Raw genomic sequence first — 142,965 nt, 5'->3', positions numbered from 1 at the left:
CTGCAAAGTCGGCGACGACAATGGAAGCTTGTAAGTAGTAGTAGTAGTTCATAATTATGAAAAAGCAGAAAGTGCTGGTGTAGACTAGAGCTGGTAGTAGTTCAGTGAACCAGCGGAAAACAACCCATTTGCTTCATTAGTAAGACGTGTTTTTCTTCGTTTCTTCTTCTTTTTCACTGAAATGTTCCTGGGCTTCTTTTCAAAATCTGTAGGATGTTGATGTGGGAAGATGGGTTTTGCCGGCCGAGAGTAGCAGAGTGCCTGGAAGACATGGATGGTGAAGATCCAGTCAGGAAAGCTTTCAGCAAGATGTCCATCCAGTTGTATAATTATGGAGAAGGGTGGGTACTGGGTAGGTGTTTTTATTTTTTTCTCTTTCTTTTTAGTTTAAGAAAAAAATAAGTTGTCTTTTTAGCTTTCGTTACTGATAGCGGGTACTGGTTGGTTGATGGATTGAACAGGTTGATGGGCAAGGTTGCTTCAGATAAGTGCCATAAATGGGTTTTCAAGGAACCTTCTGAATCCGAACCGAACATCTCTAACTACTGGCAGAGCTCTTTTGATGCTGTATGTTCTGGAAATATCACTGATTTTTTACTTTTTCTTCTAAATTAATTCTGGAAATTATAAAAATGATAATCTCCGTCGCGTCTTAATGGCAGCTTCCACCTGAATGGACAGATCAGTTTAACTCTGGCATTCAGGTAACAGAAAGTTGCAGCTTTTTCACTCCTTTCTGTTTGTTTTTCCATTTCCTTTTCTGGTTTTCCTTCAGTCATTGAAACCGTCTTTTGTGTACTTGTCAGACCATAGCTGTGATTCAAGCTGGACATGGACTTCTGCAGTTGGGTTCCTGCAAGATTGTGAGTGCTTCCTTTCTTCCCTTTTGGGTTTCATTTTATTTTTACTTTGATGAGCCAGATTTCCTCATCTGTTATGTTTGTTTCACCTGTAATGTCCTCAGATTCCTGAGGATCTCCACTTTGTGTTAAGAATGAGACACACCTTTGAATCTCTTGGGTATCAGTCAGGCTTTTATCTCTCCCAACTCTTCTCATCATCAAGGAACACCAATTCACCATCCTCCACTCCGTCCAAGCAGATCCTGGCTGGCCCTGCAACTCGTCCCCCTCCGATCTTCAATTGGAGCCAGAGGCCAATACCTTCCGCCACCTCCACCAATTTCCACAGCTCAGCTCGTATGGGGATACCCACCAAGGATGAAACCCGTCTCTTTCTTCTCCCACACTCAAACGACTCAAACGAGGCTCAGATGCAAGAAATCATGCCAGACCATGACTCCGATTTGAAATGGCCTAATGGTTTATCTTTCTTTAACGCTCTCACAGGCCGAGCGGAGGAATCCAAGCTTCTATTCGGGGTAGACGGTCTGGGTAACAAACCGCCCCAACACCACCCATTTGCACTGGCGGCCGGAAAAAACCCAGGGGCACCCGCGAGCCTGTGCGTTAATGGTGCTGATTCAAAAGTTCCCCCAGAAGGCGAGAACAAGATGGCCACAGCGAATGCCAGCGAGTATCTAAGCTTGGAGAGCCATTCGAACAATGCCAGAAAGATGGAGCACAAGTTCAAGAGGAGCTTCACTTTGCCTGCAAGAATGATTCCTGCGTCTTCGTCCTCTTCCCTGGAAAATCGCCAACATCACCCTGTGGAAGATTATAGGAGCTCCGAGGCCGGAATCTACTCTGATATCATGGAAACCTTCTTAGAATGAGTCAGGAGGCCACAGTTAGGTTTCTTTTACGGGAGAGCTTGGGATGTGTAAATATGTTCCAACATGTTGGTCATGTCTTTCTTTCGTTCTTTCTCCCTTTTTTGTTTCTTGAGAGCTCCTTTCCCTCTCTCTAGTGACAGTCGCCACAATTTGGCTTGCTAATCATGTTTGTGACTCGTTTTTGTAAGATCATTGCAGTTCAGATCTCTTTACTTCCTCTCACTTTAATTCATTTTTCATTTTCGTCTTTAATTCATTTTCGTAGCATCAATTTCTTGATGAATGCAGAAGAGCCAGTTCGATCTCGTAAATAATGAATAAATATTACAATTAATAAGACTTTGCACCCTATTTTTCTTCACTTGTTCATGTCCTATTTCAGTTTGCAAGATGCTACAGAACTAGCTGATCTAAGAAGTCTGTAATGGGGGAAAATATTTCGACTAATCAAATCATCAAATGGGTTAAAGCATGGTTAGTAGCAACCTAGCCAGACAAACACCCCAGAAAGGGTCCACTGGAGAAGAAGCAGAATGCAGTGACAGTGAAAGCTAGAAAGATATCGGTCAATTCTGAACAAAGAAAAGAATACTGGCTTTCCTTCAGTGATTGTTGAGTTTGACAGATAGACAATATGATCAATCTCCTGTGCCATCTTGTTGAAGTTCTTTGGCATAACAAGTTCCATCTTGTTCTTGCAGCGCAGCAGCTGACGAGCCACTGCAAACATCACCAGTCATGGACTCTTCACTCAATTGCATTAAAAGAAAATAGTTGCAGGAAAGATGCAAGAGTGCAAATATGAAAACCATCTTTTTCCATTTAGTAGTAAGATTAACACAAGCTACTTTTCCTCTCTGTCCCCAACTGCTTTACAAAAATGGGAGAAAGTGTAACACTGAAATGCAACAAATGGACTGCACAATATGATCTAATCTCCATAGTTTCGACACCCTTTTTGGATATCAATTGTGTTCCTGAAAGTAACTCAGAAGCTTTTCCTTTCTCTTTTCTCCTTTTAATGGATTTGATCAGGACTAACTCGGTGTTTTTGATCGATAAACCAGAACCTGGAAAACAACCAACCTTAGTAAACATAACCTAAAACAGGACGCCTTTGTTATTAAACTTCATCAGAATCCTTACTAGGTTGCCAGAGCTTGAAGCATGTAAACCTCTGAGGGTTTCTTCACCACCCAATAGTTGCATCTCCTTCATCTCTTCAGAAGGCTCAGTGTTAGACTCCCTGACTGGATCATTTCCTGAAGTTGATGCATTGAAAACAGGCCCAGGAGAAGTCTTGGGCACTTTTAGTAATATCTCAAGTTCTTCTGACTGGACAGGAATTTGAAGAGATATAAACTGCACAGCGAGTCAACAGAAACATAATTCTTTAAAACATAAGTTTAAATATTATAAACAAATTAATGAACCAAAATCGAATTGGATAGAGATATTTACTTGACAGAGGTGTCTTATAGACAATGATGGCCGGCAAGATAGGTGCGGTCTCTCCAAGCTTGGTATATGTTTCTCGTCTATAGGAAGAAGAGTGATATGCACATCAAACTGGACAGGTGTTTCAAAAGAATCCAATCAGCTATCTAAAACACTGAGGAAGTCATGATAAAAAATACAAGCCAGGATAACCCTGAGACCCACCTCATTGTCATTTTCCTCCAAGCTTCGAAGGTAATCTATCAACTTAGCCACTCGACTATTCCTTGAATTTTTACCATTTGAACCACTGAGGCTTCCATATCGAGTATGACTGCGTGTGCCTCCCTTGCCCCAGACAAGCACTTCAGGGTTACCTGCTCGCCCTGGTGAAGCCCCAGTGCTCTCCCTGCTTACTTCTGCTTCATCATTATCATCATTGGCGCCATCTGCATTTGAAGCTGATGAAAATCTATGGGGGCCCCACCTCCTATTTCTTCTTGGTCTAACATCTGGAGAGGGTTCATCAGCAGAGGATGAATCTTTCTCTCCTTCATTACCGTTTACATCATCGTCATCATCATCAGAACCACCTGTGTCTCTGCAGTGCCGTCCTCTCCCTCTCAAATAACTCGAGCTTCGATAACTACCTGATTTCCTTGCTAAAGCTACTGCTGTTGCTTTTGCTGTTGCCCGTCTTCGACCAAGTGCTTCTGATTGTCTTTTAAAAGTTTGAGCTATAGATGCTTGAATCTGTTGGAACTTTGCCAAAAATAAAGAGTTAGATTCCAGTAAGTAATACTCCAGGAACTAGGTAAGATTTTTATGATCTTTCACATGTCTAAACAACAGAAGCAAAAGTACATCAGAATGTAACTACCATAGAACTAATGCATGTATTACAAATCTAAACTTAATAATTGCAGGAAAAGATAGCTGATGCTGCCAAAAATAAGTAATAAAGAGATTGTAAATATTAAAATTGAAATTCTTCACAAGGATAATCTGCATTTGGTGCTCTTGCCTAAATAAACCAAAAATTATTATGCTTATAACTACAATCAAGTTATAGATTCTACTAAGAGGAGCCTTTAATACAATGTCATCTAGAAAAGACAGGTTAGTTTTTTTTTAAATGATGCTGATTTTTATTAAGATAAAAGCTCAAAAGAGCAAATTATAAAGGAAGGAATCCTTCCCATACAATGAGAGATTGCTGGGAAGTTCCGAATTTAGCCAATTTATCAGCCAAAGAGTTGGCTGATCTAGGAATGAGATTCCAATTACAATGCCAAGAAGATACAATATCAGCAATACTATCAGTGAAGGGCCAGTGGCGCCAAGGGAGTAGGCTGTCTTTGGAACACCAACTAATAACCGTCTTCAAGTCAACTTCAATGATTAACTTGTCATGGAGTCGATCTCTAAAGATTTGGAGGCCGAACAGTAGAGCACTAACTTCAGCAGTATTAGAATCGGCAATGCCCACAGGACCAACATAAGAAAGAATGGGGTCTCCATTGTGACCTCTGAATATACCACCTGCTCCTGTTGGACCAGGACATCTAATAACACTACCATCAAAATTAAGTTTTATGCAATCACAAGAGGGGAGGATCCCAGATAGCCATTCAACCATGTGCGCGATCAAATTTCAATTTTCCCGAAGGGAAACCCCCTGAAAAAGTGGCAAAATCCTTCTTTGTATGAAGCCAGCTCGAGATGAGGCCGACGGCATGAGAAGTCGTGTTGTCTGGGGTACTAGCTTTGGAGTTGAATATTCGGTTGTTCCGCTCGAGCCAAATGCACCATGGAACATGCACAAGACAGGTTGAAAGAATTAACTTGCCCAACCAAGGAAGGAGAATCCCTTGAACCATCTCAAAGGTGCCAAAGAGGTCCTGATGTAGCCCCAGTTGGAGCCCGATTTTCTGAAATATCTTCATCCAAACTTGCCACGAAAATCCACAGTGTAAGAGGACATGCTGGACTGTCTCTTCACACTCACTGCAAAGGGGACAAGAAAGATCGGGGACAGTGAAGCCTCTTCTGTGAAGGTTGTCTGAAGTAAGAATCTGTTCCCTGATAGCTGACCACACGAAGAACTTGATTTTGCTTGGCGCTGAGAGTTTCCAAGCCAGATTTGCCTTGTGCTCATGAGGACTAAAGTCTTTATTTCTGATATGAGAGTAAGCCGAAGTGACAGTGAATCAGCTATTGTTATTGGGCTTCCAAATCATCTTATCAACTGAGTGCTCCCGAATAATAGTACTGCTGAGTTTAGTAAGGAGAGAACAAAAAAACAACGATTCCTCATCATTTAATCCCCGACGAAACTGAAGACTCCACGAGTGATCATTCCATGAATTAGCCACATAGCAAGAGAGGTTGTTTGCCACCCTATGCAGCCCCCAAAAGTCCTTTGAGAGAGATCGGGGGCCACACCATTCATCCGACCAGAAGAGAAGAGTCCTTCCGTTACCCGTGTGAAATGTGGTAGCATCTCTGAATACTGGAAGGAGCTTGAAAACTGATTTCCGTATCGGGGATAGGAGGCGAGTAGCGCCACCCTCTCTCCACCATACACCTGAAAACTGAAGGTAGAGTTTCACCATATTCTTCCATAAACTGTTGTGCTTGTTGTTGAAATTCCAAATCCATTTGAGCATAAGAGCTCTGCTCATTTCTTGTAGGCCGGATGCCCAATCCTCCCCTATTATGGGGCATGCAAATATCCTTCCAACTGACCAGATGGTATCTAAAGGTATCTTCTAAACCCCTCCACAAAAATCGTCGATGGATGACATCAATTTTGGAGCAAACGGAGGCTGGACAGTGCATGAATGATAACAGATAATTTGGAAGCCCCGCCAGACAAGACTTGAGGAGAGTGAGACACCCCGCTGTTGATACGAGTTTACCCCTCCAAGTGGCTAGCCTCTTTTCAAATTTCTCAATGAGGGGGGACCATAGTGACGCCGAAGACCGAGAATAAAAAAGTGGGAGCCCAAGATACGTAGCTGGCATATTTCCCACAGAGCATCCCCGATAGTCCGCCATATTCTGAAGTCCGGCTGGATCAATATGATAGCCAAGGAGTGGTTTTTCCTAGTTTATGCTCAGACCAGAATCCAATTCAAACAATCCTAGCACAACACGTAATTTTCTGATTTGATCCATAGTACCAACCCCGAAGCAAATAGTATCATCTGCAAATTGGAGAATCGGAATATCAAAGGCTATGCAATCAATCGTGGGTAGGAGTCATCCCATGTTCTTGGCTGAGTAGATCAAGGAGGATAGGTATTCTGCCACCACATTGAAGAGCAGGGGGGAGAGGGGGTCTCCCTGTCTGATTCCTCTGGTTCCCTGAAAGTACCCGCAAACTGTGCCATTGAGAAGGACAGAGTAGCTTGCAGAGAAGATGCAACTTTGGATCTAGAAGCGCCATTTTTCTCCGAATCCCATCTTCCCCAAGAGGGTGTCCAGAAACTTACAGTTAACTCTGTCAAATGCCTTTTCGAAGTCAAGCTTGAGGATGAATCTGGGGAGCTTTCGACCTTGAAATGATGACTAAGTTCATGACATGCCATGGCTGAATCAAGAATATTTCTTCCCTTAATAAAAGCACTCTGACCATGGTGAATGGCAATAGGGAGGATTACCTTGAGACGACTAGCAAGAAGGCACGCAATCACCTTATATGCACTAGTAGTGAGACTGATCGGCCGGAAGTCGGATGGGAGCTTTGCCCCATCTTTTTTAGGGATGAGGGCAATGAAAGAGGCTCCGATACTCCTATATCTGATGTCATGCTGATGAAAGGAGCAGGCCATGCTGGAAATGTCTTCTCTGATGAAGGGCCAACAACGATGATAAAATTCCCCGTTGAATCCATCCAGGCCGGGAGCATGATCCAAAGGAAGACCAAGGGCTGCAATTTCAATTTCCCACGTAGAGAAGGGGAGCTCAATGAGATTGGCTGCAGGTGATGGAATAACCTGAAGGTTAACCCTTTGGAAGAAGGGTCGAAATGGCTAGTGATCAGAGTATAAATCTGCAAAAAAATTCACCAGTGAGTTAGAAATAATGGCTCGGTCCGAGGTGGTCTCACCGTTGACGTTGAGTGTGACAATGCGGTTGGCCCTTCTTCGTGCAAAGGCGACTGCATGGAAGAATTTTGTATTAGCATCCCCATCAGAGAGCCATTTGAATCTTGCACGTTGCTTCCAGTGCACTAACTTGTTGTATGCAAAGGACTACAATTGCCCTTGAAGGGCATACCTCTGAGAGACTTCCGGAGAAGAGAGACCTCTGACTTCCTCCTCCGAGTCGAGAATGGCTATCTGAGCAAGGGCATCGGTTCTCGCAATTGAGGAAGAGGCCTTCTTTTCAGAAGCCCAAGTCCTCATTAGCGGCTTTAGCATCTTAAGCTTGATTGGGAAGGCCCACCCTCTCGGTCCTGCAACGGTCATATTCTCCCAAAAGGATTGGAGAGAAAGATCAAAAGAGGGGTCCGCCATCCAATTATTGTTGAACCTGAAAGGGAGGGGGGGAACTGCCAAAATGGGTATCAATCATAATCTGCCAATGATCGGAGACAAGTTAGTTGAAAGCCATTTCGGATAGCTTTTCAAAAAAAAAAAAGTTATTTTGGACAAGGTCCAGAGGTTTAGTCAGTTTTTTTTTTTTTTTTTTTGAAAAGGATGTATATATTAACAACAAGAATTACAAAGAAACTGGAAGCATATCCCTATCAACAAGAGATTGAAAGGTTGCTCCTGACTTGGCAAGCACATTTGCCAGAGGTTTAGTCAGGTTTTGAAAACCTAAAAGCTGCATTTCTAAAAAACCTATGAAGGCCAAACCCCTCTGATGTTTCAACTTGTCCGTCTCTATTTCATAATCAGATAATCAGACAAGATGGTTAAAATTCCTCGCATCTCAAGTAGAGAGAGGGCCTAACAACAATTAATTTAAGTCCAATTCTACCATTTGTCAATTTGATGTGGATCCAGATCAATGGACCAAGTACAAATGCCCTAATAAGTTTAACAGAGCATTGATATAACTAGATTTTTATCTCTTCTGATAGTGATCACATAAAACCAAATGCTTTTCTAGGGGCTATTGGCTTTGATTGTTGAAGTGCATATAATTTGTGCAAAAGTAGGACTTGGACCTGATCAGTAAAGGGGTCCTATAAAATCTACAGGACCCCTAAACGGATGCTGGAGGATATATCTAGGACCAATCTGAATCCAAACCATTTACAGTCTGAGATAGAACTAAACAAAGTGATCACCTGCTTATTGCGATTCTTTTCCTCTTCATGAAAAGCCAATTCCTGCACCCATGGATCAAGCAAAAATGAGCTCAATAGGGAAAACAAACTGTAAATCAGAATTATGACAGCACACAGGCACCTAAATTACCTCTTCCTCATACTTATCAATATCTGGATACAGAGCTGCAATGAGGGCATCATACTTTGGATCATCTCTCAAAGAACGACGACTTGCACAATGTGTTCGGCATGCAGGACACTCATTGTTGCTGTCCCATAGCCACTTGTTAGTCTATATGATAATGCATCTCTTCCTTATTTACAAGTAAGTAGATGAAATGTCTGCTGACGTGGTATTTGCACAGTAAAAATTCAGAAATGAGGCATACAGTGGTAGTGACCCACAAAATAAAAAGACCAGTCACACATTGAAATGAGGCAGCACAGATGTACAGACCCCAAAAATAGAGCCCTACTAATAAGTCTTTTCAACATGAAAAGGTGTGGTACCATCATCATTATTGTGAAAACTAAAAATAGAAGAGAAAAGAGGAAAAGAAGAAGAATGGGAGAGAAGGGGCTGTCGTACAGCCTTCTGGATGGGGGAAAAGTAGACCCCCCATCCGGTTTTATTTCTCACTAAAGTGCTTTTACAAAACTGAAACTCCCCGCACGACTTAAAACATAAGTATGTAAAACACCCTTCTAAACTCACAAGATTTACTCGATAACCTTATCTCTTTAAACACTCTAACCTGGACCCTTTTGTCGAACAAATTACAGATCTACCCACATCATAAATTACTAAAATACCCCCAGCTCTTGAAAATAGTCATCAGAACCCTCCCACCTGTACACAACTGCATGAATCCTTTTCCTCCAAGAGTGGTGTAATAACATATATTTTAATCCAGACCATGATAGTTGCAGATGCTAACCACTGATTGAATTGGTGCATAAAGAATGCTTTCTGCTAGAATGCTGATCGTTACTCATTTCAAGTCCTTGAAAAGATGATTAACATGGTCAAAAATTATTATTTTGCTGGAAGTTTCTACTCATGTTAACCCAGCAAGATTAAAACCTTGTCCTAAATGCATCATTGGGATTTAAAACTCTGTTTATGCACTTTTTGGCATAACAATAAGCACCATGAATGTTTGACAGCAATTTTGGTAACAGTTGCAAGCTTTTTAGCAGAAAGCAATGCACTTCTAATTCTTTCTAGAACACTTCATTTATCATTTTCCTTTTGCCAATAATTACAAGAATGAAAAATCAAGAAATCTAATTTACAAGTTGCTAATACAAACTTACTGACAAGATCTAAAACGAAACAAAAGAAAATAGTGAGGACTGTTCAGGTATTGCCACCAACAAAAAAGCATGTTAGTTACCTCTAACACTTTGCTAGAGATAGAGAAAACAATTTTCCAAGAGTTTCAATAGTTTTATAAATCATTAGTAATATTTACAAAATAATTTTATACTCAGGTCTTCATTGATGAAACAAAGTCAGATTGTGTAGCATGTTATCTATGAAAATCAAAGTTTTTACAAAATTGGTACACAGGTTAAAGACTCATATATCTAGAAAGCCAAAGTCAATTAGCTTTAGGAGTCCTAAATCCTAATACAGTCTCCACTTCATATTGCATTATCTCCTTTCTGTACTCAAAAGTTCATCCATTAAGTGGAATAATCACTTTTATCGAAAAAAGGTTGACTGGTTACTTGAATATCATTTCAACAAGTTGAAGTCTCTCACTCCCTTCTCAATCTCTCCAATTCTTTCCATCTCTCTCCTCTCTCTTTTCTTTCTAAATCTAAACACTTTATAAGTCTTTTTTTACTGGAAAAGTTTGACTTAATTTCCAAAATCCATGACTTTTTTGAAATAAAAAATAAAACTCAGAAAGGACAAAGAAGTTGTCCTCCACACCTTTCCAAAGTGGTCGAATACATTTGAAGCACAGAAGGATGAACTCACCCCAGTCGCATTGATTTGTCAATGCACTCTCTGCAGAATCGATGCAAGCACTCCATCACAGTTCTTGTCTTCCGAATAATCCCTGCCAAATATTAAGAGGTCAAAGTCAATGATATTACCCACTTTGTCCAAAAAGAGCAGAATCTATGCATAAGCACTTGAAGAAAAGACATGTAAAGAAGAAAGCTAGAAAAGAGCGCCCATAATCATCTTTTTTTTAGTTTTGGAAATGGTCCCAGAGAATTTCTGAAATCTTTACGTTAGAAAAGCTACTGAGGGGTATTTTGGTCTTTTTACATCAGCAGATGTTTCTGATACCTACATTATCTTATACTATGTCACTAGGCTTAATTTCATGTAATCTGGTTATGTAATTTTGGAGACATAAGTTTTAAATGATTTTAAGTATGTAGGGCTTTTTTTTACTTTGCTAAATCTCACTTAATAAATAGAAGAGGGAGGTCGAGCTCAACCCCCAACGAGACTCTCTCTCCCAATTTCTGTTTTTTCTCTCCTCAATCTCATCTTTTTACATTGTATCAAAGCAGTAGATTGTCGTTGGAAGTCCTTATTCTCCATCAGATCTCTCCATTAAAGGGTGTGACTTCCTAGAAAAGGGTATTTCGCAAGATTCACGTCTGACTGGTTGGTAAAAAATCTGACCTTTCTTATTCTTCCTCTACCATAACCTTATGGTCGGTGGTTCTTACAGCCTATTGAGCAGTTCTTAGTCTAATTATTGTCCCATGAGAATTTACTAGGATTAAATTGCCTTTTTTCCTGAGAGTGTGCAGCTTTCTTGGTGTCCCCTTGCTTGCTTCATCCTGCAATAGGCTGATGTCAGCCCTATTGGGTTGAATTTAGGACAAATATTTCTTTAATTGCATTCTTTGGTGTTATCCGGTCTTGACTGGGTTGTGCACATCAAATTGCCTCTCTAACCTTACCTTAATTTTTGGAGTGGGGCCCACATACTCGGTGTTAAGAATTAAACGCCCTAATTCCATACTAACGAGAACAATAATAATAATCGTGGAAGAAAAGAAAAGCAAGCACGAAAACAAACAACAAGATTTATACAGGTTCACCTCAAGGTGAAACTACATCCTATCTTCCACCGCTGCAGTCCACTATGAAGATGAAATAGTTTACAAGAGAAATCGTGCACTTACAGGTGTTTCTCTCTAACCTCTCGGGCTGCAACTTGAGATGCTCCTTGGATTAAGATGATAAAACCCTAATAGCGGTGCCCTTCAATTATAAAGAGAAAATTAGGGCAACCGCGATACAAGAGTAAAATTCCTAAACTAACCTTAATGAAACAACAGTCAATATATCGTGGATCAGATGGGGGCTCCGCAAAGGTCAATCCACGACCAATTCAGCGTAAGGCGTTAATTAGGCTCTACAATTTAACACTCGGCACTCGCACAATTAATTGTTAAGTGAAGTTAGGGTTGGATTGAATATTATTCTATCATGATGGCCGATTCTAGTAAAGTTTATATTCCGTCAAGGGAAGTTAGCAGTTCTAATGGAAGGATACTATTGCTATCACTTCAGAAACATTGAATGAGTAAAATTACCTTAGCTGGGCTAAGACTGTTTGAATGTATTTGAAAGCTAAGAGGAAGTCTAGATATATTAGAGAAGATCCCTTAGTACCTATAAATGATGATCAGGAAGCAGAAGACTACCATGTTATGACATGAATTGTAAACATTGTATATTCCAAATTGAGGAATCAAAGCATGAATTGTGATACCCAAAAGAGATGTGGGTGTTCCTAGAATCATTGTATGCATAGAAGAGCAATCTATCTCGAGAGAATGAAGTATACACCGTTTTCCTCGGTATCAAGAAAGGTAACAAATTGGTTACAAAATATTAAAGTGAGTTTCTAGGGTATGACAGGAGATAAATGTCTATCATCTGTTCACTACTAATGAACGGGAATTGAGAAAACAATAGAACCAGTTGCTGATTGCTAAATTCCTTGATGGCCAGGGTTCTAAATTTGACAGAGTAAAGGCACAATTACTTGCCTCAAATGATGTGCTTTCCTTATCTACTACATTTAACAGAATTATGCATGTTGAAACTACTATTGTTCCCAAGGATGGCAAAGGAGTTAAGGTGGTGGATGTCTTTGCACTTCACACCTCTGGTTTTACAGAGTCTTCTAGAGATCGTAATAGTGCTAGTAGGGGCAAAGGCAGAGATTAATCTGGTCATGGTCAAAGCCGAGGTGATGGCAAGTGTGAGAGGAAGTGTAATCATTGTGGCAGGACAAACCATTTCTCAGATAAGTGCTGGATCAAGTTTGGTAAACCAAAGTGGGTAAACTTGATCATTCATGATAACAGTGAGACTCTTATTGAGATGGTAAACAGTGCTATACCAGGGTCCTCCGATGAAATGTACCAATTACTACAACAACAACAACAACTAGTACAAAGTACGGCTCAACTCTCGGTTGCTTCTTCCTCAACATCTACGGCTAAGATTTCCACTTTCTAAAGCCATTCGGCCTAGTTGAAGTATGTATGCTCATCATGTGCGTCCATCGTCCACTAGGGTTATTGACTCAAGTGCTATAACTCATATGTCTAGTATGCCATATTTATTTTCGAACTTAAAAGAGTCATCTGATATTAAACATGTTACCTTTTTTTTTGAAATGTTAACAATTTTATGTTATAGAAAGAGAAGATACATCAAGGGAGACCTCCCCTAACAACAAGAGACTGAAGGAGTGTGTGTGTGTGTGTGTGTGTGTGTTATGAGGTGGATACAATGTCCAAAATATCAAGAAAATTTTGCCAATGACGCCATGGGTGGAAAGATGAGGTGGAGCACCATCCGATGACGATCTTGGAGTCTCCCTCCACGATAAGGGGACCACTGACGTGGTTCTGAAAAATTCGCAAGCCGTGAAGGAGACCGGAGAGCTCAGCAGTGGTCAAGTCAGCAATTCCGAGAGGGCCAGAGTAAGAAAGGATGGCAGTGTCCCTTGGATAAAAAATCACTCCACCAAACCCGGGTTCCCAAAGGAGCTACCATCAAAGTTTACCTTATAATATCCGGAGGGAGGAGGCTTCCAAACAATAATTCAGTGGGGGGCAATGGGGACAGACATCTGAGCAATAAACTTCCAATTGGTACGGACCGGGGCATAAGAGAGGCAAACAAACTCCATCCGGGTGCGGATCCAAGTAGATATGAGCCCAATGGCAGTGAAGGAAACCTCATTAGCAAAGCGGAAAGTACAGTCAAACCATCTGAGTTCCTTTCCTTCCAAAGGCACTAAGGAACGAAAGCAATGCAAGCAGCCAACATAAGCTTGCCCAGGCTGGGCAGGCGGGTTCCAGAAGAGAAACAACACATGGTGCTCAGGACAAGTGGGATGCAAAAGCTGCGTCCCATGTTGTCAATCATGTAGGTCCAGACCTTCCAGGCGAAGTCACAGTGGAGGAGGAAGTGATTCACAGTTTCAGCCACCATCCCGCAGAAGGGATAGAGAGGATCGGGAGTGGTGTTGCCAAACCTAATATAGTTGTCTGCAGTAAGGATCTTGTTGTGGTAGGCACTCCAAAGGAAAAACTTCACCTTGGGCAGGGCCGAGAAGCGCCAGGCAAGAGTAACCAGATGTGGGGTAGGAGGCCGGGTCCATCACATAAGATGACGGTAGGTCGAGGAAACCGAAAATCGCCTGGTGTCATCAAGGAGCCAAATCATCCGGTCAGCCGTCTGAGGGCGAACCATAACACTACCGAGACTATCAATAAAGCCACAAAACTAGCTTCCTCATCAGTAAGGTCGCGTCTAAGGCAGAGATTCCATGAGCCATTCCGCCAAGCGTCAGAGACAGATAAGTCGCGGCTGGTGGTAAGCTGAAGCAGTGGTGGGTAAGACGAGGCAAGAGAGCCATCACCCGACCACCAATCCGTCTAGAAACGCAAACTGGAACCATCTCCAACAAAGAACCAAATGGCAGTGCAAAAAGAGGAGAACAAATGAAACATGGTCTTCCAAATGGGGGAGAGATGACGACAGTTGCCGCCAGTGATCCATCTATCACCAAGATACCGAAACTTTAAGGCAACCATTGGCTTCCACGAAGCCCCCGAGGAAGAGTTGAAATTCCAAAACCACTTGCACAATAGAGCATGTTCCATTTCCTTGGTATGCCTGATCCCGAGCCCACCCAAAGATTTTGGCTTACACACTTCATCCCAACTGACAAGGTGATAGTGAAAGTCATTTCCAGTGCTACTCCACAGAAAACGTCTCTTGATCATGTCAATGCGCCGGCTAATAGAGGTGGGGCAAGCCAGGAAAGAGAGGAAGTAGTTGGGAATACCTGTGAGGCATGATTTTAAGAGGATCAATCTACCAGCCTTGGAGAGCATCCTACCCTTCCAAGAAATGTTGTGGATTTGGTCAAATGTGCAGACGCCGAAGCAAATGGTGTCATCCACGAACTGGAGCAGGGGGTGTCAAAGCAACTCTGTTCGGAGACGGCCTTTAACCAACCAATGCTGTAGGCAGAGTAGAACATAGAGGATAAGTACTCAGCAATGATGTCGAAGAGGAGTGGGGGCGAGGGGGTCTCCTTGACAGAAGCCTCAAGTGCCCTAGAAGAAGCCACAAATTGTGCCATTGAGGAGCAAGGAGTAAGAGGCTGAAGAGATACAATTGCGGAAACAAAATCTCAATTTGTCTCTGAAGCCCATACGCTGCATAATGTCGTCTAGGAAGGACCAACTAACTCGGTCGAAAGCCTTATCGAGGTCCAATGTAAGGACAAACCGTGGCCGGCCCATCCTGGCAAAATGATCCACAATTTCATGTGTGGCCATAGCTGAGTCAAGTATATCACGACCTTTGATAAAAGCACTCTGGCCCCAGTGGATGATGGTAGGTAGAACAACCTCGAGACGATGAGCCAAGATGCAGGCGATGATCTTGTAGGGACTTGAAACGAGACTGATCGGCCGATAATCCTAAGGGCGCTCCATACTAGTTTTCTTGAGGACCAGAGCAATAAGATAAGCACCCACGCTCTTAAAGGTGATTCCACGATCATAGAAGCTTCGGACCATGGAAATGATGTCCAACCTCACAGCCGGCCAGCAAGCCTTGTAGAATTTCCCATTGAATCCGTCAGGCCCCGGGGCCTTATCCCGGGGGAGTCCCAGTACAACATCCTCAGCCTCCAAGTCAGAGAAAGGAAACTCAATGAAACTTGCCAGAATTGGGGAAATCACAGAGAAGTGAAGGCTGGAGAGCTTGGGCCGGTGGTGGTGCTCCTCTCTATAAAGATTTGCAAAGAAACTGAGAAAAACATTAGTAATGGAGGTCTTATCCATGGTAACCTCGTTGTCAATAAACAAGGAGGTGCCCCAGTTAGTCCTCCTACGGGCCAAGGAGATGGCATGGAAGAACTTTGTGTTAGCATCCCCCTCGGCCAACCACTTGAAGCGGGCTTTTTGCTTCTACTGAACCCTTTCGAAGTGCAGAATAGATTGAAAATTGCATTGAAGAGAGATGCGGTTAGAAAACTCAGCATGAGTAAGACATCTGTTCATGTCTCATCGGTGGATATTAAACATGTTACCTTAGTTGATGGTTCTGTATCATCGGTTCAAGGGATTTGTACAATTACTCCTACATCATTCATGTCTCCTACACCAGGTGATGGTTCTGAGTCTATTGTCTGTTAGTCAGTTGGCCAAATCAATGAATTGTTCATTGACCTTTTATCCTATATATTACGTGTTTTAGGTTCTCGAAATGAAGAAGATGGTTGGTTTTGTGTATGAGAGAGGTGGATTGTATTTTTTGGAGAGCCACCTACCAGATAATACAATACATACTTTACATTTTACAGTCTCACCTCTACAGTGGTATTTACGATTAGAACATCCATCTTTGACAAAACTGGTTTAGTTTTTTCTTGCATTTTTTTCCACTCTTTCATTTCAGTGCGAATCATGTCAGTTGGGCAAGCATCACCGACAACATTTCTTGTATCTCACCACAGGAGCAGTCAATTGTTTGACATTGTTCATTCAGATGTTTGGGATCATTGTCCTATAACTAGTTTATTTCTTTATAAGTATTTCCTTTCCAAACTAAAGATCTTGGTTCGCTAAAAAAAATTTTGAGAATTGAAGTGGTGAGAAGCAAGTCAAGTCTTGTGTTGACACAAAAGAAGTATGTTACATATATGTTAGAAGAATATGGATTATTGGGTGATAAGTCGATTGAAACTCCAATGGAAGGTGGACATAGTCTTCATGATGATCAAAGTGTTGAAGTCAATGATAAGACGATATTATTGTAATTAGTTGGTAAACTGATATATGTTCCTATTACTCCCCCAGACATTTCTTTTGTTGTCAGTGTTATTAGTCAATTCATGAATGCCCACGAAATCCATCTGGAATCTGCACACAGAATCTTGAGATACTTGAAAAGTTCACCTGAAAAAGGTCTCTTCTTTAAACCTCATGATCACCTAAAGATAGAAACTTTTTTAGATGTAGACAATGTAAGTTCCAAACTTGATAGGAAGTCTACCATTGGGTATTATGTGTTTCTAAGAGGAAACTTGATAAGCTAGAAAAACAAGAAACAAAATGTTGTAGCTTGATCCAGTGCTAAGGCTGAGTATAAAACAAGGCTCATACTGTCAATGAATTGATGTGGGTAAGGTCTATGGCCCAAGAGTTAGGTTTTCATTAGGATGAACCTATGACTATGTATTGTAACAATTAAACAACAATATTTATTGTTAGGAATCGTGTGTTTAATGAGAGAAGTAAAACACATTGAGGTGGATTATCATTTTATTTAGGATGTTGTAATGAAGAAGGAAGTAGTCACTCCCTATGCTCGGTCTGCTGATCAACTTGGCATGTGTTCGCAAAACTTAAGAAAACGCGTGCTTGTGATATTCTACAATAAGCTGGGCTTTATGGACATAAATGTTCCAACTTGAGGGGGAGTGTTAGAAAAGTTACTAAGGGGTATTTTGGTCTTTTTACATCAGTAATGTTCCTGATATCTGCATTATCTTATACTACATGTTTGATTATGTCACTAGGCTTAATTTCATGTAATTTGGGAGATATAAGAGTTTTAAGTGGTTTAAGTAATAGAGGCATTTTTGTAAAATCTCACTTAATCAATAGAAGACTGGCGGGGGGGAGGGGGGGGGGGGGGGGGGGGGGGGGGGTGTTTGTGCTTGTGCCCGACGAGACTCAAATTGAGGTCTCTTCCCTCTCCTTCTTCCTCTCTCTCTCTCAATTCTCTCTTTTCTCTCCTCAATCTCACCTTTTAATCTTTCTTGTAAAAGAAAAATAATAGATCAGAAAAAAAAAATTAGCAGCAATATGTTACGAAAAATTGTTCCAAGAATATAAACCAAAATATTAGAAAAGGTCAACTAAGTAATTCTTCATATTTTCTTGCCCACAAAGAAGCTAAAGAAAGAGATCTTTCTATAAAAGGATGCCTATCTGGTTTTTGGACTAAGAAACTAGGCCCAAGGAGTAAAATAGGTTGCATGTATTCGGACATAAATGATCAATAATATGATCATATCAAGCTTCAAGAGGCTACACGTATTCAGGGCAAATCCTCAAAACTTGATTTCAGCAGATGCCAAAATGATGTATTTAGGCTATTTCAGCCAACTCATTTAACAATTAGTCAAAAAAAAATTAAAAATTTCACCATGGCCCAAAAGATCTAAAAAAAGTATGGGGTTTTAACCTTTTTTTTTAACTGAAGTATGGGATTTTAATCTCATCCATCACATTAAACAAGCTACACTATAGAGGCTGGTCCAACACCACATGGGGTAAGGATTCACACCACATAAAGGCAGGTAGAACATAACAAAAAAGTTACATTAATTCAAATATATCTCGGTGAAATTCAATAACTAAAACACAACCTCAGATGGTTTACAATTTATGTTACTGATTCACAGGTATCATCTAGTACAGATTTTTAAAGAAACAGTCCACTATCAGATCCTATTGGAGAGATAGTTGTGGATCATGATTTTACATAGCTAATACAGAAAGAAATGTTTTCAAGTACTGAATTTACACCTACTACCACCAACAACAAATATCTCTGAACATTATGAAAATATTGCATTTTTCATTATTGTACCTAAACATATGGGACACTGCACTTCTTTACGTATTTCTGACAACTTGACCAGGATGAATCTGCAAACAAACAAAAAAAAACAATCATATTTGACAATTAAAGCAGCATTTTCTATAAACAAAACAAAATTCAAGTGAAACAAAATAAGTAGACATGTATGATAAAAAATTTGCACAAACTTCTTCAGGTAAAAAATCTAAAAGAATAAAGAAAGAATGGTAAACATGTTAGCCCAAGCAAATGGTTCTATGCAATTTACAATTGCATATGTAGTGATCAATATAATCACATGGGAAAGTATTTAGTTTGATCTCATTAGAATGGTCCCACATGGATCCAGGATCAATGTGGGACAACTCTAAACACCCTCTCATGTGTGGGCCCTTGTTATGGCTCCAACACGGATAATCTCAGGTGGAGGCTCATTTACTGGTACTCACTCTGATACTATGTTTAAGTTAGCTTTAGGTTCATCCAATATGACTAGCCACAAAGTTGAAGGCCCCTTCCCAACTAATAACCAAAAGATTTTTCCTGACTTTAACCTATGTGGGATTCAAATGCCACAAAAAATTGTTTGTTAACAACCTGCTTACAGTTAAAACTATTTCAAGCTTTGGAGGGGTGTTGATGATAATTTTAAGTACCATCTTGTTACCTGGAAGGATGTTAATAAACATAAGAAGCAGGAGGGGGGGTGGGGGGGTGAAATCTAGCCTTGCTTCTCAAATGGTTTTGGAAATTCAACTCTATGCAAGAGGCCATATGGCACCCAATGGTTACCAACAAGCTATACTGAAGCTCCCACTGGTGGACTAAAGGGGGGTAAAGAACGAGACTCTCACCCCCTCTGGCGATCCCTTGTTGTGGTCCTAGGTTAAGTACTTGGCTTTCCGCTACCTAACAAGCCTGTCTTTTGGGTAGTATAGGCTAGGTACTTAACATTTGGTATCAAAGCCGGTCCTTACGTTGCGAGTTCGAATCCCGGCAGACGGCGTGGGCGATCACGAATCCCAGACGCAGGCAAAAACCTCGTCGCTATGTGTTAAGCCGCCGGGGCCGGGCCAGGCCCTAGGCCGTATGGGCGGTCGTCACCCTTCGGCTCGCAACGGATGGGCTTGGGGACAAGCCCATTCTCCAAGGGGGATGTGATGTTGTAGTCCTGGGTTAAGTACTTGGCTTTCCGTTAACTAACAGGCGGTCTTTTGGGTAGTATTGGCTAGGTACTTAACATCCCTTTACCCTTTACTGCCAATGTTCAATGCTATAACTAGATACTACATTGGTAATGGTGTAAAGGTTTAATTTTGGAATGACCACTGGCTTGACTGTGGGCCCTAGCGATAATTGGGACCTATCTTTATGTTGGCTGTTGCTACTAGCGAGCTACTCACCTCCTTGTGTTCCATGAGGGTCAGACTAAAGCTTCTTTTTTTTTTTTTAATAAAAAGGTGTATATTGCAATAAAAGAAGAATGGGTCAGATCAGAACTAAAGCTACTAATCAAATGGTATGGGCTCACGATTACAATGGCAAGTGTACTGTGTCGCCAGCTTATAACTATCTCAAAGGATGAAACCCCATGGCTGAAACTCATACTGCTGCTATTTCTTGGAAGCTTTCTGGTCCCGCTAAGATTAGCTTCTTTATGTGGAGCGCCCTCCTTAAAAAAATCCTCATTGCCACAAATCTTAGACGCAGAGGGAATAGCAATCTGGATATCCTCTGCCCCTTTTGTGACATGGAGGGAGAATCCGTTGATGACCTACTATTACACTGTCAATTCTCTTGGAAGGTTTGGACCAACTAGCTCAACAAAATTGGAATTTAATTCTGCATCCCGAATGTGTTGATCACCTACTATTACACTGTCAATTCTCTTGGAAGGTTTGGACCACCTTGCTCAACAAAATTGGAATCTAATTTTGCTCCCGAACGACCATTCTATGGCTAGTCAAATGAGCAAAGAGTTGCTTTCAGCATTCTGCACTCAGCATCCCAGGCAAAGTGGTTTTGGAGGAGTAAACAGTGATGGAGCTGTCCTTGCTTCGTATTCAGGTCCCTTGGGCATTGATGACTCTACAACCGCGGAGATCCATGCACTTCTTCATGGGCTTATCATTTTCCAAGATCACTTCAGGGGCCAGCTCTTAATTGAGAGCGACACCAAAGCCGTTATTGCATGGGGCTCCACCTTGTCTGATCCTCCTTGGCGCCACTGGAAAACATTATATGAAATTATAGATATTGTTTCTCTTCTTGAGTTTAATTGGAACCATGTTTCCAGATTAACTAATGCTTTAGCAGATTCCCTTGCTAAGCAAGGAACTTCCCTCCAATCTCTCATTGTTAGGGGAGTGATCCCTTCTTAGTTGTTTGTTCTTTGGCTTGCCTTGAATAAAATACTCACCATTTCAGAAAAAACAAAAAAAAGCTTTACCTAAAGCATTAACTTGAATTTACAACACACAACACAGGCTAATGAGAAGTTGTGCGGCCCTAAAGTACAACAAAAAAGACATTAGCAAAACCCTATACCAACTGCTCGAGGTCACAAATTCATTGCATGCAATTCCATGGGAAAACCCAGGTGCTGGAGGATTTTCACAAACCAATCCTTGAAAAAAACAATCTTTTTCTTTTGGAAATTGCAAGAGATCTTTTTTTTAGGAGGAGAAAGCACAAACACCTCTATCAACAAAAATGGCATCCCAAATGAATACAACAATGAGAAATACAAAAAAAGAGTTGCCAATCTAGGGAATTATCTCCAACTGATGTGGAGAGATTGAGCGATGCCAGTAATTTCCCCCATAACATTCAAGCTTCTTGCTGCACCAGTTGATGAGAACAGCAGAATGCCCTTCAACAGTAAGGGACGAACCAGGATTTCTGGCAGCTATAAGGAGATCCTGAAGGAACAATCTTACAGAGGCCAAGACATTAAAGGGAGTATTTTTATAATTTGTCTATTTGAGGTAATGCAGTGGTTCATCTTCAAATGACCTATCAGCAGGTAGTCTTCTCAAATTCTCAAGGTAAGGAAAGAAATTTCTACAGCGTACAAGCACACCATCACTTTTCCCAACAAAATGGCAATAAAACCAGAGGGAGTGGTGAGGGGACAAGTTATCATGTTCTCCAAAGTTCCATTCTAGTGGGCCATCAAGACTGAGAAGAAGTTTGTGTCTGGGGGGACAAGATTCTCAAGGTTGTTCAATCAAAATTTGTTAAGATTATTTAAAAAAAAAATTTGTTAGGAATTTTATTTGGAGCAAACAATCTGTGTTTGCTGAGTGAAGCAATATAGTGAAACAGGATAAACTAAACATGAAACTACATTATCAAAGTAGTTAGCAGATAATGGAGTCATATCTGATTTAAAAGGTCAAGTTGAAAGATGTGATCTGGAAACTCTAGTGATTTCTGTCTTTTCAACTTTATCCAAAATTTCAGAAAAAAAATGGTTAAAGAGATCGAGTAAAAGAAGTCATGCATACATGAATGTAAATGCACAAGAAATCCAACATAGCATTTTACTATTGGCTCTATTTGAATGTCAGTCCTCTGGATAGAAGAAATTTAAGGGAATTCATGGGTACTTGTCAGAACATAATTCAGTTATGGAAAGGTTACCACTGATAAATGTGTTCAGTAACCTGTACTAGACAGGAGTATTGCTGTTGTGTAGGAAATAAATGGCACTTCTCATATGGCTACGTACTTTCTGCAGTTTTTGTTGTTGTGAGGCACTCGCTGAGTAACATTTCTGGATTTCAATAAAAACCATGGGATAATACCAGAACTGCCTCTTGCATGTGCCTTGCCAAAGAATGGTTATCTGAATTGTTGAATGGTAGTTTTGCATAGAAGAATTCCTTACAGTAAAATGTTCAAGAAGTGAGCTTTGTTGATGGATATAAAGCAATAGTAAAAATGAGTTTATTGATTTAGTGTGTCGACTGAGCATACAACATTCTCGATGACAGAGAAACAGCTTGGGTATATTGTATCAAACTGAACCTACAACCCTCTTAATGACTGAGTAGCAATATTCTGTTCATCAAGGCACTATTAAGATTGCATCAGATAAATTCGTGGAACAAGGTAAATGTTCAAAATAAGCAAGTGGAAATAGAAGCATAGAGAAGATTTCCACATTAAATCAGTCAGCTCATTCAGAAAGATGCATTCCTTCTGCCAATAGCATCCAACTCTCCAATTGTAGTCATTCATAAGGACCACTGCAGCTCCACTACAAGTGATGGTAGCACCATGAAAGTGATCCACCACAGTTTCTTTTCTTCTTATTTAATAAGAATACCAACATTCCAAAAAAAAAAAATACTCTTCAAAATTTTTTCCACCAGTTTTTTTCTGTATTTTAAGATTTTGTCCTATTTAATGAAATGAAGCAAGTTACACAATTATGATACAATACCAGAGATGTACAGAATGAAATTGCATGATTATTCCGCAGAGAAGTTCGATTTGGTCATAGTAGTGTATTGGTTAAGAGGAATTACTATGCCATAGAAAACCCCATGCAGAGTGTTAGATCATCTTCAAAGTACATATTTGAGCTACGGGTGTTCAACCAAACACAAACAAAATGTTAAAGAAAATTTTGGAGGCCAACTTATCTCATAAGAAATTATATGTTCTCATTTTTATTTTTTTGAAATGATGCTGAATTTTATTAAGAGATAGCTCAAACGAGCAGATTACAAGGGGGGAAGTTTTCCTAAACAATGAGAGATAGCTGGGAGGTTGCGAATTTTGCCAATTTATCAGCCAAAGAATTTGTTGATCTAGGAACGAGGTTCCAATTACAATGAATGGATGATACGATGTCAGCAATACAATCAATGATTGGCCAATGGCGCCAAGGGGGGGAGCTATCTTTTGAACACCAGCTGATGACAGTCTTTGAGTCTCCTTCGATAAGCAGCTTGCCATGGAGACACTCTTTGAAGATTTGGAGGCCGAATAGAAGAGCACTCACTTCAATAGTATTTTAATCAGCAATACCCACTAGCCCGACATAAGATAGAATAGGGTCTCCACTGTTGTCTCTGAAAACATCACCAACTCCAGCCGGCCCAGGATAGCCTAGAGCACTGCCATCAAAATTGAGTTTGATGCAGTGGCAAGGGAGAGGATCCCAGGCGGCCCTAACCAGATTCCTGCAGGGCCCCGCCATATGCACGATCAAACTCCCATTTTCCCGAAGGGAAACTCCCGATAGAGAGACAAACTCCTTCCTAGTATGTAACCAACTCGAGATAAGGCCCACTGCCTGAGAAGCTGTATTATCCGAGATGCTAGCCTTGGAGTTAAATCTCCGGTTATTTTGCTCGAGCCATAGGCACCATGGGACATGTGCAAGGCATGCCAGGAGAATTAACTTGCCCAACCTAGGAGGGCGGATCCCCATAACCATCTCATAGGTGCCAAAAAGGTCCTGATGTAACCCCATTTGGAGTCCAATCTTCTGAAAGATCTTCATCTAGACTTACCAAGAAAAATCACAATGTAAGAGAATATGTTGGACTATCTCGTCGCACACACCACAAAGGGGACAAGCACGATCGGGGGATGTGTTGCCTCTTTTATGGAGGTTGTCAGAGAATTTGATTTTACTAGGCGCTAAAAGCTTCCATGCGAGGTTTGCTTTGTACTCATGCATCCTGTAATCTTGCTTTCTAATATGAGAGTAGGTAGATGCAACTGTGAATCGGCCATTAATGTTGGGCTTCCATGTTAGTTTATCAACTGCATGCTCACGAATAGTAATGTTGCTGAGTCTGGAGAGGAGAGAGCAAAAAGCCGAAGTTTCCTCATCATTTAATCCCCGACGAAACTTGAGACTCCATGAGCGATCTCTCCAAAAATCGGCCACTGAGCAAGAGAGGTCTCTCGCCACCCTAGAGAGCCCTGGGAAATCCTCGGAGTGGGGGCGGGGCCGCACCAATCATCCGACCAAAAGAGGAGGGGCCTTCCATTGCCTGTGTGGAAAGAAGTTGCATCTCTGAATATTGGGAGGAGTTTTTGAATTGTTTTTCATATCAGGGAAAGGAGGCGAGTAGCGCCATCCTCCGTCCACCAGGCACCTGAAGGTTGACGATAGAACCTGACCATATCTTCCCATAGGCTGTTATGCTTGATGTTGAAGTTCTAGATCCATTTGAGCATAAGGGCATTGTTCATCTCCTTCGTAGGCTGAATGCCTAAATCACCCCAATTGCGGGGCATGTAAATATTCTTCCAACTCACCAAATGATATATGAAGGTGTCCTCTGATCCTCTCCAGAGAAAATGCCGACGGATGGCGTCAATCCTGTAGCAAACAGAGACCAGACAGTGCATGAAGGATAATAAATAGTTTGGCAATCCTGCCAAACAAGACTTGAGGAGAATGAATCGCCCTACAATAGATAAAAGCTTGCCCCTCCAAGTAGCTAGTCTCTTTTCAAATTTCTCAATAAAGGGGGACCAAAGTGTCGCTGAAGACCGTGAGTCAAAGAGTGAGAGTCCAAGATATGTAACTGGTAAATTTCCCACTGAGCACCCCAAATAGTCAGCCATACCCTGAAGCGCAAATGAGTCAATATGATAGCCTACGGGGGTGGTTTTTTTCCAATTAATGTTCTGACTAGAAGCCATTTCAAATAGACCCAATATAGGCAGTTTTCGGATCTGATCCATAGTATTAACCCCAAAAAAAATGGTATCGTCTGCAAACTAAAGGATCGGCACATCAAAGGCTGCACAGTCCGTTATGAGGAGGAGCCATCCCAAGTTCTTGGCCGAATAAATTAATGAGGATAGATATTCTGCTACCACATTCAAGAGCAAAGGGGAAAGGGGGTCTCCCTACCTGATTCCCCTGGCTCCCTTAAAATACCCGCAGGCCGTTCAGTTGAGAAGAACGGAGCAGCTTGCAGAGGAGATGCAACTTTGAATCTAGAAGCGTCATTTTTCCTTGAATCTCATCTTTCCCAAGAGAGTGTCTAGAAGCTTCCAATTAACTCTGTCAAAGGCTTTCTCGAAATCAAGCTTTAGGATGAATCAGGGGAGCTTTAAAACCTTAAAATGGTGGATGAACTCGTGACATGCCATGGCCGAATCTAATATATTCCTTCTCATAAAATTATTGCAATAAAATTTTGTGAGGTATCATTGTGAGTTCTCTTTGGAACAGAAATTGATCTGTAGAAAGAATGGAGAAGAGCCATTACACAAAATATGTAGCACTAGTCTTCAATGCTTAAAGAACTAATAGAGAAATTCTGGGTTTCACCACTAAATTGAAAAACTATTGACACAACATCCAAGGACATGACATATAGTTTTTCCATTTTTCTACTAAGTAGGGATTAACCACCAAAAAGGGCATCACTTTCCAAAAAGAATGAAGACAATAATACCAAATATATAAACCTTAAAATATGGAAATTTTTCAAATTTGTTACCTAGTTGGCACTGTGAAAAAAAAATTGTTATATGAAATAACAGTCTGATGAAGTAACTGCATCAGATTTTTCTTCAACAAACAAGTCCATCTCTAAGGACCCAAGCAGCCATCTGATAAACATATATATATATATATATATATATATATATACTAGGAATTCCTTCTCTGCTGTCCATGCACTTTTTTATTTGAAGACATCAAGACAAGAGAATTTGTTAAAAAAGAAAAGGTACAGGGGCACCAAAAAGAGGGGGAAGCAACAACTAGAAAAGAAAAGGAACTTCCATACAATCTGTCCTTTGTTTTTTTTGGTGGACAAAGAGAAGTAGGTCAATCACTATTCTCAGATATTTCAACCCTTCGGGCATCCGAACGCAAAAGGATAACAGAATATTAATATCAGTCACACATAAAAAAGGTCTTCATGCCAAGCACTATCCTTTTTGTTCAAGGTGCTCTCTGTTAAGGTCAAGGATTTCTAGTGCTTCTTATTACCTTGTATAAGTTTGATATGGATCAGAATGTTTGACAAAATAAAGAGAGATGCACACACACACACACACACACATATATATATATATATATATATATATATATATATATATATATATATATATATATATATATATATCATTAAGCCAAAACTGCAAGTTTTCTCTGAGACTAATATATTACTTCGCAATATTTCATGTTTTAAAGTTCTAATGAAAGACAAAAATGAGGACTGGCTCCAGTTGTATAACTCTGGACTCAAATTTGTAAGATTTAGTTAACATAATGCACCTCACATTTTAAAGAATACCAAAAACTAGCACAAAAGAGAAGAAAATTAAGGGGGAAGGAGTTTGAGATGGTTTGATGCACGATTGTAGTTGTAACAAGTGTCCTGTAATTATCTTTTAGGGAAGCAACAAGGAAGAGAGAATATTTAAATGACAGGGTGGAAGCGGGAAATACTTGAAAGCTGCAACCCATCAATGGGAGTTATCTATGATTGAGAGGAATGGAGGAAGAAAATTCATTAAGAACACCTTAAGGTGATTGAGATAAGGGTATGATGATGACATTGAAGTCAACGTAATGCACCATGAAACTGATACTGTAGAAAACCAAAAGCACTCAACAACTCTGAACTCTAAAGGTGGAACAGCCTCTAAGATATATGAAACCAAAACAAACGGCTGAAGAAGTTGGATCCTGCATGGCAGAGACACCAGCTTAGTTGACCAAAGGGCAAACTGTAGCATTATGCAAGAGTACAAGTAACAGAAGAGTTCTCATCAACTACTATCTATTGCTTTAATGATATTATAATTATAGCCAATTACACATTTAACGCGCAGAATATAATGGTGAAAAAAGCGCCGTTAAGTTTGGAGAATAGATAAACGTAATTTCTTCATATTTCTGAATTAGCCAACCAAACCACCTGTAAAGGACTCTCGAAGAGAAACAAGGAAGATTCGACGACAGCATCCCATAAGGACCCATTGTATTTGCCCGAAGGATTTAGATCAAATTTGCTTCAGCGACAAACCGGAACCATATCACCATGCCCGAAGAAAGTATACAACCTCAGAGCCGCCTGCCATCGGAAGGAGTCAAATGCATGTTCCCAGAGAATTTCCCAGCGTGCACTCCCGTAAAATCTCCGGCACGAGAACCCACGAGAAGGGAAAAAAAGGATCAGAAGAACAAAATACAGATCGAAGACTAGAATTTGATCGTCGAATCACGCCGTCTAAGCTCTGAGAGCAACAACAGGATCCGGCACGCGAAACAAACGACGCGAGAACGGACACAAACAGAGAAATATTAGCAGGGCCAAGGCAAGCTTTTATGTCGTCTGGACAGTTCCGAAAAATGCGAACGAGAGACAAAACACGAGCAAAGGAGCTGAAAGATCAACACGACAACATCGTAAAGAAAGCAAATAAGCTATAATAATGAACAATGCGAGAGACATAACGTACTCGTCTTTATCTTTGTCGACACTGGAGGGAGGGCTTCCTTCAGAACCTGAGAGGGATGAGAAGGTGGTCATTAGATTTGTAGAGAGAAAAAACAACCGAATGTAAGAATTCATTGCCGTCCCATTTGAAATTTGCAGAAGGAAAACCACAGAGGATCTTATTTTTCAGAATACCGTTCTGTTCTTGCTGCTGCTGTTGCTGCTGCACAGCTGAGGGAGAGTCATCGTCGTCGTTCTCCATGTCGGATGCAGAGCGCTTCTGAGCAGGCATTCCTTCGTCCTTCTCTTGCGAGAGAAAAAATTTGGACGCCCAAAATCCAGAATAAAACAGCAGACGACTTTCGTCTTCTCTCTCTCCCTCTCCCTCTCGCTTTTGCTTTCTTGCCCCGCTCTCTTTCCTCGTTGTTAACTTACCTATCAGGTTCTTTCCACAGTATTAAAATACAAAAAACCGTAAGCATCAATGCTAAACCCTACCGGGAGAGGCCTTCCTGTGCGAGACGAGAAAGCTATAATGAGACGTATTATTGTTAGACGCAGTTAAGAAATGCCATCTCGGTCTATGTTCACAATCATTCTCACTTCCTTCACTTCTATCGGTATCAAAGCATTCTGGCTTCGTTATTGTGATATGCAATTAAGATATGTCGTCAGGTCAATGCTTGCAACGAAAAAACATTAAATTAATCAAAAAGAATTTTGTTGCTTGCACCATTTGAACAACAATACAAAGTGTTCAAATGATCAAAAGAAAAAGAATGAAGAACAAACAATACATTGAAGCCCATTTGAATGATCTGAGGGAGCTCAAATGCCTAAAGAAATAGAAGGGTAGGATTGATAAAAAGGTACACCATTCAAACAAAAAGACATTATTCATTCAAACAATTAAGTTTAAGATGATAGAAAACTTACTCGTTAAAACAAATGGTAGAAGTGCACAGCAGAAAGAATGGCCAAAAACTCAAGAATGTTCAAATGGTCCAGGCTTTCTAGCCTAGTTAGGTGTTGAAAATCCCAATTATGGGTCTAGGTTGGTGAACCTATGAATTATAAGTCTTTATATAATTGGGACTGGATAGAGTAACCTGAAATTTGGGTCATGAATCACTATATATTTTTGAGTGTCAATTGTGTGATTATAAATATAAAATCTCCACAAAATGGAGAAAATACCCTTATATAAAAAATAAAAATAAAAGTCAAAATTCGATATTAAGGTGAAAGAACCTATTCATCCCTCCTCTATTGTAGATCTTCGTCTTTGTTGCCCATGGGACCTAACACACTATTCATTTCACATATGTTTATGTAAAATGACAAAAAGTACTTTGAAGTCTCCATCTTGAATCTTATAGAGAATAAAATGGTAATCAACTTTTGGGATTAAGAGAGGATGAAACTTTCATGTACTTAGGGGGGTTAGTCCCCCAAATGGATACATGAAGATCAAGTTCATGTCCAACATGAAGATCATATCAGTCATGTACATGAAGATCATTTTCGCATTTGGTGTTAGTGTTGACGACTTCATGTGTACTGAAAAATAGTTTCCAGTGTTAGAGCGCCAACATGAGAAAAACATAAAAAACAAGAGAATCTTTAAATCTTTACAATACACTTAATTACAATATAATCTTTAAACCCCAAATTAAGTAAAACAACCATTATTACTACACGAATAAATTATTTAATATATAATTAATATATTTATTAATTAAATTAGATATTTTATTATGTATTAATATGATAATTACATGAGCCAATGAAATACGCACATGATTAATTACAAATAATAAATAAATAACGTTATAAATAAAAAAATGAAAGTAATACGCTGAGTTATTAATTTATTAATAATATATGATATACTTTAACCTAAAAAAGAATAATTTAAGAGAAAAAATTGATCTAATCATAAATTTAACACATTATATATTTGTACATAATATATTTTATGTATTATTAATTACTAATATATTATCACAAAATTTAAAACCATTGGTTTAATTAACTATAGCAATCGAATAATTATGCCAAAATAATTTATCAAATATTTATTTTAAAAATATTTTAATTATGACTATTAAATCACTATTTTAATTAGTAATTATAAAATAAATGTATTAAATAAATAAAATAATTATTTTATAAATTAATGATTTTGATGACGATAGTTTTAAACTATCGTTGTCTTCCTCAGGGGCGAAAAACTATCGTCGTCTTCCTCAGGGGCGAGCCAGCGGGCGACGGCGACGGCGGCAAGCAACGCCGATAGAGGCGGTGCTCCGATGGTATGCAGAGAGGGAGAAGAGAGGGAGGCCGAGAAGCTCTGCAACAGATGTTTGACCTCCCGTGCTCTAAGACGGAGGTTGAGAGGGAGAGGAGAGGAGGATGGTTGTTAAACCGAAGCTGGCTGAAATCAGAGCCGAATGGGGAATCGATGCCGAATCGAAGTAAAAATTAAGAAATCGAAACCCAAATTTCAAAATTGAAGAAAACCGAAACTGAAACAGGAGAAATCGCAAGAAATTGGAAGGTCTTTTGGAGAAAAAAATAATAGCGTGAGGGAGAAGGGAGTGAGATGCCGAAAGGAAAAAGAGAGGGAGAAGGGACAGAAAGATAAGAGAGAGGGAGAAGTGAACGGGAGGTTCAGAGGGAGAACGAGTCCGAGAAGGAGAAGGACGCCGAAAGAACGTTCGCAGCGAGAGATGGAGGCAGTAGAGAGGGAGACCGGAGAGGGACGGCGGAGACGAGAGAGGGAGCAAATAGCTCGGGCTTTAGGGAGACGACAGAGGGGTTGCGGGAACGAAATGAGGAAAAATGAGCGAGACGGTCTGAGCCAGAGAGAGCCCGCGCGAGAGTCATGTAGATGATTCTCAAAATTGGGCGTAAAACACTTTCTGCCATTTACTCTTGAGACATGAACTCTTGAGTCATGTATGTTCATGTATATGACATGAATTTCGACGCTCCCTAACGACATCAGGACATGAACTGCGTAATGCGCATGAAGATCATGTCCTAAGTCATGTGCACTAACCCAGGAAATTGTTCGTCTTTCTATTTTTTACAATAACTTGATTATAAAAAAATTTGGGTAAATATTAAATAAAAATTATAGTAAAGAAGTTAAGAGGTTAGATTTACCTTTTGCCTCATTATTGCCCATGGCTCTCCCTAGACAAGTTTAGCCTAAATTTGTTAACTTAAAGCATGTGGCATAATTGGTGATTGTTCTACTCTATATTCGTGTAGCCAGAACATTTATCCCACATTTAAAATTTTTGTGAACCAAGTTATATAGAGGTAAAAGAGTCTGGAATCAAGTACAACCAACCATAGCTACACCAATTTTTTCTTCTTAGAAAAGCCAAACTATTTATAAGAGTGTCAATTAATTCATTGTAAATATTTAAAATTAATATAAGAAAATTTTAAATAAAAATTGATCATGATTGCAATGGTTAAGAAATAAATTTAGTATAAGAAGAAATTAAGTCATTCAATTGAAATATGATTATTAGGATGAAAAAAAATTGTGCACTTAACTCAAATGAACTTAGGTGTATACTCTTCTCATATATTTATATAACACTTCTGTTTGAGCACCCCTTCCCCCCCCAAAAAAAAAAAAAATTAAAACTTGTGTTCTCTCTTCTTCTTTTCACCCCATTGCATTATTTTATGTCAAAGAATCATAGAAGAACTTTCTCAATTGTCATGTCCATTTATTACAAAGGAAGAAGATGGAATCACATTGGAGACCATCAAAGATCTGATTGCTAGCCAATACAAAACAACAGACTGATCTGTTAAGTGCGGAAAGCTACCGCCTACAAGAGTAGACGGAACCACTCTGATACCCACCCGCCCATTCTTGACTGCCTCTCACAGGATTCGAATACGGGACGTGGCGTGCCCAACTCTGATACCATGACAGCTGCTAGCCAATACAACCCAACAGATCGATTTGTTAAGTGCGGAAAGCTACCGCCTACAAGAGTGGACGAAACCACTCTGACAAGATTGATAGGATATAAACAAAGGATGTACAACTTAGAAAAAAATTTAATTTGTGGTGTGGTTCTATTTAGTTTGGTCCAAAAGATATTAAACTAGATCAATTTTGTCTTATTCATTGTTATTTTGAGCAGTGAAACTAAGGCTGATTGGCTTCTAGTGTCAAGTCTGAACACATTCCGCTTGCAACTTGTACTGGGATCAACCAAAACATGTTCTCACATGGGTTAAAGCGGTAAAAATGTGTACCCGAACGAGACCATTCGGTTTTGTGTAACCATTAGGCGACCCACTTAACATTTACAAGATAAAAATATGATAAAATGTTTAGAAAGGAGAAAATAAAGGATAAGAGTTTTAGAAAAAAATAAATAGTGGACTAGTTGCCTTAAATTTAGACCTAGCAATTAAATGAGGACAAATTGTGTTGCAGTGTAAGCTCAAAACCCAACCCACTTTGAACAAGCGTCAAGTTTGGTTTGATATGTTGGCTAGGTTCAGACTGGATTATTGGGTGAGAAAAAAATAAGGATGGCAAGATTTGATGCCTTAAGCAACACTTTTGCCTTAGAAATCTACTTAGGCTTATGTTTGGCACTTGCCAGTATTATTCTACAATGAAGTCTTCAAAACTTGAACTATGTCAATACTACCACATAAAGAATAATGGACTTAAACAACAACAATACCATAAGCCACGAGAACCCCAAGTTGATACCAACAGAAATTTAAACAACAATACCCTATTCATTTTTATTTTTTTTGTATTTTAATCACTAAAAACACAATCATTTAATCGCTCAAGACACCATGTTGGTTAGAATTCAAATGGGCAGTAAGCATGGGAGACAAACCAATGCAACTAAGGGATGAATTATCCAATATTTTTTATATATTTTTCACCATGGCCACTCAATCTCAAACGATAGACTAGCCTCCATCCTCCATCCTCCATCATATTGAGTAACTCATCTGCACAATTGCTCTATGAGTGGAACATTGAACCATTGACAATAGACTCGAGCTAACAAAACCTGCTTGGAACTTCCCTCTAGGGCTCCATGTAAGGGTTTCTAAGCTCTTGAACCATTGAGTATGGCGGTGAAGATAGAGAGAAAAAAGAAAAAAAAAAAGAAAAAGAAAAAGATGGCTAACATATGCTAGATTGAAGCTTTAAAGAGTGCAGAGGAGGCAAACAAACAAAACAAAAACCAACGGGGATTGATGCCTAAACTCAATCACCGCTCTTATGGATAAATTGATTGCAAGCTTTGATTTAGAAACTAAAATAATCTTCTAACTAGAACACTTGACTTATCTTCTAAATGGAAAACTCTCTCTCTTTAACCAGTAAACTAGTATTTTTTTCTAACTAGGGTTGTTGAGAAGGGATGATTTCCTTTCTATGACTCCAACGCCCTTAGTTGTAATTAGAAGACCCTTTAATCCCTCATAACTTCCATAATTTCTTCTCAAATTTCTTACACATCAACATAATTATTATGACTCCTAGATACATATAAAAGACAAAAAATTCCTACTCTAATAAGGTGACACCAAACAAAACCAAGAGAAGCTATGATACTAATTGATCCAACTTATGCAATACAAATTGTATCTAAACCATTTAAGTTACTCTCTCTCTCTCTCTCTCTCTCTCTCTCCTTCAACATAAATTTTTATAAAAAGTAAATTTTAATTTTTATTGACAACAAAGCTACAATTGGCCAAAGCCTTATTTAGAAATGAGACATCATGAAGGCCATAGGAATTATGATATGTAACTGAATCATACTTTCAAAATAACCTTTATTTTATTATTGTTCATATAAGTAGCTCATACTTAATCTACCATATGTTACTTCAAGAAGAAAATATACATGCCATTCAGTTAGCAAAAGAGAAGTCCAAAATGGTAGCTGTATTATTAGTAATATGTCATAACCAAAAACAGTTGTTCAAATAGTCCAATAATTTTTACTAATTTTATCCATCAATACTAAGTATTATGAATTGACTCACCCAGTATTAATACTAAGACAAGAGGCATGAAGAATGCCTCAACCAAATGAAGCTTGAGTCGATCAAAAGTTAATTGGTGGACAGAAATGATGATTGTCAATTAATTGCTCTTCTTCTATTTACGAATAATCAACTCTTAGCTAGACTTACATTTTTACTAACAGAATACAAAATCCATTTACAAATAAGGAGAAATCATCCCGATCATGACAACTATTGGTCATTGTCTATTATTCGAGAAATGATAAACTATTGGAGTACATAGGGTAAAGGAAAACCCAAAGATGGATCAACTATCCTGGCTGCTCTCCTGGCTTTTGAGCCTTTCCATTTGAGAGACCAAAAGCTGTTGCACCCTACCCTGAAGCTGTACACCAGATTTTTCAGTCAAAAACATACCCGTGACAAAAGATCTAGTGTTCTTGAGGGTTTGTTTAGAACCTCATGGAAAAGAAAAGAAGAGAAAATAAGAATTTGACCATTATTATTCCTAAAAATAGTTAGTAAAAAAGAGAATTTGATCATTATCTCATTTTTACTAACTATTTTTAGGAATTATAATGGTTAAATTCTCATTTTCTTTTCTTTTCTGTTTTTAGGTGTTCCAAACAGACTCTTAGTTTCTTGAAAATGGGTCAGGCCTATCTGTCAACCCCCAAAATAATAGAAAGCAGCGGCCGAGGGGGAGGCCACACTATTTCCTATACCAATCACTTTTAGTTCTTCTTTTAAGTCAGTCAGAGGAACGACGTGCCCCCCATTTCTTAAGGAGATGCACTAATTTCAAAGAGGTGATAAAGACAAATGAATAATATGAATGAATAAAACAGTTAAGATACTTGAGATGGATCGTACCTCATTAATTCCTGCATCACTCGTCACAGACACATGGATGGCTCCATGAGGCCCTACTTTCTTGTATCTTGCCAACTCATCATTATCATCATTAACACTTTCAGGTGCATTTTTCAACAGATCACATTTGGAGACAACATCGAGCCACAGGTAATTTTTGAATCTATCCCTCATCTCTTTGTATATAAGGTACTGCCAGACCCGATCATGAACAACCAAAAGAATTAGAAGGGCCCAGTCAGCAACAAGGAGATATAATGTCATCCAAGATCCGTAAAGGATCATTTCAAAACTGTTCACACATTTTCTTATTTTTTTCTAGATATAGCATGTTTCAACTACAAAACAAGAAATATTTACTCTAAGGCATTTCCTAAAATTCATTTTAAATACAAAGCAAGTTACAAAAATATCGACCCTTGGTTAGTATAATATTAATGTAGTACATGGTTCAATCATGGAAGAAAAGGTAAAGAATATGAATGCAGAGAAAATCATCCAAAACAATTGAAACTACACAAAAGAAGGATTCTGCAAAGGAAAAAGATAAAAAAAACAGTAGCTTACTTTCTGGAAAGTGTTTGAAAACATACTCACTTTTAGTGCTTTCAGCTCATCAAGCTTCTACTTTTAGTAGTTTCCTAGTTTGCCAACAGTATTAGTTAGAAAATTTTTCTTTCGAAATGTCTTTGGTTAGTAAGTCTTTTTTATTATTAGTCAATTTAAGGAAGGCTCAAAAATTGCAAGTCCATTATTGGTAGTTTCCATCTAAGTTAGTCGTTTGAATTCAATTTAATAAGTCATAATTTAATTGCAATTGGAAAGTTTTGTCCTCGGAAAGTTCTACTATTATGATGTAACATATTTTGGTAAGTCCATGATTGCTTTAGAGTCTACTGATAGGGGAAACTGCTGCAATACAAGTTTCCTTTTTTGTTGCTACAGCACCTTTGTTTTTTTTTTTTTTTTTTATGTTATTGGGTTTTGCTAAGAATAACTTCTTAATGGCTTTCTTATCATGTACTCGTTTTTGTTAGTTAAACAACACCTGTACATTTTAAAAAACACACAAAAAAAAAAAAAAAAAAACAAAACAACACCTGTAAATTCGAGTTCTTCTCTTTGAACTTGAAAACAAGGAATTTTCTGAAGAGTTGAGAAGCCTGTAGGCAGTTATTCTCTTTGTTAATATATACATCTTTTTCCAAAAAAAGTTATTCATATTCCAGCCTAGTCTGTCAACTATATTTAAATAGTTTTGGGGCTTTAAATATCTGCCTATCCAAATCTTTCTCTATGCCTAAGGATGTTAAAGTTAGGTTAGGATACATCCCAAGATGACTTGCCAAATTAGGAAGTCTTTTTTTCAACTAATAAACGCAAGATTTTCCTATTAATTGATCCATGTAAGACTATTTTTTTTACAAGTGAACAGTTGTGGGTAGAGGCCCACGAATGAGCATCTGCTTTGATAACATGTCAAAGTTGGATTGAAGTCCATCCTAAAATACCTAGCCAAGTTAAGAAACTTTTTTTCTTACTAATAAACTCAAAATCTTTTTACTAATGGATCCATGCGCGACTACTCTTCAACAAAAGATTCCTTTTCTTTTTTAAAATTCATTATATAGAAATTCCTGCCCCAAGTTCTTCAATTATTTGGAGAAGCTACTAGTTAGGCTTCCCCTAATATTGTGCTTAAATTGGAAATCTCAAAAATGCATAACCATTCAAACCTGTTTAAGAACATAGAAAAAGCTCAAATACCTGATCAGAAGGAGACATTCCACATTCTCCAGACAGGTCATGAACAAACATTATAGCAGTCGGTAAATGTGTGAGTACAGCAAGTGTCAACTTCTCCAAATTATTCCTCTCATCTTTAGTTATATGAGCAGCAGAAGCAGAGACTTAAGAACAGTGATTAAAAAAACTAAAAGCATCTGCACTCAGAAATCAAGTGAATTAGGTAGCTCCTCACCATCATGTCTCTTCAGAATGCCAGGAGTGTCTGTCACCTGCAATTAATCCCTCTGACCTTTAAGATGCAGTTCAAATAACTGAAGTAAAATGATTGAAATACCTCTGATTATTTTACTGTCAATATGAAAAATGATACTGCAAAGTATACCTGGAAGCGCTCATAATTAATAATTATGTGGCCCATCAGGATTCCTCGAGTTGTGAAAGGGTAGTTGCATATCTGAAAACAAAAATAATCTGTTGTAAAACAAGAACAGGGGCATTTTGGTCATTTTATATTGTCGTTATTTATATTTCTTGATGTAATCTTATTCTACATGTTGTAAAGGGGACATGTAGAATACGAGATATAGAGAATTAGGGTTTTCACTTAAATTAGGGGCAATGTTGTAAATTGACCCTACCAACTCAACCCTAAATCTAAAAATAGAAGTTGGAGGAAGTCCACCACGAATTTTCAGTTTTCTTTTCTCAATTTCTCTTCTCCGAGCTCTCCTTCTCATTCTCTCTCTTCAACCTTTCTTCTTCTTACTTTTTACATAGTATCAGAGCACTAGATCACATCCGGAAAGGATCTTTGTGAGTTTTTTTTCCTCTTTGAAGCAGAAATCTACATAAAGGAAGATTTTTTCCAGATTTTTGGTTACTGGCTAGTAAAAATCCAAATTTTATCTTTTTTTCTATGCCATACCCCTAGGGCTACTGGTCTTACTGTTCTAAGAACATATTCTGATGTTCTAAACTGCCAAAACAGGCTTTTTTATGCTGATCAGGAGATGTGTGCCAAAATTCCAGAACCATAACTGCTGATGTCATCTGTGCACTTGCTGACATCAGCCCTGGAGCATGTTCCAATGCACTTTTTCTTCTGAATTTAATCTCCTTATTGGATTTTCTGGACAGTTTGATCTGCGCACATCTTATAACTACCCTAATTGTGACTTTTTTGCTGGTAGGGCCCACTTGAACTGGTTGATTTGGAATTTTTGAAGGGTTAATTTGATTAGCTTATTTGATCTTCTATATCTGACATGGCTGACTCTGGTGAGGTTTACACTCCAGCAAAGGGGTTATATAATCCTGATGGTAAAGATATTTTCACTATCACCTCTAATAACTTGAATGGTGATAACTACCTTACTTGGTCCAGATCTATTAGAATGTACTTGAGGGGCAGGAAAAAAGTTGAAATTTATTAGAGATGATGATTGGGAGGTTGAAGATAGTCAAGTGATGACTTGGTTTGTTAACAACATCGAATCTAATATCAGGAGCTAGGTTATGAACTTTGAAACTGCCAAGGCTATGCGGTTGTCCTTAGAAGCTCTTTATGGACGAGAGCAATCTTTCCAGGGTTTATGAATTATATACAAAAAAATTTGGCTTGAAAAGGGGTAACAGAAATATGACAGACTACTATTGTTCTTTTTGAGTATTTGGAAAGAAATTAATGTCTTTCATCCTTTTACTACAGATGAAAGAGAAGTTCAAAAACAGCAGAGTCAACTCTTTGTGGCGAAATTTCTAGATGGATTGGATGCTGAATTTGACAGTATAAAGGCACAAATTTTGGCCTCAGATGAAATACCTAACCTCTCTACTACCTTTAATAGGTTACAGAGAGCTAAAAAAATTGTTGTGCCTAGAGCTAGAAAAGATCCTAAAGCAGGTGAAGCTACTACCCTTAATACATCGGCTACAACATCTAATTCTATTGACACGTCCAAGAGACATACAGGGGTTGGTAGAGGTAGAAGTAGAGGTAGAGATAATTCTGGCAGAGGACGAGACAAAGGAGATGGTAAATCTGAGCGCAAGTATGTTCACTATGGACGCACCAATAATTACTCAGACAGATGTTGGGAAAAATTTGGGAAGCCTGCATGGGCAAATGCTAGTACACATGAAGGTACAACACCAGAGTTTGAAAATACAATCCCTCCTGGTACTCCAGATGAATTACAGAAATTGATCCAATAGTAACAACAAATCTTACAATAAGAACAACAGATTTCCCAGCATATGACACAACTATCTATTCCCTCTGCATCTTAGGCACATGCGACTCCTACTACAAGTATGTCTACACTCTCAGTGTCTTATTCCCCATCTTGGGTTCTTAACTCTGGTACTACAAAATAAATGTCAGGTATGTCCTCACTATTTTATGATTTAAAAGTGTTTTGTTCTCTTTATGCATGTTAATTTTGCTGATGGGTCAGTTTCACCAACATATGCAGTGGGAAATGTTACCCCTGCACCTTTTCTTTCACCTCAATCTTCACTGTTAGTTCCAAAATTTCTTTTAAATCTATTGTCTGTCAGTCAAGTGGCTAAGTCTATGAATTTTTTTCTCACGTTTTACCCTACTTATTGGGTGTTTCAAGATCACGTGATAAGGAAGATGATTGGCTCTGCTCGTGAGAGAGGGAGACTATACTATCTAGACAGCCACAATCTAGACAATACTTCACATGCCGTACACACAGTTGATTTACCTCTTCAGTGGCGTCTCAGACTTGGTCATCCATCTCCAGCAAAATTGATTCAAGTAGTTCCAAATCTTCCTTCTAGTATTACTTTCCAATGCGAGTCATGTCAACTGGGCAAACATCATCGGAGCTCCTTTCTTGTTTCATCTCATAAAACTAATAAACCTTGTGAGTTTGTCCACTCAGATGTCTGGGGTCCTTGTCCTATGACTAGTCAGTTTGTCATAAGTATTTTATCTCTTTTATTGATGATTTCAGTAGATATACTTGGATTTTTCTCATGCAAGAAAAATCTAAAGCTTTCGATGTCTTTCAACTATTTTTTAATGAAATAAAGAATCAATTTACAACTTCTATCCATATATTTCATATGGACAATGGTCTTGAGTTTATGAATCGTAAATTTAGCTCTTTTTGTTAGTCACAAGGAATCATTCATCAAACTTCTTGTGTGTTTACTTCACAACAAAATGGAGAACACAAGAATCGTCATTTACTTGAGGTAACTCGTACTATGTTGATTCACATGAATGTACCTAAGACTTGTTGGAGTGATGCTATTCTTATGGCATGCTTTCTGATAAATAAAATGTCGTCTTCTGTTCTTGATGGCAAGATCCCTATTCATATTGTTTTACCTACTGCACCTTTATTTCTAGTGAAACATTGGGTCTTTGGGTGTGTATGCTTGGCACATTTTTTTATCAGTCAAATGATAAGTTGTCTCCATGGTCTATCAAGTGTGTCTTTCTGGGGTATTCTCGAACACAGAAAGGCTACAAATGCTATTGGCCATCTATGAGAAAAACATTTGTTTGTGCTGATGTTACTTTTTTTTTAGGATGTTTTCTTCTTTGAATCTTCTACATCTGAATCTGTTCCACCTGAACCCTCTATACCTACTCCGATTATTCCTCTTCCAGTTGAAGAATGTGCTCCAGCTTCACAAAATGCTCCTACTGAAAAACCAATACAGGTATACCAATACCGACAACAACCTTCTCATTCTGATCCAGACCCCCTTCTCACATCCGACCATGACTCTTCATCATCTCCTAATCCTGAGGTAAGTGATCTGAACCTTTCTATTGCCCTTCAAAAAGGTGTTCGTAAAGGTACCTGCCATCCTTTATCTCATTTTGTCTCGTTCGATTCCTTGTCTGATAACTATCGAAAGTTTGCTTTGTCCATCTCCACTTGCACTATTCCTTTTTCAATGCAGGAGGCCTTGTTGCAACCTCATTGGAAGAATGCCATGGATGTTGAAATGGAAGCATTAACAAATAGAAGGACTTGGGAGTTAGGTGACTTACCTCCAGGTGTTGTTATGATTGGATGTCGATGGATCTATACAATTAAATATAACTCAAATGGATCAGTTGAACGGTATAAGGCTCGTCTTGTTGCAAAAGGGTATACACAAACATTTGGGGTGGATGTTTTGGAGACTTTTTCTCCAGTTGCTCGCATGTACTCTGTTAGTATACTTATTTTTGTTGCAGTCCATCACAGTTGGTCCCTATTCCAACTAGATTTTTTTTTAAATGACTATTCCAACTAAATATAAAAAATGCCTTCTTATATGGTAACCTTGAGGAAGAAATCTATATGGAGCAACCTCTAGGGTATGTTTCTCAGGGGGAGACACATAAGGTATGTCGACTAAAGAAGGCTCTTTATGGCTTAAAACAGAGTATGCGAGCTTGGTTTGAATAATTTAGCCAAGTAGTTATATCCATGGGATTTCCTAGAAGCCATTGTGATCACTCATTATTTATTCTGAAACGATCACCTGGAATTATTATCTTACTGGTATATTTAGAGGATATCATTCTATATGGGAGTGACAAATTGGCGAATCACTTTCAGACTAAGGACCTGGGTCAGTTGAAATATTTTCTAGGTATTGCAGTAACAAGAAGCAAAGAAGGAACAACACTGACTCAAAGGAAATATATTACTGATATGCTTTAAGAATATGGTCTTTTGGGAGCTAAACTTGCGGATACACCTATGGAAGTAGGACTTGATCTTCATGATGATCAAAATCTAGAACTAAAAGATAAAACAATGTATCAAAGGTTAGTGGGTACACTCATCTATGCTACTATTACTAGACCAAATATTTCATTTGCAATAAGTGTAGTAAGCCAATTCATGGATCATCCACATAAAATTCACCTAGAGGCTGCACAAAGAATCTTGAGATATCTAAAGAGAACACCAGGAAAAGGTCTCTTTTTCAAACCTAATAATAATTTGAAGATTGAAGCTTTCTGATGTTGATTATGCAAGCTCCAAGCTAGACAGGAAATCAACCACTGGATACTGTATCTTTGGGAGGAAATTTAGTTAGCTGAAAAAGTAAAAAACAAAATGTTGTTGTTCGGTCCAGTGCAAAAGCGGAATATAGAGCAATGACCTACACTGTCAGTGAGCAAATGTGAATAAAATCTGATGTCCAGGAGTTTGACCTTAATCAGCAGGATCCTATGACTATGTATTGTGATAACCAAGCAACAATCTTCATTGCAAATAATCCAGTCTTTCATGAAAGAACAAAACATATAGAAGTAGGTTGTCAATTCATCCGAGATGCAGTAACAAGGAAAGAAGAAACTATTCCGTATATTCGGTCTGGTAATCAAATCAGCGATATCCTAAGTAAAGCACTGGGAAAGCGTGAATTCCTGAATTTCTGCGGCAAGCTGGGATTGTTCGACATATACACTTCAAGTTGAGAGGGAGTGCTGAAAAACAAGAACAAGGTCATTTTGGTCATTTTCCCTTGTCGTTATTTATATTTCTTGATGTAATCTTATTTTACATGTCAAACTATGTCTACGGACCAGATTTCATGTAAATGGGACATGTAAAATAGGAGATATAGAGAATTAGGGTTTTCACTCAAAGTAGGGGCAATGTTGTAAATTGACCCTACCTACTCGACCCAAAATATATAAATAGAATCTAGAGGAAGTCCAGCCACGAATTTTCAGTTTTCTTTTCTCAATTTCTCTTCTCGAGGCTCTCTCCTCTCATTCTCTCTCTTCAACTTTTCTTCTTCTTACTTTTTACACAATCAATCGGAATAAGGCCACCAGATTTCAAAGTAAATAAAGATAAATCCAGTCTTTGTTTTGAGATATCAGACAACCAAGGCCTTACTCCACACACATACAGTTTTTACTCACAGTAAGTCATGTAGCATGAGATAAGCATTACAGGAAGACAAGAAAGAATCAAGGGTGGGCAGACAGACCAACCAGAACCCAATCAGCTAAGAGAAAAAAACTATACTCCGTACAAGTCGAGCTCGCAATCTTGAGTACCAAAATAAGAACAATTTTGCTTTTATTTCAATTTATATGCCAAAATTGAACAGCAAGCAGCAATCAAAATTGACTGACAAGTGAGACATTCAGAATATGAGTGGATTAGAGACCAGTACATCTAACTGGTGCATACAGCATATTACAGTCACAGATTCAATTACCAGGAGATATCACAGACTCATATTTTAAGAATAAGAGTGTAATGAATCTTACAAGAGTGCAGATTGCCATTAGATTGGGTCCACTGTACTTTCATAAAAAAAAGTATTACAGCACTGGGTCCACTCTACTTCATAAAAAAAAGTATTACAGCACTTTCAACAGAGAAACTTTGCTCTAAAATAGAACACAGACATTCTAACCAATACCCCTCAACAAGGGTGTACAGTTCTCTTATTTGTTTTTTAGTCATACAAGCTTTTGGTAGGTCTCTATTTCTTTCTAAAGTTCTAACAGTTAGGAGTTACCTCAGGTTTCCCAGTGGACAGAACACGAACAAGAGATGATTTCCCCACATTTGGTGCTCCTACAAGGCAGAGTGTCGGGGTCTCTGGATCAACTACAGGCATAGCACGCAAGGTCTGGAAACCCAAATTACACAATTAATATTAATCCTTTCAAAACATCCAACTTCAAACACATTTACTGTCTGATACATCAAGAACTAAATGCTAGAACGTACTATATTTACCTACTCAAAGGAAAGTAAAATAATGTTAAAGGCCTCAGTACCTTTGCAACATCTACAAGATCATCCACAGCTTTTCCTTGAAGTTGAAAAGCTTCTTCAAGCTTCTTTACTCCCTAAAAGTTAAGCAAAAAGACAAAGCTAGAAAGTCTAAATTTGAAGGATGTAATTATTTATAAGGAAAAGTCGGACAGACAATATACTTAACAATGACATAAAATAAGTACCCAGATGCGTGGAAAGTTTTTTACACACAAACACACTCACCTCATTCAGACTTTCCTCTGCTTCCCGCTTTGTTGAAGACTGTAAAAGGAGATCAACAAACTGGCTAAGACCTATCTATTTAAGGGAAACAGAAAATACTTGAAGCAATACAACAGGATGAGATCCTTCTTTCACGGTGTTTTTACATAACAATAATGTGGAAAATGGCAGAAATGAATGACAGATGAGCAGCGGATGTGGTATGATGACAGTGGTGGAGTGATTAGTAACCATCTTCTACGGTGGCAAACCTTCTATAGAAATCTATGGCAACATTCCTAGTCATATTTGCTATAAACACAGAAATTCAATACCAATGGAGCCCATATTGATGGCATCCCTTTACCCTCCACAAAATCAGCCTCAAACATAAACCCGAATGTGAACAAATTATGTAAAGTGATTAAAGAAAGACTCTCTACCCTACACTTCAATAGCAGTGCCACTTATTGAAAAACTAGACCCTATCATTCCACCCACTTAAACTTCAAACCAACCTTCATTCATTGACTCTTAGCACGTATTATCTCAGCTGCAAATGCTCTTACACTACTATAAGTTAAAATGGCAAAATAAAGAAACATATGATATTATCAACTCCATTTCTAGGCACAAGGTGTGCAAACAAGAGGATTCCAAGAAACTTGAAGACTAAAATACTTGGATAGAAGTAACTGTAGAGAGAGAATATAAATATTAATTCGAAACAAATAGAAAATAGATTCTGCTTGAAGCTAGAATTACAGTGATGTACAAAACCTATAAATTTAACATTACAGTGTTCATGAATGTTTTCGCGTGCAGACCAATGCAATTAGTTCTCAAATAACAAGCAAAAAATCAATAAACAAGAAAATATGTTCTGAGGAGAAAAGTTTATACACTCCTTTTTATAACAATGAGAAAAAAAGGATCATGTTGAGAGAACTCCCAAGGGAGGCAAGAGTACAATCGACAAGGATACAAAATAGAATAAGGGGCAGTGACTCTTCCTACAGAGTCGAAGGCCCTCAAGGAGCGCTCACAACTCTGCGACAGGTACATTCTCAAGATCATAGGAACAAAGTAAACAAGAAGAACATAACCTGAAGAGTCTCTTATCACACCAACCCTCAACTATACATGGTCTTGAACATATCTATTTTAATTAATACCAACCTTTATTTCATGATACAAATTAAAAAGAAAATAATTTTCAGAACTCTGTTCAAACCTTAGCGCAGAGAGATGCTTGTTGTTTTCCAACAGAAACAACTTTCTTCCGAAGACTATCAATCCTTCCTAAGACCTGTTTGACCAAAAGATTTATGAGAAAACTTGGTAACGGTTAGGGAAAATTGAGAAAAAAAAATCTATTCAAAGTATCAAAATCATTAAGTTGAGAGAGAAAAAGAAAATAGTTCATTTACCTTCTCATAATTTCCTTCACCAAGAGTCAACTCAATTAGAGAGCGTTCATAAGGATGCAAAAATCTTTTATCAGGGAAATTCTCCATGTATCCACGTAGTGGCACGGCTAGTTCCTTGAAACCAAGACATTGGAAAATTGAATGTCACAAAAAAGAAATTTTCATTGTGAAGCTTAAAAGGTGAAAATGCATTTTGAGAAGGACCTACTTTTAGTCCCTAAACCACATTTCAAACTATGAAAGCCCCCTAGGCCAACCAGTTGTACATGTCTCACCATGACTAAGTTTAAACATCTCACCCTAGGATGATCCAAGTCATCTGCCCACAGCTGTTACAATCTTTCACAGTGAGAAATGTTGAAGTTCAACTGGACAGCAAGTTTTCAGAAAACAACTAAACTTTGGACCATTTCTCCTCAAATGATGAACATCTTATTGATGGCAAAATCAGTGAGCATGCATGCTACTGAAGTTCAAAATTGCTCAGTGAGAACCTCCACTAGCTAGAAATCTATGATCACATGATCATTATAGCAGACTATGTCAGTATCAAAATGCTAAATAAAACAATTAAAATGTGAATGACGGACAAATGGTTTTCTGGGCCGGAGCAACTCACTTTCATTAGTGCATCAAGTTGTTTGGCACCTCTATTTCTTTCTCTCTTGGCAATGTTAGCAATACCTATGGCATTGTAAACCAAATCCCATGAATTAATTAAAAATTATAATGAAACAAGATCTAGTCATGTAAATACTGAAATAGAACATACAAAGTTGAGTCATTACCCTTTGTAGGAGAAACCTTCTTAGCCTTCCTCATTGCCGAATAAAGTAAATCAATTGAAGGCATCACCATGGGCAGCTTCTGAAATGCACCAACTTTCTCAAACTTGTTGGATTTCCGGTCCTAGAAATGAAAATGAAAATAACTGAGCATCAAATCTTGTAAAACACAATGATTTTTGGTTCAGGATCAAGGAAAACTTGCTCAAGATTCAAGATGGAAGAGCTGATGCTTTACAAGCCATTATTTGAATTTTCAAGAAGCTGCTAAGTGCTATAATATATCACGCTGAGAAAATTTATAGTACTGAAATGCCAAGAGGAATACCGTTGCATCTGTTTCTTGTTCTTTCTGAGCAGTAGGTATATAGCTTTTACGGACAATTTCGTATGAGGATGCCTGTATTCTTCTGTTAAAACATAAAGTGTAACATTGTAGCTCCAAGACAGAAGCTGAATCTGCATCACCATACGTAAGTTATTTCATCAAGTGAAAAAAATTACAAACAAATATGACAAAGCTTTGTGGTGCTCTTCTTACTCTCTACAAAAGTCAGTCTAAGCAGCGGTTTAATTGGGAGAATCCTCTCTGATTGGTTTTAAATATCCTAGATGGAATAATTCAAGAATAGGCTCACCTCTTGGAAAGGGAAATACCTAATCTTGGCTGGTAGACTCACGCTCATAAAATCTTCCCTAACTGGGATCCTAACTTCTTTCTCTCTGCTTTGTCCTGCCTGACTAGTGTTATACAGAAATTTGGGTGATTGACAGAAGCTTCCTGAGGAAAGGTACGTTGGACCAATTCATGTCATCTTGTCAATTGGAGCGAGGAATGTATGGCAAAAGGGAAGCAGTCTGGGCCTTAGGAGAATCAAAGCCATGAATGAGGCTTTCCTCATGAAATGGGTCTGACGCTTTGGTTTTGAGCATTCTAGCACTTTTTTTTTTTTGGAGACAGATTATGACAAGTATCAAATTCCAACTGACAAGCCTTTTCCTATTAACTCAAGCCATTTCTTCTACCACTAGAAAGTTTTCCAACCATTCTTGTTTTGGTGTCAGGTCTGGTGAGCACATCAAGCTCTGGACTGATACTTAGCTCGGTAATCAATCCCTTGCTTTGGATTTTCTTGCTAATTTTCAGATTGGTGCTTAACCCTTCTGGATCGGTCAATCAGGCTTACAGTCCTCTGCATAACTGGAAATCTCAACTTTTGAAGACCCTATTCAATCATAAGATGGACAAGATGAACCGCTTGATCTCCAAGTTGGCCAACGAGTATATCAGACAGGGGCAGACAAGGTCATCTGGACAGCAGATTCCGAGGGTAACTTCTCTATCTCTTCCTGCTATCAAGTAATTGCACTTGAGCCAGCAGGGATCTCCTCAACTCCTCTGTGGTGTGGAGGGTGATTGCTCCTCAAAAAGTGAAAGTATTTCTTTGGTGTCTCTTGAAGATAAGGATCTTAAGTTGTGAGCAACTCCAAAGACGAGATATGAACATTCCTAACCCAAACTGCAAGTTTTGTTTGTGTGAACCTAAATCCATTAACCATTCCCTCCTCTTGTCTAAATTCGCTTTGGAGGTTTGGAATTCCTTTCTTAGAAGATTTGGTCTCTCGTTTTGTTTGCCAGAGATGCTATCTGATTTCATGTCCAGAAGCTTCCACATTAGCTTCCAAAGCTAGGAACTCCTCTAGCGCATAATGCTTGCTGCTGTAACTTGAACCATCTGGTTGGAGAGGAGAGTGCACCTTTGCTGCAAAGTCCTGCTCTGTCGGTGGTGTTACTGAGAAGGCCATCCACTTGATTCTACAGTAGACTAGGCTGGTCCAGGATTTCAATGATTGGTCAACGAATGTGATTCATGAAAATTAAATAACTATAGCACCAAGCATCACCTCCAATCCGAATCCTATAGTGTCATGGATTCCTCCTCTAGTAAGTCTACTCAAGATGCTTTCAAAAAAAAAAAAGTCTACTCAAGATGAATTTTGATGTGAGTTCGTTTGGAAACCTGAATCCCTTGGGATTTGGGGGTTTGATTCGGAACCATCTTGGTCAGATACTCTTCTCCTTCTATGGACCGTTGGGAATATCTGATTCCATTGCTGCCGAAGTGTCAGGTCTTCTTCATGGGCTAAAGATTTTCCAACAACACATCTCGGGTTTGATCATCATGGAGAGCGACTTCAAAACTGTCATCTCTTGGGCCAATGGCAGCATCCAATTTGCTTGGCAATTTGATCAGCATTTACTCAGATTGAGGACTTCAATGCAAATTGAGTGGTCCCACATACTGTATGAATAACTCGAACAAAGCTTTTGCAAAGTTGGAAAATTCTCAAGAGGTGATTGTAATTAATTTTCATAAAGCTGTTCTCCCTAGCTGGGAGGGCTTCTCTGTTGTACTGGGGATGTTCCCCCTGTTTTCTTTTAATAAAATCTTTGCTTGGTCAAAACCAAAAAGAAAAAAAAAACAAAGCTGCATACCACCTTCCATGAATTTTGAAAGAAATTCGATAAATAATATCGTATCAGTATGGACATGTTTACTGGACGAAACTCCTGAATGTCGATGTTTAATTAATCAATCACATCTTCTTATTTGTCTAGAAAAAAGACTACACTCCAGCGATAAGTTTCAAATCTTAGCATACATGAGTTGTCTATGAGCGGTGCCCAGATTGTTAAAATTGTGGTTCATTATGAAATGGTTCTGAAAAACTATTCTACAGAAGATTCTTTCCCAAAGCCCAAGTTATAAAGGGTGAAATATAGTGTTTATCCCAGTACCTCAGCAAGGACCCATGTTTACTGGATAGTATTGTGGTGCCCATCTCCCAAGCTAGTAAGTCCATTAGGCAGAAAAAACGATGCTGTTTAACATTGACCACGGTTAAGGGTTGAATCTTCATCCAAATTCTATACTTACGTGGACCTTTAAGCAACCCAGCATGAAAAGTACTTATAATTTCTTTAAGTAACTAAATTTATTTAGTAAACAGGAGAGAGAGCGATGTGGCTTGAGTGTTTGGGTCAATGGTAAAAAACGAGAGAGAAAGAGAGAGACCTTTTGGAAGAGTTCGGCTTCTTAAAAACAGTTTGGTAGAAGGAAGTTGCCATTGCTGCAGCAAGTGGAAGGTCCCGCTCATACCTGCATTCACCCAAAGCCTATTTGGATGCAACTTAAAAACAGTACTTTTTGCAGAATATAACAATTTTAGGCCGAGTAACAAGGCTTACCGTCAAAAGAAAAACCTACTTCCACCTCTTCCCTGTTATTCAACAAAAGCTCTTTCGTCTTCACTGATCGTCCTTATGAATAAGGTCACCTTAACCTTGTAGCCAACTCCCCCTCCATAGAACCGTTGTTTCTCTTTCCAATGGCAGCCATTTCATCACCCCCACACTTTTCTACTAATAAGAAAAAGCTAATCAGAAAATCATTCAGGTGACAACAGAAGATACTGAATTGAGGAGCCACGAAAGGAAAGACGCTTTCTTCTTTTTTTTCGGCAATAAAAGGAAACGAGAAAACATGTAACACATATAGAACTCTTAGACAGACAGTGAAACGGAGTCATGGAGAGAACTGAGAGTCACTATTTTCCAGAGAAGCATTTTATCGAATAGGTGGCGGTGGCCCTCATGAAGGAAATGAAATCGCAATTCCATAAGAAATACGAAGGAAAAATGGCACTGCTTAACAATGTGGCAACTTCATCGATTGGGTAAACACTCCAGGAAAAAGCATAAAAAAGAGAGAGAGAGAAAGAGAGAGAGAGAGAGAGAGAGAGAGAGAGAAACCATGGATGAGACGATTAAAGAACTTCTGCTGTCCAACAAGCAATGAGAGACGGACAAAGATATTCTACTTTTCCAATATCTAGGCGAACGGACGACCTGGAGTGGTGATGTCCAACGTAACAACGTTGGAAGGAGCCGAGAATGATAAACAGATAATTATTTAAATATATAAATAAATTCTTAAAAATTACACAATCCTTAAAAAATATTTTTAAATATTTTTTCAAATATTAATTCACTCAAATAAAAATTTATCGAATTACTCCCGTATCTAACAACAAAGGAAAACCCATATATCTAAGAGTATTATACGATGGGTCACACGACCAAATAAAGTCCACAAAATGAGCCCAAGAACATAACAAGTAGGACCCACCATGATTACCACAAGCTAACATCTTTATCACATAAGTTGAAAGATCAAGCAAATGCAGGTCACGTCCTAGAAGAGTTCTAATTTGAGTTATGTTTGTCTTTTATCTATATTGAGTTATTTAAAAATACCCCTAAAATACAATGGAAAATAGATAATCGAATAAAAGTACTTGAATAACAATCTGTGTAAAGGTTTTTGTTTCATTTTGGTTTAAAACTAAAAATTATTAAATAAAAAATCAGATAAACAAATAAAATCCACACTTTAAAAGATTTTAGGTTACTAACTTTGTAATTATAGACATTTCATCCGATGTTCTTGGAGAACTTCAAGGAAACTCTCAAAGCTTGCACTAAGTCCTCCATTTCTTGACAACTTCAACGCTTTCAAGAACCTATTCTCTCCCCGATGACACCAGAACAAACACCACCTGGCCCATTATGCATGGTTGATCGATTAGACTTTTCTAAAGATCGATTAATACTATTTGTAATTTTTTTGAAAATGGGCAAAAAAATGCCAGTTTGATAGAAAAATTTATGAATAACCCTTCAAATGTCTTATAAACAGTAAATTCCTTCCTGACCGCGAATCCATAATACATTACCTGATTTCATCATTTCTTTAGAGTGAGTACATACAATAAAGCATTTCGAATTTAACGGCCAGATCAATATTTACAGAGATAGATTCCATTCTTTGGAACTTTCTGTCCTCTGCTTATTTACCAGTTCATTCGTCTTTGTGCAATTGTAGGTCAATTTGCCTTTACATGCTGACAGATAGAATAGTGAAAATAATACAGCCATTGAGAGGAACCCAATATTTATTCACTTCGGAGAAGTTTGGCTGGAAAAACTGGGTCCAGAAACTCAATGGCTTGTCCAGGTTTCATACTCACATATTTATACAATCACCACTTTTTGCATACATTTGCACTCCTTTGCCTCTCTTAGAAACTGTAAATTTCTTACTCTTACATGTCACATTTGATCTTGGGCAATGTTGCCCATTCATCGAGTAGTTGAACATTGTCTCATTCTTTCAATGTCCAAATCTAATAAGAAAAAAGGAGTCCAAATACCATACCTTGCATCTTTGTAGATTTTTGCCTTTTTATTATTCAGACAGCTACAGATAAATATTTTCAAAATGTGTCATTCAGACAACATCATAGAGTGCTATGCAAGTGCCATTAACAGCAAGTAATACAAATCTTGCTTGAAGCTAATCATGGTTGAGCCACAATGTCTCAATGAAGTGCAATGGGAACTGAGAAGAAAATATAGCAAATCAAAATATTCAGGAGGCGATGAAATTTTACACCACAGCTCAGTTGATTGGACACACAATGTGAAAGTCATTTTCACTTTACTGCTCGTTCTTTTCTGTTTTTGCCTCCAGCATCTCTGATTGCCTGCTTGAACAGAAGATTGAATTATATCATATCCATAGAAAAGATAGACTGCACAATCGTATCTACAGGTTCATTGTATGCCTACAGGGTATCAGGCAAATTCTATGCAAATTACATCATAGGGCAGTTGTAAAGAGAAAGCTAGTTGGAGCAAGTTTCATTTTGACATGTTGTTACATGACACTTATAACCTCTTTTGTTCATTCTTCTTCCTCTTCTTCTCCTTCTCTAACTGGATTCAAGCAGACCTAGCCCCTCATCTCGGTCAATATTGTAAATGATCCAGACTAGGTCAAAACTTGGTTCACTAGGCCATGTTTGCCAACTTGATCAGTGAATCGACTGACCCAGACACATCAGTCAGGTGATCCTTCGTGCGGAGAAGTTCTCCTCAAGTGCAATAGAAGAGAAAGAGGAGTGAACCCACCCCCATCCCCTCACTTCAGCAGTGGCCTGGTCCCTCCTCCACTCACACCAGAATGGAGGGAAGGAGCAGCAAACCCCCTCACCACTCCCTCTCCTCTCCCTGCCATTCACGATGTTGACCAGAGAAGGATTCCCCACCCTCCCAGCTGTTGTGAAATTGCAGGAAGGGCAGGGGATCCTTCCTCCACTGCAGGAAATGCAGAAACGGAAGGGAGCCATGTCCCCTTGTATACAGATTGGAGGTAGTTTCTTCAGATCTGAAATGTCTTTCTTTTTTCTATAAAAATGATGTCATGATGATACCATTTAGGTCAACTGATGGTCAACCTGGCTTCAATCAGACTCCGTCACCTCATAGGGTCAGTCTTCATTTCATTGGATTAAAATAGTCCTAAGAAGTACTTTGTTTACAAAAATTGTAATGGAAATTGGTTTCATTAGAAGCTAGTAAGATTATTCAGTATTCTACTTCATGGTACATATAAAATTGCTATATAGATAGTTCACGTGAGTGATATCCTAATTTATAGTATTGATGCAATTAACACATAGCAAATAAAGTGGCTTGAGAAAAAATTTCACACCAAATATTGGGCCTTTGGGCTATTTTCTTGTTATTGAGGTCAAAAGTAAAGGAGATGAATCAGTTCTATCTCAAAGAAAGCATGCTTTTGATCTTCTTGGAAAATGGGTATCTTAGTGTTTTAGCCTACAACAATACCTATAAAAGCCCTTGTGAATTTAAATGATAGAGAAGAAACAATACAAATGATTGTTAAGAAAAGTGATTTAATTAAAAGTGGGTTTGCAATTGGTGTCGTTAGTCAATTTACTCAGAATCCAAGAAAGTCTCACTTGGATTTTCTTTTTCTTTTTGGTTTGTTTTTTGAATGTTGAATACTAAGATTTTGAACGAAATCAACCCCTGGTGAGACTTTGAACCTAAAACCTCACGGTAGAAACTCCCTCATGTACCTATTGAGCCAAAGGCCCAAGTCACAATCTCACTTGGAAGTTGCATATCCGATTTCAAAATACCTTCTCAGAAAGCCTAGAAACATAAATCATTTATATGTGTAATGCTTACTAAGATATTATAGTCATTGTGATGTACAATATGCCACATTTTAAGTGAATGTCTATACTAGATTTTTGCATAACCTGTTACCTGTTTACATGGAAAAGAAAAAAAAAAAACAAATAATGACGAGATTTAGTTAGAGGCCAAACATAAAACTAAGGCTCACACAGCTTATTTAGCAATTTAATGTTGCAGGGAAGGACAACATTTGAAGCGGATTGTCGTTTTATAGGAGATATTATGATTGCAAAAAAATATGTACTTCTTATGCTCACTTTGAAGATAACTTACGGTATGTATTTTTATGAAAGCCTTGCTTGATCAATTTTTTTCATCATTTACTAAAAAGTTGTCTCAGTTACATGTTTATGCTCCAGCTTCAGGCGTGTCAAACCTAGTTAAGGCCCTTGTTGGATCATGTTTTCTCTTGCACATGCTGCTGCCCAATCTTTCTAACCTTTCTGTCTTTCATTCTTCTTCTCTTTTTTCCATAAGTGAGTTTTTCTTTTTTCCTCTTTCTTTTAATTTTTATTTCACAGCAATCAATGTTATTATTTTCTCATGATTTATTTTATATCCATTACGATAACAGAATGGCCAAAACATCTGGAGTAGACACCTACTAAAGGATATAAACTTACCCTTGAGCTTTTGCCCAGCGTTGTAGCTGATAGAGTTGCACAGTTTCATTACAAGCATGACAAGCCAAAAGAAGATAGTTGCGTGGCTGCACCATCCACGCAAACCTCATGAAAAGCCCAGAATAAACACACATAACTGCAAATCAGTTTGAAAGTTAGATTTGAGGGTAAAGCCAATCAAGGGACCACTTAATATTCTGGTTCAATGGTTCTAACCTGCAGTCATGTTGCCAGATATCAGTTCAGGTGGTTTTTGTGTATCCACCAATCCCTGTCAAAATAGCATCTAAAAGTTTATAAAAAATTCAGTTTACCACTGTCCTCAGTGAGAGATGCAAAAGCTAAGAGAAAGGGCTTTAAAATAAAGGAACAATAAGCCATAGTTATGTGCATTACACAGAGAATACACATATTCAAAAGCCAAAGATTCCACTATATTGAAAATAACAATTAGAAGAAAGGAATAACAAGATCCATCTATCTGCATTAAATATATGCTAATATATTCAAAAACTGAAGTCTGAAAATATATTCCAGGTAGCAGATTGCAACATATTTAAATGACGGAATAATAACTTGAGAGTGACAAAACTTTAAAAGCCATATCATTAATCCTGTTAGTGGGAATAATAACAAGGTATAAGAGCAGGATGTCAGCTTGTTGGGCACAGTTTGCGCCCCATTATGTTTGTACCCTGTCTGTGTTGTCCATATCACATATTGACCGAGCATTGACACCCATTTTGATTTTGAAAATAACAAAACTTAATTAATCTAACATTGATAATTCTAGCATTTTAGATGCAATTCCTTCAAGAGACACACAAATCAAGGTCCATGCAAAGACAAGGTAAAAGCCTCTTAAAGACCTTGAGCTTCACTACCGTGTCAAAGAAATCTTGAAGAAGCACACTAAAAAAGGAGAAGCAAAGAATTAAAGACTAGAGTTTAGGAAGTCTTGGAAAATAAAAATAAAAACTCGATCTATGTAAGAGTCCCAAATCTTCAAACTTAAGGTATAATGGAATTTTTGGAGCCTTAGGTCAAAATTGCATAGTTCGTATGTTTTACTGATGCATACATATGTTTTAAACATATTAGAATCACTTACGATCAATTTCAATCATGCTTTGAAATCACATTTAGAAATCTGTCATTGCATTGATTGATCAACATCTGCCCATGATCGATCAATATTGTCCAGGCAATGCAAGATTATGAAGAATGATTGATCAACCACTAGGCATTGATTGGTCATACAAAAGTTTGCCAACCACGGACATAAAGTATGATCAATCATAGAAAAAACATTGATCGATCATACTTACAATGCACAACCAGTAGGAATTTTGATTGATTGATCATTCCTTGGACATTGATTGATCAACTTAACTTGTCAGACTCAACGAAAGGATATTAATCGATCAATAAGTCATTTTTTGACAAAAATATAACCGTTACACATAAATTGATCGATCAATGACATGTCAACTATTTGCAAACTGACTTGGGGAACTTACAAATACCCCACCAAACATTCTTTTGAGAGGTTAATGAGCTTTTATTGGCATACCTATAGCATTCAAATTTCTCCATCTTGCAAATCCACTCCTTAGTTCATCTTTGAGAAAGAAAAAAACATTCTTTGCAAATCTCTTCCACTCTTCTCAAAACCTACTCCTTGCATTCACTTAGTCAAGCTCCAAAATCATCTACATTGTGCATCCAAGCTGGAGGCTTAGACATTTCAAGGGAAAAGGCTATCTCTCCAAGTTCTAAAATAGGTGTAAGCTTTCTATTTTTTGTATTTTCATTTTTCTCTTGTTAGATTCATGTAGAACCTCTTGAATCTAGATAGAAAGGCTTGCTAGAGCTAGAATCTAGTAAAATCTCAAGAGAGATTTATTATAATCGTGTATTTGACCATACACATGGTTTAAAAGAGAGCCAAAATTCTTTTGTGTAATTCCAATGTGGTAGAGCTTATATTAGCGGAATTTCCCAAGCACGGGTTCTTGGCGGTGAATACCAATAGGGAAACATTGATAACAAAACATCTTATATCAATTGGGTGTGTGCATGCTTTACTTTTACTTGTAAATTGAGCACACTTGCTTTTAATTTATAAAAACTCAGTTCACCATCTTGCAAATCCACTCCTTAGTTCATTTTTGAGAAAGAAAAAACATTCTTTGCAAATCTCTTCCACTCTTCTCAAAACCTACTCCTTGCGTTCACTTAGTCAAGCTCCAAAATCATCTACATTGTGCATCCAAGCTGGAGGCTTAGACATTTCAAGGGAGAAGGCTATCTCTCCAAGTTCAAAACTAGGTGTAAGCTTTTCTATTTTTTGTATTTTCATTCTTCTCTTGTTAGGTTCATGTAGAACCTCTTGAATCTAGATAGAAAGGCTTGCTAGAGCTAGAATCTAGTCAAATCTCAAGAGAGATTTATTATAATTGTGTATTTGACCATACACATGGTTTAAAAGAGAGCCAAAATTCTTTTGTATTTGAGCACACTTGCTTTTAAAGTATAAAAACTCAGTTCAACCCCCCCCTTGAGAAGCCACTTGAACCAACATCACAAGCCCATTATCCATATGTGTGTTATGGATGCAGGGACTAATGTCAACAATTTTTAGTGTATAATTGTTAGATTGAGCCCGGTTCCATAACAAAATGATTAGCCACTTAGGAGGCCTATTGCTCAACCTTAAAACCTGTTAACTTTTCTTCCCATTGTTTAGCGTGAAAATTTTTCCTATTCAACACTCTCCCTCACGTCTAGGCTTTACACATAACAGGCTTGAGACGTGGATACAAACCCTCAATAGGGCACACAAAGTCCTACTTCATGGAGCCCACAACACAAAAACTCCTACCTCGTAGAGTCCACAATACACAAATAACCTGGGGAGCACAAATTGGGCCTCGGCTCACACATACAACTTGCTCTGGTACTATGTTGAGTTGAACCCTGTTCCATCCCAAAATAACTAGCCACTTAAGAGGTCTATTGCTCAACCTTATCACCTATTGCCCATTTTCCCACTCAACAATAAGGTTAAACCATAGGTCTCTTAAGTAGCTGATAATTTTGGGATGGAATTGGACTATTAACAAATCCAAGTAGCCGAAGAACCTTCTCAAGTCATGTAGTGGGTTCCATACAAATGGTAATTTTTTGTGGATGCATTGTTAGAAAACAAAAAGATGAAATATTCCTTTTGTTTTTTAAAGCGATAAGCGCACACGCACATTACACCACAAACCCTGAAATTGGAACCAAGGACCCCCTCACACTATAAAGCCACCAAAGTGGGCATTAAATCAAAGGCCCAATCCACATTTCAAAAGTAAAGAAGTGGCCGTCTGACCTATTCCACTGAGCAAGGCACATTAAGACAGAGTTGCATAAAAAAGATGCAAGATTCTCAAATCATAGAGAAAAAGAGTCTCCTCACGAGGTTGAAACTCTAAAAATATTATGCAGGAATACAATAAGAAATCAAACCGGAGAAGTGTTTTTTTGTTTATTTCCTAAAAGTTGGTCACAGAACTAGATAGTGGAAACAACTTAAAAGATTTTAGAAATGTGAAAATGATAGAAAGTTTCCATTCTGTACTTCTGCAAGGAACATGAGGACCAATATAAAAAAGAGCAGCTATTTATCTGCACAAGCACAGAATACTCTAGGTGACTGAATCATGGAGTGCTTACATTCTATTTTTATAGCTAAGAAGATCAAAGAGAACCCAAAAGAATTTAGTTTTAAAAAATGGACCTGATGAAAATTACAAACTGCGTCAATTATTTCAATAGAGGTCTTTGAATAGTTTACTCCAGGGTTCAAGGGTTTAAGCTCAGCCAAAAAGCCTTAGCTTTAGCAGCCTTTTCATAAATCCTGGTAGAAGTATGGCGATTTGTAATATGTTTTAAGGTTATATCTGTCCTTATTCTCTGTCTTGATGTTTTAGCTCATGGAGCATTTAAGATAATCTGTATCATAAAGTGAATAATAAAAGATGAGAGGAGGTTGACAGATGGTTAAGTTGATTATTTTCCTCATCCTACTAACATCTTTTTCTTTTTTCCTAAAACAATGTCTTGTTTTTCCTCTGCAACTTATGCCCCTCATTTTCTTCCTCCGACCCTAATAAAGCTTCCCTCTAATCTTTCTATCTGGTTTACAAATCTCAAGCAAGGAATTTTTTTTCGTCAATATCAATTTCTCTTTTTTTTCATGTAAAGATCTTTCCTCTCCCAAAAGAATTTTTTTTTTCTATAATGTGAATTCCTGGCTTTTTACATGAAGGTTGTAAGAAACTGTACTAAAGCAATTCTATTTAATATTCCACAAGAACTGAAAAACAGATATTCAACAAGATATATGTTAAAATTAACACATGACAACACAATTGAAGCCTATTATAGTAAGTATATAAAAAACAGTGCAATACCATGTTGAGTTATGAATAAGACATAAGCATATAAATAAAGGTATAAGAGGAGCCAAAAAGTTTCTGAAAGTTCATAGGATTTCCTGCTTTTAGGATCTCTTTGTTAGATAATTTGATCTTTCCGGATAGAATGAAAGCCCTAATGAGTTATGCCAAAAATTATGTTTACAAGCTTAGAAAAGGAGCCCATATTCACAAAAAGCCAGAAGAGTATGATAGGAGCCAGCTGATGAGGTGTTAGTAAACAAGCTTCACGTAGTTACAACATAAGACCAGCCTTTCTATTCAAATATCAATCATGATCTCTATTTTCAAGTATCCACAGAGTCAAAGCACAATCAAGGTTCATAAAACAATAACTCAACTTGATTAACAAATCAACATACTGCAAGAGCAATGCCCCAATTGGCAATAGGACCCCAAAAATGAGTAGTTCTAGGACCAACAGGACTGTTCCAGAAAGCTCGAAAGGCCCCCATTTGCTCAATACCTGAGTGAAGATAGCATAGAAACAAGTAAAACAAATGTCCAATACAGTGCCAGGAAGAGAATGTAATTTCAACTAATGGACAAATAAAACTTATAATTCTTCATAAGAGGTTTCCTGGAAGTGAGACCATATGTTAATAAAAAAAAAAACTACAGATCAGTCAAAAGCTGGAAGCATACAAAAAGCAAGACTAGAAGGTCATGACCATGTATAATGAGGTGTTGAAGACATACACACTCCTTAGAAAGACTATCTGCAATATATTGGCCAAGCATTGGACATGCAATGAAGTTACATCAGAGCCATGAACAGTACCTTGCATTTCATGGGAAAATGTATTGAAATCAATAGCGGAGTTAAGCACTATTTTTTGCACCATCACAAGATGTTTCGAGAATCTCTTGAAAACCTCAAATTGAAGAGAAAAGATCTATGCCTATTTCAATCATTTTTGGTGACAATGCCAGAAAAGCTTTACCAATGCATTCATGAAGATGCCACAACCACCTGGACATGGACTGCCTTTAGAGCTACAATCAAAATTCGGTTTAACATATCCTAAGCAAGGAGAAACCAGTGGCCAGACGAAGGAGGAAAAGAGGATGTGGGCCCTGCCATTTCCTACCAAAATCTATGAACCATTACCCCCAAACAAAATCCTTAGATTCATTGATAACACCCAACGATGAGAGGATAGAGTTAGTCGACTTCTCCATGGCATTCCCCATAAAAAAATGCTTCTTTGAGAAAACTTTTTGGTTTCTTATAGGGTTCAGTGTCTTAGACTCGAGTCCTACATTGGGGACTCCAAAATCGAAAATCCAAATATTTGGCTATCTAGCAGCTTGCAGTACAAAAGATTGTTGAATTGCTTTCCTTGAGGGTGAGCATGTTATTTAACATGTATATTGTTATTGATGATTTTACAGTTGGGGCAGCAGCTTAGCTACGTTCTGCAATGCCCTACACAGAATGGAGGAAGAACTACAGGTTTCATCACTATCTGCTCGCAAGGAAGTTTTTTATGACAACGATAATTCAGGATGGCCGGAAAGATCTCAACGCCCTCCATCATTAAATTGTGATACTATCTAAGTTTTGAGCTTTAGCGTAGGTGAGATCCTTCCAGTTCTCGTACAAGTGATTGATTACTATTACAAGACTAGTCAATTTTGTTGCTCATTACTCGCATATATGTAAATAATGCGGATAGAAGGTGGGAAAGACAAGATATAATTGAGTTGTGAGAAAGAAAATTGCAGAGACAAAATTGTACCAATCTGAAAAGATCCATTAAAAATTGACAGTCAGATCCAATTAGAAAATGAAAAGATGATCGATAAGCAGAGAACTCACGTAGAGCAGAAGTTGAAGCGATCAGCGATGCACTCGGGCAGCCGTAAGTAGTGTAATCGATTACAGCGGAATGGTCCAGGGGGGCAGAGAAATGCTATGAGATTGATGGAGGATACATCGTACCGGAGACAGGAAGTGGGGTATTGGGTTGGCGACTAGGGCGCCCTAGAGCGGTCTTGGTCGGGTTTGAGTCAGATTTTTTTAATTTTGAACCCGCATCCGAACCGTGAAAACCCGAACCCAAAACCCAACCAAAAAAAAAAAAAAAGACTCAAAAGGCTTGGAAACCCAACCCTGGCTATTTTTCGCCTTTCAATTAGGGAGAGGTATTTGATTATCCCTTATAACGATCCACAATTTATTCCATATGCAGCAAAACACTTAAGAGGTACTCCGTACCTAGGGTTGCACTAAGTCAAACGGGTTCGCAAACTATTCGAACTTGATTCAATTCAGTTTTTACTTGAGTTTGGTTCGAGTTCAAACTTGAAATAAAACTCTTTAAGTATAACAAGTCAAACTCGAGATTTTTAAAACTCGACTTATTAGCTCGTGAGTTGATTCATTAGCATAAATTTTTTTATGAAAATATCATTTACTCTATTTGCTCTTATCAAATCCATCTTTAGTTGGATGATAGTTATTCTTATTTACCTTAAACCTCCGATCGTTAGTTCAATTCTTTTGGGTAACATATAATATTATTATTTGTCAATGAAATAAACACTATTGATGGGGTTATTTGCTCATTATTTTAGGTCTATTAAGCTGGTTATTATACAATAGTATGCTTCATTGCAAATTCTTTAACTTCTCTATGAAAGTTTGCAGTTCAACGGTATTAAATTCATCACAATATTTTCTTTATTTATTTTTGTTATTTTTTATTTTTATAATTTTAAATGTAGGTTAAAACTTGAACTTGGCTTGAGGTCTAGCTCAAACTTGGTTAAAATAGTGCTTAAGCCAAACTCAAATATATGCCACCCCTATCCATACCCCTATTATGTAATCGAGTAAAGGGGATAAATAATGGGTAAATAAACCTATAAAATATAATATATAAAATCATAATAAAATTATAAAAATATAAAAAAATATTTAAATAATAATAATATATAAAAAATATTAATTAAATATATAATTAAGTTATCTTTAATAAAACATACTTAAATTAAGGTACCTCCCATATAAAATGGATTTTTTCTTATAGTTATATTTAACTGAGCCAAAATTTATAAATTTACTCTATTTATTCAGGTAATTGGGTAATCAAGTACGAAATAACCTTACCTATATTTCTTCCATTTAGTAACCGATATATGGGTAAATAGGTAAATCCTTCCATGGATAAATATTTTATTTTGTATCCTGATGCATCATACAATAGAATGGATAAACGGGTAGAATTGCCACCCTTTCTATCAATCCAATCTTCGTCATGTCCCCACTTCAATCCATGACCCAAGTCACCAATCATTTTTTTTTTTATAAAAATGTTAAAATTTATATAATACATAAAAATTAATATAATGCATAGAACTAATTTTAAAATATAAAAATAAATAAGAATCAAGAAAATCCCAAAAAAATTAAGAGATCTTTATTTTTATTTTTAAATACATATGCTACTTTAATTTTTAAAAGTTGTGGTACTTAAAACATTTAGGTTAAAGTTCAAGAAAATTCATCCTTCCCTTAAACTCACACAAGTTTTTTCCCCAACCTCATCCTCACCATGCAAGGTACGAAGAAAACCACAAATTTTGGTTTTTCAAGGCAAGTGAGGTCAAGTTGGTTTGTCGTTTAACTTGACCTAATGCATGAGTTGGGTTAAAAGGGTGAACTCAACCCGACACAACCCAATTTTAGTAAGAAAGGGTTTTCAGCTCGCCTTGCAAGGTGGGGTTAGGGTTTGGACATACAAGAAGAGGGCAATTTAGAGTTATATCCACTCCTTTACGCCAGTAATTAGGGGTGGCACCAAGCCAAACCGGCTCGCAAACCATTCGAGCTTGCTTCGAAAAACGTACAACTTGAGCTCAAACTTGAAATAAGGCTCATTAAGTGTAACAAGTCAAACTCAAAATTTTCCATGTTTGACTTGTTAGCTTGTGAGCCAACTCGTTAACATAGTTTTTTTTTTTTTTGAAAATACTCTTTACTCTAATTGATCTTGTCAATTCTCTCTTTAGTTGGTTGATAGTTACTGTTATTTACCTGAAACCTCAAAGATGATCGATTGTTCAACCATTTTGGGTCCTTCAACATCTAATATTGTTGTTAACCAATGAAATAAATACTATTGATGGAAGTGTTTGCTCTTTCTCTTTAAGTCTATTAAGCTGATTATTATACATTAGTATTCTCCATTACAAAGTATTGGACTCCTCTCTGATACCTTGAAGTTCAATGGTACCAAGGTCATCACAATATTTTATTTATTTATTTTATTTTTAAAAAAATAAATATAGGTTGGAGCTTGAACCCGACTCGAGCTCAGGTTCAAAAGGTTGAATTTTTAGGTTCGAGCTCGATTCCAATTTTAGGCCTGAGGCTGAGTTCGAACTCGAGTTTGAAGTATTCAGATCAAGCCAATTTTGAACATATACTGGTGGAGATAGTCGTGAAGGGTTGTTTGTTTAAAGAAAGATAGATAGTAAAAACACCAAAGCATCCAAAAGCACTAAAAGCCTAAGCAAGAAACATCCTAAAAGCCCCTCACCCCACCTTCAATATTCTCTTCCAGATCGAGTTTATACGTGCAAAAAACGCACAAGAAATTCAAGCATTGCTGAGACTCACTGGCACCTATGCACCCTCCCCATCTTGATTTGTTCTATCTTGCCTCCATCTTCTTATTTTGTTTTAAATTATAGAATCAAGTCCACGAGAAGGTGCAAACCATCTGATTGCCTTCCAAGAGGAGATGACGGTCACCTATCTTCAGAAGTCTTTCATGGCAGAGTTCCATTTGTCCTCGAAACACACAGACAATTTGGGTTTTAACTTGATTGAAAAAGAAAGTGAAGTATCTGTCGATTTGCTAGAAAACCTAACCAAGGAAATTAAAACTACCCTTTATCAAGCTACTTGTTCTCTACAACAATGTGCTCAGAATGACAGATATTTGGAGTAAAATTAAATCCTTATGACAATGTGATCAGGCTGTTTTTTTTTTTTCAGGTAAGTGAAGCTAATCTACTCCAAATACACTCCAACTTGGTTCACAGAAGATTAAAAGATTTCTGGTGATTTTTATTGTAATCCAAGAATGGTTTAGTGTTCTTAAAGAATTTCCCCTTAGTTTATAATTTCGGTCATTAATCACCAGATTTTCGCCGACCACAATAGTGTAACTTGGTTCTTTGAATCTGTGGCTGCATGATGCATCAAGACTTGCAAGTTGTTTGTTTTTTTGCTCTTCTAAGGTTTTAATTTCAAGTATCGTATAAATTCGACAACTCATTCGGGTTATCTATGTGCCGAGTCGCCCCATTTTGGCAAAATGCTTCTTGGATGCGTTACCAGGTTTCATGGCTTTCAAGTCCATCATTCCGTTACTTCATCCAGCCGAAAACCCTCCATTCTCAAAGCTTAGCTCCTCGACTTCTTCATCTTCTGCAGAATTTCCGAAAGGACGCTTCTTGTATCAAAGCAATCCATGCTCAAACCATCACAAACGGCCTATCAGATGACATTGGAATTGTTTCAGAACTGTTGCAATCATCCTGCGTAGACCATGCACTATTAGTATTCAATCAAATAAAGTTTCCAATTCCGTTTTACTTCAATTTAGTTATCCAATTATGCTCCAGATCAAATCTAGGATATATCGCAATTACACTGTACTATAGAATGTTACAAGAAGAAAAGAAGCCAAATGTTTTCACTTTCCCTTCACTAGTTGGTACTTGTGCTGATCTTCTCGCGGTTTCCGAAGGAACCCAACTCCATACCCATATTTTCAAGATGGGTTTTTGTTACGATCAGTTTATACAAGCTTCTTTGCTGCATATGTATGCAAGATTCGGGGATATGGCCAACGCCATGCAGGTGTTCGAGGAAATTCCTGTAAAAAATACTGTGACCTGGACAGCTTTGGTCAATGGTTATTGCAAGATTGGTGACCTCGAAACAGCACAGCAAATTTTTTATGAAGTCCCTGAAAAAGATGTCGTCACCTGGAGCGCTATGCTTGCGGGATATGTCCAGAAGCACCGATTTTCTGATGGACTAAGCATGTTCAACGAGATGCAAATTAAGGGTGTGGAAGCCAATGAAAGTGTCTTAGTGAGTGTTCTCTCAGCTTCTGCTCATCTGGGTGCTTTAGATTTGGGCAGGTGGGTTCACTTGTATGCTGAAAGAAAGCTTGGGCAACAATTAGGTCCTTCCCTAGGCACTTCTTTGGTGGATATGTATGCTAAATGCGGTGCCTTGAAGGACTCCATAAAGGTTTTCCAAGACATCCGTTGTAAGAACATCTTAACTTGGAACGCACTGATGGGGGGGTTTGCAATGTATGGAGATGGAAAAGGAGCATTGAGTCTTTTCTCCAAGATGCTAAAAGCTGGATCGAGGCCTGATGAGGTTACGTTTCTAGGGCTTTTGGGTGCTTTTAGTCATGGTGGTATGGTAACTGAAGGTACACTATTTTTTGCAGCTATGAGCGAGATTTTCTTTGTTAGTCCTCAATTGGAGCATTATGCATGCATGGTTGATCTTTTCTCACGTGCTGGGCTTCTCGAAGATGCCAAAAAGCTAATCCAAGGCATGCCAATGAAACCTGACCCATGTGTGTGGGGTGCCCTTTTGGGGGGTTGTAGGGTCCACAAAGATGTGTTACTTGGTTGCTACATTGGAAAGAAACTTATAGAATGTGAGCCTGATCATGCTGGGAGATATGTGCTCTTGTCAAACATATATGCTTCTGTTGGGAGATGGAATGACTCAAGGAAAGTGAGATCCCTAATGGTGGAGAGAAGGGTCAAGTCACAGGCAGGTTGCAGTTCAATTGAGATTGTTGGTTTAGTGCATGAGTTTGTGGCAGGAGATAGAAGTCATCCTCAAACTGTAGAGATATACGACAAGTTGGAAGAGATGGATAGGAGATTGAAGATGGCTGGTCACTCCGTGAACACCAGGGATATTTTGTATGATATAAGTGAGGAAGATAAGGAGGTTCAACTTTCTTTTCATAGCGAGAGATTGGCAATAGCATTTGGCTTGGTCTCTACAGTGGCAGGAACATCACTTCGGATTGTGAAGAACCTTCGAGTTTGTGGAAGTTGCCATGATGTAGCAAAGTTGCTGTCAAAGATCTATGAGAGAGAAATACTAGTCAGGGACAGCAAACGGTTCCACCATTTTACTGAAGGCTCTTGTTCTTGCATGGATTACTGGTAAAAAGAAATGAAACCATTTGGAATATTAGTCAGGGACAGCAAACGGTTCCACCATTTTACTGAAGGCTCTTGTTCTTGCATGGATTACTGGTAAAAAGAAATGAAACCATCTGGACATGGTTCATATAGGGGCTGTTGCACTTGTGGAAGCCGTGATTTTGAGCAATACATTTTGACGATCTCAAAATATATAATTCCATATCAAGACTCCTGTGGCTCGTAAGCATCACAGCTGAGAACATACTGAAAATTAAGATGATTAAGTTTTGAAATTTGAGTGCATTGAGGAGACTTCCTGATCTTTATTTATTTCTCTGCAGTTGATTGCTGAAAGAGAAATAAGGCATAAAAAAGCTCCTAGAAGAAGAAGATGAAATAGATGTAACCAGTGCAGACGGGCCACATGTACTAACGTGACTTATCGCCTGTCTGCGATTGTGCATTTACTCGATGATCTTCCTTTGGTTGGAAGCAAACTGGAACCATTGGTTTTCATGGTGTGGGATTGGAGTGTATGGGGTTGACTTCTCATAATGAAGGTAACATGTACAGTGGCAGAGACACATTGCTTTCTGATTTGGATTGTCATTAAGATTGGAGGTTTCCATAAATGGCACTTATTAACTACCAAAGTACCAGATACAAAAGAAGGATCAGGTGCACAACTAATCAGCACTTTACTGCAAAATGGTTATCTGGTGAGGAGTATTTACTGCATATTCTTTTATTTATATCCATTTCAATAGTTACTCTCAGAGAAAAGGATAAGCTCTGAGCAATAACAAACTTCTGGATACTCTTTTCATATTCATTTTACTATTAATCTGTAGTGATATATATGATTCAGGAAAATAAAACAAAACCAATAACATTGGGCAATTAGTTTTCTGTGAATTTGGACAAAGCAAGGAACCGTCAGGCTGCGAGGAACGACGATCGTATAGTTAAGTGTGATATCACCAGTGGAGGAAGTTTAGTTTGGATAGGGACTCTGTTTCTAAGCCCTACAACATCTGAAGAAGAGGATAACATTCTAGCTCATACCAGTGGAGAAATCTAATTTAACACTGGTCTAATAAATAACCTTTTGACCAACCTGGAGCTCTTTTCAATGATTATTTATTTGCTTTTGATCACATATCAAAGTTATTACTTTTCTCTCTTTATATTAAAAAATGAAAACTATACCTGAGATACTTAGCATGGTCGGTTCAGTTCTGGAATTTAGGACCATCCTTTTGGACCCATCGAAGCCTCTAATCAAACCAATTCCGTTGCAACTGCTAGCAGCATAGAAATATATATTTTCTCTTTTCAGCTCTCTGATCACTGGCAGGCCAACAATGTCCAGTTAATAGTGTTGAGTTGCAGGAGGATTTGCATGGACTGATCTACAGGTTCTAGCTCTGGGCGTTAAGTTGAGACCAGTACAATGTAATGGCAAACAAGAGCCTGATAAGCAAATGAAACTATCCAAAAGACAGGACGAGAAAAGAATGCACCTGTGGCTGGGTGTAGTGGCATGAGTCCAATGATCATCATCAAGTAGTAGATCATTTGCAAGAGGACCTGTTCTTCACTATACTATGTTTTGCCTTGAGGTAATTAGCATTTAAATATTTCAAATTTTATATAGAAGCTAACTCTTTGGGGATCAATGAACATGATAAAAAAAAGCAAATAAACAATAATTTCAAGGATTTTAAGATTAGATACTTCAGGCCTTGGTTCTCTAATAATTTAGACATCACGTGCAAGAAGGCTGATCCAATACGAAAAACTATTTGGTGCGAAACAGCTATATCAGCCATCCAATCATGATTAACGACTATCTCAGTCGTTCGATCAACGACTATCTTAGCTGTCTTGAGATAGCCGTTTCGATTGTTTCGCCCCAAATGGTTTTTCGTATTGGATCAGCCACGTCAAGTGCAAATCAAAAGACTGAATGAACATCAAAATTTTTACAAATATTTTTACAATCATAAATTTTTGCACTCTAAGGTGCCCTAAGCTAATTCATCCCTATGCTATATAAAAAAAATGATGGCTTGGGGAAAGCCCTCTCTATCTCTCTTTCGGAGAACCATTAATTTTTACTAAAAGTTGATAAAAATATATATTTAGATGAACTACCAATTTTAACTATTTCTTATTTTATATGACGTATGAAATACTAATTTTTATTAAAAATTGATACAACATATTTTATCCTTTTCTCCAATTATCTAATAGTCCTGTTGATTCTCATTAGGAGCAATATATGACCACTAATCTCAATCATAAGATCGTACTATGAAAAAGTACATCTAGATCGATGCATTTCAATTTGTGAGATCTTAGAGAGGTATATTTGAAAAATAACCTTATATACAAGTGTTGTCATATTTGAACACAAAGCTCAATAATATTCAGATCACCATCTTATTTGAACACAAAGCTCAATAATATTCAGATCACCATCTTTTTAAGTATTGAAACCATCATAAGGGAAATATATTTTAAGCAATTTTCAATTGATTAACACTTTTTTGAAAAATTAAACAAAAAGATAGTAAGGCAAGAACAAAGAAAAACAGATAGGAAGACAGGCATAGTGGGTGGTAAGACTACTAACTTTTTTAGTTTGATTAACATAGGTCTTTTGGAATTCTTACATCAGTAGCATATTGATAATGAAATATGAGATTGTCTCACTGCAGAGATTAGAGAACCCAAAAAAAAAAAAAAAAAAAAAAAGCACAAAGAAAAATATAGCTGACCCTTCATATTAGAGCAACTCTTTTTAACCATTTGATACCATTTGGAGATCTAGAACAAGAATAACAACAATAAGAGTAAATCATCTGAGTGCAATCAATCCTAATTCATTAACAAACAAAAGGTTTTAATGGAAGACTAGTCAACCATTTTCATGAATGTCATGAATCTTCATTAGTAAAGAATTGTGTTTTCAATATTTTTCTTGAAAAGAGATGTGAGAAAAAAAAAACAAAAAAACAAGGTTGAATGCATATTTGAAGGTAACTTAAAAAAAAAAAGAGATCTTTGACTAGCTTTAAAAAGGTAATTGCTAATTACCCAATCTTTGAAGACCCAAGGAATAACTATTAACTGCTTCCAAGTAAAAAAATGTAGCTTACAAAAACCAAAAAAGAGATGCAATTCTATTCTCCTTTTTCTCACCAAATGTTAGTATAAGTAGTTTTATTATGTATTGATATAAATTGATATATCCTTGTAATCTTAGAGCGTTCTCTTTTGCACAATTTTTTCTCTATTATTCATATCTTAGATTCTTAATTTTTTTCATGGTAAACTCGTTAGCAGCAGAAAAAACCAAGCAGGGCACTGGTGGATCGATAAAAATTTGATCCTTAAAAAATGTGACATTACGAGAAACAAACAATTTCCAAAGAAACGGATTATAACAAACATATCCTTTTGAGTACGAGTGTACCCCAAAAAAATACATTTAAGTGCTTTGAGATCCAATTTAGTAGTATATGTGGAAGTATTATAAACAACAAGTACACCCAAAAACTCTCAAAGGCAGAGAGAATAGTTTATCACCAAGAAAAAGACAAGAATATGGTATTTGTTGACCAAACATTGAAGAGGGTAACATGTTAATAAGATAACATGTGGTAAGAAGAGCATGGGCCAATAGAAATGAGGCATATGCATATGATGAAGTAGAGCACAGGCAACATCAATAAGGTGTTTATTTTTTCTTTTAGCTACACTATTTTGTTGTGTAGACACAAGAGGTTTGGTGATCCTGGCAAAAAGTTTGGAAGTTTGAAGATAGATTTTCCTTGGCATTTGATCAAATAGTCTTTAAGGTAGTTTTGAACTAAGTAGAAATCATGGCAAAAACGATTTAAAAAGAGGTAAGACTTTTGATCTCTCTTTTAATATGAACAAAATACTTAGACTGGGAAACATTGGAGATGTTCATAGGGCCCCATATATCGGTATGAACTAAAGAAAATGGGGCAACACTCTTGGTTTCACTGCGAGGGGAATAAGTACTCCACTGGTGTTTACTCACTTAACAATCTTCACAGTTGAGACCGGAAAAGGACTGTAATGTATGAATAATTTGTTTGAGTGATTGAAGGGAAGGATGTCCTAACCTATTGTGCCACTGAAGAGCCGTATGTTGAGCATTAGTGGTGGCCGTTAGTGCTAGTGAATCAAGACAGTAGAGCCCCCCCTCTTTCGAGGCCTCCACCAATAACCTGCTTTGTCTTTAGATCTTGAAGAACACAAGAGTCGGGAGAAAAAGTGATGGAACAGTTAATTTTTTTTGTGAGTTGACTAACAGATAAAAAATTTAATGGAAACTCAGGCACAAATGGGTTCTCTTTTAAATGAAGAGTATGTGTAGCAAATGTGGATCCCACCCTATGTACCTTGATTTGGGATCCATTAACTCTTTGTCTTCAGATCTTGAAAAACACAAGAGATGGGAGAAAACGTGATGGAACAATTAATTTTTTTCGTGAGTTGACTAATAGATAAAATACTTAATGAAAACTCAAGCACAAATAGGGCCTCTTTTAAATGAAAAGTAGGTGTAGCAAATGTGGACCCCACCCACGTACCTTGGTTTGGGATCCATCAGGTATGGAAACAAATTTGTCAATTAAACAAGGAGTTATAGAATTCAAGAGAGTACCATTACCTATCAAGTGCTTAGAGGCTCTAGAGTTAATGATCCAAGATGGAGCAGTAGTTGAGACCATACCTGTTATAGAGGTAGCAACAATAGGAGAAATCTGGTGGGAGGTGGCATGATTATTTATATAAGTCATCAGACACTTTATTTTCTGAAGTAATGTAAATTTTTTTGAAGAAACTGTCTTTTGGCCTCTAGTTTTTTAAGAGTCATTGTAGTACAAGCTATTAACAGTGATAATCCAAAGCGTGTCAAGCTGGGTTAAGATCCCAAGTTAAGCCGAGTCAAGAGACTGAGTCAAGCCGACCAAGCTACTGTGTCATCGGGCTCAGAAATATGTACCAATATCAAGCTAGGATTAATCTGAGATTAACTTGGATTTGATAACATGACAACAATAAACTCAAGATTAATAAACTCGAATTAACAATAGTAAGAATATAATTCCACTAACAGCATGAATTTCCAATATCAGGCTCAAAAAATTCCATTTGAGTCAACTTGGGATAAAATTAGATGTGAGATAAGATCTACACCAACTTGGAATACGACTTCCAGAAATGAATCATGTAGCAAATACTACTTGTTGTCAAGACAATCTGTCATAGTGTAGCAATCTTTGGCAGATACACTTGACGAAGCTATCAATTACGAGGATAAGTGTACTTTGTTTGCGGAATGAGATGTCAGAAATAAGATAAATGCCAAAGAAATGACAAGCTAGCGAAATGTGATTTTTTTCTATGGAAAGAAGACGAGTCAATGAGGAAGATACCCTAAAAATTATGAGGCACTTTGGTGCTTAATTGAAGTACGTCGAAGATGGGATATGCCAACAATGCAAAATGAAGAAGAGATCTCATCGATAAACTTCCATAATAGCAATAAGCCAAAGATGGGTTGTGTCAACAGATAAGTGTACTTGGTATCCCAAGGAGTTATGATACCAACAAACAAAGCAAGTTACGTCCTCCAGACAGAGTAAGTTACAGGCCAATAATCTTCGCTTTCTTGGAGGCAACTTTCCAAGACTCATGATATCCCAAAGCGAAATATAATCCAAAAAGCAACGTCCAGAGAGCATCTAGTGATCAGGAACGTGGAACCTTCAGCAGAATACCAACCATGATGAAGCAAAGGCGGAAACTGACAGAAAAGATCACAAGCAACCATCATTTCGTCTCAAAAAATAATATGTCATATCTGGAAGGAAGCTGACCAGTACTGGCAATTGCTGCCTTCTAGGAGAACTAATTAGAAGCAAATGGATCCATGACAATTTCTATCTCTGGGACGTAATCTGAATAGAGTGGATCAATACTATTCATCGTCATCTTTGTCGAGTGCCAAGAAATAAATGGATCACCAAAAACCAAAAACACTAGAAAGAAACTCCGATCCCTCCAAGGAAAAACAAGTACCAGAATTCAATCCAAGAAGTAGATAGATAATATGTTGTTTAAAGGCAAAAAAAACATCAATGTTGTTTCCATACGTATCTAGTAAGCAAGCAAAGTCAATGTACAACATAATACCTTTCTAACATACTCTGAACCATGGTAGTTTCAATAATAAAAAAAACACACCTTGTGTAAGTCTTGATCAAAGCATAGCAGCTTAATCTCTTTCTGTAACCAATCGAGTAAAAATAAAAATAAAAATGGAATCCTAAGCTATCTATTGTGATACTATGTTAAAACTTAGGATTTCATGATATATAATCAAAGTAGAAGAGGAATAAGGGGTGAGGATAAGAAGGAGAGTTGTGGAGAAAAGGTTGAGGAGGAGAAGAAGAAGAGTGACGAATTTGGAGAAGAAGAAAGAGGTTGGAGAATTAGGGTTGTGGAAGATGTCCAAACCCTCCCCTTTAAACTTTATTTATAGACGTCAAAAGTTCATAAATTATAACTATACCCTTCACTCTAGAGAGAGTGAAGAGAAGACAAAGAACACAAGATATTTATAGTAATATCACCTAAGCTTGTCTATGAATTTCAAAAATTCTTTATATAAATTTTTGGTCTTGTTGGTACTAAATATCCCGCAAATTGAAACTTTTTCGCTGCTAATCGAAACTTTTCTGTTGCCTGACCTTTGCTACTTCATATGTTATTTTCTCTTTGTATAAAACTCTAATTACATAAATTCTTTTTGTGATAGAAACTAGACTCAAAGATATTTTTAGAAATATATAATTTGCTTTATGAAAGTTGTACTAAGATAATGCAAAATCTAATAAAAAAATAAGAACTAAGAAATGAGAAGACTGAAGGGAAAAACAAAAAAAACTCTTTTTTTTTTCTTCTTCTTCTGCCCTTTCTTCTTCATCCTCTTCTCCTTTTTCATGTAAATATATTGTCTTCTCTGATTCCATGTTGAGTTTCAAGGAAGAAGCATGTAAGAGAGAGATAAGAAGAGAGCATGGAAAGGAAAGGTGAGAAAAGAGAGAAGTAAGGGACCATCTGTAGATTGATATGTGAATAAAATATGAGAGACATGTTACACTCTCTTAGATCTATGTCCTTTTATAAAGAAATACAACTTGAATCCTGCTAAAAAAAATATTTCAAAAGTTTTCAATTATATAAAAAAATATAACTTGTTAAGCTACACATAAAGAGACAAAACATAACTTGGAAACATCCTCCTTTATTCCAGGTTTTTCCTTTGTGTTTTCTCTCTTGTCAAACTACTCTTGCATGAGATTCAATTTAGATTCCATAAAACTTTTAAGATATGTTGTGCATGAGACTCATCTTAGACTCCTTGATATGACTTCTTCAAAAGTTCCTACTTCAATACCAATGCAAATGGCTTGTGACAATTAAGTTGTTATTTTTATTACAAGTACTCCAGTGTTTTACAAGATAAAAAACCATGTAAAGTAGATTCTCAATTTATATGAGATACAATATTGAGTGAGAAGATTTCTATTTCATATATTAGGTTGTTTGAACAACTTGGTGATATTTTTATGAAAGCTTTAAACAAAAAGGATATTCTTTGTTTATGTAAAAGCTAGGAGTTTTTATATGTATAACCCAGTTTGAGGGAGAATGTTAGTGTAATTAGTTTTATTAAAGAAACAAGAGTATTCATGTAAATTAACGTAAATTTATGTATCCTTTTGTCTCCATAAAGATGAAAAAAGACAATAAAGAAGAAGAGTACGAAGATGAATATTTTCATCTTTGCATGTTCTCAATCATGGCTTCCATATTTCTGTCATGGTCACACTCTTTGATGTCTTCCTCTTTTTCTCAAACCCCAAAGGTTTTCTCCAATGCCTTCCCCAATTGCCCACCTGACGTCTTCCCCTTCATCTACTTCCCTGGGATTATGCTCTCCTTCAAAGCCATAAATCCCTTTCGAAGGAAAGATTTCTCTTCTAGCTCATTGTATCCAAGAGTCAAGATCACCATTGCCATGCCCATTTGCATCCTTGGAGGCTTCATCTGTCTCTACATATCTCTTTTAAGGATTTTACCATTTAATGGACGTTCATGGGCTGTGAGATTTGCTCATGTTTATGAGGATCTAAGATTTAAGAACATCTAAGATATCATATTTGAATAATACCCTTAAAAATAAGATATCTAAAAAGGTTGACCTCACAAATTACCCTTAAAATATGATCACATTGTATTTTCATCATTTAAAATGGGTAAATAAATAAACCCATCCATTTCTTCCATTAGGACCATTTCTCATGTATAAATGGTAAAATATGAAGCAACAAAAAAATTAAGAAATAAGTTTTTTAAAATATGTAAACATTATACAATCATTAAAACTTATTAAATAACTTTAGAAGTTACATAAACTTGTAAAAATGCTAACTGAACATCTTTAGTTTTCTATTATCTACCTAAATATTTTCGAACTCAAGTCATCAATTATACTATATAGATATAGAATTACATTGAGTAGTACTCTTAAGTAACCTCAAAACATGTAATTTCTAGTTGTTTGAATTTCTTTATCTTCTTGAGTCAATTAAAGCTCATGATTCTACTTGAATTTTGAGTTTTCTTTTATGTTGTTTTTTCTTTGCTTCTCTAAGGCATTAAGCTACAATGTAACTGGAGAGTCAATGGTGATCTAAGAATGAACATAAATACCCAGTTCGTGACACTAATAGTAAAAAGACCATTTCACCTTGGTATGCACAGATAGATCTTTCTTTGTGTCATTTTCTAATCTTTTTTTGGATTTTTGGGCCATTGTTTAGTCTGAACTTTGAATAATCATCAAGCTTCTTACCAATTCATAAGTTATTAAATAGGTTGTTATCTATAGCATGTTTGAAGTTTCCATAAGGATATTACTTATTCATGATATTACAGAAGTTCAAGTTTAATATGTTGTAAGAAACCTTGTTTTACTCTGAACTGTTAAGTTCAAGCTATTTCACTTTATGCCTCAAGCTTTGTCTAGATAAGACTTGCCTATTGGGCTAGTTCATCACCCTTCTATAAAGAAACTTGGTTCAATAAGTCCAATGTTCTAGTTCTTACAATATTCATTTACTTTTCATCTATTATTATCTTAAAAAATATGAAGCAATTTTCCTTTTCTTGAATAATGCCATTTTGTTACTCAAGGAAAGTAGTCTTCCTTTTAAAAAAAGGGCACATCAATCTTGTAAACGAATGGACAATTTTCAAAATTTTATTTAGAAACTGATAGTGCACTATAAAGAATGGGTTCCTGCTCACTTCATTTGAAAAATAAGCAACAAACAAGTAAAGGCCAAAAAATTCTATTGGCTTCGATTGTGTGGAAACACTTGATGGAAGTTGTTCAAGAATGTAACTCTCATAGATCATAAGGGAGGAAATGATTTGTGTTCCTGACTATTCACTCTCATGCTTTTAAATTTAAATTAAATGGACTGACACATGAATGATTGATCAAGCTCTAACAATGATCGATCATCCAGAAGTGCACAAGCCATGTCTATAAAATATGATCGATTGATCGATTATCCAGAACACGACCATTTCATGCTATAAAGCATGATCGATCATCCCACTTGGACTGATTTCTCAATACTATCTAGGGAAACAAGTTTTACATTGAATTGATAGATCATCTGACATGACCACCGATCATACAAAATCTTTCCAGTCAGGGAAATAAAGCATAATTGATCATAGAAAGTTCACTAATCAATCATTCTTGCATTACATTGGCAGAAGAAATTTTGATTGATCGATCATACCCTGGCAATGATCGATCAACTTAACATGTCAAGGCCAAGGGGAAGATTTTGATCGATCATACCATTGATCAATAAATCACATTTTGATAGAAAAATAGCTATTACACACAATTGATCGATTAATCACTTTACAGGAACCGATCAATCCAAACATTGACTTTTACAAACAGGCAAATTACAACTAGTTTGGCTTGGGGAAGTTATAAATACCCCACCAAACCTCACATAGAGAAAGGGTCAGGTAGAGCTAAAATCTATCCAATCTCTTGAAGAGATTGTATTTGTAAAAGCGTGTGTTTGAGCTACACTTGACGAACCAACATCTCTTTGTGTAAATTCCAGCTAGTAGAGTTTATATAGTGGAATTTCTCAAACAAAAGTTCTAGGGCGGTGAATATCAATCGGCAAACATTACAAAAATTCTTTTGTCTCCTATGGTATGTGATTGATTTTTTACTATAAAATTGTTATATTGCATGTTTTACATTCCAAGCCTAAGTATAATTCATCCCCCTCTTAAGAAGCCACCAAGCTAACAACTTTTCCTTCCTAACTTTTCACTATTGTTTCTAAACTTCTCTTTGTTCTACAAATTTAGTGTTTCACTCAATCTCTTTAATTTCTTACGAAAAAATCAGCTGAACTTGAACTTGTGAAAGGGTGGGAGATGCTTACCCATGACTTATCCATTGTTTCACAAAACTCCTCATGTCCAAACCACATTGGTTGGAATTTAAACCCATTTTTCTTCCTCATTCCGACTTTGCCTACTCCTAAGCTTATGGAACATTGATCCAAGTTTATTCTTTATAAGTGAACTAACTATGATTATCTTAGTTCTCTCTCTAGTTTATTCTACATAAAGCTTTATCTAGTCTCACTCACTGACTCTAATCTTGTTCTTCCATTATACCAAGTATACATCACACCCCCTGTACCCTGAATCACATAATCTTAATTTGTTAGCTAACCCCTTAAAAGTCTTCATAAATCTCTACCTCATGCCCTACTGCACCACCCATTTCCCTTTATTTTTTATTTTCCACTATAGTATTGGATTCACATCCAAGGCATCTCACCTCTCTTAACATCTTCTCTAAGCTCTTAAGATTCTAATGCCAACTTCTCCTTCCTTGGTTTAGGTGCACAGAAGCAATTTCTCTTTGTCAAAAGCTTTTCACCTTCGTCGTTCAGCATTTTTATCTTCCTCCTTTCTGTTTCTTGATAGTCTAGAGTCATACTTCCTTCTCCCACAAACTTCCAACCAATTCGATTCTCCCACTCTACTGTCGAATAAGGGAATAATGAGTTAGACCTAAAAATAAGGAAACATATTCTTCTATTTTCCTCTTCTGATTTCTCAATACTATCTAGGGAAACAAGTTTTACATTGAATGATAGATCATCTGACATGACCGACGATCATACAAAATCTTTCCAGTCAGGGACATAAAGCATAATCGATCATAGGAAGTTCACTAATCAATCATTCTTGCATTGCATTGGCAGAAGAAATTTTGATTGATCGATCATACCCTGGCAATGATCGATCAACTTAACATGTCAAGGCCAAGGGGAAGATTTTGATCGATCATACCATTGATCAATAAATCACATTTTGATAGAAAAATAGCTATTACACACGATTGATCGATTAATCACTTTACAGGAACTGATCAATCCAAGCATTGACTTTTACAAACAGGCAAATTACAACTAGTTTGGCTTGGGGAAGTTATAAATACCCCACCAAACCTCACATAGAGAAAAGGTCAGGTAGAGCTAAAATCTATCCAATCTCTTGAAGAGATTGTATTTGTAAAAGCGTATGTTTGAGCTACACTTAACGAACCAAAATCTCTTTGTGTAAATTCCAGCTAGTAGAGTTTATATAGTGGAATTTCTCAAACAAGAGTTCTAGGGCGGTGAATATCAATCGGTAAACATTGATAACAAAAATTCTTTTGTCTCCTATGGTATGTGATTGACTTTTTACTATAAAATTGTTATATTACATGTTTTACATTCCAAGCCTAAGTATAATTCATAGCCTAGAGTCATACTTCCTTCTCCCACAAACTTCCAACCAATTCGATTCTCCCACTCTATTGTCGAATAAGGGAATAATGGGTTAGACCTAAAAATAAGGAAACATATTCTTCTATTTTCCTCTTTTGGTACACTTTTATATCGAATCCATGCCCTCCACTCCTCTCAACTCTTCTACAGCTTTAGTCCTCGTCTATTTCAAAGCTTCCCACCACCTCCACTTTGTCCCTCTCCCTTCTGAACAATCTTTCCCTTCCCGCTTGGCTGGCCTCTTTCTGGCCTCATCCTTCACATCTGCCAACGACTCTTTCCGATCTTTTCTTAACATTCGTGACACCACGCCATATTTGGTCGAAAATGCTGAGACAAAAAAAATAAAACATTCAACTTCTAAGTGAAAACAAATGGTGAATTTCGGCCTCGTGTGCAGAAGCCGTTTGAGAAGAAAAGCAAGAATGGTCCAAATACTGTTCTCCGTCACCGAGTTGGATTGAGCGCAGACAATTCTAGAAAGAGATTCATACCAATCCTAGTAAAGAAGAAGAAGATGAACACTTACATGGTACATTTACTGACCATTAACAGGAAATAAACCGTTTATATAGCATCTTTCAGGTGCACTGAGCCGCCCATAAGAGAGAGAGAAAGAGAGAGAGCATCTTCAATCTTTACTGGATTCTTACTAAACAAAATCGAATTTTTTCTCTATTCACACAAATGACCATTTACGCGGCAATCATAACAAGCAATGGTTCATATTATGAGGATAAACAGAGCACATAATGCTTTTGGGCAAACCCTTTTTAAGTCTCAAATCGTTGCGACCGTTCACTGAACCTGACACGGAACTCTGTTTGCTTTCTATTTGACCAGTACAGTGTGGAAATTACCATACCAACAATACAATGAACAGATACCCTTTCCCTAGTCCTCCGCATCACTCCCACTTGGACGATTATCCAGAAAGAATTCTGAATCAATCCCATCAACAATCCGCCCTCTGTCCATGAAAAAGGAAGCATTTTAGAAAAGACAATGTATAAATCAGTTGCCACATCAAAGATGTTTCTTAGTAAAATGTGGTGACCTTTCCAAAACAAATTTTCCTTCTTTGTACTTTTGACTTTTATCATGGGCTGCCTCCTGAAAATTAATAAAAACTAGTTAGAAGCAGTCAATAACTAGTTACATTACGACCATAGTGATTTCCCTTTTATGGAGTTGTATTAGAAGCAAGAGTAGGTTGGTCCTAACTCACCTAACAGAGTGCCCCAACTTCCAAAAGAGGAGAGCAAGGATTGAAGCACTTTTATATTCATAAATTTGAAGAGTTTTCAACTTTTTTGCCAGCCAAAATGGAATATGAAAAAGACACTGCACTAGCAAGCCACTAATAGCAGGCAACAGGAAATCTCAGCACACAACAAGATTCATCAAACAGGTTTAACTGTGAGAGAGAATTTCTCCACTCAAAATTTACTTATCAGCCGCCATTAAACATGTAAGCTGCTCAAAAGGGGCTAGGAGAATGGTCACACACACACGATATGACTCACTTTTTCTGTCAGATAACAAGCTCTCTTCCCCAAATAAATTTTCACAAGGTCATGTGAAAATCAGACTGAATGATGGACCTTACTTCATGGGAAAGTAAAAGTACATTAGGAAAATGCTAAATCTTTTTCTTACATATTTCCAGCCAACAATTTGACCACAGCAGCAGCAGAATATATCTGCAACCGTGTGCATTCCAGAGAGCATCATCCTCTCTTCTTGGGCTCCTACGGAGATATTCACCCTGAAACAAAAATCACAAAATTGTGAAATTCAAAAAGTTCTAAGTTAATATTTCAAAGGAAAATCAGGATTGAGTTCAAGCATTGATTTAACAAGAAAAAAGGTCACCCAAGGGCTCTGTGCAAACAGGATGTTATCCCCACTTGACATCAAACTAATACAATAGAAAAAAAAATCTGAATTTTAACCATAGCCAACCATCAATGCACGAATAGTTAATACTATATAAAGAAAAAATTAAAAAGACAAGGCATGGATTAGCTGTCACAGGAGCTCAACATAAAGAAAGAAAGATATGAACTAAAACAAAAGTATGAGAAGATAAGAAAAACTTTCGAGACAAAATGCAAAAAGACAGGAAGTTTATTTCCCTGCAGCCAATCTCCACTTGAAAGATCACCAATCAAGTGATTCAAAATCAGATGACTATAAATGAGCTACCATAATCATCATTTTGATCTAAACAGAAATCAGGTAATAGTTGGCAGAGAAAATGCCCTCAGCTCTTGCAGTGAGGGGTAAGGGTGGGAATAATCTATCTGCTGTATATAGAAACAGGAGGCTGGCCAGTCTCTCCAGTGAAAATAATAGTTACTTTATGGTTCAGACTCTTGTCTTGAAAATTTTGCAATATTGCAGGGATAAATAAATTAACGAATTTCACTATATATATATATCATATGAGCACTCATTTGATATCCATTCTGCAATAACTCCATATAAACCAAAAGAAGACTCAACGCATTAAATATCTAATCAATACGCTAAGAGCTTCAAAGCTAATTGATGATGAAAGCTACACGTCCTCTTACTCCATGCAACTTCGGCAGGTCAGTATGGGATTCCTTAATATCAAAATTTGATAAATCTATTTGCAAGCCTAGCACTTTCTCTGAGTTCCTCCGGCAATGCCATTCCTGGCCATTGCCAAAGTATGGAAAGGCTCATTGGAAACCATCAGTAGCAACAGTTCCATGGCATATCTGGTTAGAGAGAAACAGCAGAACATTTGAGGGTCAGTCCAGCTCACTCGGAGGGGATATAGAGAAGACTATACACTGACACTGCTTTGGGCAAGGTCCATCCACAACATGTCCAAGTTCAATCTTAAGAAAATTTTGGAGGAAGGTAATGAACTTTGGTGCTCTTAAGCCCTCCATTGTGGTCCCATGGGAACCCCCTCTGGTAAACTACTTGAAGACAATTTTGATATGTCATCCCAATGCAACCCAGCCCAGCAGACATTGTCATTTAAGAACAGCACAGGGAAATCCTGCTGGCTTTCTCTGGGCCAGCAAGGTGTTGTAGATCAAATGAGGCAGAAACAAGAGCCATGTCAACAGGTATCAAAGCTAATCAAGCAGAGTTTCAATAAGGCAATTGATAGTGAAAGGGGGGACACGGCTTTAGTTGTTGGCTGGGTGAGCAAGGAAGCCTCCCCACAGTGGAGCCTAGGCATTTTTTTTTATAAAGTTGCTCATCTGGCTGTAAATTGGCATATTGCTTCGCACAAGGTCTCAAGATCAGCCAACTCGAAGTATACAGGGCTTGCTTGGCCTTTGGACCCTATCTTTCACTCTAGATTATGATTGAACTAAGCTGCAGTTTACGTTGTGCTCCATGTTGTATTCTTAGACTGTCTTCACGCTGTACTCTTTGTTTGCTCAGCCTATCGAACAAAAGTGATTCACCATTTGAAAATAAATAAATAAATAATAACTCCATATAAACCAAAAGAAGATTCAATATGCTTTAGATACCAAACGAATACACTTAGAGCTCTAAAGGTGATGGATGAAGAAAGCCACACCTTCAAACTTGAAACGCACTAGACTGGCCAACCTGATGTGCATGCCCAAGTTGGACTCCATAAGTACATAAAAGTCCACCACTTTTCTGTGGTTACATCACAACGGCTCACTATATGAAGGCTTTCACTTTGGATCAGGTAACCCTCACCTTTGTGACAGCACGCGATTCCAGCACTCCTTGCCAATCCATGTTTCCTTCCCAACACATTATCCTAATCATTAATGATTTTTACGGACTTAATGCTTTCTAAGAGCCATATATATGACTGGTAGGTGAGGAATTTTTTTTTTGTTTTTAATGTGGTTTTTATTGTCTAGGGAAAGACACGAAAGTCCTTACAATAAAAGAGGGAGGGAGCTCCCTACAATAAGGGATTGGTGAAAGACACCCTCCTTCACAAGAGAGTCAACCCTACTTGATCAGCAGACCTAGGAATTTTTCGCCATGAGATATCTAGGTGCTTCCAAAAATAATTTTTTTTATTGAAAACATGAGTCAACCACCAGAAGTTTGTCTTGACCTATTTAATACACTTGCTCAGTCCCATTACAAAAAGAGATGTGAATGACCTGTGGTAGAGTTTCAATCTTTGGTGCAAGACACAAGCTTCTGCTTCATTTGAATCAAATGTTCCAATGGAGCTTGAGTATTCAAGAAGGATGCTGTCATCATGATTCTTTAAAGCCAGCCAGCCAGCACCCCAAACCCCCGCTTGGCCAGGATTGCCCATGGAGCTACCATAGAAGTTCATCTTTATGTCACAAATATGAGGAGACCAGCTTACAAAGCTGCTCAGAGAAAGGTGCTATAATCTTCCGATGCCTCCTGATAATGGAGCTAGGGAGAGGGAATACCTTTTGGGGCGCTGGCCCAGTAAAAGATAAGAAGAAGAATGTTCGCAATGATAGCACCTACTAAGGATGCTTAGCAAAGGTATGGCTATTTAATTCCTGCCATAACCCCCAAGGAACTGCAGCCAGGCTACTTTCCAGGGAATTTTGCCCCTTTCTGGTAGACCCCATGAATGTGATTGACAGAGAAACTCTGGACAGGGGAGAGGGGTAGCCATTTGAATTCCAAACCTATTTAAGACAGCACCCCAGACCTTATGGCTGAATGGGCCATGGATGAACAGGTTTCCAATGACTCCTCTGCAACATCGCACGGTTTACAAAAGAGTGCACTAATCATCCCCATATTTTGAGATTGTTCCAAGTTAATATCTTCTCGCATCCTAGACATCAGATAAAGTGGAGCACTCCGGAGAGGCCCAGCAGTTTCCAGGCTAAGGATGGTCCGTTGGCACAAGTATAATGAAGCTTCTGTGGAGACCCATGAGGAGTCAAGACTCCATAGAAAAATGTCAATCCACTTTATACCAACTTGGCACGCATGGATAAGTGAAAGCAATTTGCAGTATGACTACAGCAAAAAGAAACAAAAACTTTAGCATAAGCAGAAAATAAGACTCAAATTTGATGAGCTTATAAATTACTAGACACATAAGAGCTCACACCCCATTTAACCTGAACAGTTATCTGAAAGATATGAAGTAAACACATTTCCTGTCAATGTTATAAAAAATAACCAATCGAATAGACAACCATATATTGTAATTAGGAGATGCTGATCTTTGGACATACTAATCCATGCTAAACGAATTGCCTTAGTGATTGAAAGTCCCTAAGTGTTTTGTCACTAAAGCATCCGATCATCCACTATAGAAGAACATTGTTATGAGGCAAATATTAGCCTCAATAGGTGCTAAGAACTTAAACAAGAAAGTGTCACTTAGCACTTTGGTTAAATTAAACTCATTATCCCCAGAACAGTATGAGAATAAGAATTTGTATTAGTTGAGTGAAGCATTGGCAAGCTTGAAATATTGTGGTTGATTTTAGTTATTTTGCATTGTTAGCCTTTTTTATTGTGGTAGGAGTCATGTACAGAGACCAGCCAATTAATTTGCTGACTCTCTTGCTAAAAAATGGAGCGACCTGCAATCTCACGATGTTTTTTGGGCTCCCTACCTAATTTTGCTCTTTTGCCTTTTTGCTTTTGAATCAAATTCACCTCTTTCAAAAAATAAAAAGTAAAACTGAATATTTCAAAACATATCTCACTTCATGAAACAAAGTTATACCAACTGGTGCACAAGGGAATCTTGAGCTATGAGCATGGCAGAGAGATAAACTCACCTTTATTTATGAGTAACGAAACTTATCATCCTTAACATTTAATGTAATGCATTATCTATTTCCAATTCACATACTATCCACAAACACTCTATTATATACAGATCTAGTCAGCACCGAAGTAAGTCTTTGCTATGAGGTAGGCTATCATGGAAGAACCTCATGAAAGAGGAAAAAACATGAAAATGCAATAAGCAAGATCATTCATATGACAAAGTCAAGGGGAACTTACACATTATTGAACAGGTATGCTTTCCCACGTCGGCAATGGAAAGCCTGTAAGGTAAATGTAAACCAACACTTAGAGAAAATATAAAATAACCACTAAAGCAAGTGTCAGGGAGGTGTTGTCCCTTTACTGTCTCTGAATTAGTTACTGTAAGGGCAAACATTAAGATATGTTTTGCCAGTCTATCTCTCTACTTTTCTTTGCATTTCCTTTTTGTAATAATTGATTAAATTTTCCATTAACTAATCACAATGAAATCGTAACTTCCCAGTTAGAAATTTAATTTGCCAGTACCCAGATGTTAACACCATAACTCATGTTAATGTAGAAGCCTTCTTTTATCTCAAGATAATATTCCAAAGTGGCTTTCAATGGACTTGGTTTTTTCACTGGCATCTGTTTGTAGTGTTTGTTGAAGTAATCACAAAGCTAGATTTGAAAAGCCAGTGAATTCTCTGGAGGAGGATTTAAACATTTCAAATGCCAATCGAACTCCAAATGCTCTGCAATAGCAATTCGCTTTAGAAACGAACTAGAAAGAAGAAGATGAAGGAACGGGAATCATCAGCCATTCAGTAAAAATTAAAAACGTTTTCCTTTAACTCTGTGTTAAGAACTATAATTAAAAAATTCACAAAACATTTAACCTAGCGAATATTTTAACTTAAAACTTGCATTTATGTTTCGATACAGATGATTAGAAAAAGCAATAGGGGCAAAATAGAAGGAAAATTTTGGTTAGGTAATAAGAAAGAAAATCCACGCCGCAAAATAACTCCATAAACATTAAAAAAGTTTTAAGATGATACCCTGGAAACAAGATCATCGGCGAGAGCCAGATGACTCCGACAGTACTGACATCTATAAATCCTGCCTTCTAGTTCCACCAGAAAAATCCTTCCCATTGCTCCTCCTTCTTGTTCAAACGGCAATTGGAGTTGAATCCAAATAACCAAACACAATCACCACAAAAAAAAGATAAATTGAACATAAAGAATAAGTCGCAAGAAAAAAAATCTACGGATACTGACACGGGACAAAGAAGCAGACGCACCTACTCCCTTCAAAAATTTCAGAAGATTTTTGGCGTTGGGCAGGCCTTTCTTTAGCTCAACGCCCTTCTATTCCGTCCACTGTTTACTCTTTTGTTCGCTCAAGCGCAGGGAACAGAGCTGTAGAAGCAGCAAAGCTGCTTTGCCTGTGCTGTTTCAGGGATGACTCTGGTCGTGCGGCCACGCGGAAATGGCAAATTTCTGCGTGGTCCCACGTCCAAACGAGATTTCCGTGTTTATCTCGAGGAAACCGAATGACTAACTCAACTGCTCCAAGGTAGGGCCTTGCCAACTGCACTACTACGTCACGAGTAAACTTTTACTTGTAAGGTGGCAGCTTATGTATTCAAGGGAAGTAAAATAAAATTTTAAAATATAAAAGAAATTAAAACATAACACTAATTAGAAAATACTCAGGGCCTTCCCCTCCATCTCTATGGTATTGTTTTCTATCTAACTCTTTACCACTGAGATCAAGCACCCAGTCATATGGGGAGAAAGATGTCCTTTCCTCTATCTAATTTTACTTAAGAAATGAATAAAATTAATTTTTATACCTTGATTTTATGGAGGAGAATGAGATTAGGCCAAGGATATGAACTGTTTTGAGGGTCTTACACTTTTTTATTTTCTTACAATTAAAATCGCAAAATTATCTTTTAATAAATTATAGTCAGTATTTTCATTTTGTCATGAGCCCATAAATTAAAAACTCTAATAAAACTTAAGAGGAACTGCCTTAGTAAATAATGCTTCTCTAAGTAAATCTTTTACCTGCATGATGTGTCAAATTTTCTTTTAATATTTACAATCTCTTCTCTTATTTTCACTCCAAAGATGTGATGTTAGGTAACAATGAAAGAATAGAATAAAATATTTTCATTGTCTAGGCGTATACAAGGGCAAGAAGGCACATAATCATAGTATTAACAGCTTTCCTACTTCTTGTCTAACCACTTTACTCATATGAGTATTTCAGGGTGGCACAAAAACAAAAAATCGCATATAGTGTTCATAAATAGAACAAATATGAGTAAAGAAAATTTCATGCCTTCTAACGTGATTGGGTTTTATTAGAATTCTCTTCCCATATAAGTTAGTTTGATTTGATTCTATTAGTTTATAAGGTATGCAATATTGGATTCACGGTACGCCATATTTTGCTTTAATGTTGTTTTCAAGTTTTGCGTTTTTGTTACTTGGTTTTGTATCTTCCACATAGTTAACACTAAAAAATTGTGGTCACCCTAAAAAAGTTATACTTGGTTAAGTTTATTAAGTTTTACTATTATAGTCTCCCGTAGTTTTCAAAAAAAAAAAAAAAAAAAGATCACTTTGGGAGTATCAGTGTTGCATAGTCGCCTCTTTTCAATTAAATTTTTTCCTCTAGTATTCTTCGGTTTATCATCTTATCACTTCAGAGCAATGCCTAGATTCACTACCTAAAAAGTATAGGAGTGTGTCCAAGATCTAACTGTGAGTCAAGTCTTTTGTTCTTCACCCCAGAGATGATTTATGTTTAAGTTGTCCTTAAAAGTGAGCAATCTCTTTGTTAAGCCTTAAAGTTGGGCAATTTTTCTGCCTTTAAAATTGAGCAGAGTACGTCTTAGACTATGACCATTTTGGCTAGTGTATGGAGCTTGTTCATATGAATAGAAGTGATTTTCTTTTTCCATATTGTGTTTTGTCCAAGCTGGGTCTATATGTCCTTTTTATCCCCAACTTGAGGGGAAAAAGTAGACGAAGATGTATAAGAAAATGGTATTTTGTTTCACATGTTGTGGTAGTTTTTGTGTCACCCTGAAATACTCATATGAGTAAAGTACCGTCAACTTTCTCATATTCTTTGAAGCCACAGTGTGCTCAAAATTACTTAATAAATTATTTTTAATATTAATCTCCATAGTTTGCCTAGAAACTATAAAACTAAAGCGACTCCTTCCAAAAAGCACGTACCACACTAACTCTTCCGTTTTTTTAGTGTCATGATAGGCAAAAAACATTGCTCCACTTTTATTATTTAAGTCAATGGCTCATTGTACTTCACTTATTTGAGACCACCCAAATATATGACATGTACTTCACATATTTGAGACTATCCAGATATATGACATGTTCACTTACTACCAATTAGTGTCCATTGTTAAGATCATCTTTTGGCATGCATTGTTCCTTGTAAGATTGTCCATGCCCTTTCGTACTTCTTTGAGTTAAGGTTTATTCAAATAGTGTCTACATTGTTATAAGTTTATCGTTTAGTGTCTCATAAATCAATTGAAAAGCTTTATCCATCTTAGCATTAGTAACTTGAATTTTTGCTTCCAAAGTTCCCATTGTGGAATTCAAATTTATGACCTCCTCATCGATTCCATTGCAATGCATTAACAAACTATATATTGTTTGTTGCCATGTAACAAACATTGGATTGATTTGAACCTGTCATGGTCCCAATTATAGTTACAACTCTTCTTGGTCAATAAACAAACACTTGGTGTACAATTGTTTGTAGACCCACCACACTATCAAACACACAAACTATGGGATCGACCTTCGTTGCTATATCCCTACAATCACAAAATCACCCAAAAATATTTTGCAATACTCTCTGGTTGGGGGTACTACGACTTGACTCAAGTTAAAAAAAAAACTTAAATGATTCAATCATTGCTTGAGCTACTTTCTCGCAACTCTTACTCTTGCTCTAGGGATATGCAACGGAGAAAAAATGAAAAAGGGCTCTCAAAGCAATTCTTCGGTGCAAAACTTTCACGCCACGATTAGTCTAGAGGCTAAGAATCTTTGACTTTGATACCAAATGATACATCTAAAATATGCAATGAATGAGTAACCAAGAAAAATATCGAACCAGCTCAAAGTTTATCTAACCTATGTGACCCACATATCTACCCCTTTTTATTTTAATAAATCACTGCTCCGATTTACAATAATATCTGATGATAATTCTAAAAATATAGAAACAGCTCAAAGTGTAAAAAAGAATTGGATGAAGCTTCTTGTGCCCACACCATGGCTTGTTCAAAGTTACACAAATACAAGGGAAAGTCACCGGAAAACCGAATTCGCCGACAGGAATCCTACGTATCCAATACGCATCAGTCGCAACGAGGACGGCAGAAACCAGTCCTCTTATCACGTGCCCAATCTTTTCAAAAGAATAACGTAATCGCATTAACTACGCCCGAAAGCCGACAGAGACGGCCCACGACAGGCCGGAACCTTCGCACCCAACGCCGGCCGGAACTAACCTACTTGAACTTTTTTAACTAACCGGCCATAAATGATCTCCACCGCCTGTCCATCTATGATGGCTAGCAAACATGCCCCATCCGGCATCAATCCATGACGATATGATTACCCATTAAGCCCTTAACGGCGCAGCGCCGTTGAAATTACCCGGTTAAATACTCTATCCCGTATTACCCGTACGCTCCATGCTGCTCCCCGTTGGGACGACCGTCTAGAATCCGTCGGATCGCCGCCGCGCGTGCGGACAAAAGACGCAGAAATGATGCCCTCGCTGCCGACATAATCTCTACGCTCCTGCGACTGACACGTGTTAGTGACCCCACTTCTCTGAGATTAATAATACACGAGGGCAGGAAAAAGGGAGCGCGGCGTGAGGGACCACACGGGCAGGACGTCAAATCCACGTCGCTGTCGGAGTTTCTAGAGGCAGCCCACCTGGTCCAGGATCGGAAACTGAACCGGTCCGCTCTGACCACATTGGCGTGCCTCTCCTTTTCTTTTACAGTTACCCTGAAAACGGTAACGGCGTAGTAAACGGTAACGGCGCTCCATTTCTGTTGGCTGCGCCGTTACCGTTTCAGCGGCAGGCTGCAGATTTGGATCCGAACTCAGACAAGACGACTGCCGCTTTTTTCTTTTTCTCTTGCCTTATCTTTCGTCGAGTCCCGTGCAGAGATTTTCTCTTCGCTTTTCCGGATCGCGGCTGCCGTACGGTCACCCTACGTATGATCACGATTTTTACGTTACGATCTAACACGTGAGACGATATTTATTTTCTATTTTCGCGTTCTCGGCGCCCGCGTGTCGGGATGGAGGGGCTGATATTGACGACGGAGACACGGGAATCGGAAACCAAAATCCCGAAACGTCACCCATATCGACTGACGCGGACCAAAAGCTCCCTTATCCAAACCACGGGAGAGACTAGATTTTCCACACGATATGGTCCGGATTCTCGCTCTTTAATCGTGCAAGATCCGATTTGTCCGATACAAAGGTGTTTCGAGTCACGCGGCGCGCGGTAATTAATTAGAGCCAATTTGAGGCCGGAATAAGGGATTGAAGTTCGAGATGAGATAATCATTTGGTAGCGATTTTCGAGTATTTAGACTGTGATGAAAGCGGGAGAGAATGAAACATCAAAGCTCTTTGTTTGTTGTGATTGAAAATGCTCGGAAGATCTAAGAAAAAAGAGTATTTACAGGCCGCAGAGGAATTACATAAGCTCTTCAAGCCCGTTAACTGCTGTAGAAGACGCAGTTGAGAACGTTACCGTAAAACAAAATGAAAGATAAAGAGGAAAGAGAAGCTGAATAAAATAAAATAGAATTAGATCATGATTAACGCAGAAGCAACTAAGAAACAGAAGCTGTAACGATTGACCTCATCCACACTCGATCATCAGAGGAAAAGTGACGTGCCGGTTGTAGGCGGTGGCTCGTTCAAGTCAATAGCGAGACCCTTTCCGACAATGCCCAGAAAGGGACCACCTATCGTCGGAGCAGGAACGGGGACAGAGACGTCACCGGCCTGTGCGGTGGTGGCCGATGAAGCGGCGTGGTGTCCAACGACGCGAGTCTGAAGGAACTCGGTGAAGATGAGTCTCTGACCCCAACGGTCGGAGGGTACGTTGAGATCGGGGGAGGGAGCAGAAGGCGGCGAGACGGGGAAGTTGGTCTTAGCTTTAGTTCCTCTGAGCGTCCGGGCGGCACCGTCGTAAGCCATGGCGGCCTCTTCCGGGGTGTCAAACGTGCCCAGCCAAACCCGCGTCTTCTTCCACGGATCCCGTATCTCCGCCGCGTACCGGCCCCAGGGCCTCTTCCTCACGCCCCTGTAGTGCGCTTCCCGTGACGACGCCATTATCCAATACAGCTTACAGACGCCCAGAAAAAAAAAAAAAAATCAAGAACGAAGCACGAGACGAGAGCGAAGAAGGGAACCTCACCAATCACCACTCAACAAACGACTGAAAGAAGCCATGATTCCCTCCTTGCGTCGACGGCGAGGGAGGGGGGCCCCTACACGAATCGCCGCTCGCGTGTTTAAAAATGGGAATTTTTTTTCCCTGACGAAGTGACGAGTGACGAGCTCCGCAGCATCCCTTAGTAGGGGAGAGTGGACCCACCCAGGGCCTGCTGCCTCGCCACAAGCGCAGAGCCGCCACCTGATTTGACGTGTCACAGAGGAGTCACGTGACGCGTCCCACGTCAGCCCTAAACGGAAAAAGAGATGAAAAAGAGCGGGGTACGGAAGGCGGGGGGAACGGGGGTGGACGGTGGCCTTTTACCCTCTCCCACTCTACACGTGGCGAACGCACACCCCTGTACCGTACGCTGATCTCGCGTTGACGAAGATCCTCCATAATTAATAATACCCAGAAAAGGCCACCCTGTACTGCTGTCCCCCCGCGTATTATATCATCCTCCGCGTGCTACAGTACGCACCGGCCCGCCCTCCACTCCACTAAAATTTCAATTATAATATATATATAATCCGGAAAGAACCTACTCCCCCGCCGGGATGATTGAGCAATCAATGGACGGTCGAGGACGACGCGGATTCTCGCCGTAAATCGCCACTCATGAATCCTCATTTCCGATCCGTTGCCATTCAACAGCGTTAGGTGAGTCCGAGTAAAGAACACCTTGACTCCTCTCATGGAAATCTCAGTCCCGCGCGACTCGGTTTTGAATTCCGATTTCAAAGCGAACTTTCCAGTTCAGCACTTGTCCGGAAGCAGGTAGAGCCGTGTGGGAAAAAGGGTGGTGACTGGTGAGGAAAGGCGGCCATTCCACAATCGCCTTTTAGATGGCGAACGAAGGGGATGGTTTCTTTAATGAAAGGAAAGAGAGGTCAACTCGGCGGAGTTGGTGGCACTGGCGACGTCGAAGAAGAGAGAGAACCGGTGTCGTTTTCCCGATCATATTGATCATGGAAATCAGATTCGGTAAATTTTGTGGAAGAGGCTATTTGAGGATTAAGATACGCGAAATCAGATTTTTGATCGGTTTCCTTCCTTGTTTTGGAAACTAGTGCTGACCCTTTCGTCAATGGTGACACTACGCGGCTTTTCAATGGAGATCTCTTCTCTCTCTCTCTCTCTCTCATGAAGGTCTCCTACAGTAATCACCGCATAATCTCCGGCTTTACGCCTCATAAATATGGTTCTTATGCGTTAATTAATGTCACCCCTCGCCACGTCATTGCCTCGTGTCCACCGCGCCCATAGAAACCCATGATTCTCCCCAGACCGCTTCGCCGATTTTCCCTAATGCAGCTTTAGCTTTTAAACTTTTTATTCCTTAATATCCATTCGAATTTTCTAATCTAAATTCATCTCATCCGTCGGATCTCTAATTGACACGTGGACGGCAGACAGTAGCTGCGTTGTTACATTTCATGCAAAGGCCGCCGTACAGTCAAAGTGCCACTGAGCGCAGGGTGTCGTGTAGTGTCAGTGTGACGACGTGACAATCCCTTTTGGTTCCTTCGGCACACGTGGTTCGTTCGTCGAGTCGTGCGAGAGGGAATATCCGTTGGATGCGCGGCTTTTGTTTTTGCTTTTCCGAATCAAGGAATCGGGGCCGTCCATGCCGCATCGCATTCCCCTCCCCCCCCCCCCCCCCCCCCCCACGCCGTGCCGCTCCAAAACTTGAAGCGGGCTTTTTGTTTAATTTAGGGGTTAATGTCGGGTTTATTTATGTAATGGGCCTCGAGACTGCCGACGGGTCACTTGGCCGCCAACAAAATTCCGGCATTAAAGGCCGAGGTGGGCCCCCAGTCCCCTCGTTCTCCCTATCTTCCTGCTTTTGGTTGCTTTTAAAGAAGGTCTCGCGGGAAACGTGGCACGAAAGGCTTCCTCCGTGGGTCCCACGCCCCACATCGCGCCGACAGCCGGCTTAAATGTCTGACCTCCCTACCGCTTACGTCATCCGCGCTGCTGCTGCCTCGCCGTACCCTTTTCGCCGCGTGTCAATCCCTCAACGTGCCATGCATGTGTGGACACATCATCAACATACCATTTCATGGATGCATCCATGGAGGTGGTCCGATAGCGGATAACAACGATTGGAGAAAGTGGGGCCGGGCTTATCCTAGGGCAACCAACAGCCATCAGATGTGGGCCCAGCGCTCACACATCCAAATCCTTGAAAAGAAGACATAGTGAAGTACGAAACACGCTTTCTTAGACTGCGTCCACTTAATCGCCACTGTCGGATTCTCCAAGGAGGTGTCCTTACTTTACACCCACAAGGGTGGCTCATAATAATGGCGGGGCCACGAGGGGACGCGTGGCAGTGGAGGTTGGGAAAAAAAAAAAAACACGTGGTCGCGCCGGCTTCGTCTAGCGTTCGCCGGGTCTCTCTTTGCGCTTTAAAACAACCGAGGGAGAAAAGAATATAAAATAAAGGAGAGAGAGAAGGAAATCTTTTCCGTGTAGATTCCGATGCCGAAGGCGGGGGGGGAAGGCGGGCCACGTAAAGCGGCCGCCGCGCCTCCACTTCCATGGGTGTTTCGCTGCGGGACCCACTCATCAGCACGTGTCGCATCTTCGATCTTGGATGGCGATCTGGCCGTCGTCAACACGTAAAATTCGTTAAACAGCCCTCGTGATTCGGTCGCGCGCAACCGGTTCCGCCGTCGTTGCCCTTCGTCTCGTGATACCTCATTGATGGGTGTTTTTTTTTATCCGAAAGAGAGACTGAATTTTCGGAAAAAATAAAATATTATGGTTTAAGCTTCACGATCAGAATGCCGGTGCCGACGGCGGCCAACGTACAGCAGAAACAGCTTCTTGGCAGGGATGAGAGGAGAAGATTTGGAGAACAGAGAAGGAGACAAATAGTTTGAGTAAGAATTTTTTTCTTTTCGTGTTTTCTCATTAGAGTGGATAAGAAGATATTGAGAGGTTACAACAGTAAAGCGTTCGGAAGCTTTGATTATCCCGGAGGGAAAAAAAAGGAGTTAAACGCCATATTTACAGAATCGTCAAGAGCAGCTGATAGCACAGGCGCGCTCTAACGACAAAAATACAGGAACGTAGTGTGAAGACAAAATTATGCGAAAATTCAAAAAAAAAAAAAGGATGAAAAAGTAAGTGGAATCCTCCGATCTCAAAATCTGGGGTGGTTAAGCTACTTCCGGTGGAGGAGGAAGGTTGAGATCCAAATCGAGCATTCTTGTCAGAGGCGGGCGATTGTAGTCCACCACAGACGACGAGTCGGAGTCGCTCTGGACGCCGGAGGCAACAGGCGCGGCGTGGCATTCGGATTTCATCCTTTGGTTTTCCGATCTGACAAACGCGTCGAAGTAGAACAAAGGATGATGCGGCGGAGAGATGGCGGTGCGGAAGGGGAACCTTCCGGGTCCGGCGCGAAGGTCGAGATCCAGAGGCGAGGGAGTGGAGATCGGCTGGCCTCCTTCCCGAGAGGACGACTCAACGGTGCTGCTCTGGCTAGGGGACTGGTTGTTAAGGTTATTATTGTTATTGCTGGTGTTGTGGCTGAGGTGGAGGTTGGTGTGGTTATCCGGGAAGGGGAAATTAGTCTTGGCTTTAGAACCTCGGAACTCGCGAGCGGCAGCGTCGTAAGCCCTGGCGGCCTCCTCGGCCGTGTCGAAAGTGCCCAACCAGACTCTGCTCTTCTTGCCGGGATCTCTAATCTCCGCCGCGTACCGCCCCCATGGCCGCTTCCTGACGCCCCTAAAATGAACCTCCTTCACGTTTCCTTTCTCTTTGCCGACACCGACGCTGCATTTTTCCGCTCTGGGCGCCATTTTCCTTGCAGGGGATGAAGGAGTAAGAGGAGAATTTTCTGGTTATCTTGGAAGGGGCAAAAGTGCGTGAGAGAAGAAGGATGTGAGCCGAGAGGAGGGCAAGGGGTGAAGGGTGATTTATAGGAAGAAAGGAGGAGAGCTAAAAACTATTGAGAGAAACGAAAATATTCGGCGCAGTCAACGAGCGGTTTGACTGTCCTGGGCCGCCGCCCCCGCCCCCGCCCCAAGCGTGGTGGCAAATATTATTATTGTTGTTCGGTTTACGTGGCACGCGGCAAGCGGCAAACTGGACGGCGTTCTCTAACTGCCGTCGATCTATGGACCCACACCCTCGTGTAGAAGCAGGATGCGGGAGCCACCATTCCATAATATTTTAAAAAATAATTATAGCAAGAAAAGAAAATTCTTTCCCCGCGCGCTGACGGCGTTTAGCGTTTTTCGCGTTTCGCGCTCGCTCGCACTTGTCGGGATGCGACGATTTTGCGCCGCGGGAGTTGGATCGCGCTTTCTTCAAGTCCGTGGCCGTCTTTGCTGGGAGGGGGGGGGGGTCTCACCCTCTCTCCTCGTAGACGTGTAGTGTTAGCGGCAACGAGCGCCCTTGAACCGCTCTCGAGGAGGGACAGTTAGTGGAGAGAACGAATGAGAGTGGGACGCGTGTACGCGTGACGGAAAGAGCTGAAAAAGACGGGTTTGCGCGTGGGAGGGATGGATCCTGGGGCGGCGGTTACCACGACACGGCAGCGGGGACCATTCCCCCCGCTCGAGGGTAATAACGTCACGGGATTATCGGGCCTTCTTTCGCCGAAAGAGCTGCGGTCGGCTTTTTAATAAAAACCCTAAACCTTTGGAAATATTCTATTTTAATAATTAATTATGTGGTTTTAGTTAATGCGGGTTGAATTAGTAGAGGGAGGGTGTTGTGTGGCAAGGAGTGGCAGCGATTTTAAACTTGCAGTTTTCCATAGTTTAAAGGTTTGGAAGAGACATGTTAAGATCAAACTTGGTTAATAACAAGGAGATGATTTTGGATTGGAAAACCCATAGAAGGAACAAAAATAACCATAACTCAAGTGAGAGTTGTTAATCAACGTTTCAATCAGGAAAGTCATGTGCCATAAATAGTTCCTAATTTTTGTAAGTTCTTTTGCTTGGAGTTGTTAGGTAAGAATGATGTCGGACAGATTCATGAATGAGGTTGATCAAATTAAGATACAGTAAGATACAAATTCCAGGGTATATATTGTCAGGATGACTCTTTTCGCACTGGTGTTCTTATCGGTTCATGCATTAGTACCCATGTTCTGCCAAGATCATGCATGATAATCATCTAACAACATTGAAAAATAAATAAGAAAAACGAAAAAGCATATATAGAAGCTTGGATGAGGCTGTCTAGGCATGAAATCAAGTCTTCATTATTATTGCAAAAAACGCATATAGAAGCTTTGGATCAAGTCTTCTTTTTTTCAAGTGATATTGCAAAAAAAATCTGTCATGATCGTAACAGACAATTATATAACTTCCACTGTGTATTTCAGGTTCTATAAACCGTGTATTTGTACATTACTGTTGTAAAAATTTGCTTTCTTGGCTATTTGACCAATAAAAATTATCAATTTCTAGTTTCTGGAGGAATTGTGGATGCAACCATGCATTACCCGCATGACAAATTATGAGTGGCACAATCAGAAAATGGCCACAGTAGCTTCCAATGAAATCAGTTGTCCTTACAATTTCTTGAATAAGGTGATGAAAGTCTAGGTGGTGTTGCCTGAAAGAAATCAAAAGACCCAGCCTGTCCCAATGATCTTCTTGTTGCCGAAGGGGACTCGGACAATAAGGGTTCGTAGACAGAATTTCTAGTTTTCGGTTGTGGGAGAGACAATAGAGCAACATCTCTTTCTGTTGATCTCACCTGGGTTTCCACATTAGTTAGAGATAAGATTGGACCGCGCATACGCTCTGCCTGCTGAAGCTTATTGATGGCGCTTGATCTATAGGTGAATCGGAAGTACTTGAGTGCCACAACAGGCCCCATCCCCACGACTACTATGAGCTGAAATTGATGGATACCGTCAATACACCTGTTGACGGTAAGAGAAAACTTGAAGACAAGGTAGGAAAGAAGAGAAGAGAAGAAGAAACTTACAAACATGGTTATCCAATAAGACGGTTGCTGACAGAGACGGAACATTATGGTGTACATTCCAGTAGAAGGGATGGCACTCACTATATAGTTGATGATGTAGAAAGCCGCCAAGTTTCCCCAAATCGCAAGATGTTGCAATATCGTGAATGAACTGCTCAAAACCAAGTGTTATTCAGCAGAATGGGATACAGAAGTAGAATTGATTTTGTAATATATTAAGTGTTCAATGGATAATGTAGGCAACTTTTGCCAGCAAGATTTATCCCTGAATTATCGTCATCAGAAGGTATGACAAGAAACCTTGACTTACAGATCAATGGATTGGTCACCTTTCATTATTTCTCTCTCAACAACAAATACATAGAAAAAATTCAGATACATACAGAGAACAAGAGGTTTCCAAAATTTAGGGAGATTTGAAAATTACTTGCATGATATATTTGGACAATCGTATCGGATACAGCCAAGTGTCATTTGAAAATAAAGATAGTTATTACGAGGGTTATCAAACTCTTAAGTACCCTTAGGAAAATCATCCTGTACTAGTTTTCTAGTTGATGAGCATACAATAAACACACCTAGATGGTATAATTTAAACATCCACTCAAGACATTATTTCTCTTTGTCCATGGACTAGATGAATCATCAAGAACAGAGATGTGAAAACTATCACTCATGTTACCAACAATAACTGATGAATGTCTCCGAATGTGCAAATTAGATGTGGAATCATCAAGAGAAATTTCCATACAAGTACTTTCTAGGAAACTTCACTTTTTTTTTTTTTTTGAGAGGGGCGTGGTGCAATTCGAACTCGCGACCTGACGCACCTAATGTAAAGAGAATACCACTAGACCAAACGGCCTTAGGTAGGAAACTTCAGTTTTTAATAACATCTATGTGGTTGATAGATGTGACGCATGTTTGTGTTTCTGGTTGTATATAAACAAGTCCAGATAACTCTCGTTTTTCTACAGGTGATGCCTTTTTTCAGGGTCTGACATTTAATTAGGTTAAATCTGGACCATTCATTAGCACATAAGAGATCAAATGAGTATATCATATCAAGAAGGCTCTATTTTAACCCCTCAATTTAATCTACGACCACATCATAACCCCATGTAGATTCATTATGAATAAATAGACTATCTAACCAAACTTCCAGTCACATCATTTTTTTATTGATGAACCAGCAAGTTACAGGGGCTTGTTGCGGTCCCTCTACAGCACAGAGAGATTGGGGGTGGGAGTGTGAGGGCTGTGAAATAGGGAATTGGAAGTTTAAAACATGCATAAAGAAGGCAAAAAGAGAGCTCCATATGGTTGCCTTGATAGCACTATTCATGAGAGAGGGAATTAATATTCTCTTACTTGGTTTCCAAGATGACAACAAAAGCTTGCAACCAAACACATCCAGAGAGAGCAACCATAGAGAGCTCTTCGATTTCACTTTTCTCACCAGCGTAGGCATGTACACTGATTAAGAATACCACTAGTGCCTGCAAGTCAAGTCAGCCATTCAGTCCAAATGTAACCTTTGCTAGCCTAAAATTTAGTCCAAATTTCAAAATGAAATTTCAAATGTAAACCTTGAAATTCAGAGCTATGGACTAAATTGAAATTTTACAAATCTTCTACAAACAATCTCCATCTTAATCTTGTTTGTCTTAACATTTAGTCCAAATTTCAAAAGTAAACCTTGAATAAATTGAAATTTTAGACAAACAATTGACTTCCAAAGACTAGACACTATAGATGCTATAGCATCTGGTATGAGCCAGGAGTCATTTGGATGATGATATTTGGCAGCAACAAGTAGCCTTACCAAAGAATTTCTTTCAGTACCATTATGCCAAAACCATTTTGTCAACAAAGCCTTATTCATTAAACTGATGGATCTAATGCCAGCACCTCCAAGATTTTTAGGCAAACACATCTCCTCTCATTTGACCAAATGATATTTTAAACTTATGAAACGATTCCTCCCCTAAAGGAAACAATGCTAAAGTTCAATTCTAGAGGAGAAATAGGACAATGCATGGGGAAATAGAAGCATACTGCTTATGACTTCTTATTAATAAGAACTTGTAAGCAAGAAAGTTATAATAGGGTATAGAAAACAGTATACATCCGTCTTTTTCATCTCATATGATTCAAATTCAAATAAATTCCAACCGTAAGACATATCTTCACTTTTTTTTACATGTCCTTGAATTTCAAAACATACTTACATATATCCATCACACACCAATAGCTAACCGTAGACTTAACAGGTATAATTAGAGGTGACAAAGAGCTGAGCCAAGTTCTCGGGATCACTCGAGCTCGGCCAAACATAATTCTATAGTCTTGAGTTTAGCTTGGCTTGGCAAAACCCAAGACTCAGCCCAGTAAAAATCATGAATTGGCTCAACTTCTTAGTTTTGCCTCTTATGCAAAATGTTAATTCATAAAAACCACATAATTTTGAGTCAGCTCCTGAGCCATCAAGCAGAGCATGGCAAGGTTCCCACTCATTCTAGCTAACAAGCTAGGCTCAGGACTCACGCTTGGGAGAGAACTGAGCCACTGAGGGCTTGGCTCAGTGCCATCCCTAGGAACAATACCTATTGACTCTTAAGATTCACTAGCATAGACAATTCAGTATTTTGCCCAGTATGTAGAAACATTTAGTGATCACCTCATCAATGTAGACTGTTTTTTCACATTAGCATAAAATTAAACTTTTTATTGGCATGGCAGAGTAAACAATATAACTTCACTATTTAAAGTGAACAAAGGTATCGAGGTGCTAGGTGATAGTGTATGCCGGATGGGAAAAGCATAAATTTAAGAAGAATGATAACCAGCCACTCATTATGGACCAGATGTGTTGCAAAGTGAACAAATAACATCTTTCAATGAAGGCAGAGGAGAGAATTTTGAGATGGATCTAAGAATATTCATAATTAAAATGATCAAAATCAGGAAAAGGTAGGAGTAAAATCAGTAGAAGAGCAACCATTAAAGTTCCTTACATGGTCTTGGTATTTCGGACGACTTTTGTCAATGGTTGGAATGACAAGAAGTAGACAAGGTTAAAAAACAAAGAAAAAAGTGGGTTACAAAGCTTGAAGAATGATCACACACCAAAGGAGTACTATTACTAATTACTAGCACAGGATGGAGGAAAGTGATATGGCCCTCCCAACTTAGTTGGGGTAAGGTTATAATGATGAAAAAGATGGTATTACTAATTAATAAATGCAAATGCCATACCCAATAGTTATCTCACATAGAGAACTTGTACTAGAAAATAATCTAATAGCAGGCAAAAGAAAGAAAGTATACATATACATCTTAAACAAAAAATCCACTAATAATAGTATTTGCACTTACATGGAATAAGGACCTGCCAAACCATCCAGCAAATGTGCTTGGATTCAAAAGCCTGGTTACAAGAGTCACAAAATCTTTTAGTTCAGACTGAGGACCTAATTGTCAGAATATCCTGCTATCATGGCTCCCAAATCAACTTATTGTACAATGAACTTAACATGCAATGGCAGATCCTGCATCCCATCATATGTACTCATAGCATAGCATATTTTTTCAAGTAATTAAACTCAGGTTGAAACTAGTTCTGCACTTTAAGAACATTATTAACCCAAACCATGGGCCACAGTACAGTGGCTAAGCAAGAGGCATGCCCTCTGCCCCCCTCCCGTTGACCAAAGAAAATGATGGTCAATGAAAGGGTACAGTATTGACACTCTTTCAATTGCTTGTAACTTCCAAAAATCTCTTAAGAAGGACAGCCAAATCATAGAACAAATTTTACTTCTCACCTTCCAGCCTGACAGTAGAATAGTATTTGAGGATGTTGCATCACAGTTCTTTCACTGAGGTCCTTGTCAAGAACGCTCACTAAAACAGGGATGCTGGTGTAGAAAACATTGTAAGCCATGAGGCTGACAGAGTTAAATAAGCTAGTTCCAGAGACACCTGAAATGAAAGAGAAACTGAAAGAGTTCTAATGTCAGGATGTTGTCATATTGCAGTACACTAAAACGGAGAGAAGTAGAAGATTGGATAGTGAGTACTTGTATAGAAATATGCTATGAGTGAATAATTACTTTTATATAGTTACACATTTAACTTGCACAATTAGAGCCATCCATGGGTGATAAAAGTTTGAGCCCAATCAATGTATTTACAAACAGGAAACATTACCCCTAAATTTGTTCTGCAATTGATCATGAGAGAGATATAGAGAGAGATCACATGAATTTGTTGCAGACCATGCAAAAGCAGATTACTCATACAAAAGTTCTGTAAAAGTACTAGGAGGCTTATTTGTCTGTACCACACAACCAGGCCCTAGTCTTATGACTTTAACTGATTCATTCAATATCTCTGTGTTTATGGGAATTGATTTAGCAGTCCACATCCGTTATAAATCATGAGACCAGGGCCTGGTCAGAGAGAGAGAGAAAGATCAGGACTTGGACAGGAGATTATAAAAGTCAATATGAGTCCTCTTTGGGTTTTGTTGCATATTCATCAATTCCTTGATGTTATAACTCATGGGTCAAGGGCTTGATCACATGATTAGGCTACTATTTCTCATCATCAAAATCATGTGATTTGAACCACATATCAAAGGTTGGAAAGAAAAATGAGTTTGCTATTATAAAATTGAAGAAAAATGTCAGTATTGAAATTTGGGATAAAAAACGTTCTGGTCTTTGACCACTAAGCAAATTGGTGAAAACTCCACCAGTAATCTGACAACCTCCATTAGTCAAAAACTACGTAGCGCCCTAACAATTGGAATCATAGCAGATGTTTTTGACCATTTCTGCAGTTGCACAAGTCAGAATACAGAAGACTTGAGGCATTTAGGGAAAGAGAAGAAGACGCAAAAAAGGAAAATTGTGTTTTGAAGAAAAAAGGATGGTGAAGGCATGGTACAACCAGAGGCACAAAGATGGATGCAACGTGTAAGGCGCAAGGCTCCAAGGCCCCAAGGCAGAAACAGTGCATAGAGTATGGACCATAGGTTGCAGATTTATTTGGTTTGCACACTGATTTGGTCATTGAAAGAAACACCAATCAAGTGGGTTGCATACTTGATTGCAACCCAAATAGGGAGGAACTCAAATAACAAAGAACCCAAACATTCAGTTGCATCCCAAATAAATCCAGCAGGAGCAGGTGGTATATTCAGAGGTCACAATGGAGACCTTATTCTTTCTTATGCGGGTCCGGTGGGCATTGCCGATTCTAATACTGCTGAAGTTAGTGCTCTGCTGTTTGGCCTCCAAATCTTCAGAGATCGTCTCCATGGCAAGTTAATCATTGAAGGCGACTCGAAGACGGTTATTAGTTGGTGTTCCAAAGACAGCCTCCCCCCTTGGCGCCACTGGCCCATCACTGATAGTATTGCTGACATTGTATCTTCTTTGCATTGTAATTGGAATCTCATTCCCAGATCAGCCAACTCTCTGGCTGATAAATTGGCTAAATTCGGATCTTCCCAACAATCTCTCATTGTATGGGAAGGATTCCCTCCTTTGTAATTTGCTCTTTTGAGCTTTTGTCTTAATTAAAATCAGCATCATTTCAAAAAAAAATGTTAGGACATGTAAAGACTGTGAGTGATTATAAGATTCCTAACATCTCATCCTACAATTGACCCTTTAAATGGAGTCTGCCACTTGTATAACACATGTTGATGCAGATGCCTCTGACTTACGATGCTTCAAAGTTTACAATCCATCTCCAAGTTCAAAAGCAAAAAAGCAAAGAGGAGTGAGAGCAAAAGCAGAAAATAAGAACCAAATACACTTTAGGAACTCACAAAATCTGTATGAAACATATCAAGAGCGACTTGTAGAAGGAATACTGAGACAGAAATGCTGTACGGTTGTATGAATATCGCCCATGAACAAGTATCAACCTTTTAAGAAACCTGAACTCTGGAGAGAAAAAAAAACATTAATCAATGAAAGGAAGTTGTACTCCATAATCCTTTTGATTAGTTTCTGAGAGATGAATACAATTTAAGAACCACTACAATAAATCACTCAATAAAAGGTAGTAAAATTTGCTAAAATGTCCTCAATTAAATACACAATCAACTTTTCACCTGAATAATATGAGACACCAAGAAGTACAAACATAACCAAATAATAGAAAATATCAAGAAAAAGGAAATACCGTTAACATTTTTTGCAAGGTAACATAATTTTATCAAAAGGATGATAAAGAATATAAAAAAATACAAAAGGATATTTAATTAGCTTTCTGATAGAAGCTGGTCCACATTACAATATTCTGACTGAAAGGTTCAATGAAGCAAGAACGACTGTTTGCCTCCTTAACAAAAAAAAAGGTATCACAATGGTAACTTTCCAAACTAAAATGGAACAGAAACTTTTATTTTTAAATACACCATTCAAAAAATATTTATTTTGAAACTGAAATGATCACCTTATCTAGTCATCAGAACTGGTAGAAACATTTACGGACACTGAAGAAAAGCAAAAAAATAATTTGCAAATATGCCAAAAAGAAAACCTAAAAGGCCTGAACTAGTAACCTGTCAGGCAGTGTCAGTACCAGTACAATCAAAATGCATATAAATAGCTTGAGCACCAAACACTTTTTTTTATAACTTTTTGGGGTCCGCAAAGATTGATGATATAATATTATCAGTTTGAAAACTTCTAAGAATGGTTATGCTATTATAAATAGAGATTAAAACATCATACTTCCAATGCTATAATCAGCTGCTCGGGCTGCCTGCAGACCTTCTCTCCCACTTATGCCCACCCCTATATCAGCTTGCTGTATCATTCTTACATCATTTCCACCATCACCGATAGCGAGAGTTCTGTACTCACATGACTTCAAAAGCTCCACAAGCTGCATGTAACATAAACGTTGATCTTAAAAAAATTGAAAAAATAACAAAGCAAACAATGTGTATAATGTTAAGCAGACTCCAGAAGATAAATAACATGAACTCATCATAACCTGAATAAACCAGAGACTCAGATGCATATGTGAATACAGGGGACTAACAGATCAACTCTATAGCCAATCAGGACCAAGGGACATAATAGAATATCAAAACCCAACTGCCAGGGACCTTAAAACAGATCTAGTTTTGATAAAAAAACTATCAGGAATTGCATGGATTACAGTTTGTATTCCAGCTGATTCACTGGATAAAAACAGACTATGCACATATATATGCAATATAATGCTGTATGAATAGAGGCAATAATTTTTTAGCCACTTGATGGGTGTTTTCTTAGCCTGTTTGTTCTAGGTACTGAAAAAAGAACCTGAGCTTTTTGAGATGGCGTCACTCGACAACAGATAGCTGTCCTTGACAATATTGCTAATTCAGTAAAAGCCTCCCGATAATGCTTGAGAACAATTTCTAATGCACAACCATCCACAACGAAGGCCACATCCTGTTACGAGACAAAAGCAATGAGAAATGCATTGAGAATAAACCAAGAAAAAGAAATAACTAACTTCTATATTAGTTGCACACAGTGAAAGGCATTTTGGCAGACATTTTGAGTTCACTCCACAACAAACCTGTTGCAATGGATTAAATCTGTTTACTTCGATCTTGAAAGAAAGAAAACATTTTGGTCTTGTAAAGTGACTCCAGTCACACTGATTCTCTACATGATTATGTGTTGGAGTTCAGGGGTATCGTGTCTTTTTTATAGGTGTACATGTGGTTTCTCTTAGTTATGTAGTTCTGGTGAAGTGATAGGATGTTATTGGGTGTCTTTTATTTCAGTTGTTTGCTGTTTAATTACTTTTTAGGTAAAATAATGCTAGAGGGGCAACTTGGTCAATTCATGTAATTTTCACTTAAGCTGCTTAATAAAATAGGATTAGGAGACAATTTCTGACTCCTAACGAGGTCTTGACTCTCACACCGTTCTTTTTCTTCTCTCTTTGTTTATTTCTATTATATCTTCTTCATTTTTTTCCTCTATCTTCTCCTTTTTCTTCTTCAAGACTTCTTTTCTACAGGTTTTATCATGGTATTAGAGCAGTATGTCTAAAGGGAGTTAAAGCTTCAGCCTTTATCTTCATTCCTAGTACCTACAACTTCTACAAGAAAGGATTCATTATTACTGATTGTCTTTAAATTTTTCTCTCTTTTGTGTACCAGAACCTGTTGGTTCATGGCTTAACGTGCTGCAAGAGCAGTTAAGTATGCGTTGTACCCAATTCATGGGTTCGTGATTGCCCCATTAGTGGGTTTTCCTATCTTTGCGGACCTGGAAGTTTTTGGAGGTGTTTCAGTACTAGTAAGTGCAATTGATCTTAATAGTGTTGTGGACTGTTTTAAGTGCCTATTACCTATTCGAGTGTTGGTCGAATGGTGTTTGAGCATCAGCTTGCATATCTTCTATTGTCTACTGCTCCTACAGAAGTTTTTTAATTGTCTGCACAGAATTATAATTTTGTTCCCTCGCTGTTGGTGACTGCTATTGGTGAAAGATTGCATAATGGAAGATTAAGGTGAGATTGTTATCCCTGCTACAGATTCAGAAAAATCTGAGAGTGAAGATTCTACTTCAAATTCAGATTAATTCTGTAAAATTGAACAGTTCAAAATACGTCTACTGGTCTAACTCAGTTCAGAATCTTGGGGCTAAAAGGAAGCTTAAATATATTAGAGATGGTCCTCCAATCCCAATGAACAACGACTGGGAATCAGATAATTATCAAGTGATGACTTGGCTTGTCAATATTGTGGAGCCCAAGATTGGTTCACAGATGATGACCTGTAAAACTGCCAAAGGATTGTGAAAGACTCTTGAGTTTCTTTACTCTCAGCAAAGTAATCTACCAGGGATTTATGAATTGTGTTAAGTTGGTTCCAAGGTCTATCACAAAATGACTAGCTAACTTAGGAAACCTCTTTCCCGACTAATAAACTCAAGATCTTTGTACTCACTAATCCATGTGGGACTATTCCTTAACACTCCCCCTCACGTGTAGACCCTCTTTTGTGGCTCTACAAGTGGATAATTTTAGGAGTAGGCAGTTTTAGGTGTAGGCCCTCTTTTGTCACTCTACAAGTGGATAGTTTAGATGGCTCTCCAAGTAAATAGTTTTTAGGTGCAGGCCCACATATGAGTACCTGCTCTAATACTATGTTAAGTTGGTTCCAAGGGCCTATCCCAAAATGACTAGCTAACTTAGGAAACATTTTTCCAAACTAATAAACTCAAGATCTTTATACTCACTAATCTATGTGGGACTATTCCTTAACAAATTGTATTCTCAATATTATACTATGATGCATGGGAGTAAAAGTGTTACTAATTACTTTGGTGAGAAGCAAGTTGGTCTTTAGGAAATTAGTGTCTACCATCCTTTTACAATTAATGCAGAGACTTAAAGAAAGAAAATCGGATGCAGGTGGTTCGGTTCTTACATGGTTTAGGATCAGAATATGATGTTATCCGAGCACAATTGTTGGTAGATGATGACGTGCCTACTTCACAAAAAGGTTTTCTCCAAAGTTTTAAGAGCTGAAGTTGTTGTTACTTCTAGTAATAAGGATCCTAAATCGGTTGACACATTGGCTATGAATTCTTTTCCCACACAAAATAAATCAAAAAGTTTTAGGGGTTGTGGAGTTGAAGGTAGTGGACATGGTTGAGGTAGAGATGGAGTTGGTCGTGGTAGAGATCAAGGAGATAGAAAATGCATACATTGTGGCAGAACAAACCATTAGTCTAATAGGTTTTAGGACAAATTTAGGAAGCCTGTATGGGCTAATGCTAATGTGACAAATATTCCTGACAATAATAGTGGTAATGGTGAGTCTGTTGTATCTATTCAAAATCAAATTCAGTAGTTAGTTCAGAAGTTAGGACAAATGTCAACTTCTTCTAGTAGTTCACTTTCTGAACCTCCTACTGCCAGTCCCACTTTTGTAACTTCAAGTATGCCCGCCTTACATATGTCTTTCTCTCCTTGTTGGATAATTGACTTAGGTCATCTTAGTTTTTGCCCTTAGCAGCATTTCCTCATAAATCAGTAGTGTTGGCAGACAGTTCCAAGTCTACAATTCAGGGGGAGGGTGTGGCCCAAGCCACATCTAGTTTTTGTCATCTGTCCTGTATGTTCCTAATTTTCCGATCAACATGTTATCTGAGAGTCAACTAACAAAATCAATGAATTGTATTGTAAAGTTTTCACCCACTAGTATTTTTCAAGACTTGAGGATGAAGAGGACGATTTGTGAGGGACAAGAATATGATAGATTGTACTACCTTGAAGGGTCACATAAGACTACTGGACTTCATGCAAATATTTTTTCATACCATGGCAACTTTGTTAAGGACAACCATTTCCAACTAAGATTCATACATTGATTCCTTCATCTTATTCAGAATTGTCATTTGATTGTGAGGCTTGTTAGCTTGGGAAACACCATAGGGCATTGTTTCCATCCAGTCAACGTAAAAATAATTCTATCTTTGAATTAGTTCATTCTTGTAAAGTTGGGTCCAAGGCCCAGCCCAAAATGACTAGCCAACTTAAGGAAACCTCTTTCCCAACTAATAAACTCAAGATCTTTGTACTCACTAATCCATGTGAGACTATTCCTTAACACTCCCCCTCACGTGTAGGCCCTCTTTTGTGGCTTTACAAGTGTATACTTTAGGTGTAGGCCCTCTTTTGTGGCTCTACAAGTGGATAATTTTAGGTCTAGGCCCTCTTATGTGGCTCTACAAGTGGATAATTTAGGTGTAATTTAGGTGTAGGCCCACATATGAGTACCTGCTCTAATACCATATAAAGTTGGGTCCAAGGCCCATCCCAAAATAACTAGCCAACTTAGGAAACCTCTTTCCTAACTAATAAACTCAAGATCTTTGTACTCACTAATCCATGTGGGACTATTCCTTAACAATTCTGATGTCCCTTGAGTTTATTTTTTGTCCTTCATTTGGGAATTGTCATTCCATATATGTTACCTAGTATCTTTAGGTTTAAGTATTTTTTGTCCTTTTGATGGTTACAGTTGTGTCATACAAGTATATCTCCTCAAGGAGAGATGAAGTGTTTAATGTATTTCTGAAATTTAACTAAAAATAAAAAATGTTTTTGCTTCCATGAAAATTTTGCATAGTGACAATGGATTAGAGTTTGTTAATAAGAGTTTTTTTTAATTTTTTTCTGCCTAACACAACTTGTCCATATACACCACAAAAAAAATGAACACAAAAATTAACAGTTGCTAGATATTGCTCAGACTTTTATGTTTCACATGGAAGTTCCTGAACAGTACTATGGGGATGTAATACTTACTACCTGTTACTTCTTCTTTTTTTAAAATGGTGCAAAGAATTTTATTAGAAAGAAACAATTACATCAAGGGAGGGGAGACCATCCCAAACAATGAGGGATTGGAGGGAGGTCCCAAATTTAGCTAGTTTATCGGCAAAAGAGCTTGCTGATCTGTTTACATAGTTCCAAGAGCAAGAGATAATAGATACAATGCCAGAGATGGAATGCAATTTAGGCCAGTGACGCCAAGGGGGAGATGCCAAATCCGAACACCAGCCAATAAGAACACTAGAGTCACCTTCAATGAGAAGACAGATTCCTTCACAAACTTTGAGAGATGCACTCATAAGGTCTTTCCTACTCCCTTTGGGCATAGAAGCAGAGACGTAACTCCACAGAAGCGGAGAGGGAGACACTCCTTCAGGATTGAAGGTGTAGACCCTCTCGATATTGAGGGAGCCTCCTCAACTTTTATCAATTGGACCTCAACAAAATCTACACTACCTAGTCATTTGCTTCACTATCTTTATGTGATTAAGTATATTTCTTCAGAGCTCATCACTTGGAACTGTGCTCCAAGATTTGCCAATAGTATTGTCAACTCTTTGGCTAGGGTTGGTCCCTCACAGCAACATCCAGTTCTGGGAGATAATTTGCTTCTGGATTAATCTTTTTCCTTTTTTGTATTTTTATTATGATTGGCATGCTGTATATCACTTTTTTGTATGCTTTGTATCTCCTTCCTTCTTAATGCAATCTCTTTCTCGTTGCCTTAAAAAAAGCAAGGAAATAATAAAACATTGATGAGGAGGATGAAGTGCAGATGGTAAGGCCAGTAACTGAATTAAGATACAGTTTGCCATATTAAAGCTGACAAACACAACAGAAATACAAAGGAACATTTTATACTTTTCAAGGAAGACTGGCGTTCTTAAAGTCTTACCTTAGCTTCAGAAGAAGTTATCTTCATTGTGAGCAAGACCCGTTCTAAGCTTCTCAAAACATCATCTTCAGTCTTCCCATTAATCAACAAAAGCTGGCCTTTGGGTTCTGCCAACATGGTACAGGTCAAGTTTTAATACATTTTTGGAAAGCATGAAAATTGCTAAAAGCCAACTCAGAATTTCTTTACTGAAAGGCATAAATTTTATTGATAAATAGAGAAAAAAATTCCAAAGTAAGAAAATGGCAAGTACTTAAAATGGTCATGATCCTTGAAACCTTTTCATTTGTATCTGAAACTTTATGTTCTTAATTAACATGTAGTTTGCCTTGACTATTCACTAGCAACGCCAAAATCCATCATCCAGTAACTGCTACCTCTCCTGAGGTTATACTAAATACACTTTGGTAGTCACTCAAGGGCAATCCAAGCCCTTCAGGATATGAGTAATCACAGACACAAGGGAAGAGCCATCAACAACTGACTCCAGCCCCTTGAAAATAAAAGCAAAGGAGAGGGGAGCTCTTCTCTTCTCTTCTCTGGAAGTAAGAACATTTCAGATCATCTACCTCAGCTTCTCTTGATTGTTCTGGAACCACATACAAGATCCTGCACAAAACATGGGTGGCTGGCCTAGAAAGTGTTGCAGTTGATTTTCTGAATCTGTAAGCTTTATGCTGGTTTTACAGCTGCAATCTAGTTGGAGGCATGAGAGTCGAGCTGGAGGAATGAGACCCACAGAAGCAATGAAGAGAAGGGGAAAGAATTGCAACTACAGATACCAACAAGTTGGTATTCAGCTCAATGTCTTACTAAATTATCTGCAATACAATTGGCAAAACAAGGAGCCTGGTTCCAAGAAATGGCTACATTTTTTACAATTTCTTGAATCTTCCCAAAAAGATCTTGCATGCTAGAGAGTCTCTCTTGCTTATTAACAAAATTATTCACTAGTGAAAAGAATTTCTGTTTTGCTTTTTAAAGTTTGAACCCCCATTTCCTAATGAGAATTGAACCAAAAACACCGCCCCCCCAACCCAAAAATCACCAATCATTTAATGGTTGAGGGTCACACTGCTTTCATCATCAACATGATATAAACATATTCTACCCACCCAACAGCACTCCCAAGTGTTTGCGTGGCCACTTTATAGGCACTTCACCAAAATTGTATACATCTTCTCGCAGCTTAGGTCCACGAGAGAATCAGTAGCTGAGCCTTCAGCCAGAGACAAGTCTCTTCACTAACACCCTGTTGTTCTACTCAATCCCCCTTGCTCCAGACAAGTCTTGTTTCTGCAGTATTTTGTGTTTTGTGTATCACTACTTTTCTGTCTTTTTGGCCTACTTCAGGGCCACCTGTTCCTTTTTCACCCTTTAACAAAAGTGATGCCTTTTACAGCACAAGTGAAAACTGCTTTTTGAGTTAAGCTCATGGAAATGTTTTTTTTTTGTATTCTAGCATCAACACAATCAGAAAATTTAAATAAAAATCATATGACAAAACCATGACAAGTTAAACCTACCTGGAGAAATAAAGTTACAAGAAAGGGCAATTTGGATGGCTGTATTTTGCTTATCACCAGTCAGCATCCAAAAATTTATTCCTGCTTTTCTAAGTGTTTCTATTGTTTCTGGAACTCCATCCTGCATTGAAAGATGAATAAGATCAAGAAGGTTCTTGTATGCAACTTCTGTCTCAATCTAAATGGAAATTGACCATGAAAATTGAAGTAAGTAGTCCGTTTAAAAAATTCACCTGTAGACGGTCCTCTATAGCAGTAACACCCAGGATTTCAAGATCATGCTCCAACATTTGACAAACTTCTGCTAGTTTCCACTAAGATGTATGGATTATTGCAATAAGCACTGTCAGCTACAATATATAGATATCTACAACAGAAAATCTTCCTGACTCAGCAAGTGTTAGGATTTACCTCCCTATCTACGAGTGTACTATTAGCCTCTTTAAACATCAATGACCATTCTCTATATTCTTCTTCCTTCAACTCCCGCCAAGCCAAACAGAGTGTCCGCAATCCTTGTTGAGCATACTGATCCACAGCCTCGACAAATACCCTTATTTGTTGCCCTAGAGTAAACAAAAGCATCAGCAGCATAGACAAATATAGTAAAATATAACATTATGCAAAAGCTGAAAGACCCAAATTTCTCATTCTCGCACAGACTATTAGACACATAACAACAACATGCTCAAAATGCATTACATTACATTCAAAGGAAATGTATTCCAATAGAGAGATCCAAGAAATTACATGGAGGAATGATACAATCCATCAGCAATACAGGACCAAGAGAACTAGCAAACATCAGTACATGAACCCTGAAATAGTAAAGCATCCACTGCTCCAGCTTATAGTCAAAGAAATCAATACAAGAGCTTCCAAAAATCATGAAGAGACATCATAAATATCTCTAAAAAATAGGTGAAATAAGCAATTTACTTAGATTTTTGTCTCAATGAATTGTGTTTTATGAAAGAGTCATTTGCAACATTATATATTGCAGTTATAACGTTACACATGGTCATGCTTTAATTGAGGAAACACATGATTTAAAACAATTCAAAATTTTGGGTTTGGATTGGAGGAATACCAGACAATGCACAAGGAAGAATTGCCTCATCTGCCCCTTTAGACAAAAGGATAATCCTTTCATTCTGGCAGTCCTTGACCACAATTGACATCCTTTTCCGATCTGACGTAAACTCTAGAGTATCCAATAGCTCATATTGAAGAATTGAACCATTGAGTTTCACTTCTGCAAATATGGAATGAATCCTGTAATGACTGATACCAAAATAATGTTCCCAAAAAAGAAACATGTCAGAGAAAATGCACACCAAGAAGATTCCCATTTCTGTTGATGAGAACCATGTGCAAGCAAGCAGCAGCATTAACAAGGGCTTCCTCATCCTGGGATTGAGCCTTGTAAATTATGGCTCCACTTTTGCTAGAAACAACAAAAGAACGTAAATGAACTATTACAAGAATGTCATAATATCACTGTTTAATGAAGTTAAGAAAAAAGGGATATATGTACCTTTTAAGAGGAATAACTGTGTTGCATATTGCCATAACTGTGATGAATCTGATGATCTCAGGATTATAGGAAGCAATAGCATTAAGCAGTTCTGTATCTGACGAGAGAAATAACTCTTATCAGATTAAATAGAAACCTACCACTATCGGTGATACATGCATACACTATTTAAGACAATCTTTTTGTGAAGTTAGGTCCAAGGCTCATCCTTAAATGACTATCCAACTTAGAAAACCTCTTTCCCAACTAATAAACCCAAGATCTTTATACTTACTAATCCATGACGGACTATTCTTTTACACTTTTTTTTTTTAAGTTAAACTATTATAATAAAAAATGAACAAACAAAGAACTAAAAGGGATCAACAACAAGTTGTTGGAGAATTTAAGATAGTCTCTTACAAAAGAAACAATATACTCTATAATTTTTTTAAATGGTTAATTTTATTAATGAAACCAGAAAATCATACAAATGATAAAAGTGCAAAAATGAAGAAATTATGAAGGTAGAAAAGGATAAGAAGCAAAAGGGGAAAAAGAATTTTGAGAAGCAGCAAGGGAGGCTTCGTGATTCGTCTCGAAAATCGAGACTAATCCGTCTTTATAATCACTTAAGTGAACTTTTAATAAAATGACAAAAATGCCCTTAAGTACAAAACACTCAATATCTCTCTATATACAACTCTGACTCTAACACAAATTGAAACATAAGCATGCGGAATGAAAACTATCCTGTTGGTACAATATGACACTTATCTGATTTGGAAAAATAACCAAACTACACTTTTTTTTAAGAAAAAAAAAACTACCTCTGCCTATGTAATTTAACTTCCCCCCCCCCCCCCAAATAATTGAATTGCCTTGCCTTCCTACGTGTAATTGAATTTAAAAGAACATATAATCAGTAGAAAAGAAGGAGAGAAGAAGAAAGACTTCAAAGAGAGCAAAAGTAAGAAAGAGAAGAACAAATAGAGAAGCTTCCAAGAACAGGAAGAAGACTATCACTTTCAGATTCAATCTCCTATGGCATTTTATTAAAAATAGCATACGTATAAAAGGACAAGAAGACTCTTGTACTTAATTATAACCAAGCAGAAACAGGAAAGAGACTTTTCAAAGTTACACACTTCTCTCTCAAAGTCCCTCTAATTCTCCTTGTTCTCTTCTCCGCCCTCTCTTTTTTTATGAAAGGTTATTTTATTAAAAGAACCAAAACAGAGGAGCTATCCCCTTACAATAAGAGATTGCAAGGAAGCTCCTTGTTTGGCTAAAACATCGGTCACAAAATTTGCTGATCTCGGGATGCGAGACCAAAATCATTCAAACAAGCTGACAATTTCCATAATTTCAAAGAAAATGTTCCAATAGCGCCAAAAAGGCGCTAAGGAATGCCCACACCAGCCAATCACCACCTTAGACTCTCCCTCGAGCAATAGATCAAATCAGAGTAGTAGATCAGGGAGACAAGCTTGTGAAGTTCTCTTCTTCTCCATTGAAGCCTACCATTTCATAGAAAGGAGAGTTTTCAAGGTTGGTGTTATCTAGTTGACAAAAATTTGATCTTTTTACCTTCTTTTCTGCCATGACCCTAGGGTTGATGGCCTCTGTTGTCACTTGAGCAATTTCTATGAGCGATTACTACCCTAAGTGGTTTTTTTTTACTTGGATCAAATCCAATTGGATTGCTCACAACCCTAATGCTGGGTTTTTTACTGCATCATCCTTTGGGAGGCTAATATCAGCCCTAATTTGGTATTCTAACCTATCCCTTGGCTTGACTGTATCGAATTTCAGTTCTTATACTCTTGATTAGCTGATGCACATCATTTTTTCAGCCCTAACCCTATTTTTTTGTCCAAGTGGGGACCCACATACCTTGTGTAGGTATCTTTGAACTATGAAGTGCTTTTGTGATTGTGGTAACTATTGTTGGTTTTTAATGGCTGATTCCGAAGAGATTATTAGTCCCACATGGGATTCTGGGTTTCAGATGAAAAGGACAATTTGTTCATTACTCAAAGCGACTAAATAGACAAAATTATCTTAGTCGATCGAAGTCTATATGTATCAATCTTAAGGCCAAAAGAAAAAGTTTATCAAAGATGATCCTCTGCTACCTTTAACAGATGATTAGGAAGCCAAGGATAGTCAGGTAATTACTTGGTTCCTTAATAGTGTGGACTCAAGATTCAGAAATTAGATCATGAACTATGAGATGGACAAGGACATGTGGGTGTCTTTGGAGTCGTTATATGCTCAGGAGAGTAACCTATCTCGTGTCTATGAGTTATATGCTAGATTGTTTAGTCTTAAGCGAGGAGAAAGGTCATTCACAGATTACTACAGTAAACTGCAAGGCATATCTCAAGAAATTAGCATGTTTCAACCCTTTACTACAAATGAAAGGGAACTTAGAAAACAACAGGGGCAATTTCTAGTTGCGAAGTTTCTAGATGGACTGAGACCGAAGTTTGACACAGTTAGAGATCAACTGCTAGCGTCAAATGATATTCCTTCACACTCTACAACCTTCAATAGGGTTATGCGAGCAGAGATAGCAATTCTATTCAAAGGTACTAAGGAGATTAAAATTGGTAATGCATCTACAACCAACATTCTTGGTTAGTCAGACTTTATTCGAGGCCATGGTGGCAATGTTTGAGGTAGAGGTAGAGGAGGGGTTCAGTAGAGAACGAGATGGAAATGACAGTAGAGGTTACAAAAATTGTGTCCATTGAGGGCTCACTAATCATTTTTTGATGTGTTGGATTAAGTTTGGGAAACCCACTTGGCAAACTCGTTAACTCATGACAACACGAGCCCAAGTCCAGACAAATGGTGGGTATTTTACCAGGAGACCCAAATGCGCTGCAGCAACTTGCTCAGCACATGGCTCAATTGGCCAATTCAGGGTCTTCCACTTCAGCATCTGTTGTCTACCCTCCACTTCCTACAGCTACTCTCGCCAATTCAGGTATGTCCGCTCTGCATGTGCGTCATGTGTCCTCCTGAGTAATTGTCTCAAAAGCTTCTATGCATATGTCAGGTATGTCCTCCTTGTTTACTAATGTTAGAGAGTCTTCTTTGGTAAAGTACGTTACTCTTGTTGATGGGTCAATGTCTTCTGTTTAGGGTGTGGATAATATCACATCTACCCTATCCATGTCTCTTAAATCTGTTTTTTGTTCATAAGTGATATGACATAACAGCCCATTTGGGATGTTTACACATGTAAAACACATCTTCCTCTGACTTCTTTGAGATAACTAGCTCTTTTAAAATAATAGATCCGATGAAATGAACACTATTATCTTCTAGTGCATTTTCAGCTTCAAGGATAATGTGCATGATATCACTTTTATCAAAAAAAAAAAAAAAAAAAAAAAAAAAAAAGGATAATGTGCATGATGTGTCCAAGAGCATTAGCCAAATTTAAAATAGGAAACAAGCCTTTCAGATGCTCCAATTCCAATTAATAGGCAACAGGAAACTGACCTTTGGTGGCATCTCCAGTTTCATTTCCATAGAATTTTCCATTGATACAGCATCTGCGGAAGATCATTATATTTTCTGTGAGAGTACCGGTCTTATCAGTCAGGATGTACTCCACTTGTCCCAAATCCTCACTTATTGCTGTACTGCAAGACCAAACAAAAAAATGTACGGACCTCAACGCTATACAAGTTCATGTGTATGAATCCACTGTATTGCGCATGACAAATTTAAAATATATTGCATGAAGATCAATGCTGAATGAACACGTTTTCTTCTTGAGAAAGTGGATCATTTGTACAAAAATTCAGCAATTGATTCATCTAGAATAAGAGAAAAAGGTTGTTTTCGAGTAGAATATTACAAATGTACCCCTTAGGGTCACCACAAGTGCATATTTTGTTCCTTACTTGGTAGCATGTGAAGGAGTGTTGGTGTCCTTATCGTACATCTCATCATCCCAGTCTATAAATTTTGCATATAAACTCTTCACAAGATCTAAAGAAACCTGCCAAAAATTAAGGTCACAATTCCAAACACCTTTTCAGTCAATTAAGATGCCCATCATAAAAAATTAACCACAAGAAAGCCAAGTATACAAATTCTAGCACAGTAAACAGATTTAAGCTGGCATCTCATTGTACCATTTCAGTTGAGTTGCAGTTATCATAACAACATATTTCCACTGAAGCACACTAGGGAGAATTTTTTTTTCCACTTTAACAATATTGACAGTAACCTTTCATGGCAAAAATTGAAAGTAAATTATTTTCTGAAGTTCGTGGCACACTTTGCATTAATTTCCTATGCCAGCTGCCACAGTTGGCCCTCTCCACTATATGGTTTGAAATGCTTGACATGGGTGTTTCTGCAAGAACTACATAAATAAGACAAACACACAAGAAACCTTTTCTGAGGTTGACAATTGATGCCGCCATGTAAAAAATTGCACTCTTCATACTATCCTAGCCATTTAAATATTCTTCAGAGAAAGAGACCATCCAAAATCATATACACATGAATACATATCTATGGTCATCTAAAACAAGAAGGTTGAGGTCTTTCCACCACATGGCAAATGCTTACTCATCTATTGTGGCTCTGGCCTTGGTACATGGAGCTGAGAGCTGAAACTGCTAATAGGTGGCTAAGCAACAAGATAGAAGTTCATTTCAAAAAAACAAGATAGAAGTCCATCTGTTAATCACATGTGTAGAGATATATTAAATATGGGTAGTATTATTGTAATTTTTCAGAAAACTCAAAAAACTGAGAACAGCGTCAACTTCTACCAGAGAGAGAGGCATCGAATTTTCTTTATTGACCAGATTTGGGCATAAATTCCCCTTAGCTGACTTATATACAAGAGAGCAAAATAAGCAAAGATATAATTACCTTCACTAATACAAAGCCAGCATGTCTCTTTAAGCTAGAGACAGAGATTCCCCTAGGGATGAAACACAGAATAAAAGGGGCAAACACAAAAATTAAAATAATACCACCCATATTTAATATATCACTACAACATGAATACAAAATGCTTTTACCCACACAATAGAATGTACTTTTAGCTCATTCAGGATAAGCAAGCAAGTACTGCTTAACTGTCTTACCAACAAACAATAATAGTAGCAAGCAGAATAGTTTACAAACAAGCGTGTAAGCATAAGTAGTAGTAGTAGCAACAGCAGTAGTGGCAGTCATAAGAGAAACTAGAAAAGTACACATTATTGCTAATGTAAAATATGCAAATGGGATTACCTTAATAGAAATTGGAATCATGATTGAACACAGAAGCTCAAACCGAAGAGGTATGACCAGTAATTCATACCATGGCCCTTCCTCAGGATATAGAACATACCATTGCTGCAAGATGCTGAATTAGTTTTTTCCTTTTTTTAAATGATGATGGAATTCATTAAGAAAATGAAGGAGTTAAAGAAGCACGGCCAAGAAGGCTATCAAGGATAACCAAATCAAAAAAATAGAAATAAACATACAGAATAAAATAAAACAAACTATAATCTATCATTATGAACCCATGTTGACAACCAAGAACCATTGGGAGATCCCCCTCTTGGGGAATGAATCTGATACCATAGATGAATATAATTCCAAAAAATTCTCCACTAAAAACCAAATAAATAAAACTATAAACAAGCCTTTCTCTCTCAAAAAAAAAAAAAAAAAAACAGTATAAAATAACAGAACAAGACAAACCTGTCGAGCTTCAGTGTCCTTCCAAACATTACCAGCCACACCAAGAACAATAACAACAACTATTTGAAACAGAAATATAGCTCCAGTCAACTTGTCAATCATTGCATCCACAGCAGTCAGCTTGGGTTCTGGTATACCTCTACTCATGCCTAATTTTGTTTCATTGCCTGTACCAAAAAAAAAAAAAAAAAAAAAACACACTTACTTTAACAGAAATAGGATGAAATGAGTAGAAGCCAGGAAACCTGAATGACCTTTAAACGAACCATCTTTAGTGCCACCTCATGAGGACAATCATAGTGCTTCTAGCACTTGTGAATTTAATTTAGGTTTTTTATGAGAAGTTCAGAATAAAAATGTTTTGAAGTTTTCCCTTTAAAAGGTGAAAGAAATTTTATTAGCAAGAAGAAAGAAAACAAAAGCAAACAAAAGCTTCCAAAGAGGATGCAGGCACATACAAAAAAGCTCAATTGAAACTACAACAAATACAAACCAAGAGAGCAACCCAAGTAATAAAGATTTAAAAAAATTGAACTGCCCAGAGTTGGGCATCGTTGAGCCAGCCCATCTCTAGGAAAGCAAATATGTGACCATATTGGCAGATTTTTGGGTGTGAACCCAAGTAACGGATAGAGGGTACAAGGTAGTGGAAATCTTTGGGTGAAGAAGGTCAAATATCCAAGGGGGAGGGCAAGATCCATTGGCCCAAAAAATTACCACTTTGAGTCACTCTCCAGTGTAAGAGGAGCACAACAAGCCCTTGTACAACTTGAGGCTTCAAACACTGACATAAATTTCAACATGCAGTACAATCTATTTTGCCATCATTATGGTATTGGATAGCTCCACCTAAAACCACTGGAGAAGGGTAAAGTTTTTATCTTCCATCAAAATTAAGCTTGAGGCAGCCAGTTGACATGAGAAATACCTCCATTGTTGCATTTCCATTTCTCTTTTTTTTTTCTTTTTTCTTTTTTTCTTTTTTTTAAATGATGCTGATTTTTATTAAGACAAAAGCTCAAAAGAGCAAATTACAAAGGAGGGAATCCTTCCCATACAATGAGAGATTGTTGGGAAGTTCCAAATTTAGCCAATTTATCAGCTAAAGAGTTGGCTGATCTAGGAATGAGATTCCAATTACAATGCAAAGAAGATGCAATGTCGGCAATACTATCAGTGATGGGCCAGTGGCGCCAAGGGGGGAGGCTGTCTTTGGAACACCAACTAATAACCGTCTTCGAGTCACCTTCAATGATTAACTTGCCGAACAGTAGAGCACTAACTTAAGTAGTATTAGAATCGGCAATGCCCACCGGACCAACATAAGAAAGAATGGGTCTCCATTGTGACCTCTGAATATACCACCTGCTCCTACTGGACCAGGACATCCAATAGCACTACCATCAAAATTCAACTTTATGCAGTCACAAGGGAGAGGATCCCAAATAGCCATTCTAGGAGCTCTGCTAGGGCCAGACAGGTGAGCGATCAAATTCCAATTTTCCCGAAGGGAAACCCCTGAAAGAGTGGCAAAATCCTTCTTTGTATAAAGCCAGCTCGAGATGAGGTTGACGGCATGAGAAGTCGTGTTGTCTTGGGTACTAGCTTTGGAGTTGAATCTTCGGTTGTTCCGCTTGAGCCAAATGCACCATGGAATATGCGCAAGACAGGCTGAAAGAATTAACTTGCCCAGCCGAGGAAGGAGAATCCCTTGAACCATCTCAAAGGTGCCAAAGAGGTCCTGATGTAGCCCCAGTTGGACCCTGATTTTCTGAAATATCTTCATCCAAACTTACCACGAAAATCCACAGTGTAAGAGGACATGTTGGACTGTCTCTTCACACTCACTGCAAAGGGGACAAGAAAGATCAGGGGCAGTGAAGCCTCTTCTATGAAGGTTGTCTGAAGTAAGAATTTGTTCCCTGATGGCTGACCACACGAAGAACTTGATTTTGCTTGGCGCTGAGAGTTTCCAAGCCAGATTTGCCTTGTGCTCATGAGGACTAAAGTCTTGCTTTGTGATATGAGAGTAAGCCGAAGTGATAGTGAATTGACCATTGTTACTGGGCTTCCAAATCATCTTATCAACTGAGTGCTCCCGAATAATAGTACTGTTGAGTTTAGTAAGGAGAGAACAAAAAGCCAACAATTCCTCATCATTTAATCCCCGACGAAACTGAAGACTCCACGAGTGATCACTCCATGAATCAGCCACAGAGCAAGAGAGGTTGTTTTTCACCCTATGCAGCCCTGGAAAGTCCTCTGAGAGAGATCGGGGGCCACACCATTCATCCGACCAGAAGAGAAGGGTCCTTCTGTTGCCCGTGTGAAATGTGGTAGCATCTCTGAATACTGGAAGGAGCTTGAAAACTGATTTCCATATTAGGGATAGGAGGAGAGTAGCGCCACCCTCTCTCCACCATGCACCCGAAAACTAAAGGTAGAATTTCACCATATTCTTCCATAAACTGTTGTGCTTGTTGTTGAAATTCCAAATTCGTTTGAGCATAAGAGCTCTGTTCATTTCTTTTGTATGCCGGATGCCCAATCCTCCCCTATTATGGGGCATGCAAATATCCTTCCAACTAATCAGATGGTATCTAAAGGTATCTTCTGAACCCCTCCACAGAAATCATCGACGGATGGCATCAATTTTTGAGCAAACGGAGGCCGGACAGTGCATGAATGATGACAGATAATTTGGAAGCCCCACCAGACAAGACTTGAGGAGAATGAGACGCCCTGCTGTTGATAAGAGTTTACCCCTCCAAGTAGCTAGTCTCTTTCCAAATTTCTCAACGAGGGGGGACCATAGTGATGCCGAAGGCCAAGAATCAAAAAGTGGGAGCCCAAGATACGTAGCTGGCATATTTCCCACAGAGCATCCCAGATAGTCCGCCATATTCCGAAGTCTAGCTGGATCAATATGATAGCCAAAGAGAGTGGTTTTCTCCCAGTTTATGCTCTGACCAGAAGCCAATTCAAATAATCCCAGCACGGCATGTAATTTTCTGCTCTGATCCATAGTACCAACCCCGAAGCAAATAGTATCATCTGCAAATTGGAGAATCGGAATATCAAAGGTTGTGCAATCAGTCGTGGGTAGGAGTCATCCCATGTTCTTGGTTGAGTAGATCAAGGAGGATAGGTATTCTGCCACCACATTGAAGAGCATTTCCATTTCTCTTTAATACAATGCATCATCATTTTCCTCATCATCATACAGAAGAAATAAAATCCTAAATCTGCTAAACACTAATGGGGACTAAGTCCTTAATGAACCCTGGACTGGCAGGTGTTGGGGGTGTAGTAAGAGACCACAGTGGCACTATCTTGCTGGACGTGTGCAGTTGTGACTTTGCAGAGGCAGGGGTAAGGGCTCTCCTCCAAGGAGCCCAATTATATGCTCAATACTTCCATAAGCTTGTTGTTATTGAATGTGAATCAACCATAGTTATCTCTTGGATGTCAAACAAAGTTCGTTCTCCGTGGCAGCTGGGCCACATATTTGATGGAATTATGCACATATCTGGCCCCCTCTACATCTCATGGTAACATGTCCTCCATTCAACAAATAGCATATCAGATTCATTGGCTAAAGAAGATGTCACACCCTCCCCACTGTAGTGGGAAATGTTCTTCCCTCTGTTTCTAAAGGTTGAATCAGCCTCTCCATCTTTTAATTTGGAGGCTTGAGCCTTCTCCTCATCTTTGTTTCTATTCTTCTTTATTCACTAATGAAAAGCAACTCATAGTTTAAAAGAATTAATGCGAACAAAGAAACAACTGTAATTGGATGTGTTTTTTTAATGGTTAATTGCATGCGTTTATTTCTATTTTTTACAAGAGACTTATCCTCATTCAATGTGCATGCAGTTTTTAATGTAAACATACACAATTTCTATCCACAATATTCGCATGCACCAAATCCACTAGAGTTTTAATTTTTTTGAAAACCATTAAGATTCTTGATTCTCCACAAGTACAAGAGAAATAATGCTTTCAGCAAAAAGTTCATCAGAATGATTTTCACCTCCATTCACAAAGAATCACAAAGGAAAAAATAAAAACTGATATATCTTCAACTAAGCATCCAGAAATTTTTTGTTACCACTAAAACATTCCATGCTTTTTTGTTGTTTTTACTTTATCAAATATGATGTAAAAGAGTAAGCTTGCCTGTGTAAACAGCTACTCCACATGCCCATTCTGTGTTGCGCAGGTAGCATGATTGAAGCAATGTGTTGTTGATGGTTAAAGGGCACACATCATTATCAATGAAAGGAGGAAACAGTCTCAAGTTTGCATCAAATCTTCTGATGTCCTTATCTGGGTTGGGACACTCAATGGCACCCTGCCAGAAAATTAAAAATTGACACTTGAAGTGTAATGCAAAAAAATAAAAACTCACATAGAGATATCATCCAGCCACCAGGCCAAGTAAGGAAAAAAGCTTGCCTTGATTTTATGCAGTAAATCAGATGTTAACCCCATACAAGCAGAGGGTATAACCCTCGTTTTCAGATCAGTTTCACCATCAAGAGCTGCAGTCTGCAAATGAGAAAGGAATATGAATAAATGACTTTGTGAGGACTCACAGAATGGCTATAAATATCCAAACAAATCAATGGAAGGCAGAAAGGCTCCAAATAGTAACCAAGCAGTAAGAAACTGGGACCAACAAGGATGCATTAACGCATGTTAAAGGGAAAAAAAAAAAGCCACCACCAATATCGTCAAACGAACTTACAATCACCCAGTGGGCTCAAAGACATCTGTAACTGGTCTTTGTCAGGATTTGCTTCGTTTACTAGTACAAAGAAAAGATCATACTTTTTATTGCTACTGGTTTAAGAATAATCCGCCTCTTTTTATGCAAAGTTGTCTACAATAGATAATTTGTACTTTTTTCCAATTGAGGATGTAACAGTGTTACAAGGTTTTCTGTAAGCACGTAAAAGGATGGACAATAAATTCACTAGTGAATACTTAAGCCAGGTCCAAAACACGGGTAAAGGAGGAAGATTTCATCAGGTTGAAGGCCTTTGTAAGACTCTAGTCCAAGATCACCACATGAATCATGACGCCAGAATGGAGAAAAAATTCATGTGCAGGGTCAACAAAGTTACAATATGCGCTACTGATGAAGATATAAACACTTAAATGGATGGATGATTCTGGTGCAACTGTCCATAAAATTTCAGAAACCATTCCTATTTTGAATAATAAAATTTATAATAGGTTACATTAAAAGTTTTGCTTGTGCAATTTGAAACTCTTCCAATTGAATTTTCTCGAGTCCATTGATGGTGCAATTCCATCTCTCATTACAAAGGGACTAAGTATACAAAAGTATACACAATCAAACAACACATATGACTAAAAACCTGATAACATGGTACAAAAACCCAAAATGCAAGTGAAATGAACCAACTCAAGTTTTTTAGATTAAGGAGTCATGCTAGATCTGTCAATCACAACAGCATATGAAAATACAGATAACAGTTAACGGCAATCATGAACATGAAAGGCTACGGAACCTGAACTGGCCTTTCTTTTCTTTTTTTTAAATAAGATGTGTAAGCTGTATTAAAAGCAGGCATACTTGGCAGTAACCAGAAAGGTGTATATTACTCAAATATAAAGCCAAGCAAAAGCTTACAGCATAGAAGAGAAGGCAATTCTAGGCCACAATCTCTCAGCAAACAGGTCTTGTTGCAAAATACATAATAAAAAAATAAAAATGCAAATGACCCAAGTAAATAGGAGCTTATGATCACCTCAATAAAACAGATGCCTAGTGGTTCAGAGGATCCAAGTAAAACAAGATCACATGGCACCTCATCATTCTCACGAAGCCATACGATGTTACCAACTTGAATGTCCTGCGCTTGAATCTAAAAAACAAAACAAGATCAAACCCTCAAACAACATTAGATCACTAAATAATAATAAATAAGCCAAGATAGATGCTTATGCAATACATTTATTACTAATATTACTTAGTATGAAGAGCTTATAATAACATCGACAGCATAAGCATACTGATGTTCGTATGAAGCAACTTAAGTTTTATGTAGTTGAATTAGACACAAAAAACTACCTCTAAATAACATGTACCGTAAATATAGAGAGTATTTCTACAACATGTCAACCTGCTTCTTTATGCCTTCCTTTACAACCCAGACTTCTTTCTGATTGGCTTGTTTGTCAGAGAGATATCTATTATAGTCATCCCATGCCTCCTTTGTTGCAGAGACTGCAAATATAAAGAGTAATGGGCCCCACGTGCTTGCAGGATTTACTGGAGTTATAAGGGACCATAGCTGAAGGCATGCTATCAGCAAGAAGTACTGATTCATGAATCGACTGGATAGCAAAACAAAAACTAATTAGGAATACATTCCAAAAATTACAATATAATGGAGCTGAGGCATAGCTATAATATGCTCAACATGCAATATCCAATTAGATCTCAGTTTCATATCCAACATACACATGGATGCAAAAGAGATACCTCATAAATAAATAACTAAAAATATATGAAGCCATACCAAACAATATTCCAAAAAAATAAACACCTTATTTTTCTTTAACATTCGGAAAGAAGAAAAACAGATCCATACCCAATACCAGAGACTACAAATGAGGTTTTCCAAAATGATAAGCTTATCACAGGTACAGGTTATATACACATGCAAACCAGCTCCAGTCCTTGACTAAAGTCAACCACTTTTAGCCCAAGCAAACCAACCAACAGAATAAACAGAAAAACGTAAAACAAGAAAATACAAAGAAAATTTTGACTTGAATGGATTGACTTCAAGAGTAGCTCTCTCTCTCTCTCTCTCTCTCTCCCTCATATTCTGATAATGTTATTTTATCATGAATGCCACAGAATACTGATTTAAGTCTTCATATTGCAGCAAATTATACACCGGATTTTTACACACAACCACATATGAATCATCAAGATACACAGTCAGTTCAGTTGCTTGCAATTAAAAACCTCAAGTTTCTGTCAACAAAAACCACCTCAGTGATTGTCCATCTTCCTGTATGTTTGAAGATAAGTTCAAGCCCACACGACCAAGGAAGGCCCACATATCTAAGATTATTATAAGATGGGTCACACGACCAAGGAAGGCCCACAAGATGGGCCCAAACCCATAAGAAGTAGGACCCACAACGATTACCATGAGCTGGCATCCTTATCACATCAGTTGGAAAATCAAGGACTCACAAAAGTATCTTATCATATGGTCACGTCAAATAAGAGTTTTAGTTTTAGTTATGTTTGTCTTTTATCTATATTGAGTTATTTAATTATGTTAGGACTTATCTTTAAGTGTTAGAGTTTGGGGACAAGGGTAGTTTTATTGTAATTGGACTCTACTACCTTCCTCTATTATAAATAGAGGTTCATGTACTCTGATTACAACAAGTTATTGATGTTAATGAAGTATTTCACTTTTCCATAAATTCAACATGGTATCAGAGTAGGTTCTGTGAGTTGACATGGACAACTCACGGAGATAATGTGATCCTTTTCTCTAAACCCTAAACCCTAAGTCTAGGTTCGTAGTTATTTTTTTCTGTCCCTATACCCGTAGTTTGCTTTGCGTTTTTTTACCTCTATACATAGTTTTTTATATCGCAAATTATATATTGACGGAAAGATATTTGAGTCTACTTTCCAAATAAAACCTATTTGTTCCAATCGGAGTTATCTACAGAGAGATATCGATATTTGAATGAGCGAAGGTCAGATTGCACAAAGGTTCGAGCAGCAGCAGAAATCTTCCGATTCCGAGGTATTTTTTGCTATCAAGAACTAAACTTTATATGAAGAAATATATATCAAAAGAAAGATTTGTAAGTCTATTCTTTTACCTATTCAACCATTTTTTTATCTGAGTTATCTACAAAGAGAAATCGATATTTGAAGCAGCAAAGGTCAGATTGAAAAAGAGGTTCGAGCGGCAGCAAAAAGCATCAAATTCTGAGGTATTTTATGCTATCAAGAAAGAGACTTCATATGGAGAATTATATATCAAAAGAAAGATACGTAAATCTATTTTCTTACCTATTCAACCAATCCTCAGTATGATCTTTTTATAAGGAGATATTGATCTATGAAGAGTCAATGGTCAGTCTGGAAAAACAGGAGAAACAGTATTTAGTTCGGCCAGATGACAGAGACCGAAATATATCAGATTATTTATCTTCTGAAAATTATATTTTATGAAGTTAAGTTATACTTGGATGAAAGGTATTTAAGTCTAGTTTCAGACGAAGAAAATTTCATGTCAATCTGATCTATATTTAAAGATATATTCGCATTGGAAGAATCAAAGGTCATGCTGGTATTCTGTTACATTGAAAATCCGAATATAAGCCGATTGTTTTGTGTCACTTTTTGAGTTGATATATCAGGAAAATATCTCACTTCTCCCTGGTTTGAGGGTTTATTTATACATCTCTGTTATTTGGGCCTATTGCTACATCTATGATATTTGGTTTAAGCTGGAATCACTGCCATTACCTCCCAGCTTGAGGGGGAGAAGTAGAATAAGTACAAGAAAGAGGAATTTTATTTTATATGTTGTGAATAAGTTTATGTGACCAAAATATTCAAGAAAGGGGGAGCACAAAAGATGAAGCTTGTGCATCTAAGAAGAAATTTTTATATCGGATTATTTCATGGGTTCTTTTACAAAGTTTATTATTTGGTTCATGTTATATGTGTTGGAAGATGGTCATGTTATATACAGTTGCTACCATTATGTCTCTTTGGGGACATTATTTCTTGGGTTCTCTTTTGTGTTATATATCACATTGGGAAACCATGACGGAGAAACTTATTATTACATCTATGTTATCCTCCCCCCCCCCTGTAATGGCTTTTATGTCTCCTACCACTTGAGAATCGTTGTCCTGTGGAGGGACACAGTGGTGGACACTTCAAAGCAATGCCGATAGACACTACCGATAGAAGACGGAGTGTGCCCTACATCCAGCATTAAGATTGGAGTATGAAGCAATGGCTTACCGGCTAGGAGTGATTTTTACTCTCACTTATATAATGTCGCAGGGCCTCATGGAAGGACGCAACAGCGTGAGGGGGAGTATTGGAAGATGAAGGCATATTGGAAGATGTGTCATTTTATACAAAAATATTTTATACATCATTTGCAGCAAGCTGGGAGTTCATGTTGTTCTCTCACCCCCAGCTTGAGGGGGAGTGTTAGAAGATAAGCTCAAGCCCACACAACCATGGAAGGCCCACAAGATGGGCCCAAACCCATAAGAAGTAGGACCCACAACGATTACCATGAGTTGGCATCCTTATCACATCAGTTGGAAGATCAAGGACTCACAAAAGTATCTTATCATATGGTCATGTCAAAGAAGAGTTTTAGTTTGAGTTATGTTCGTCTTTTATCTATATTGAGTTATTTAATTATGTTAGGACTTATCTTTAAGTGTTAGAGTTTGGGTGTAATTGGGACAAGGGTAGTTTTATTGTAATTGGACTCTACTACCTTCCTCTATTATAAATAGAGGTTCATGTACTCTAATTACAACAAGTTATTGATGTCAATGAAGTATTTCACTTTTCCATAAATTCAACACTGTACTTGAACATTAAAATGATTAGGATCCCTCAATGCGAAACTTTGGTCTGCATGATAGTTTGCCCAAAAAACATTGCAAGGCTTAATTGTTCAAGTTTCTATGCGACCTTTATCAAGTCATGAGAAAGTTTAATGACGAACTTGTTTAGCCACAACTACTTACGGCACTCCAGGAAGAGAAGAATAGTTGAACATTTGACAATAGACCACTTACTATCGGAAGAGTCATCGGGAATATAACTCATTGTATTCAAATCTGGATTAGCAAGTATTCTTTTGACAAACCCAAGAACGCTTGGGTCAAGCAATCCGAATCCTATCCAAGACGGGGAGTAGGAGGTCCTTCATCTCCATCCCAACTATCCCAGGTGACTCCTTCATCTAGATCTTCAACAAAGTTATCTCAGGAAGTATTGCTGAATCTTCGCCAGGGAGCTCAGGACGGGTGAGTTCGTAATTATTTCGCCACCCAACTCCACCATGGACAACCTGAGTGCAGAATCACTCAGTGTCGTTGCGGCGCAATCATGGGCATTCTTTTCATCCCGCAGCTCACCAACACAAACTTCGGGTGGACTACCTTCGGCAGCTGCCTCCTTCAACTCCTACAAGGAAACTCCATCGCCCCATAGACCCCACATTCCCTGCCAGAGCTTCCAGTCAATCCAACCTCCACCCACATTGGTCAAATCCATCAACCTCCAACCTCGTCAGAAACTCCCTCCAGCTCATCAACACAAACTTCTGGCAGACTACCTTCTGCAGCTGTCTCCTTCAGCTCCTACTGGGAAACTCCACCGCCCCACAGACCCCACATTCCCAGCCAGAGCTTCCAGCCAATCCAACCTCCAGCCACATTGGTCAAATCCATCAGCCTCCACCCTCGTCAAAAACTCCCTCCAGCCAACTGTCACCATCCCCTCCCCCGCACATCGAACACAACCCAGACTTCATCTCTCTCATCCTCCCGGCCCAAGCCCTCTCTGACAGAAACAAGCGTCTAGCCACAGTTGCTCTAGCCTATTCACCCTGCTCCTCCGAACACTCCATCAGAAATTTGTTCACCTCCCAACTACCTCTAGACTACACTCCCCTTATCTCCAATATCACCGACCAACTCTGGCTTTTGCACTTCAAGTCTACGAACGACAAAACATTTGCTAAGGAAGCTATCAACCACCCACACTCTCATGTGAAAAAACTCTTAAACTGATCCCCCCACCCTCACTAATGCCCCTTTGGGCCAATGGATTACTCCAGGAGGTTTTTCGGCAAAACTCTAGTGTTGGCACACCATGGAAAGGATTGCAAAAATATTTGGTACCTTGCTGCACATCGGCAACGACACAGCATCACTGAATGATCTAACAAAAGCTAAGTTCTTCATCCTCCCCACCTACCCGATGACTACCTCCTGCCTCCTTAAACTTTCCCCTAGCCTGGCATCCTTCTGGGTCCATCTCACCTTCAGCGAAATGGAAGCTTCCCCTCTCCTCATCCCCAACTTGCAAGGTACTCAACTCAGCCACCACCTTTCTCCCTTCAACTCACGCCGAACTTTCGCCGAGTCAACTCAACTCCCCATTTCTCGCCTCCACTCAAATTTCGAACCACCCCCACCTACCCCCTCTGCAATCTAGTCTGACAACCAGCAAACTTTTCAGACGTCCCTTACACTATCCAATCCCACAGTACTTGCCTCTCTAACTCTGTCTTAGATAACAGAACCTGCTCTAACGTCATACCAAGTGCCAAAACCTATTCCCTCAATACAGGTAGAAAGCGACCTTAATCTAGTAGTTTGTCAGCTCCTCCCAGGTAGTCTAAAAAATCACTCACCTTGTCACCTGGACATCCTAACCCCTTTGACTCTCACTGCAGAATCTTGCCCCCAATTATCGCCAGCCTTTTACTCCAACTACACATGAAGCCATGTCACAACCAGCCCCCCTTTCCCTTGCAGGCCTCCGTCCAGCACCTGGCAACCGCCAACCACCCAGAATTTATCAACCCACCTCCCCTGCACCCCAGCCTTAACTGTTGAGAATCCTATATCTAGGCCCAACTCCACCACCCTTATGCCCCACGCCTCTTTCAATCATGAACGCAAACCCCCCACCCCCATCTAACTCTACTAGTCACCAGCCAACCTCCCCCTCATATCCAACTCGAACCACCACCACTCCAACCCCTCTAAACACCTACAAACGCAAAGGGAAAACCCACCAGCATCATCCTGCCTTCGATGAACCCAGTACCCTCCTCCCTCCAACTACTTGTCCAAAAGACCCAGTCACAGGAAATCTTATCCTTCCCTCTCCAGAAGAATGCTCTCGAAAATTTATGGAAGTTTTACAATCTGAGAAGCATAAATACCGTGCGGACGAATGGAAACAAATGATGGAGCTTGCAACAAGATTCGCTGCAATTTACTCAGGCCGTCTGCCTGGAACTAAGGGTGGCTTCGAATCGAGCCAGCTTGAGTGCGGTTCATTTGAGTTAACGAGCCGAGCTTGACCGAATCAAGGTTCGGCTCGAAATCTCGCGAGCCGGCTCGTTAACGGGCGAGTCGCGGGATCAGGAGTAGGAGCGAGAGAGGGGGGGGGACGCTGAGCCCCTGCCATCCGCAGCTCTGGCCGCCTTTGTCGGCGTCGACAACTCCTCGCCAGCCGCTACATCCCCTCCAATTTCTTCCTCTTCCTCCGATTTCTTCGCCTCCTCTGTTTCCGTCGTCGCCGCCTCCGTTGCCAACGATAGGTCCTCACCGGCGTCGTGCCTTCACTCCCCATCGTCTCGGCGGAAAACCAGAGAATAGTTAAACTTTCCTAAGTTGGAAGAAATATTTTCTTCCCCCCCCCCCCCCAAAGTCAATTTCGCACGTGCGAGATCATAAACAAGTAAAAAAAAAAAAGCTCTTTGTCCCTTCCTCGCTCTTAAAGAAATTGAAAAGACATTTTTTGTAGAAATACTTTTCTAGAGACTATTAGTGGTATTTTCAATAAATGTTGAAAAGACATTTTTAGTAGAAATATAGGGACCATTAGTGCCTCATGTTTTTTGAAAATATTTTTCAAATTAGAAATTCTTGTTAAAAAATCATATAATTTTCTAAGTAAAATTTTCTTGCCAAGATGGGCAAGAAAACCGTATAGAAAAATTTTGAATAAGTATTTGACAGTTGATGATATAATACTTTGAGCATGAGGCAATTTTCATAGCAATTTTGTGTTTGACATTTTATTTGATTAAAATTTTATCGATAAGTATAGTAATATATTAGATTAATTAATAATTTTTTATTTATTTCCTTAGAAGAGGCAATAAGAGGTCCATTTTAACTTTCCTAAGAAAATTTTAAAATATTTCTTGTAATTTTCTAGTAAGTCTCTAAGAGTAATAGGATTTTATTTAAAGGTTTTTTTGGAAATGTGTATCCTAGGAAAAACATTTCTAGTTTTTTCCTAAAATATAAATTTTCAATGAGGGGCACTAAGGAGGTCATAGTAAATTTATGGCCAGATTCAAAAATTACAAAATAAGCTAGACAATATTTGGGGTAGGTTTTAATCCATTATCGAGATTCAATCCCGAACCTCCCCGATCATTCTTTTTTTTTTAAATGTATGCATAATTTTATAGATAATTTATTTGACATATATTTTATATAGAGTATTAAATGTAGGTTAACTTCGAACTCGGCTAGAGCTCGAGCTCGGTTAAAATTATTAGGCTCGAGCTCGATTACAATTTTAGGCTTGAGGCTAGGTCGGTTCGAGCTCGAGTTCGAAATCATTAAATCAAACTCATCTCGAACATAGGAAGGTTTAGACTCAATTGGATTCGATGCCACCCTTATGCTCAATTTTAAGTAGAGGTCATGCCCAATTTTATGTAAAATGTATGTATAATTTTATATACTATTTATTTGACATGTATTTTTTGAAAAGTTTTAAATGTAAATTGGAGCTCGTACTCAGAGACATGTAATTTTTGAAAAAAATTATATGAATGTTAAAGCTCGAGCTCAGCTCGAACTCAATAACAATTTTAGGCTCGAGGCTAGGCTCGGCTCGATGCCACCCCTACCTGGAACTGATGAAGCTGCGGAAATCCCCAACCCCCCCCCCCAATGATCATTATCTCCTGGAACATTTGTGATCTCTGTGCACGTTCTAAGCGTGCCATCATCCGGAAAATAATGGCCAGCTGCAACCCCTCCATAGCCATAATACCCAAAGCTTAGTCCCTTAACAATTCTGTTGTCCACAAGCTCTGATACTCCTTAGACTTTCAATGGACAGCCATCGACGCCTCGGGTCATGCTAGAGGCTTACTCATCATGTGGAATCCAAACATTGTTGAAGTGCTCCAATCTATGCCGGCTTCATATTCTATTGGAATTCGGTTAAAAAACCAGCTGGTCGGTCACTTCTGGGCCATAGCCGGTGTCTACAGCCTACAAAATACCGGGACCATGCCATTGTTTGGGACGAAATGCTGAACCTTCTCCAACTTTGGGACATTCCATGGATCCTAGCGGGAGACTACATTGCTACTCACTATTTTTTTTTTAAATGGTGATAATATTAATTCAAGAAAGAAAAGATACATCAAGGGAGGCCTCCCCTTACAACAAGGGATTGAAGGCAAGGACCCAATTTAGCACAAGAATCATCAGCCCAATTGGCTGATCTCAGAACATGGGACAAGGTATAAGGAGTTAAGGATATAAGATCAATAATGTCAAGATAAATCTGCCAATGACGCCCGGGTGGGAAGGTGGAGAAGAAGCACCAGTCGATGATGTGCCAAGAATCTCCTTTTACAATGAGCCCGAGTAGGAAATAATCACGGTACCACAAGCATCGAAAATCACTCCACCAAAACCCGCCAAACCAGGACATCTGAGGGCACACCCATCAAAGTTGAGCTTGAAGCGACCAGCCGGGGGGGAGCCCAAGCACACCCATCAACGCTACTGACTATTGCCACAAAAAATCTCCCCTAGCTAGCAGAATTACCTCCACTATGAGAGCTTTCACTGACCTCATTGGCAGCCTTGAGTTGACTAAGATCCCCCTCTCCAGGAAGACGTTTACCTGGACTAATGGACAGCAGCTTCCCATCCTCTCTAAGCTGGACTGGTTCCTTGCAAGCACTTGCTAGCTCCAACTCTACAACAACACTTCTGGTAAGGTTCTTAACAGAGTCTACTCCAACCACTAGCCGATCCTTTTTCATACAAATTTCCAGCCTTGGGGACGCTCTCCCTTCCGTTTTGAGAACATTTTGCTCCAGGATCCTGAATTCTCTCAAATTGGTGATTTTCCCTCCCTGCCAACCCCAATCCCGGATGGAATCTCCCACTCAAGCCGAAGCTTCTTAAAGCTCAAATGAAATCCTGGTCTTCTAAGTGCCGTTCTGCTACCGCTAGTGTGAAGAACTCCCTTCTTAGCCGAATCTCCGCTCTTGATCAACTCGAGATACAAAGGTCTCTCTCCAACTTGACCTTACTCATGATTTTCAGAATATTTCATACAATGATATAATCCTCTGGAAGCAACGAGTCAGATTCCGCTGGTTGTCCAATGGAGATGGAAATATCAAATTCTTCCAATCCATCGCCTCAACCAGGAGGAGAGCTAACCAGATCACCTCCCTCAACATTGAGGGTCAGATGAGCTCGGATAGACTCTCCATAACTAATGTCATTGTGAAGTTTTTTGCAGATCCCTATACCAAGGATCGGTTTAATAGGCCAATTTTTCAGCACCTTCAGTATCAGCGCATCAGCACCAATTCAGCAAGCCTTTTGGAGCTCCGTTTCTCCCATGATGAGATTGATGCTGCTGCCTATAGACCGCACCCCTGGACCTGATGGTTTCAATGGGGAATTTTTTTGCCATTGTTGGTCGACAATTCATGATGATGTCTACGCCTTTGCCAGCAATTTCTACCAATTTGGCATCACTTACCGTGTGTTGGCATCATCTTTCATTGCCTTGATTCCCAAGAAAACCAACACTAAGCTCCCGCGCGACTTTAGACCCATTAACCTCACCATTAGCACCTACAAAATTATTGCGCGACTACTGGCTAACCGCTTGAAAAAGGTCCTCCCATAGATTATTGATCCTTTTTAGAGCGCCTTCATCAAAGGCCAAAATATCCTAGACTCGTCTATAGCAGCGCATAAACTCCTTGACTCCTTCAAGCACTCATCGTTTTCTTTGGGGAGGACCCAACGGTGAAAGGAAGTATCACCTTAAGAAATGGGTTGATGTCTATCAACCTATGACTCTTTGTGGTCTCAACATCAGAAGCATTGTGGGTGCCAATTCAGCATACTCACTTAAATGGCTATGGCGCTTCAACACATCTCCTTCACTGATTTGGCATGCGTTGGTTGCTGCCAAAGCAGGCAAACAGGACAGCTGGTGGGTGGATGGTAGTAGAAGATACAAACTATCACCTATTTGGAGAAAAATCTTTCTACTTCTTCCCCAATTTTTGGGCGCCGTCCAATGTTTTCCCAGCAATGGACTTCAAACCAAATTTTGGTCAGATTGGTGGCTGGGAGACAAACCGTTGATGAACGCCTTCAACTCTCTCTCGAGTCTCTCCAACCTCCCTATGGCCTCGATCGCTGATATTTAGCAACATTCAGATGACTGGAATTTTCAATTCCGAAGAGGTCTCACTGACGCATAAGCTTTTGGAGGCTTCTAATCTCCTATCTGGACTTGCTAAGATCAAAATCAGAGCTTCCATCCCGGATGCACTAATCTGGATTCCATGCCCAAAGGGCTCTTTCACTGTTGCTTCACATATAATCGCATTCGGAGCTTCAACACCTTTAGGCCTCACCACCCAGTTGCGATGGTCTAGTCTCTCCTCGCCCCTCCTCGGGCAAAATTTTCTGTTTGGTGCGCTTGTAGGAATAAGGTCCTCACCTCAGATGCATTGCTCAAGCGTGGGTCCCAAGTTTCTGACCCATTTTTCCCCTTTTGCCAAATCTCCCTGGAATTCGCCACTCACGTGTTGCTCCATTGTCACTTCGCCCAATCCATCTGGGCCAATCTTTTGAACAAAATCAGCCTCCAGTTTTGTGTCCCTCAAGATCTCTCGTCAATGATCCAGTCCCTCACTAGCTCTCAGCTTCCAAAGCTCAATAAAATGCTAATCTCCAGTTGTGCAGGTCACATCCCTTGGCCACTTTGGAAGGAGAGGAACAAAAGAAACTTCCAGCTCAAGTTTTCTACTGTTTCTGAGCTTGCCGAGCACATTGTTGGACAGGTCTCCACTTGGCTCCTCATGAAGAAAGAATTCATCCGTCTCATCAACTCTCATCTCCAAGGGAACTGGCGCATCATTGCTGCAATGGTGGGCCCTCTCGACCTCCAAATATGATGGTCTGGTCGCCTCCACCTTCCGTCTTCCTCAAGTTGAACTTTGATGGCAGCGCCTATGGATGTCCGGGACCTATAGGTTTTTTTTTTTTTAAATGATGTAAAATGTTTATAAAAGAGGGAGAGAAATATACAAACCTAACTAAGCGGGCCTTCCTCCACAACAAGGTGTTGGCGGGAAACACCCTGCTTAGCATGAGAATTTGTCAAGTGATTGGCAGACCTAGGGATGTGGGTCCAAGTACAATTCAAATGAGATGTTATATTACATATTTCAAAGTAAATGTCCCAATGCCGCCAAGGAGGATGGTTTGCCTTTGCACACCACTCAATGACAATCTTAGAGTCACCTTCGATAAGGAGGGGAGCCACTAGATGGCCCTAGAAGACCTGAAGCCTGTTGAGTAATCCGGAGAGTTCTGCAATGGTGGAGTCGGAGATTCCCAAAGGACCAGTGAAGGAGTAAAGGAGACGATTGTTTTCGTCATGGATAACTCCTTCGAAACCAGCTGGACCTGGACAGCCAAAAGAGTTGTCGTCGAAGTTCAGCTTGTAGTTGCCCGAAGGTGGAGGAGACCATATTGCCTTTGTTGAAGAACGAGTAGAGTGCGTCATCTCAACAATCAATCGCCAGTTCCCTCTAAGATTAGTGCCGCTGAGGTAACTTAATTCCTCTCGAGTCATAAGCCATGCCATTACTTGACCAACAATTTTATCTACCAGTACTTCAATTGTGGAAGATTTAAATTTGAATTTCCAGCTAGTCCTTTCCTTTCTCAATGCCCAAAGGATATAGCCCACACAGCTTGATATGAGCAATTTTTTGAGTTTTGGAAGCATTGCACTTGTGATTGATAGGATCGTAGATGGCAAATTTTGGGAGATACAGTACTAAAGCCCGACTTTGTTAAGGAGGCTAGCCCAAACTACACGGGCGAATTGGCAGTAGAGAAGGACATGGTTGGCTATTTAGGAAGTATTTAGGCAAAAGGGACAGGAGGGGTCCAAGACAGAAATGCTAGAGAATCAGATGTGAGAATTTTATTCCTACAGGCACACCAAATAAAAAATTTCACACGAGGTGGTAAGGTTCAGGCAATGACCACCAGATGGCAAGGTTGTGGGAGTTGGGACTGCGAAGGGAGTCATTGGCCGAGGCGATGGTAAAAGATCCTTTGGGGCATGGGTCCAAATAAGGGTATCCGGCAAGAATGCCCGAATTTTTACCTTGGAGAGGCTGGTAAGGAGATTTGACGCCAATATGACTTCTGAGTTCGTAAGAGCTCTCCGAAGGTTAAAATTCCAGCCACCAGTTTTAGACCAAAGGTCAGAAACAGAAACGTCTTTGCTTCTGCGAGGTTCGATATGGAGCCAAGGCCGCTTTCTAAACTATTGTTTCTCAGCCACCAATCTGACCAAAACTTTGTGAGCCGACCGTTACCAATGTAGCATTGGACTACCTTACAGAAGTCAGGTAGTAGCATGACAATTGTTTTCCAAACAGGGGGCAAACCGTAATGCCGGCCTCCCTTAGTCCACCAGCCATTCAGTTTGCTGGCCTTAGTGGCGACAAAAGCTCTCCAAATCAGTTCTGGAAACAAGTTGAATTTCCAAATCCACTTGAGGACCTACAGGATTTAATGGCGTAATCCATAACGACAACAACAGCCTCCAACTCTCCTTCACTGGCCCCTTGGGCATATTAGATTCCACCTCGGCTGAGCTTGTCAGGCTGCTTCACGGCCTTAGAATCCACTGTGACCGGTATTCTGGTCCCCTCATCATTGAGGGTGACTCCAAAGTGGTCATTGATTGGTGCGCCAAATTCAAAACTCCACCCTGGCGGCATTGAGACACCTTTTTAGATATTTGCAGCATCTCCTCCTCCCTTGATTGTACTTGGGTTCATGTACTCAGATCTGCTAATCACCTTGCAGACTCTCAAGCTAAACGGGGCACATCCCTCCAAACCCTTGATGTGTTGGGAGGCCCCACCTTATAGGTTGTATCTTTTTATTCCTTTGCTTTAATAAATTCTGACATTCCATAAAAAAAAAAAGTATTCTTCCTTCTTTTCAAAAGAAAGTATTCCTCCTTCCAACACTAAGCTAGTGCAGTCATGAGGCATCATTGGCAGGATGGAACCATTTGTTTCTGATTCTAGGAGTGTATTTCTCATGCCATGGACCCCACCTTTAGATGGTATGTTTGAGTTGAATTTCACTGTTAGGTCAATGGGTAACCAAGACCCACTACAGTTGGGGTGTCTTTGGTGATCATATGGGACAGGTTATTTGTACTTACCCTAGCCCTTTGGGAATTATGATGCTGCTGAAGTGGAAGATCGAGCTCTACTTCACAGTTTGAGAATTTTTTGTCAGTATTACTTGTACCCTCTTGTGGTAGAAGGTGACTCTTCAGTTTCTCGCCAGGGAAGGTTCGTCCAAGGCTGTTCCTTGTTTTTCCAGATGAGAGAATCAACATTTGTAGATCTCTCCAGATTGTTTGGTTACATACATAATATGTTACACTCCTAGGGATCGCTCTTCACCATCTTGTTGTGGGAGACTCGTATACTGTTGAGTATCATGACGACAATGTTTATTGCACTTATTTTAAGCTACGTGCTTTTTTTTTTAAATGTTGATTGGCTTTATTGCTAAGAGCTTAAAAAATGAGAGATTACAGACAGAGATCAGCCTTGAATGGCAAGAGGAGAGGAGTTCCCACAACAAGAGAAGGGAGAGGAGCTCCTTCCTTAGCCAACTTATCAGCTAAATTATTGGTGGAATGCAAAGTATGCTGCCAAGACACATCAAGAATACAAAGAGTTTTAATTTCTTCAAATACATAAAGAAATCTCCTAGGAGGAGGAGAGGATTCCTTCATTCAGCTAATAACACTTGCAGAGTCCCCTTCAATAAGCTATGTGCTTTTTGCAAGCCTCTTGTCTGGCAACTTTCTTTATTATTTTTGAATTTTTGTCTTGCTTTGTGTTCTGTAAGCTTCTTCTTCTTCAAACAGATTCTCATCAATTTCAAGAAAAGCACTAAAATGATCAACAATCCCTCTTGTTTCCTACTTCCTGCTTCCTTTCTCAGTGCTAACAATGAAATTCCAACAAGGCGCCAAGCTTTACTGCCAGAATTCCTCAGTCTCCATCATAATCGAGGGTGACTCAGCAATTCTGGTTATCTGGGTGAAAGTGTTATCTCCTCCTGCATGGGGGCTTCTGCATATATTTGATGAAATCAAGGATCTATGTTCTCCAATGGATGCTAGATGGCTGCACATTCTAAGATCGGCTAATAACATCTCAGATGTATTGCTAAGCAGGGAGTCTCCTGCCAATCTTTAGCTGCTGGATACTCCGTTCTTATTGTTGCCTGAGACCTATTTTGCCCTCTTTGTAAATTTTCTTTCACCAATAAAAACAGATCAATATTTAAAAAAAAAAAAAAAAATCAAGTACCATAAACTTTTCAAGAAGGAAAAAGTCTTTTTATGGTAAAAATCCTCTCTTCCTGTTCCAAGTCATATATCTAAGGAGCAAACTTAAACTTAAAGGACTGAACAAACCATCAAAAGGAGCAAATTTATGTGTCCATGGAAACATAAATAAGCATAATACTTTTTTTAGAGCCAAACTCACCAAAGACAGATATAGTTGCTAACGAGTAATCATTATTTTAAAGAGAAGAACATGGTGTTAGATAAAAAAAAAATCAAGAAGCATATAGGCACAAAATAGGAATGACCTCGCATAAACAGAAAAGGGGAGAAAATGAAAAAATAAGTTCATGCTGACCTGAACTGCTCCCATAGATTTTTTGGAAGGAAATTCAATATAGTGTACTTCCTATTCGAAATCCTGTTGTCACAATAAGGATCTTGCTGATTATCATCATTGATGTAGACGTAGCGTTTCATCATTAATTTATTACAATCATATGACCACTTTATAAATACTCCTTGAAAATGTCATTGCAAGCGTGACAGGGAGACCTCTCTCCAAAGGGATTGACAGGAAAAGTGTGATATCCTGTGACAAGAAATTTTGAGCATTTTATATCGATTTGTAATTCACTTTCAGTCAGCCAAAAGTTCAACATAAAATAGCAGCAGAACACTGAAACAGCTAATATTTCATAAAAAGACAAACATATACTATCTAGATACTTGTATTTCTAGACTATCCTTTTCCATGAAACGTACCTCATGGTTCAAAATAATTGTCCTTGATCAAAGGTCTAGATATTTTAAGTGCAGGTAAAATTTGATTTCTAGTTAGTTCAAACGCCTTGCCTGTAAATTAGGCAGTGATCCAAAAGGAAGTCCTTTGATAGTGTTATTGCATTTGATCAGAAACCCAACTTTAAAACAACCCTTTTTATCACGTGCTCTGGTGCAAAGTACCAGAAAGGATCCACATATACATCTTCCGCACGCCTTGAGTATGTCTTCAGAATTTTCTGTCTATATATAAGCTCAAATAGAGGAGGCGACTTAGGTTAGGCTCCACTTTGAATCCAAAAATTGCAATAGAAAGTGTCCTCCTTCTGGATACAGGTGAGTCATACGGGCAAATGAGGTCTCCGAGGACTGTAACGATATTGCATTTAGACAGAACCTAGCAATTCGGTCACATAAGTGATAACAACGCAAGTAAAAATGGTGACAGCAGCCAGTTTCGAGAGAGCATGTCACCCAGACACCAGTAGCCCGCAAATTATCAAAGTGAGTCATCATTCAAGGAATTCAACGAGTTAAAAGAATTAAACATTTTGCTTATTCGCAAGTATCAAAGAGTGTTAACGACGTAAAATTGAAGATTAGTAACTGCACAAGCCGCAGCAGAAAGCTCGGAATTTGTATCAATGTTCGCAGGGACACCTCGAAACGTCAATACATAGGATCGCAGTTAAGAAGGATCGATCATAAGATGCAAGAAAACGTCAAGCGAAGAGAGGGAGGAAACCATTAAAGCAAGAAATAGAAGGACATACAGATCTATCTACAAAACGGAAACGAGCGGAAAGCCATGAAAGAAAAACCTCGTTCGGATTGCAAATCTCAGTAACGATCAGCTCCTTTATCTACCAAACTCCAGCGAAAGAAATGACGCTTTATCGTGATTTCGCGAATTCGGACAGGACTGTTTCGTTTAGCTTTTGACTACCAGAGGCTGGTGATCTAGGAAGCAGCATAACCTGTTACAGAGAGACGCATTGAGTCCCACGATGAACACCAACTTGGATTTGATCACCGATGTGCATCATCGTACGACGCGGGCAAAGAGGGCCTGCAAAAAATTGTGAAGCTTGTTTTGCCCCGTTGATTGCCTTGACTTGGACAGCTCCGACTCTTGTATGATCTGGATCTGTTCACGCGCATTTTGGCGGACGCCCAATATTTTAATATTTAAAACGTATTAAGTTCGCCTTCCTGACTCTCTCATAACCAAACAGTCAAAGGACATTGAAGGGCAAAAGGGAGAATTTAATTGACCATAAAGCCTTAGGCAATACCTTTTATTACCTACGGCATCATTTGGTAGTTGACGAATAATAAATTCATGAAAATGAGAAGAAAAAAATGTCCTCATTAATTGATTTTAAGTAGGAGTTTTCACACACCTAGTTATCATCTCCACCTAGTGTTTTCCATTTTTTTTTTCTAGAGATTCCTAGTTAAGTATGCCTTGGGCCGATTATTGTTATCTAATTTTGAACCTAACAATTTGTTTCTCTTTGTTCGTACTTGGAAATTCTAGCAACATCTCTTGTATCAGGAAAATGTCATCTTGCAATATTCTTCCTTATATGAATGCATTTTGTTGATTTGAGATAATTTTCTTCCATATGTATGTGCCCATTCCATATTTACCAATAATCGGTCCAATTTCTCCAAAACTTTACCTCTCACTCCTCTTTCATTAGTTCATATATATATATATGTGTGTGTGTGTGATTCCGTCTAGCTTGGCCTATAACTTTTTCAATCTTTCTCTAGGTTTCATTAAGGGAATGTTTGGAAGCCACAAAAAATAAAATAAAAGGGGAGACAAAGTTATTTTTTGCTGTTTGGCAACAAATAATTATTGAAATAAAAGAAAATAAGAGAGAAAATTAATCACAAAATGATGGAATTTGGAGAGAAAAGAAAAGAAATAGAAATTTGAGAGAAAATTTTAATCATCACAATTTTAAAATATTACTATTTCTTTTCACATGTATCCAAACAAGATAAACTACATTTTGCATCCATTTTCTCTCTCATTTTCCATGGGCATCCAAATAAGAGAAAATAAACCTCTTTTCTTTTCTCTTTCTTTGCTTTTCTCTCCCTTTTTGTGTTCCAAACACAACCTAAATCTTACGACAATTTTTTTTACTACCCTTCTTTTCATACTATCTTAGAATAACATCTCCCATTAATGTCCATGGGCCTATATCATCATAGCCCTTTGGTACTTATTAATTCGGATTTAAATAGATTAAAGTAACAAAACTTATCCTTCACACGTCTTCATGTTTTAGATGCAACAAGTATTTCAAATATTTTAACATAGTTGTATTATTATTATTTTAAAAATCCATATCCTTCCTTAAACCTTATTAGGAAGTTAGGAAAGTATTTTATTTATATATTTTTAATGTTTGTAAACAAAGTGTAAGGGGAGCAAATGCAAATTGGGCTGGATCACGAGATGATAAAAAATCTACTTCAAGATATTGTACTCAAGTTGGAGGCAACCTTGTTACATGGAGGAGTAAAAAATAAAATGTGGTTGCAATGTCTAGTGCATAAGCATAATACATAGCCATGTCACATACGATACGTAAGCTTTTATGGATTAAATCTCTTATAGTTGAAGTAGGATTCTATAAAGAAGGTCGTATGTAACTCTATTGTGATAATCAAGTAGCAATCCACATTGCCTCCAACCCAGTGTTTCATGAGATAACTAAACATATAGAGGTGGACTATCACGTGGTGAGAGGAAAACTACAAGCCAGAATGATAAACCTCGAACATATATAAACTCACGAACAACTTACTGATATCTTCACAAAGTCAATCAATTCCAAATTTTTCTCCACTACATGTACCAAACTGGGATTATATGATGTTTTCTCCCCTCCCCCCCCCCCCCCCCCCCCCCCCAAGCTTGAGGAGGAGTGTTGAAAAACATAAACAAGCTTAAGTAGCATTATTGTAATAATCTTAAGTTTTTCAGGATATCAAGAAAAACAAGTGATTGGTATCGACCATGAGAGAAAAGATATCTACTTCTTAGACTCTTCAATTATGATGGTTGTAGCAACAACAAATCTTTATGCAAAATAGTGGCATAATAGGCTTGTTCATCCCTCATTGACTAATTTATAAACATCAGTTCCCTTTCTTAAAACTAATACTCAATTAAATTGTGAGTTCTATGAGCTTGGGAAGCATCACAGGTTCGTGTTTCTTCCCAAGTCAGAAAAAGTAGCTTCATGTTTATTTTTTAATTCACTATGATGTTTGGAGACCAGTTAATGTATCAATTATTTTCCAATCTAAGTATTTTCTGATTTTTGTGGATGATATTTCTAGAGTGACTTGGATTTATTTAATGAAGGATGGATTGAAAAAAAATTCCATCTTTGAATCCTTTCGTGCTATGGTTGAAAATTAATTTAACAATAAAATTCAAAATTTTAATTTTGATACTACTCAGTATTTCTCTTCTCAATTTTAGTCTTTATGCCAAAAGAAGGGCAGCAGTCATCAATCATCTCGTATTTGCAATACCCCAATAGAATGGTGTTTCTGAAAGAAATAATAAGCATCTTGTTGAAGTCGCACAAACTATTATATTGTCCATGAATGTTCCTCAACAATAGTCACTACATGTTATTGTTATTCTAGTGTCTTACAAATTTATACACTATTCTCCAAGCTATTTACCAATTATTATCTTTTTTCATTACCCCCTCGTGTGTTTTGGTATGTTTCGTTTGTGGATAATACTGCCACCATTCAAAATAAATTGTGTTTTGGAGTTGTTAAATGTATTTTTCTTAGTTACTCCAAAACTCAAAAAAGATATGTTTGTTATTCTACTTCTATGAAGAAAAAAATTATTTTTTTAGATGTTACATTATTTGAATATTAACCCTTCTATTCCAGTGTTTCTCCTCCGGTTTTCAGCCTCTTACAGGAATGCGAAGACCTTTTGTTCCACCAAACCAACCTATTTTACCTGATGACCTACCTTCTAAGTTATCCTTTCCTGCTATTGATCACTCTCATGTGGAGTCCTTTGATGTTCCTGAGGTAAGTTCTCCTCCATCTTTTCTTGTTGTGTTTAGCCTACCCTATGACAATAAACCTATTGTTCACCATAAGGAGCCCCTCTCCTCTACCTTTCTTCCTCTTGCACAATTTTTTCTCCACTCACAAATTGTACTCTAGTTGTATTACTTTTTTGGCTGCTTCGCCTACCTCTACTATTCCTACCACTTATAAAGAAACTTCCCGTTATCCAAGGTGGAAACCTATCTTGGATGAGGAGATGCAAGCTATGTACCATAATAACACTTGAGAATTGTCCTCCATTCCTTTTGCAAAAAAAGTAGTGGGGTGTCAATGAATTGAACAATTGGTCTGTATAAAGCATGGTTAGTGGCTAAGGGATTAACCAAATCATATGACATTGACTACGATGAAACTTTTTCTCTAGTGACTAAGCTAAATTTGGTACGTGTTCTACTTTCCCTTACCACTAATTATAAATGGCCTATTTTTCATCACAATGTTAAAATGCCTTTCTTCGTGGTGATTTATCTAAGAAAGTTTATATGGTTCAACCACCTAGTTATGTGGTTGAGGGGGAGAAAGTATGTCACCTCAAAAAGGCCATTGGGTTCAAACCATTACCTCATGCTTGGTTTGATAAGTTCACTAAGGTTGTGGTGCAATTTTGTTTTAAAAGATGTGAGATTTGATAATTCATTTTTCACTAAAAACATTGCGCAATGCATGATACTTATGGTTGTTTATATAGATGATATTATCATCATAGAGAGTGATTTTGCAGGAATCCAAAAAGTTAAAAAAAAATTAAGTAATGTGTTTTAAACCAAAGATCTTGCTTTATTGAGATATTTTCTTGGCATAGAGGTTATCCGATCTAGTCATGGCATAATTTGTCTCAAAGGAAGTTTATGTTTGATTG

At 38.5% G+C, this 142,965-nt stretch overlaps 9 protein-coding genes across 18 annotated transcripts in view; 2 read left to right on the top strand and 7 right to left on the bottom strand.

Moving 5' to 3' along the window:
• Positions 1-1,946, top strand: part of LOC137953112 (protein RICE SALT SENSITIVE 3-like) — a 2,441-nt gene extending 495 nt beyond the window's left edge. For all 3 annotated transcript variants that reach the window (XM_068800340.1, XM_068800339.1, XM_068800341.1), the window contains 6 exons: positions 1-30; positions 213-341; positions 462-567; positions 663-704; positions 807-863; positions 965-1,946. The exon at positions 1-30 is cut by the window's left edge. In XM_068800340.1, the coding sequence (XP_068656441.1) occupies positions 1-30; positions 213-341; positions 462-567; positions 663-704; positions 807-863; positions 965-1,735 (1,135 nt within the window). In that variant the 3' untranslated portion in view covers positions 1,736-1,946. The remainder of the gene's footprint in view (positions 31-212; positions 342-461; positions 568-662; positions 705-806; positions 864-964) is intronic.
• A 139-nt stretch (positions 1,947-2,085) lies between these two features.
• LOC137953081 (putative E3 ubiquitin-protein ligase RING1a) lies at positions 2,086-28,483 on the bottom strand. Of its 2 annotated transcripts, none has more exons than XM_068800290.1 (10): positions 28,263-28,483; positions 28,090-28,135; positions 18,640-18,698; positions 10,450-10,531; positions 8,608-8,728; positions 8,478-8,519; positions 3,398-3,934; positions 3,197-3,304; positions 2,882-3,097; positions 2,086-2,805 (listed from the first exon to the last, which is right to left on the bottom strand). In XM_068800290.1, exons 1-10 carry the CDS (start codon positions 28,357-28,359, stop codon positions 2,773-2,775), a joined length of 1,341 nt encoding a protein of 446 aa, XP_068656391.1. In that variant the 5' UTR covers positions 28,360-28,483; the 3' UTR covers positions 2,086-2,772. The 2 variants fall into 2 exon arrangements, with proteins under 2 accessions (XP_068656391.1, XP_068656393.1); XM_068800292.1 differs by having other exon boundaries at positions 3,398-3,925.
• Positions 28,484-34,219: 5,736 nt separating this feature from the next.
• Positions 34,220-49,848, bottom strand: LOC137953383 (nucleolar GTP-binding protein 1). 3 transcript variants are annotated; one of them, XM_068800755.1, is made up of 16 exons: positions 49,762-49,848; positions 49,198-49,371; positions 49,025-49,125; positions 46,276-46,406; positions 45,951-46,071; positions 45,782-45,846; positions 45,163-45,276; positions 44,967-45,041; positions 43,754-43,792; positions 43,531-43,602; positions 43,266-43,379; positions 37,120-37,191; positions 36,970-37,006; positions 36,756-36,868; positions 34,989-35,180; positions 34,220-34,500 (listed from the first exon to the last, which is right to left on the bottom strand). In XM_068800755.1, exons 3-16 carry the CDS (start codon positions 49,104-49,106, stop codon positions 34,423-34,425), a joined length of 1,305 nt encoding a protein of 434 aa, XP_068656856.1. In that variant the 5' UTR covers positions 49,107-49,125; positions 49,198-49,371; positions 49,762-49,848; the 3' UTR covers positions 34,220-34,422. The 3 variants fall into 3 exon arrangements, with proteins under 3 accessions (XP_068656856.1, XP_068656858.1, XP_068656857.1); XM_068800757.1 differs by having other exon boundaries at positions 49,025-49,108; XM_068800756.1 differs by having other exon boundaries at positions 49,198-49,368; positions 49,762-49,846.
• Positions 49,849-51,210: 1,362 nt separating this feature from the next.
• Positions 51,211-60,128, bottom strand: LOC137953775 (mitochondrial pyruvate carrier 1-like). Of its 2 annotated transcripts, XM_068801278.1 has the most exons (5): positions 60,012-60,128; positions 58,552-58,655; positions 53,919-53,973; positions 53,703-53,838; positions 51,211-51,554 (listed from the first exon to the last, which is right to left on the bottom strand). In XM_068801278.1, the coding sequence occupies exons 2-5, from the start codon at positions 58,642-58,644 to the stop codon at positions 51,509-51,511; spliced, it is 330 nt and encodes a 109-aa protein (XP_068657379.1). In that variant the 5' UTR covers positions 58,645-58,655; positions 60,012-60,128; the 3' UTR covers positions 51,211-51,508. The 2 variants fall into 2 exon arrangements, with proteins under 2 accessions (XP_068657379.1, XP_068657380.1); XM_068801279.1 differs by lacking the exon at positions 51,211-51,554 and having other exon boundaries at positions 53,699-53,838.
• Positions 60,129-63,348: 3,220 nt separating this feature from the next.
• On the top strand, positions 63,349-66,263 carry LOC137953916 (pentatricopeptide repeat-containing protein At3g62890-like). The gene is made up of 2 exons (XM_068801469.1): positions 63,349-65,635; positions 65,737-66,263. The coding sequence occupies exon 1, from the start codon at positions 63,492-63,494 to the stop codon at positions 65,415-65,417; it is 1,926 nt and encodes a 641-aa protein (XP_068657570.1). The 5' UTR covers positions 63,349-63,491; the 3' UTR covers positions 65,418-65,635; positions 65,737-66,263.
• An 11,745-nt stretch (positions 66,264-78,008) lies between these two features.
• Positions 78,009-84,651, bottom strand: LOC137953202 (protein yippee-like At5g53940). 2 transcript variants are annotated; one of them, XM_068800477.1, is made up of 6 exons: positions 84,465-84,651; positions 84,216-84,319; positions 83,410-83,453; positions 79,063-79,171; positions 78,461-78,516; positions 78,009-78,373 (listed from the first exon to the last, which is right to left on the bottom strand). In XM_068800477.1, the coding sequence occupies exons 2-6, from the start codon at positions 84,309-84,311 to the stop codon at positions 78,298-78,300; spliced, it is 381 nt and encodes a 126-aa protein (XP_068656578.1). In that variant the 5' UTR covers positions 84,312-84,319; positions 84,465-84,651; the 3' UTR covers positions 78,009-78,297. The 2 variants fall into 2 exon arrangements, with proteins under 2 accessions (XP_068656578.1, XP_068656577.1); XM_068800476.1 differs by having other exon boundaries at positions 78,011-78,373; positions 84,461-84,650.
• A 4,475-nt stretch (positions 84,652-89,126) lies between these two features.
• LOC137952665 (ethylene-responsive transcription factor 12-like) lies at positions 89,127-89,585 on the bottom strand. The gene has a single exon (XM_068799730.1). It carries the CDS (start codon positions 89,583-89,585, stop codon positions 89,127-89,129), a length of 459 nt encoding a protein of 152 aa, XP_068655831.1.
• Positions 89,586-92,571: 2,986 nt separating this feature from the next.
• Positions 92,572-93,601, bottom strand: LOC137952806 (ethylene-responsive transcription factor 4-like). Its single transcript, XM_068799879.1, has one exon. The coding sequence runs from the start codon at positions 93,498-93,500 to the stop codon at positions 92,856-92,858; it is 645 nt and encodes a 214-aa protein (XP_068655980.1). The 5' UTR covers positions 93,501-93,601; the 3' UTR covers positions 92,572-92,855.
• A 1,394-nt stretch (positions 93,602-94,995) lies between these two features.
• LOC137952805 (phospholipid-transporting ATPase 2) lies at positions 94,996-139,098 on the bottom strand. Of its 3 annotated transcripts, none has more exons than XM_068799876.1 (25): positions 138,797-139,092; positions 137,551-137,784; positions 122,851-123,064; positions 122,476-122,592; positions 121,154-121,246; positions 120,875-121,049; positions 116,696-116,862; positions 116,237-116,341; positions 114,886-114,983; positions 114,479-114,621; positions 110,984-111,080; positions 110,784-110,893; positions 110,537-110,701; positions 109,858-110,012; positions 109,680-109,760; positions 109,447-109,567; positions 107,921-108,027; positions 102,984-103,115; positions 102,405-102,558; positions 101,492-101,609; positions 99,477-99,650; positions 99,028-99,079; positions 97,021-97,148; positions 95,650-95,800; positions 94,996-95,556 (listed from the first exon to the last, which is right to left on the bottom strand). In XM_068799876.1, exons 2-25 carry the CDS (start codon positions 137,673-137,675, stop codon positions 95,218-95,220), a joined length of 3,321 nt encoding a protein of 1,106 aa, XP_068655977.1. In that variant the 5' UTR covers positions 137,676-137,784; positions 138,797-139,092; the 3' UTR covers positions 94,996-95,217. The 3 variants fall into 3 exon arrangements, with proteins under 3 accessions (XP_068655977.1, XP_068655978.1, XP_068655979.1); XM_068799877.1 differs by lacking the exon at positions 138,797-139,092 and adding an exon at positions 124,782-124,850 and having other exon boundaries at positions 137,551-137,626; XM_068799878.1 differs by having other exon boundaries at positions 95,532-95,584; positions 95,731-95,800; positions 138,797-139,098.
• Positions 139,099-142,965: the final 3,867 nt, after the last annotated feature.

The sequence above is a fragment of the Aristolochia californica genome, unplaced genomic scaffold (genome assembly GCF_029961685.1).
Source record: "Aristolochia californica isolate CCGP_79_NKW_82.1479 unplaced genomic scaffold, dmAriCali1.0.hap1 SCAF_16, whole genome shotgun sequence".
Lineage (NCBI taxonomy): Eukaryota > Viridiplantae > Streptophyta > Magnoliopsida > Piperales > Aristolochiaceae > Aristolochia > Aristolochia californica.
The sequence above is the reverse complement of the archived record's forward strand: the minus strand, read 5'-3'. Positions and strand labels throughout refer to the sequence as shown.

Bases quoted from the DNA above. Each gene is read 5' to 3' on its own strand.
- LOC137953916 (XM_068801469.1), top strand. From the start codon at position 63,492: ATGTGCCGAGTCGCCCCATTTTGGCAAAATGCTTCTTGGATGCGTTAC.
- LOC137953775 (XM_068801278.1), bottom strand. From the start codon at position 58,644: ATGGGGGCCTTTCGAGCTTTCTGGAACAGTCCTGTTGGTCCTAGAACT. The intron at 53,974-58,551 runs GTATGTTGATTT...CTATTTTGACAG, and splicing joins ATTGGGGCATTGCTCTTGCA to GGATTGGTGGATACACAAAA. The intron at 53,839-53,918 runs GTTAGAACCATT...ACTGATTTGCAG, and splicing joins ATCTGGCAACATGACTGCAG to TTATGTGTGTTTATTCTGGG.
- LOC137953081 (XM_068800290.1), bottom strand. From the start codon at position 28,359: ATGCCTGCTCAGAAGCGCTCTGCATCCGACATGGAGAACGACGACGAT. The intron at 8,729-10,449 runs GTGAGTTCATCC...GCTATGGGACAG, and splicing joins GACAAATCAATGCGACTGGG to CAACAATGAGTGTCCTGCAT. The intron at 8,520-8,607 runs GTAATTTAGGTG...CCATGGGTGCAG, and splicing joins TTGATAAGTATGAGGAAGAG to GAATTGGCTTTTCATGAAGA.
- LOC137952805 (XM_068799876.1), bottom strand. From the start codon at position 137,675: ATGATGAAACGCTACGTCTACATCAATGATGATAATCAGCAAGATCCT. The intron at 101,610-102,404 runs GTATGATGTTTT...TTTTCTCTCCAG, and splicing joins AGCTGATTATAGCATTGGAA to AGTTCAGGTTTCTTAAAAGG. The intron at 99,080-99,476 runs GTGAGAAGTAAA...TCTTGTAACCAG, and splicing joins TTCTACTGTCAGGCTGGAAG to GCTTTTGAATCCAAGCACAT.
- LOC137953202 (XM_068800477.1), bottom strand. From the start codon at position 84,311: ATGGGAAGGATTTTTCTGGTGGAACTAGAAGGCAGGATTTATAGATGT. The intron at 79,172-83,409 runs GTAAGTTCCCCT...TTTTTGTTTCAG, and splicing joins GCATACCTGTTCAATAATGT to GGTGAATATCTCCGTAGGAG. The intron at 78,517-79,062 runs GTAAGAAAAAGA...ATTAATTTTCAG, and splicing joins AAATTGTTGGCTGGAAATAT to GAGGCAGCCCATGATAAAAG.
- LOC137953383 (XM_068800755.1), bottom strand. From the start codon at position 49,106: ATGAGCGGGACCTTCCACTTGCTGCAGCAATGGCAACTTCCTTCTACC. The intron at 45,042-45,162 runs GTAAATGAACTA...TTGGTCAAACAG, and splicing joins GTGAAGGAAATTATGAGAAG to GTCTTAGGAAGGATTGATAG. The intron at 43,603-43,753 runs GTGAGTGTGTTT...CTTAACTTTTAG, and splicing joins CAGAGGAAAGTCTGAATGAG to GGAGTAAAGAAGCTTGAAGA.
- LOC137952806 (XM_068799879.1), bottom strand. From the start codon at position 93,500: ATGGCGCCCAGAGCGGAAAAATGCAGCGTCGGTGTCGGCAAAGAGAAA.
- LOC137952665 (XM_068799730.1), bottom strand. From the start codon at position 89,585: ATGGCGTCGTCACGGGAAGCGCACTACAGGGGCGTGAGGAAGAGGCCC.